The sequence below is a fragment of the Scyliorhinus torazame genome, chromosome 9 (genome assembly GCF_047496885.1).
Source record: "Scyliorhinus torazame isolate Kashiwa2021f chromosome 9, sScyTor2.1, whole genome shotgun sequence".
Taxonomy (NCBI): domain Eukaryota; kingdom Metazoa; phylum Chordata; class Chondrichthyes; order Carcharhiniformes; family Scyliorhinidae; genus Scyliorhinus; species Scyliorhinus torazame.
Window position 1 is genome coordinate 59,574,856 of NC_092715.1, and position 136,942 is coordinate 59,711,797.

At 47.0% G+C, this 136,942-nt stretch overlaps 1 protein-coding gene across 2 annotated transcripts; it reads left to right on the top strand.

The window, feature by feature from the left end:
- Nucleotides 1–3,192: 3,192 nt before the first annotated feature.
- Nucleotides 3,193–62,435, top strand: mtx3 (metaxin 3). Of its 2 annotated transcripts, XM_072515984.1 has the most exons (9): nucleotides 3,193–3,396; nucleotides 6,624–6,693; nucleotides 9,748–9,824; nucleotides 17,834–17,926; nucleotides 19,879–20,061; nucleotides 21,527–21,603; nucleotides 40,429–40,586; nucleotides 52,229–52,299; nucleotides 53,954–62,435. In XM_072515984.1, the coding sequence occupies exons 1-9, from the start codon at nucleotides 3,316–3,318 to the stop codon at nucleotides 54,053–54,055; spliced, it is 912 nt and encodes a 303-aa protein (XP_072372085.1). In that variant the 5' UTR covers nucleotides 3,193–3,315; the 3' UTR covers nucleotides 54,056–62,435. The 2 variants fall into 2 exon arrangements, with proteins under 2 accessions (XP_072372085.1, XP_072372086.1); XM_072515985.1 differs by lacking the exon at nucleotides 52,229–52,299 and having other exon boundaries at nucleotides 3,196–3,396.
- The last annotated feature ends 74,507 nt before the right edge of the window (nucleotides 62,436–136,942 follow it).

A 136,942-nucleotide genomic window follows, 5' to 3' on the forward strand; every position in this document is an offset into this window, starting at 1 on the left:
CCTCATAAAAGTCCCTGAAGACCCCATTGATGCCAACCCCTCTCCGCACCACACTCCCCCCCCCCCCGCCCCGCCATCCTTAACTCCCCCAATCTCCCTAGCTGCGTCCCGCTTCCGAAGCTGATGCGCCAGCATCCGACTTGCCTTTTCCCCATATTCATAAATCACCCCCTGGACCTTCCTCCACTGCGCCTCTGCCTTCCTGGTGGTCAACAGGTCGAATTCGGCCTGGAGGCTACGCCTCTCCCTCAACAGTCCCTCCTCCGGCACCTTTGCATACCCCCTGTCTACCCTCACCATCTCCCCCACCAGCCTCTCCCTCTCCCTCTGCTCTCTCCTCTCCTTCTGGGCCCTAATGGAGATCACCTCTCCCCTAACAACCACCTTCAGCGCCTCCCAGACCATCCCCACTCGGACCTCCCCCTTATCGTTGGCCTCCAGGTATCTCTCTATGCTTCTTCGGACCCGCTCGCTCACCTCCTCATCCGCTAACAGCTCCACCTCCAAGCGCCACAACGGGCGCTAGTCCCTCTCCTCCCCCAGCTCTAGGTCTATCCAATGCAGGGCGTGATCCAAAATGGCTATCGCCGAGTACTCGGTATCCTCTACTCTCGCAATCAGCGCCCTGCTCATAACAAAAAAGTCGATCCGGGAATAAGCCTTATGAACGTGCGAGAAGAATGAAAATTCCCTACCCCCCGGCCTTGCAAATCTCCAAGGGTCCACCCCTCCCATCTGGTCCATAAACCCCCTCAGCATTTTAGCCGCCGCTGGCCTCCTACCCATGAGAGACATGGAGCGATCCAGTGCCGGATCCAACACCGTGTTAAAGTCCCCCCCGTATTATCAGGCCCCCCACTTCCAAGTCCGGGATCCGACCCAACATGCGCCGCATAAAACCCGCATCATCCCAGTTCGGGGCGTACACGTTGACCAGCACCACCCTTTCCCCTTGCAGCTTACAACTTATCATTACGTACCTGCCGCCATTGTCTGTCACAATGCTCGACGCCTCGAACGACACCCTCTTTCCCACCAAGATCGCCACCCCCCGATTTTTGGCATCCAGCCCCGAATGAATCACCCACCCCTTCCTCAATCTTACCTGGTCTGCCACCTTCAGGTGTGTCTCCTGGAGCATAACCACATCCGCCTCCAGCCCCTTCAGGTGTGCGAACACCCGGGCCCGCTTAACCGGCCCGTTCAGCCCTCTTACGTTCCAGGTGATCAGCCGGGTCAGGGAGCTACCCGCCCCCCTCCCCCGCCTACTAGCCATAACCCCTCCACGGCCAGCCACGCGCCCGCGCCCCACACCCGGCCCGTTCCCCACGGCGGCAGACCCCCATCCCAACCCCCTCTACTCGCTCCAGCTCCCCCTTGACCATACCAGCAGCAACCCGGTTCCCCCCCCCCCCACCCCCCCAGCTAGGACCCCTCCTAGCTGCATTGCTCCCCCCATTGCACTCCCGCAAATCAGCTGACTCCTGCTGACCCCGGCCGCACCCGCCTCTACTTCGACTCCTCCCATTGTGGGACTACCCCTCCCCCTCCATTACCCACCAGCAGGCTCTCCGCCTCCCCTTCCATCCCAAGCGCGGGAAAAAACCCACGCTTCCCTGTCTCGGCCCCACCCCCTCCAGCGCGGGAAAAAGCCCGCGCTTTCCACCTGCCCGGCCCCGCCTCCTCTGTCGCAGCTCCTTTTACAGGCCCAGTCCCCTCACCCCTGACTTGGGCCTCCCCCGCGGGGCCCCATCCCCCCTACCGCCCATCCACCCCCTACTCCGTTTACTTGCCCCCCTCCAAGAGCCCACCCTACAAACCCAACCAAAACAGTGCCCAACCCACCCTAACCACCCACACCGAACCAAAACTAAACAAGAAGAACCCCGCCTCAAAATGTAACACAACAACAACAATCCCCAATCATCCCCACGTCCGACCCCCCATCCCGGCCTTCAGTTTGTGTCCAGCTTCTCGGCCTGAACAAAGGCCCACGCCTCCTCCGGGGACTCAAAATAATGGTGCCGGTCCTTGTAGGTGACCCACAGACGCGCCTGCTGCAGCATGCCAAACCTCACCCCCTTCCTGTGCAGCACTGCCTTCGCCCGGTTGTACCCAGCCCTCTTCTTCGCCACCTCCGCGCTCCAGTCCTGATATACCCAAACCTCCGCATTCTCCCACCTGCTGCTCCTCTCTTTCTTATCCCACCTGAGTACGCACTCCCGATCAGCGAACCGATGAAACCGCACAAGCACCGCCCGCAGCGGCTCGATAGCCTTGGGCCTCCTCGCCAGCTCCAGGGGCCCCTGGAAGGACCCCGCTCCCATCAGCGAGTTCAACATGGTGACCGCATAGGCCCCCACATCCGACCCCTCCAGCCCCTCCGGGAGACCCAGGATCCGCAGATTCTTCCGCCTCGACCGATTCTCCATCTCCTCGAACCGTTCCTGCCATTTCTTGTGGAGCGCCTCGTGAGCCTCCATCTTTACCGCTAGGCCCAAGATCTCGTCCTCGTTATCTGAGATCTTTTGCCAGACCTCGCAGATCGCCACCCCCTGGGCCAGCAGCTTATCAATCGTTTCATCGTTTCCAGCAGGTCCGCTTTGAGCTCCCTGAAGCAGCTCTGGATAACCTCCTGCTGCTCCTGCACCCACTGCATCCACGCTGCCTGGTCCCCGCCTGCCGCCATCTTGCTCCTCTTCCCTCGCACTTTCTTTGGCTTCACCACCACTTTTTTAGTCGCCCCACTCCTGGTCCAAGCCATACACTGTTGGGGGAATGTTGCAATCTTCTTCCCACACCGGGGAATGTCGAAAAAATGCCGTTGGGGGCCCTGAAAAGAGCCCAAAAGTCCGTTCCAAGCGGGAGCTGCCAAACGTGCAACTTAGCTCTGCATAGCCGCAACCGGAAGTCTGTGTACCACGATCTTGAAAGACGATTGCTCTTTTAAGGATGGACTTTTTGTTTTGAAACGAGACACTGAACACATAGTTGATTTAATAGAGTTGAATAACACCACCCTTGCAGTGTGTTAACTCTTTCAGATATATCTAAAGAAATATAGATCTAAAATATATACATTAACTCTTTTGGGGCAGACAACTACGAAACAGCGCTGAGTGTGAGAGTGCATGTGATTGATGAGGAAGAGGGGAGTTGGCAGGTCTGCATTGTGAAGGAGGGTGAGTGTGTCCTGGGCTGACACACGGTTAGCGCAGCGCTGGTGAACGCTGGCCTTGCTGCATTAGCGGCAGCGACTGCGCTGCAACTGTGCCAGACGGAGGCGACTGGTTCCGGCTCAACCACGGTGGGGACATGGCGTCGCCCATGGAGCTGATGTGCTGGGGAGGAGACTGGGGTTTGCCCTCCGTTCACACCGACTCGCTCATCGTATTGGTAAAAACAAAACACACACACACAGAATGTACGAGCGAGCGCTTGTGGAAGTCTCGGCTGTTGTTCTATTTATTAATAGTGGGGCGCGCAGGGGGTTTCTTTGGTTGGAGGCTGTAGCTAAACCTAAATTGTTTACTGCCGACGTTGATTGTGAACAAAAGAAAGACCGGATGCATAACCTTTCACAGAATGAGTAAATTAATAAAGCGTCGCCTTGATGAAGCTGCCGCGTATGTGTGTTTTCTGCAGGGCCGCGTAACCTGTCACTCAAGGTCAGCCTGCCTCTATCTCCTGTGACCCTGGGGGGGCTGGGCATTTGTACAATCTTTTGCATTCTGCAGTCACTGTAATGAAACCTAATCCGGATCTGGCGCATTAGTTAAAGTGGGGGACATTTTGGAGTTTGGGAAATGTAACTTGACTGTAAGTTGCAGTATCTCACTGTGGGGTAGAGCTGCTTGCGAGGCAAGCTTAAGTGAGGCGCTGAGGGAAGCAGTGGGAGTGACGATCTTCTACACTCCGGGAGAGTATGACCTCTTTCAAAGGTATAAGGATCGATTTGTGATTGTTAAATTACTGCAGGATATGTTGAATCCAAAATGAGTTGCAGCCACAGAGGAATAAACTCTGGACTGGTTGTTTTGTTTTATGGGGTTTTGGAGATTAAAGCAGGTTTGGAACTTTCTGGCATACAGAGTGAAGTATTACAGGGCAATCCTGTCATTTCTATCTTCAGGAAACTGAGGCCAGAACTCTTCTGTGCTGTCCCAACGCGCACGAGTCCTATTCGCCATTCACTGCTGTACTCACTGATATTTTGATTTGGAAAAACCCTATACAACATCATTTGAGTGGGTACTAATGTTCAAGTTGTCATGATATGCAGACATGCAGATAATGATATACAAACAGGCAGCTAATGAACACAGAGAACAGGACATGACCAATGAGCAGGCAGGACACTCAGGGGTGATATCTCACTATAAAAGGCACGAGGCACTCACACTCTGCCTCTTTCCACTGATGAACATCTACAGAGTGAGTCAGGGTGTATGTACAGTATCACACCTCCAGCATGTGGCTGAGTTAGTCTGGTCCAGTCAGACAAAGTAACCACACTTAGGTTAGCAGAGAGTCGAACTCATAGAGAACTGTGCTACTGGTTCAATAAATCAGATTGAACTAACTTCAAGGTCTGGAGTACCTTTTGGTTAAAGCTGCATCCAGTTGCAGCCTGTGTTATCCCGAGTACATAACACATCACTAGCTTCATACAGAGTACATAACACCTTCATCATTTGCCTGGTCCCAAAAATGAATTTTTGTAAATTAGCATATAGTTTATCCCAAACATTTTGCTGCATTTTACTGAAAATGACAAGAATCATTTTCTTTTCGTAGCCACGTAGAATGGCTTGTGTTACAAGATAGGGGTGGCACACTGGTTAGCACTGCTGCCTCAAAGCGGCAGGATCCAGGTTCAATTCTGGCCTTGGATGACTGTGTGGAGTTTGCACGTTCTCCCTGTGTCTGCGTGGGTTTCCTCCGGGTGCTCCGCTTTCCTTCCGCAGTCTAATGATGTGCAAGTTAGATGGATTGGCCATGCTAAATTGCCCTTAAGTGTCCAAAGGTTAGGAGGGGTTACAGGGATAGGACAGGGGAGTGGGCCTAGGTAGGGCGCACTATAGGAGGGTTGGTGCAGACCTGATGGGCCGAATGGCCTCCTGCACTGTCGAGATTCTATAGTCCGGTGACGAGGTTCAGGTATGTCAGCTGAAGTTTCACATTCCCCATTTACAATATTGTTTTAACATCAGAATGGGGTACTGCCCTAGAGTGCACTGCAGCTGATATTATTGTGTGTGAGAAGTAGAGATCCATCAGATGGTTTGATTCATTTTGTGGGGAAGGCATCTGTCATACATATGGGTAGTCTAGACACATGATTTGAACGGCGATCTTGTGCTGTTTGATTTGAAATGTAGGAATCCATTATTATTTAACTGCATGTTACACTTTGCTTCCTTTATCCTAACTTGCACAAGTCCTGCTGGCCCATTACCCCTGTGCTTGCTGACCTCTGTTGGTTCTGGCAATGTCTACATGACTTTGTCCCTTTCTATCACTGTAACTTCCTCCAGCTCTACAACCTACTGAGATCTCAGCATTCCCCCAGTTCTGGCCTCTTGCACATCCCCAGTATCCTTTGCTGCAGCAATGGCAGCCATCTCAGCGGAGGCCCTAAGTTCTGAAACTCCTTCCCTAAAGCTGTCTTCGTCTTTACCTGTTCTCTTCCTTAAAACTTCCCTCTGTGGTCAAGCTTTTGGTCACCTATTCTAATATCTCGACAGTGCAGGAGGCCATTCGGCCCATCAGGTCTGCACCAACCCTCCTATAGTACGCTCTACCTAGGCCCACTCCCCTGTCCTATCCCTGTAACCCCTCCTAACCTTTGGACACTTAAGGGCAATTTAGCATGGCCAATCCATCTAACTTGAACATCATTAGACTTTTGGTCACCTATTCTAATATCTCTCCATGCAGTTCAGTGTCAGATTGAATTTGTTTAAAGCCCCACCTTGGAATGTTTTGCTACCAAAGGTGATTTGTAAAAGCAAGTTGTTGTTTTAGTGTGTAATTCATACAGCCCTTCCCAATATGGAATCATAAAACAGTAACACACAAGAGCTTCATAACATTCACAGTGCAAAACTGCTGTAACCTGGCAGATTTATCTGACCTGAATAATGGTGCCTGGTAAGTAGCCCAGAAGAGATTACTATCTGAAGGTCATATTTGGGGCAGGGTTTATTTTTAGCATATTGTCACACACAGGCACACTGTTTTTCCCTTTGGGGAATAGTGGGGAAAGGATTCCCCAGCTGATTATCAGCCCATTGAACCGCTTTATGAACATTTGTTCCGTGGCCAACAGGTCCTGGTGTTGGACTCGAACCCATAGCTTCTGGTCCAGAGGTAGGGGAGCTACTACAATGCCACAAGACCCCCTTTGGGGAAGAGTAGAAACAGCTTTATTCTGTATCCAACGCCTTTCGAGTATCAAGTGGGTGCATGAAACCGGCAGTGGGTGCAAAGATTTAGACATAATGACGGTCTTCACTTGGCTGAGTGGAAAATTCAACTCTTGGACACTTTGAAAAAGAAAAATGAAAGTTGCATTTCCCCGCAAACAAGGTACACCTCTAACGTTTTCTTTTCCACTGCAGGCATATGCCAAATTTTCACGGGCTGCTCTGAAAGTGCACTTTATTAATAATCCATGGAAGACACCTACAGGTACCCTTTTAAAATATGTTTAAATTGCGAGAGCTTTTAGTATTAAATTGAGTACCAGTATTGTCATTAGGATCCCAGTAATGTATATTGGTAGCCCTGAGAATTTTTAAATATTATGCCCTGTCCGTTTGAATTTTACACATCGTCTGCAGTATATATTTATTCCGTACACGCTTAGATTGCAAGATGATTTTGAGTTCTATCATACTAAGGTGAAGTAATCATGGGAATAAAGTGAGGTGATTAATTTAGAATATCATACGCAAGACATGAATGCACTTTTCTCCATAGTTTTATGATAGAAATGTGCTAAAGATGCATAATGACAATAGAATACAGAAAGTCCTTTCAATTATGCACTTTTTTCATTCACAGTTGAGAAAAGTATTTCCTATAATTTTATAAAAATGCTACAGAAGAAAATTTAAAAATGCAGGATTTTATTATATATTCCGGAAGTCAAATATATCAAAGCAAACAAGAAAACAAAAATTTGCATGTAGTTTTTAATATTGCATTTAATAGGTATTTTGAATGATCTTTTGGGATTTTTGGTTGAACATATGGTGATTGTGGTTAAAAATGAGCAGGATCCTTTGTAGGTTTGTATATCTACATTGTATATCTACACCAGAGCCCAGGTTCTCTGATTGCTATTGTTTTAACACAGGTGGCCCTCTATTGCAAACAGTGAATAACACTGACCTTAAAAATGTAGATCGTGAGGTGGAGGTGGGGGGGGGGACATAAATTGGCCACTGCTTTATAATTTTTCGTTTAAAAAGAGGATCTTCATTTGGGCCAACCCGGTTATTTTTACTTCAATCAAGTCAGCGGTGAAACTGTAGATTAAATCTGATACCAAGCTGCGATTGTATGTCCCTCCCCTTGACTGAGATTGTAAATTAGCTAGAGAAGAAGCTGAAAATCCCTGAATAAGCAAATAAAAGATACAATTCATAACCAGTAATGTATTCCTCACACTTCTGTCTTAAAATTCTCCCAGATTTTCCTTCACTTTGATTATAGCAAGCGACCAAGAGCACCGTGAATGTAATTATTTATGTGATTGGGGATGGCATTGCTCCTTGATGTATGAAGTGATTTATTAGGGTATAATTGTTCATGGGTGACGAAACCTTGGATCGTCCCAATGTAGATTATAAAGTTTTTAGTTGTTCGTCTAGTCCATAAGGATTTTTAAAATGTGGAACAGGCCATTGAGGTCCAACAAGCCTTTCAATTTGTAGTTTAATTAATTATTTCCTACTGATTCCAAAACTGTTCCAATTAACTTGTGAATCCATTCAAATAATTTTGTCAGTGACCTTCCATGGTCATTTATTTAATGGGTCTCTTGTTCCTTGCATGAATAAAGTCCACCTGGCTTCCTTTCTTACTTTTGATTTCTAACTTTCAACCTGTGGTTGAACCCCACAACAACATTTTGCCTGGAATAACATCAACATAATTTCCCTTCAAAAGATGTACCGGGTTTTTCATATGGCGAGGTTTCCGATCCTGCCTCTTGAAGACTCTGTGGCAACAAATCCTCACTGATAAAGACTGCCCCACAGCCATCATAATGTTTCATGGTGATTTCATTGGCTGGAGTTGGGACTTTCACCCCTCACTCAGGAGGAAATCCCACCTCCGAGATCTAATAAGCCAGAAGCTCTCTCGCCTGAGCAGCGCCAGAAGCTCCAGTGGACAGGACTGGTACGACAACCGGATCCTGGCATTCAGGACCAGTTCAGTGTGAGGGTCTCGGTGGGTGGGGAGAGGAAGTGAGACTTGGCAGGGTTGCGGGGGAGGGGGCATGGCCGTTGTAGTGGGGGTGTTGGTGGGGAGGGAAGACCCACCTTGTAGGGCGGTTCCCAATGTTGAAAGGCCAATGATGGACACCTGTTCCCGCTCAAGGCCTGATCAGGGTCACTTTCCAGGCCTCCCCGTGCTGCCGAACTGCTGCCAGTCTGAATATTGAGGCCGGGTGGCAAATGGCCCTTAAGTGGTCATTAATTGTCCACTTACGGGCATTTTAAAATTCATTCATGGGAAGTTAGGCATCACTGCTAAGGCATCCATCCATAATCACCCTTGAGGGCATTGAAAAGTCAACCACAAAGCTGTGGATCTCGAGTTACATCTAGGCCAGACCAGGTAAATATGGCAGATTTCCTTCTCTAATTAAGCAGATTTATTTTTATGGCAATCGCTGATAGTTTCATGACACCATTACTGAGGCTAGTTTTCAATTAATTCACTTAATTTAAATTCTACCAGCTGCCTGGTGGGATTTGAACCCGTGTCCCCAGAGCATTTGCCTGGAGGTCTGGATTTCTAGCCCAGCGACATTGCCACAACGCCACTGTCTCAGCCTATTGAGGCAAGGGCAGGGCAGGTGATGGTAGGGCTCGCCTAGGTGTAAAATTGTGGAGAGACTGAGACAGATGGGAGGGCAGTAGGAAGGTCATATGAAGAATTTGACGGCCTCACCCCTCCCCAATCCACTGGTGGGCAAGGTAAAATTCTACCCGTCGAAAATTAGTTAAACCAGTTAGTGCCACAGCTTAGGGAAATATCAGGTTTTATCCCTAATCTGTACTAAATGAGTTAATATCAGCCAGAGCTGATCAAACAATTCAATTGGTCTTAATGCCTCTAAATTACGGAGGGGAATTACATTGGCCAAGTTCCCAGTCCTGGTTGCTGACCACTGTAGCTGTGAGCATGACTTGACTTTAGTCTAACAGTCTTCCTACACTCACCATATAGATACACAAAAAATATCCACTCTGATGAGGTACCAGTGGGCAACCTGTGTCCGCAGAGAGAAGCAGCAGCTTCAAGAGAGGAAAAATTTCAAAGGAAGATAATTTGCTGAATTTTAACCCCCCCCCCCTCCCCCGCCCCCTCAACTACAGAGCTCTGCATTACATCTTCCTTTGAGAGTCTGCAGGGATTTTGCTGATACTGCAGGACGCTGTATGCCACACACATGGTAACGTCCTACTTGTGAAAATCGGTTTTTAATGTGATTTTCTCTCCTTACAGGAGACATTCCAGTACTAACTTCAGATAATACAAATGTTGTGCAACCTAAAAATATTCTGAATTTCCTGAGGAAACAGGTATGTTTGTTGCGTCATACTAATGAAATGAAAGTCAATACTTGCAGAATATTTGCAAAGGTGCATGTTGGATTTTGCTCTTGTGAGGCATGCGTAAGGCATTTTGTAAGACACCTCAGGATGTCCCAATGTACTTTCAGCTATGAGCTACTTGTAGAGTGTGTTCTCCATTATAAAGTAGGAACAGTGACTGTAAGATTTCCCCAAACAGCAAGTGATCATAACTAGATAGTTATTGTTTGTAATAATGACCGTGCTCTAGCAGCCCTGTTAGCCACAATTGCTTCACAGCTCCAGGGTCCCAGGTTCGATTCCCGCTTGGGTCACTGTCTGTGCGGAGTCTGCACGTTCTCCCCGTGTGTGCGTGGGTTTCCTCCGGGTCCTCCGGTTTTATCCCACAGTCCAAAGATGTGCAGGTTAGGTAAATTGCCCTTAGTGTCTAAAATTGCCCTTAGTGTTGGGTGGGGTTACTGGGTTATGGGGATAGGGCGGAGGTGTGGGCTTGGGTAGGGTGCTCTTTCAAAGAGCCGGTGCAGACCCGATGGGCCAAATGGCCTCCTTCTGCACTGTAAATTCTATGATGATGATTCTCTCATGACCTCAGGATGTCCCAATGTACTTTCAGCTATGAGCTACTTGTAGAGTATGTTCTCCATTATAAAGTAGGAACAGTGACTGTAAGATTCCCCAAACAGCAAGTGATCATAACTAGATAGTTATTGTTTGTAATAATGACCGTGCCCTGGCAGCCCTGTTAGCCACCGCCGCTAATCCCGTAACGGCTGGTAAATCTCGGGAACTGACAAAATCAGGTCATGCGCTGGTGAGATCTCAATTGGAGATCTTACCCACCCTCCACACCATAACATTCGCCCACAACGTATCTCCCCCCCCCCCCCCCCCCCCCCCCCCCACACACACACACACACACACACACACCTGCCTGCCCGCCCCAGTAGTGTGACATTGTGCTGGTGAGAATCACTACCGATTTTCAAAAACAAAAATTAGTCATGATAACCACACTGGGGCACACAGAGAGTTATGGCCCCCATATGGTGCAGGAAATGTGCAGACAGTGCCGACCTGGCAGTGGCAGTGCCAAGGGCTGTCCCTCTGGGGAGTCCCATTGGAAGGGTTGTGCCTGCATTGGCGTGGGGGGCAGCGCTTGTTAGGGGGGTTGTGATTGCATTGGGGTGGGGGGTGCGAGGCTTGTTAGGGTGGGCTTGTGATTGCATTGGGGTTGGAGAGACCAGTGCATGTGAAGAGGGGTGGGGGTTGCCAGCTGGAATGCCGGTGAGGGGGTGGGTGTTGGGGGGCAGTGGCGATACCTTTGAAGTGGGGGGAGTGCCCTGATGCCGGTTTGGGGGTGAGGGGGGGTAGGCAGGAAATGGTGCATAGTGCCCCAATGCTAGGGTGGGGGGGAGGTGCGGTTGGGTGACCCTGATGCTTGCGTGGTGGGGTGAGGATGGTTGCGTTGTGGGGGGTTGCCTAGATTGGGGTGGTTCCCCTTCTGCATGTGGGGTTTGCAGTTGTTCCTCGTGTCTGCCGATGGGGGGGGGGGGGGGGGGGGGGCAGCAAAATCAGAATCCCGGCTTTGCCAACATTTGTAGACCCCTCCCCTCCACCTGGCTGTGTAATCCTCGCCAGCTCTCTGAAATTGGGAAAATTGCACTCACTGTTGGTTAAGTACTGTGTTTTGGCAAGGACACCAGGGAGAAAGCCTTCTTTGTTTTATAACGTGCCTGTATAATGCATAATGCCTTGGAATATTTCATTATGTTAAAGGCGCTAAATAAATATAAGTTGTCATTGTTGAAATAGCACTGTGGAATTTTTACACCCAACTGGGAGGGCAAATAGGGCCTCAGTTCATGATAACATCTGAAATGTAACACCTCTGACCCGCATGGAAATGCCAGACTAAATTGTGTGCTCCAGTCCCTGGAGCGAGACTTGAATTTATAACCTTCTGACTCAAAGGGAAAATGCTACCACTAAGATGCTACCACTAAGCCATTCTTGTGTGAGGCAAAGGTTATCTACAGTCACTAATCCTAATTGATATATTTAATGATGTCATGGACTAACCTGTATAGTCTGGTTTTTGAACTTTCTGTTCGAGGTATTTTCACATGATACTATAATTGGCAGAATCACCTTGGCACCTGTTGTGTTGTACCCACATCTTTGCCATCTTAATCTGTGGGCCTATCAGGGCATATAATTAAACAAGTCGCTGGAGGAGGAGGCTCCACAAATCCCCCATCCTCAATGATGGAGGAGTCCAGCACATGTATGCAAAAGGCAAGGCTGAGGCATTTGCAACAGAACTGCCGAGTGGATGATCCATCTCTGTCTCCTCCGGAGGTCCTCAGCACCACAGATGTCAGTCTTCAGCCAATCCGATTTACTCCACGTGATATCAAGAAATGGCTTAAGGCATTGGATATTGCAACGGCTATGGGCCCTGACAATATCCCGGCAATAGTACTGAAGACGTATGCTCCAGAACTTGCTGCACCCCTACGCCAAGCTGTTCCAGTAGAGCTATAACAATGGCATCTACCCAACAATGTGGAAAATTGCCCAGGTGTGGCCTGGACACAAGAAACATGACAAATTCAACCCAGCTAATTACCGCCCTATCAGTCTACCCTCCATCATTAGCAAAGTGATGGAAGGAGTCATCAACAGTGCTATCATAGAATCCCTACACTGCAGAAGGAGGTCATTTGGCACCTCGAGTCTGCACTGACCCTCCGAAAGAGCACCCCACCCAGGCTCACTTCTCCCACCCTATCCCATTAAATTCCACCTAACCTTTTAGACACTAAGGGGCAATTTAGCATGGCCATTTCACCTAACCTGCACATCTTTGGACTGTGGGAGGAAACCAGAACACCCGGAGGAAACCAACAGCTGTGGTTACTCTTTATCTTTTTTAATTTACGCCCTCCTGATCCCCTACATGGATTAACTGTGCCCACCTCCCCTGATGGGGCTGCGGGCTGTCCACAGCTTTGGGTCCTCTGGGCCTCCCAGCACAGGAACCACCTGCTGTCCTATAGTGAACGGCGAGTGCAGAGGCGGCCAGGTACCATAAAATCACAATGCTGCTGAAACCATCAGATGTGGATCCCGTTTTTTGGTCCTGATAGCAGAATAAATTCGGAGGTGGTGAGATCCTTTTTTAAAAAAAACATTTTATTGAAGGCATTTTCAATATATACATAACCAAGAAGAACAAAAGCCAACCGTGACAACAGGAAACAAACCCCTCTCTCCCTGCACTCCCCCCAACAAATATTCCCACACACCCCGCTGCCACCCTGGTACCTGCCCCCCTTTTCTAATTTTTCACCCCCCGAACAAAAAGTAAAACAAAACCACCACCCCCCCCCCCGCTGATAACTCAATACTCCTTAAAGAAGTCGATGAACAGCCGAACAGCTTTCACCTCAAGGTGAACCCCTCCTCCGAACCTCAAATGCGATCTTGATCAAATGCAGGAACTCTGCCAAATCGCTCACCCATATCCCTGCCTTCAGCGGCTCTGAGTCCCACCAGCACAACAAAATCCGTCTCCAGGCTATCAGGGAGGCAAAGGCCAACACATCGGCCTCTCTCTCCATCTGCACTCCCGGATCCTCCAACACTCCAAACATTGCCACCTCCGGACTCTGGGCTATCTCTATCTTTGACAATATGACAACCCTTTCCAAAACCCCCTCAACCTAGGACACGACCAGAAAATGCACATGATTCACTGGTCCCCCTGCACACTGCCCGCACCTATTCTCCCTGGAAAGAACCAACTCATCTTGGACAATGTCATGTGGACTCTGTGCACCACCTTAAATTGGATAAGGCCTAGCCTTGAACATGATGAGGACGTAATCATCCTCCCCAGAGCTTCACTCCACACTCAAGCCCCCAACACCCCATCCAACTCCTCCTCCCACTTACGCCTAACCTTCTCCACAAGAGCACTCACCCTCTTCATCAATTCCCCATACATGTGTGCAACCCTGCGCTTCCGACTTTCATCCTCGGCCAGAAGCTTATCCTGCAACACCAGGGGGGTGGGGGGCAGCATCAGAAACGGCGGCACGTCCTTCCTCATAAAGTCCCTAACCTGCAGGTACCTAAACCCATTCCCGTTCGGTAACTAGTATGTCACCACCAGCTCCTCTAGGCCTGCAACCTTCTCCCCAACAAACAAACCCCTAAAATATTCTAACTGCACCTGCCGCCACCCTCGGAACCTAGCATCCAACTCTGCAGGGGCAAACCTATGATTATCACAAATCAACACCCACAGAGATATGCCTTTCAATACAAAATGCTGCTGACACTGGTTCCAAACCCTCTGCGTTGATACCACCGTTGGACTTGGGGCGTACCTGAGCTGCGAGAATGGTGGCAACAACAGCGCCCTCGGGTTGGTCCCCTTACATGAGGCCGCCTCCATCAGCCCCCAAACCAACTGCTTCTCCCCCGCCCATTTCCAAACCATTGCAATATTCACTGCCCAGTAGTAATTCAACAAGATCAGCAACGCTATCCCCCTCGAATCCTCTCCAGAACACCCTCCTAACCCGCAGAGCCTTCCCTGCCCAAACAAACCTCAAGATCATCCCATTAAACTTCCTAAAAAAGGACCTGGGCTCAAAAATCGGGAGGTTTTGAAACACAACCAGAACCTTCGTCAACACCGTCATTTTTACCACCTGGACCTGACCCTCCAACGACAATGGCAACACATCCCACTTCTTATAGTCCCCCCTTAACCGACTGAACCACACCAACTCCACCCACATCAGCATCCCCCTCTCCCTTCCTCCCCCCCATGAACAAAGAAAAAGACCTTACCCCCCCCCCCCCCCCCCTCCTCCATTCCCTCCACAGATTGACCCCCCACTTCACTCCCGTTAACTAGCCAACCAATTAGCATGCTGGCCCCCACTCGACCGCCACCTATCCCCCAGCCGCCCTTGTCCCTCAGTTCCCCCAAAACAGTAAAACACACTTACTCACTCTGCACCCAGACACATTAAGCCACCCGGCACCCAGACCAAAATTCCCCACATTAACATCTACCCAAGTTTTTTTTTAAATTTAGTGTACCCAATTAATTTTTTTCCAATTAAGGGGCAATTTAGCGTGGCCAATGCACCGAGCCTGCGCATCTTTGGGTTGTGGGGGCGAAACCCACGCAAACACTGGGAGAATGTGCAAACTCCACACGGACAGTGACCCAGAGCTGGGATCGAATCTGGGACCTCGGCGCCGTGAGGCTGCAGTGCTAACCCACTGCGCCACCGTGCTGCCCTACATCTCCCAAGTTGAATGTCCTCACACACATCCCAGTCCGTGGTCTCTCATAAATTGATTCGCCTCCTCCGGCTTGTCAAAATAAAGCTCTTAATTCTGGTGTGTGAAACAGACAAGCAGAATGCAAACACCAAACGTCACTGCTTTCTTGTAGAGGGCCTTGATCTGATTGAAGCCGGTCTGCCACTTGACCAACTTCGCACTCAAGTCCTGGTAGATCCTCAGTACGTTTTGTTCCCGGTGCACTTTCTCGTTTCCCTCGCCCAGCTAATTATCTTCTCCTTGTCGAGAAAACGATGCAGCCACACTACCACCACCCTTGGTGGCTCCCCCACCCTGTGCGCCTCGGGGGGACGGTCAAAGACCTCCTCTCCCACCAACTTCTCGAACATGTTCGCTACATACTCTGTGGCCTGCGTTCCCTCAATCCCTTCAGTTAGCCCCACGATCCAGAGATTCTGTCTCCTGGAACGATTCTCCACCTTCTCCCGCCACCTCCTCTGGCTCTCTGCCGCGAGCACCATCTCTGCCTCCAATGAGCTAGCCGGTCCTCATGCTCTCCCACTGCCTCCTCTACCTTCTGGTGTGTCGGACCCTGCACTTCCAGCCTCTACTCCACTCTCTCAACAGTTGCCCTAAGCGGCTCCACCACCTTCACCAGGTCCTCTGGAACTTTGCATTCAAAAAGTCCACCATAAGACCATAAGATATAGGAGTGGAAGTAAGGCCATTCGGCCCATCGAGTCCACTCCACCATTCAATCATGGCTGATTTCAACTCCATTTACCCGCTCTCTCTCCATAGCCCTTAATTCCTTGAGAAATCAAGAATTTATCAACTTCTGTCTTAAAGACACTCAACGTCCCGGCCTCCACCGCCCTCTGTGGCAATGAATTCCACAGACCCACCACTCTCTGGCTGAAGAAATTTCTCCTCATCTCTGTTCTAAAGTGACTCCCTTTTATTCTAAGGCTGTGCCCCCGGGTCCTAGTCTCCCCGGCTAATGGAAACAACTTCCCTACATCCACCCTATCTAAGCCATTCATTATCTTGTAAGTTTCTATTAGATCTCCCCTCAACCTCCTAAACTCCAATGAATATAATCCCAGGATCCTCAGACGTTCATCGTATGTTAGGCCTACCATTCCTGGGATCATCCGTGTGAATCTCCGCTGGACCCGCTCCAGTGCCAGTATGTCCTTCCTGAGGTGTGGGGCCCAAAAACAGTATTCTAAATGGGGCCTAACTAATGCTTTATAAAGCTTCAGAAGTACATCACTGCTTTTATATTCCAAGCCTCTTGAGATGAATGACAACATTGCATTTGCTTTCTTAATTACGGACTCAACCTGCAAGTTTACCTTTAGAGAATCCTGGACTAGGACTCCCAAGTCCCTTTGCACTTCAGCATTATGAATTTTGTCACCGTTTAGAAAATAGTCCACGCCTCTATTCTTTTTTCCAAAGTGCAAGACCTCGCACTTGCCCACGTTGAATTTCATCAGCCATTTCTTGGACCACTCTCCTAAACTGTCTAAATCTTTCTGCAGCACCGGCTGCTAAGTCGACCATTGGGCTGGCAACGACACCGTAGAACCGTCCGCCATTTTTTCCTCTGTTGCATCTCAAATAATCTTTCTGCCAAGTTGCTGCCTCTTACTCGTTACACTCCTCATCTGGTAAGCCATAAAGTGTCCCCACCGATTGAGCATGACTATTTCTCAGTACTCACGCACCTCACACCAGCAAAACCCAATTAAATCGCGTGAAAAGGACCAAACAATTCCAACTCGAGCGGGAGCCATCAAATGTGCGACCATTCACTCCATGACCGCCACCGGACGTCCCCGGAGGTGGTGAGAATCTGCCCAATATTTCAGTGGGGGGGTGATGATCGGAGAAGAACTACATACTACAGAAAGAATGTCGAAGCACAAGAGGAGGTGCAGAGAAGATTTACAAGAATCCCAAGAATGGAAAGCATCACTATCCGGAAAAATTGACCAGCCTACCGCTTTTTCTTTCTGAACACGATACCTGTTGGAGGTCTTTAAAACGATGAAGGAATTTTGATATGGTGGATGTGGGCAAACCGTTTCCACCTATAAAATAAGATCAAATAAAGAATTTAGGTGCAGTTCCTTTACACGGAAGGTGGATATAGGGAGCTCATTATCACGTGGAATGGTTGAAACAGATTCTGGCACTTCTTATAAGGGGAGATTTGATGCATGTGTGAGGGAGAAGGGAATTAAGGAATATTGGAGTATGGTCAAAGGAGGCCTGTGTGGAGCATAAACGTACAGAGCAATGTTGTCGACACTATGCAATTATTTCTAATGGAACAAAACCTACGAACAAAATGTTATTTCTCATTTTGTTCTTGTAAGCATGTAACCTAGATACTGGGCAATTGAGAAGTACATGGAGTCATAATCGTGCTAGGTGTAAAGCGTAAATGAGAGTACTGCTGGTGCTGGATGTTAGGAAGGCATGCGACTATCTGTAAAATATATTGACCAGAAGGGTAATGGATAGGAGGGCCCAGAGCAGTGTGGTTATTGAGTACAAACAGCATTATATATGGCACATAGTAGGTTCCAAAATGCCTGAATTAAAACCCCAAGTTATTCGTTCAACAATTAATTTACTTAATTTGCTTAATTTGACAGAAGTACAATGCAGACTATGAATTATCAGCTAAAGAAGGAGCTGACACTCTGGCATTTATTGCACTGATGGAAGAGAAGCTGCGACCTGCATTGGTAAATAATCCAGCCAGTATATTCTCTACTGGCATTCTTCAATTTGTCGTTCTGTAAAGTTATGATTCTTTATTTTGAGCCCTGTTAAATTTTCATCTATTATTTCCCCCATCTGGTGCCCCCCCCCCCAAATAAACCTGCATCTTCAGCTGGAAATCCGTGTGTCAAACCTTTAATAATAATAATAATAATTAATCCTTATTGTCACAAGTAAGCTTGCATTGCAATGAAGTTACTGTGAAAATCCCCTAGTCGCCACATTCCGGCGCCTGTTCGGGTACACTGAGGGGAGAATTCAGAATTTCCAAATTACCTAACAGCATGTCTTTCGGGAATAGTGGGAGGAAAACGGAGCACCTAGAGGAAACCCACGCAGACACAGGGAGAACGTGCAGACTCCGCACAGACAGTGACCCAGCCAGGAATCGAACCTGGGACCCTGGAGCTGTGAAGCCACAGTGTTAACCACCGTGTTACTGTGCTGCCTTGTGATGCACCTACCATTTAATCTTTTCTTTCAGCCCCTTTTTTTTTTCTCAAGATGGATTTGGGGAAAAAAAGATTTTAGTGCTGGATATATAAAATGCATATGTATTCACAAATTTATTTTTATAAAATGTACCAGATAAAGGATAATTAAAGTGCTGAAGAAAAGTTGTTTCACCGGGGATTAACATTGTCCATTGGCTTGTCCCAAGTTATCAAGAAAACCCCTCTCATTCGTTTGTGTTGGAAAACCATTTGATCTCTGGTGAAATGGGAGGAAGAAGAGAAACAGATACCTAATTTAAAAAAAAAGCATTTTTGCTTTTGCAGCACAAAAGCTGTTGAAGCAGGAAGGACGTAGAAGAAATGGGAATACAGAGGAGATAGTCAGTCTAAATTTAACGTGATGACTTGCTGAAGTTAGGCAGTATAGCGCATTGAGTATTATAACATGGCTAAGATTGAATGAGTGAACATAAACAATATTACCGCGCTGTATAAAATTGCTGCACCGGATCAAAGCAGCTTAAAGATTTGAATCAAACCTATCCTCGTCCACTTTCACACCTTGGTCACCCACCAGGATAATTAAAGAAATACAGAGACCCAGATATCCAGCTCAAGTCAAATTCTGGGGGGGTTTGTTGGGGGGTGGCTGATGATGACCTATTCTTTTGCCTCAGATTAATATATTGTACATGCAAACACAGGGCATGGAGATATTAGGAATCAACATCCCTAAACTCCTTTAGACTGTGGGAGGAAACCCATGCAGACACTGGGAGAAGGTGCAAACACCACACAGACAGTCACCCAAGGCCGGAATCGAACCCGGGTCCCTGGAACTGTGAGGCAATGGTGCTAACCACTGTGCCACCCACAAATCAGATGCACTTCAATAAAAATGACATTTACATTTTTTTTCTGACTTCTCCACTAATTAATTGCTGCTAGTATTTTTAAATGGTCATTGATTTTTTAAAATGAAGTGCTTTCTTTTTAAAAAAAAATTTAGAGTACCCAATTATTTTTTTCCAATTAAGGGGCAATTTACCTTGGCCAATCCACCTATCCTGCACATCTTTGGGTTGTGGGGGTAAGACCCACGTAGACACGGGGAGAATGTGCAAACTCCACATGGACAGTGACCCAGGGCCAGGATTGAACCCGGATCCTCGGCGCTATGAGGCAGCAGTGCTAACCACTGGGCTGCCGTGCCGCCCCTGAAGTGCTTTCTCCATGTACTATGAATAGGACAAGATTAAGTAGGTCAATAGTTATATGAGTACTTCAACCTGATCAAATTCTGGGATAACTTGATTTATGGTTGAAGATATTTTGTGGAGGATTGGTTCACTGTGCAACCCATGGTTATCATGGTGGTGCCAGTTTATCGTGCAAGTTTGACTTTAGTGTTTTGTACATCAAATTGCAGATAAATAGTGTTTTATGACCTTTCTGTACAGCTGCACACTTTCTGGGTTGATATTGAGAATTACTGCAATCTGACCCGACCATGGTTTGCTTCAAGAATCCCCTTCCCACTGAACTTCTACTTACCAGGGCAGATGTCAAGATCGGCAATGAATCAGATTGTTCTGACCAAAGGAGAACCACCTTTCTACAACCTTAAGGACGTAGAAGCACAGGTAAGGGAGCTTTTTAAAAGGGAAGAAGATATAAAACAATTTTAAAAAGTTAATACAAGTTAAAGTTGAAATGCCTATCCATTTAAATTTGATTTCTTATCGGAAGGCATTTATTTTATGTCTTCCCTTCCCAAGATTTTATTACTGAAATCTGAAATATGATACACTGTTGACAATAGGGATGCTCAGTGAACATGTGCATCTACTTCATTATTAAATATGAATTTCAGCTGTCTGTAAACCAATATAATTTAATCAATTTAAACAGTCCGAAGTATATAAAGCCAATTAAAGAGCCAACAACAGCCAAGAGACCCTTGTTCTTTCAAAGTGAGCTGTGGAATGGGTCCATCCTAATTAAAATACGGTGTTGCGAATATCTGATTTTGTGGGCTGGATTTTACCGGGGTGAGGCGGGTTGCTCTCTCCACCCTGGAAGGCAATTCGGCTGATCCAGCCGAGAGGAACTTGCCTCACCCATAACAAATTGATTGGTTGACAGCTCTAGCTGCCCCAGCAGTGCCAGAGCTCAGTAATAGACACTGCTGAGGCTTCAGGCAGGACCAGGAAGAAGAGAAGAGGAATGCCAGAGCTTGGTAAGTCCAGTGTTTTTGGGCAGCTAAGGAAAGGTGATGGGGCCTGGTTTTAGAGGCAATGCATGATTGAATGAATGTGGTGGATTTGGGGGGGTAGGGGTGTAAAACCTTAGGGGGAAGGGTTGCCCCAATGCAGACGAGGCACTCCCAAAAGGATGTACCTCCCTTCCTTTCCGAATTTCATCATTTTTCAGATGAGAACTGCATACAATAACAATATCTGTTATAATTTATATGAAAAATAGTTCAGAGGCCACATGGCTAAGGAATGTATCTTGAAAGGAAAAGATCCCTCTATGCTGAATAAATTCTTGGTAAGGATAAAGTAGCTGTAATCACAGATGACCATAGGCTCCTTTGAGGGGGACCCAGTTGACTGGTGGTGGTATAACCTGAAGGTTACCGCATCTTGGGCAAGGTCGAGAAGGCGAGGCCTTTATGAATAACCTTAACTAGTACGGGAGTTGAACGCACGCTGTTGGCCTTGCTCTGCATCATGAACCAGCTGTCCAGCCAACTGAGCTAAACCGGCCCCCTACAATTGGCATCAGTGTCTGTGATAGGGAGGGGAGGATACATTGGCTCAATTATTCATGATAACTATCCATTGACCACTGTGGGTACAGTGTACTTATGGGGAGAGGATTGGTTTGATCATAATCCCTTTGCATGAGAATATTCTGTCAATTCCTCCTATCTGCAGTTGAACATAAACATACAGCAACATGCAACTTATTTCAGGCATCAAGACACTGCTCTGTGAAGTACCTCACTACTATCCTGTACCATTCTGATTTTCAGTTGACCTATGTTTCAGAATTAACTGTGTAACTGGCTTAATTATGATTTCTGTGGCACGTTTCGAACAGATTTACAGAGATGCCAAGGAGTGTCTGAACCTCCTATCCTACAGATTGGGAGAATCAAATTTCTTCTTTGGGAAAATGTGAGTATTGATGGAGAAGATATAATGACATATTGAATCCACCTAATTGGTGCCTAACTTTGGTGAGGCCACAGCTGGAGTACTGTGTGCAATACTGCCCGCAACACTACAGGAAGGATGTGATTGCACTAGAGGGGGTGCAGAGGAGATTCACCAAGATGCTGCCTGGGATGGAACGTTGAAGTTATGAAGAGAGGTTGTATAGGCTTGGTTTGTTTTCTCTGGAGCAGAGAAGACTGAGGGGCAATGTGATTGAGGTGTACAAGAATATGAGGGGCATGGACAGGGTAGATCGCGAGCAGGAGTTGGTATCCCCGTTGAACCCGGACGTGATCATGAAATGCAGCGGGGTAAGGCTCCGGGTTCAGATGGATTCCCTATTGAATTCTGTAAGAAGTTTGCAGGTCAGCTGATTCCATTATGGTTAGATATGTTTAACGATTCCATGTCTTGGGAGGGTATTGCCGGGCACACTGGCGTTGGCATCGATCTCCTTGATTTTGAAGAAGAATAAGGATCCAACAGAGTGTGGGCCATACCGTCCCATCTCGTTATTGAACGCAGACGCTAAGCTGTTGGTGAGAAGTTCTGGCAATGCGTTTGGAGCCCTGTCTCCCAGGGGTGATATCGGGGGAACAGACCAGTTTTATTAAGCTATTGGCCAACATACGGCGATTGTTTAATATTATTTTGACCCCCTCTCAAGACCATGAGCCAGAGTTGATTATATCAGTGGACGATTAAAAAGAGTTTGATAGGGTGGAATGGGGGTGTCTGTTCGAGATTATTGGAAGGTTCGGTTTTGGGCCTAAATTTATATCTTGGTCCGTCTTTATACAGAGCCCTCAACACGAGTGCTCATATGAATGCCCTGAGCTTGGAATATTTCCAATTGAATAGAGGTACGAGGCAGAGTTGTCCATTGTGTCCTCCCCCATTGTTTGCCTTGGCAATTGAGCCTCTGGCCATAGCATTGAGGTCATCTACAGGTGGAGGGGACTAGAGGGGGGAAGGAGGGAGCATATGGTGTCCTTGTCTGCAGATGATCTGCTGTTATATATAATGGATCCTCTCTCCAATATAGAGGAGATAAATAAGCTGCTTAGGGCTTTTGGTTCCTTCTCCGGGTATAAGTTGAATCTGGACAAAAGCAAATACTTTTTGGTGAACTCCCCCAGTAGGGGAGCCGATATGGAGACATTGCCATTTCTTTTATTTTAATAAGTTTAGAGTACCCAATTATTTTTTTCCAATTAAGGGGCAATTTAGTGTGGCCAATCCACCTAACCAGCACATCTTTGCGTTGTGGGGATGAAACCCACACAAACACGGGGAGAATGTGCAAACTCCACACGGACAGTGACCCGGGGCCGGGATTCGAACGCTGGTCCTCAGCGCCGCAGTCCCAGTGCTAACCACTGCGCCACCGTGCTGCCTGAGACATTGCCTTTTCACTAGGCGAGGTCTGGCTTTCGTTATCTGGGAATCTGGTGGCCCATGACTGGGCCTCGCTGCATAGACTCAACTTTACTGTCCTTGTGAATGGGGTTAGGTCTGACTTGAAGAAGTGGGACAGCCTCCCTTTGTCCTTGGCAGGCAGGGTCCAGTCTGTAAAAATGAATGTCCTTCCGAGGTTTTTAGTTTTGTTTTATTGCCTCCCGTTTTCCTTCCAAAATCTTTCTTTGTGAAGGTTAATAAAATGATATATTCCTTTATTTGGGTGGGTAAGAACCCATGGATCCATAGGACCTTTCTGCAGAGGGAGAGGCAGTCGGAGGCATAGCGCTGCCTATTCTGTTATTTTTTTTCTTGGGCTGTGAACATTGAAAAAGTGTGGGGGGGTTAAGGATCCAGATTCCGTGTGGGGACGAATGGAAGCGAGCGCTTGTAGAGAGGGCTGTGGTTACGGCTCCGCTTCTGTTTCCCCCCCCCCCCCCCCCCCAAATGTACTTCAAGCCTGCTGATGGTGGCCATTCTGAGGATTTGGAGGGAATTCAGGCAACATTTTAAGCTGGGCTCTGTGTCAACATTTGCTCCAATCTGCAGAAATCATCTCTTTGTACCAGCAGTTTTGGATTCGTCGCCTGGGTCATGGAGGAAGGAGGGGTTGGAGCGGTTTGGGAACATGTTTATAGAGGGGAAGTTTGCCAGGGGAAGGATGCTCTCTCCTTCGCCTCATTGATAGCCCGGAGGTGATTTCTCCTTGGGTGGAGGACTCCGGTTCCGCCCAGTGAGTGACCTTATAGAGCTGTTGTAGTTGGAGAATAGACTTGTTGTAGTTGGAGAAGGTCAAGAACATCACGAGGGGGTCAGCAGAAAAGTTCCACTTGAGATGGCAGCCATCCATTTCCTATTTCAGGGAGCTCGTCATTGTCACATGTTAAGGGGGGATTTTGGTTACTGTTATGGGCCAGGGTTTAGAGAACCCCAAAGTGTATCATGGAGTTCACCTGACCCACAACTTTTAATAGATTGTGTTATGGGGAGCACACGACCCACTCTACAGGTGTGGTACAGCAGAAATGGAAAAGTATTTTTTAAAGCAAAACAATGTTTATTCTATGAATTCAAGTTAACCTTTTTAAAACATACAGTGAACATCTTAGCAACCATTGATTCAAATACATCCCCAAAGAATACAACACTAAGTAATCCTTAAGTTGTCCTTTTAACATCCATAAGACTTTTAAAAAAACTTTTAACAGAAGCACATCAGGTTAAAGTCACTACTAAGAGCAGTTATTAGTTTTAAATCACCAAAGGATCGATTTACATTCTTTAGATTACAGAGAGAGACTCTAATACACCTTCTGGCTGTGACTGCAGCTATCCAGCTCTGAAAACGAAACTAAAACACACCCTGCAGCAAATAGCCTAAAACGAAAGTAAAAAGCTGACAGACAGCCCAGCTCCACCCACTCTCTGACATCACTGTCGTAATAAACACCCATTTCTTAAAGGTACTCTCACTACAGATACTTATATACACACCCATTTAAAAAAAACCATTTCTTAAAGGTACTCACATGACACCTCCCCTCAAGAAAAATAAATAAACCATCAACTTCAAGATGGTTTCATTTTTCACCTTTTCACCATCCTTTAAGAAATACACAGTAAATATTCTTTATCGTTTTAAAAAAAGACACACGCAAACACGTATAATAATATAGTCCATTTTTTTTTGTTCTTCCTCCAGCTGAAATCCTTCTGAATTGACAGTCTCTTTGAACAAGAAGGTCCTTGCACGATCCGTCCATTTCTCTACGCCTCGGCATTTCTCTTTAAAGTCAGATACTTTAGTTCAATCTAATCATAGAGTCCCTTGTAATTCTCCAACACAGGAGCATTGGTTATCACAGCTTTCAGGCCGTCAAATACCTGTTGAAATTCTGCTGTCCACTGGAATTTGTTACGTTTCCTGATCACGTCCGTCAGTGGAGCAATCACGCTACAAAACCTTTTCACAAATGTTCGATCAAATCCACTCGTGCCAAGAAATGGCATTATTTCCCTTCGTCTTGAGGGTATTGAAAACTCCTCAATAACTGTTGGTTTCACATCCCGTGTGACCATTCGACCCTGTCCGATTGTATGGCCAAGGAAAGTGACTTGGGCTTTTCCAAATTCACTTTTGGCTAGGTTTAACACCTAACTCGCCTCCTGAAGTCGATCGAATAACTCCATCAGATGTTTTAAATGTTCTTTCCATGTCTAGCTGAAAATGAGCAGTTTATCGATGTCTCCCACACAATTGGGTAATCCTGAAACAACTTTGTTAGTTAACCGTTGAAATTTTCCCAGGGTGTTTTTCATGCCAAATGGCATAACTTTGAATTGGTATATACCATCTGGAGTCACAAAAGCTGAAATCTCCTTCGCCCTTTCGGATAAAGGTACCTGCTAGTAACCTTTAAGTAAATTCAGTTTGGAAATAAAAGCTGATTGTCCCACTTTCTCAATGCAATCCTGCAAACGTGGGTTAGGATAAGAGTCTGTTCTTGTAACTGCATTAACCTTTCTATAGTCCACACACAACCGTTGGGTACCGTCTGGTTTTGGTACCATCACTATGGGTGAGCTCCATTGGCTGCAAACCACTTCAATTATGCCATTTTTATGCATACTCTCAATCTCCTTGTTAACCTGTGCCAATTTTAAAGGGTCACGTCTATATGGATGTTGTTTGATTGGAACAACATTTCCCACATCTACATCATGTATAGCCATTTTAGTACTTCCCAATTTATCCCTACAATCTTGCCCACGTGATATCAGTAACTCTTTCAGGTCAGTCCATTTTTCCTCTGGAAGGAAACTCAACAATTTATCCCAATTTTTAAGAACATCCTCGTTTTCCAATTTAATTTGAAGTATGTCAAATTCACAGTCATCTGGATTTGGTTCGTCACTTTGAGTTAGAATCATTAAAACCTCCTTTTTCTCTCCTTCCCTTTCAAAGTACCTTTTAAGCATATTCACATGACACACGCGGTGAGTTTTCCTCCTCTACGGCGTTTTTACCACATAATTCACCTCACTTAATTTCCTTTCAATCTGATAAGGTCCACAAAACCTTGCTTTTAAAGGTTCACCTACCACTGGTAACAACACTAAAACTTTATCTCCATTTGCAAAACCACGAACTTTGGATTTCTTGTCAGCTACACGTTTCATCACATTTTGTGCAACTTTTAAATGTTGTCTAGCCAATTCACCTGCTCTATTAAATCGTTCCCTAAAATTTGACACGTAATCCAATAATGTAATTTCCGATTTCTCACTCACCAATTTTTCCTTAAGCAATTTAAGTGGTCCTCTTACCTCATGACCAAAAATTAGTTCAAAGGACTAAATTTGGTTGACTCATTAGGTGCATCCCTAATTGCAAACAGTACGAATGGAATTCCTTTATCCCAATCCACTGGATAATCTTGACAATAAGCCCTCAACATTGTCTTTAATGTCTGATGCCACCTTTCTAACGCTCCCTGCGATTCTGGATGGTATGCAGTTGATTTAAATTGTTTTATTCCTAAGCTATCCATAACTTCTTTGAATAACCTGGAGGTAAAATTTGATCCTTGATCCGATTGTATTTCTGTGGGTAGTCCATATTTAGTAAAGAATTGAAGTTGGGTTGTCCATTTTGGAAGGACAAATATGAATGCGGAATACAGGGTTAACGGTAGAGTTCTTGGCAATGTGGAGGAGCAGAGAGATCTTGGGGTCTATGTTCATACATCTTTGAAAGTTGCCACTCAAGTGGATAGAGTTGTGAAAAAGGCCTATGGTGTGCTCGCATTCATTAACAGAGGGATTGAATTTAAGAGCCGTGAGGTGATGATGCAGCTGTACAAAACTTTGGTAAGGCCACATTTGGAGTACTGTGTACAGTTCTGGTCGCCTCATTTTAGGAAGGATGTGGAAGCTTTGGAAAAGGTGCAAAGAAGATTTACCAGCATGTTGCCTGGAATGGAGAGTAGGTCTTACGAGGAAAGGTTGAGGGTGCTAGGCCTTTTCTCATTAGAACGGAGAAGGATGAGGGTCGACTTGATAGAGGTTTATAAGATGATCAGGGGAATAGATAGAGTAGACAGTCAGAGACTTTTTCCCTGGGTGGAACAAACCATTACAAGGGGACATAAATTTACGGTGAAAGGTGGAAGATATAGGAGGGATATCAGAGGTAGGTTCTTTACCCAGAGAGTAGTGGGGGCATGGAATGCACTGCCTGTGGAAGTAGTTGAGTCGGAAACATTAGGGACCTTCAAGCAGCTATTGGATAGGTACATGGATTACGGTAAAATGATATCGTGTAGATTTATTTGTTCTTAAGGGCAGCACGGTAGCATTGTGGATAGCACAATTGCTTCACAGCTCCAGGGTCCCAGGTTCGATTCTGGCTTGGGTCACTGTCTGTGCGGAGTCTGCACGTCCTCCCCGTGTCTGCGTGGGTTTCCTCCGGGTGCTCCGGTTTCCTCCCACAGTCCAAAGATGTGCGGGTTAGGTGAATTGGCCAATGATAAATTGCCCTTAATGTCCAAATTGCCCTTGATGTTGGGTGGAGGTGTTGAGTTTGGGTAGGGTGCTCTCTCCAAGAGCCGGTGCAGACTCAAAGGGCCGAATGGCCTCCTTCTGCACTGTAAATTCAATGATAATCTATGATTAATCTAGGACAAAGGTTCGGCACAACATCGTGGGCCGAAGGGCCTGTTCTGTGCTGTATTTTCTATGTTCTAACCCCTCTATAATCTTTTTAGCTGTAATATTACGTACTGGAATGGCCTCTGGAAACCTAGTAGACACATCCATTATAGTCAAAAGATATTGATTCACACTTTTCATTTTAGGAAGCGGTCCTACGCAATCAATTAGGACCCTTGTAAACTGTTCCTCAAATGCTGGAATGGGTATTAAGGGTGCTGGTTTTATCACTGCTTGAGGTTTCCCTATCACTTGACGTGTGATATGATTGATAAAATTTAACTACATCATTATGTAGTCCAGGCCAATAAAAATGTTTTTGGATTTTAGCTTGAGTTTTCCTTATTCCCAAATGACATCCCACTGGTACCTCATGTGCAACTCGCAACACCTCCTTTCTAGACCCGACCGGCAATACTACTTGATGAACTTCTGCCTACTTTCATCCACCTGCATATGTAAAGGTCTTCATTTTCTCATCAAGACATCACTTTTATGGTAATAACACCCTGGTATACACTCAGATTCCTCTTCCGTATATGCTTTCTGATACATCCGTTTTATTTCTGTATCTTTTTGTTGTAACTCCACCAATTTTCCTGAACTAAAAATGTCCACCTCATCCTGCACCTGTTCTTGTTCTTTTTCAACCATCTGATCAAAAATCGTTTCTGATAATTGCACTTCAACTTCATCTTCACTCTTTGATTTATCCTCTTGTCTTAACCTGAGACTCTGCGACCTCGTTACTACACAATCCGGAAAAATCCTAGGATATTCGTCCTTCAACACTTCAGTTGTCTGATTTTCCACTGGCTTATCAACCACAGTGGGTATCACTCCCACCTGCGATCCAGCTATACTATTACCCAAGATAAACTGTAATCCTGGACAAGATAGTTCCTCTAATACTCCTACCACCACTTCACCACTCTTCACTGGACTTTCCAACCTTCCCTTATACAATGGAACACTACTCCTCTCACCCTGAATTCCACATATTATCACCTTTTCTGGTAATATTCTTCCCAGACTACATAATTCCTCATCTCTTACCATTAAAGATTGACTAGTTCCCGTATCTCTTAAAATTGTGACTTCTTTACCTACTCCTCCTGATACACATGAGGAAACTTTACCCACACAAGTAAATTCTTTAAAGAGATCTGGCACCTTCTTATCAATCACCGCTTGATCAGGCTGTACAATCTTTTGCACCTCCTTCGCTTCACTTAGGGCTTTCCTTTACCTCTTTAAAAAAAACCACTGTCTTATCCTGTTTTACCACATCAGCCTTCCCAGTGCTTTTCTTCAACCACCAACACTGTGACTTTACATGGCCTAGTTTATTACAGTGAAAACATTTGAAATTTTTCATTTCTTTTCCACCCCCCTGTATTTCTTTTTTAATTTGAGGTACACTCTCATTATCTCCCATCAGATCACCTTTACCTTTCCCACTTGAGTATTTCTCATATCCCCAGTTTCTATCCCTCACAGGCTGAAACTGATGTCGGAAACCAAGCTTTGATTTATGAACTAATTCATAATCATCTGCCATGTCTGCTGCTAATCTCGCAGTTTTAACCCTCTGTTCTTCCACATGAGTTCTCACTACATCAGGAATTGAGCTTTTAAACTCCTCCAAAAGTATAATTTCTCTGAGAGCTTCATATGTTTGGTCTATTTTCAAAACCCTTATCCACCTATCAAAATTACTCTTTTTGATCCTTTCAAACTCCATGTATGTTTGACCAAATTCTTTCCTTAAATTTCTAAACCGTTGCCTGTAAGCTTCAGGCATTAGTTCATATGCACCTAAGATGGATTTTTTCACTTCCTCATACGTCTCAGATACCTCCTCCGGTAGTGATGCAAACACTTCACTAGCCCTACCTACCAGCTTTGTTTGAATCAGTAATACCCACATGTCCTGTGGTCATTTCATTTGTTTAGCCACCTTCTCAAATGAAATGAAAACGCTTCCAGCTCCTTCTCGTCAAACCTTGGCAATGCTTGGACATATTTAAATAAATCTCCACCAAGCCTTCAACTATGACTGTCTTTCTCACTATCCTCATGACTATCATCCAACTGTACGTTTCCCTTTATGTCTGCCAAGTTTAACTGACTGTCATGTTTCATGGCCATTTTCTGAAGTTCAAACTCTCTCTCTTTATCTTTGACCCTGATCTGTATCTCCCTTTCTCTTTCTTTTTGTTCTGCTAGGACTATTCTTTCTGTTTTTCTTCCTTCTCTCTCTTTTTCCTCTCTCTCTCTCTTTCGTATTCAAGCTGCTTTAATTTTTTCTCATGTTCCATTTGTTTAATTTGTAACTGAATTTTTTGCCATTTCCAATGAGTCAAACTGTATCTCAGGCAACTTTAATGCTTAGCCACCGCCATAATGACCTCATCTTTTCGCATTTTGTCAGGTAATGTTAACTGCAATGTTTTTGCCAAATCTAACAGTCTGCTTTTAGTCTCTGTCCGTAAGGTACTGCGTGTGACCATCTCCACCCCCAAAAACTTCAGAGCCTCTGAAAGAGCCATTGTCCACAACACACTCCCAACTTAAACTAAAATACCACACCTGAAAAACAACCACAATATGCTCACCCCTCACTGTCTTTAAGTTCACTAAGCCAATCCAAAAGATAGACTTTTATCCCCCTCGAGCCCCTAATTTGTTATGGGCCAGGGTTTAGAGAACCCCAAAGTGTATCATGGAGTTCACCTGACCCACAACTTTTACTAGATTGTGCTATGGGGAGCACACGGCCCACTCTACAGGTGTGGTACAGCAGAAATGGAAAAGTATTTTTTAAAGCAAAACCATGTTTATTCTATGAACTAAAACACACCCTGCAGCAAACAGCCTAAAATGAAAGTAAAAAGCCGACAGGCAGCCCAGCTCCACCCACTCTCTGACATCACTGCAGTAATAAACAACCATTTCTTAAAGGTACTCTCACATGACATACGTTTTGCTTTTCCGGTTGGGAAGGAGGGTAAGTTTGGTATCATATTTGTCCTGTACTGTGGTTTTTACTATGTTATAATGGAACATTTTCCAAAGACAAGTCTATAAAACAATTGGTTATATCCACTGTTCAAGGATTTGTTAAATTACATTTGTGTATGCTTTTGTGTGGTGCAAAAACTAAAATAAACAGAAAATGCCAGAAATTCTCAGCTGTGCAGACACTATCTACTGAGGGTGAATCTGAATTGGGTAAATGATCTTTCAAACAAAGATTATTTTTGTCAGTATTTTAGGTATGTAAAAAGAAAATTGGGACACTCGAATGACAAAACTGTTTGACTTCTGTATTTTGTTTCATGAGCCAGCTAAAGTTGGCATGAAGGGTATCTTTCCCTGCACAATTTCCAAAGGTAGGTTTGAAAATGAATCTGTGTCTGGATGTTTTATCCGGATGCTGATTAAACTGTATGTAACCGAGCCATGAACAGATCTTCCGAATGAAGTCACGTGTAAGCACCCATACTCGGCCTTCTTCTGTAAATCAGTACACAGCATTGTGTCTTTAATCACAGATAGACATGAAAGACATAGAATTTACAGTGCAGGAGGAGGTCATTCGGTCCATCGAGTCTGCAGCACACTTCAGTCCACACCTCTGTCCCATACCCGTAACACAGCAACCTCACCCAACCTCTTTGGACACTAAGGGCAATTTAGTATGGCCAATCCTCCTAACCAGCACGTCTTTGGATGATTACTTTGATGATTTCATTGATTTGACTTCAGATGCCTTTGGACAGTTTAAGTACTGGGAAATTTTCATTGGTTCTGGAAAATGATCTGGGTGGAAAAATGACCAAGCGTCATTTTGGGGGCGAAAGCAGGTGCGATTCCTGCCGGCTCAGCAGTTGCAAAACTGGCTGTGATCCTTTCACAGATAGTGCAATAAATGAACCCACACATGAAACCTGCTGGACTGGAGTCCCAGGCGTCTCATTTGCCCGACTTTGGGGTCAGCTGGGCTCTGCTAACAAGGGGGAGCTGCATTTAATTATTCCCTCTGCACTCGCTCCCAGTCAAGTCAGGCGGATGCCAGCACGGAGACCTGCCTCTCGCTCCCTGGAGGGAAATGTGAACAGGCGTCTAGGTGCTGTGGAGGAGAGGCTGGACACCCTGTACCCTCGTGTGGGTAGGACACCCCAAAGTAAAGTGACTAACCCCGCCTGGGATGTGGTGGCAGCTGCAGTCAGTTCCAGCAGCCTTACCAGGAGGACCGGCATCCAACACGGAAAGAAAATGAATGAACGCCAATGAGCTGGGAGGTAACCACACCCAAGGTACAGGACAAGAATAGCTGGGTTACAGTCAGGGGAAAAAAACAAACAGGCAGACAGTGCAGGGATCCCTCGTGGCCGTTCCCCTTCAAAACAAGTATACCGTTTTGGATGCTGTTGGGGGGGGATGACCTACCGGGGGAAGGCCCTAGCGGCCAGGTCTCTGGCACTGAATCTGGCTCTGGGGCTCAGAAGGGAAGGGGGGAGAATAGAAAAGCAATAGTTGTAGGAGATTCAATGGTTAGGGGAATAGATCGGAGATTCTGTGGTCGCGAGCGAGACTCCCGGAAGGTATGTTGCCTCCCGGGTGCCAGGGTCAGGGATGTCTCGGATCGTGTCTTCAGGATCCTTAAGGGGGAGGGTGAGCAGCCAGAAGTCGTGGTGCACATTAGTACCAACGACATAGGTAGGAAAAGGGGTGTGGAGGTAATAAACAAGTTTAGGGAGTTAGGCTGGAAGTTAAAAGCCAGGACAGACAGAGTTGTCATCTCTGGTTTGTTGCCGGTGCCACGTGATAGCGAGGCTAGGAATAGGGAGAGAGTGCAGTTGAACACGTGGCTGCAGGAATGGTGTAGGAGGGAGGGCTTCAGATATTTGGATAATTGGAGCGCATTCTGGGGAAGATGGGACCTGTACAAGCAGGACGGGTTGCATCTGAACCAGAGGGGCACCAATATCCTGGGAGGGAGGTTTGCTAGTACTCTTCGGGAGGGTTTAAACTAATTTGGCAGGGGAATGGGAACCGGATTTGTAGTCCAGCAACTAAGGTAGCCGATATTCAGGACGCCAAAGCATGTAATGAGGCAGTGGGGAAGGGAACACTGACAAAGGAGAGTACTTGCAGGCACGGAGATGGGTTGAAGTGTGTATACTTCAACGCAAGAAGCATCAGGAATAAGGTGGGTGAACTTAAGGCATGGATCGGTACTTGGGACTACGATGTGGTGGCCATCACGGAAACTTGGATAGAAGAGGGGCAGAAATGGTTGTTGGAGGTCCCTGGTTATAGATGTTTCAATAAGATTAGGGAGGGTGGTAAAAGAGGTGGGGGGTGGATTGTTAATTAGAGATAGTTTTACAGCTGCAGAAAGGCAGTTCGAGGAGTATCACCCTAATGAGGTAGTATGGGTTGAAGTCAGAAATAGGAAAGGAACAGTCACCTTGTTAGGAGTTTTCTGTAGGCCTCCCAATAGTAGCAGAGATGTGGAGGAACAGATTGGGAAACAGATTTTGGAAAGGTGCAGAAGTCACAGGGTAGTAGTCATGGGTGACTTTAACTTCCCAAATATTGAGTGGAAACTCTTTAAATCAAATAGTTTGGATGGGGTGGTGTTTGTGCAGTGTGTCCAGGAAGCTTTTCTAACACAGTATGTAGATTGTCCGACCAGAGGAGGGGCAATATTGGATTTAGTACTTGGTAATGAACCAGGGCAAGTGATAGATTTGTTAGTGGGGGAGCATTTTGGAGATAGTGACCACAATTCTGTGACTTTCACTTTAGTAATGGAGAGGGATAGGTGCGTGCAACAGGGCAAGGTTTACAATTGGGGGAAGGGTAAATACGATGTTGTCAGACAAGAATTGAAGTGCATAAGTTGGGAACATAGGCTGTCAGGGAAGGACACAAGTGAAATGTGGAACTTGTTCAAGGAACAGGTACTACGTGTCCTTGATATGTATGTCCCTGTCAGGCAGGGAAGAGATGGTCGAGTGAGGGAACCATGGTTGACAAGAGGGGTTGAATGTCTTGTTAAGAGGAAAAAGGAGACTTATGTAAGGCTGAGGAAACAAGGTTCAGACAGGGCATTGGAGGGATACAAGATAGCCAGGAGGGAACTGAAGAAAGGGATTAGGAGAGCTAAGAGAGGGCATGAACAATCTTTGGCGGGTAGGATCAAGGAAAACCCCAAGGCCTTTTACACATATGTGAGAAATATGAGAATGACTAGAGCGAGGGTAGGTCCGATCAAGGACAGTAGGTCCGATCAAGCGGGAGATTGTGTATTGAGTCTGAAGAGATAGACGAGGTCTTGAACGAGTACTTTTCTTCTGTATTTACAAATGAGAGGGGCGATATTGTTGGAGAGGACAGTGTGAAACAGACTGGTAAGCTTGAGGAAATACTTGTTAGGAAGGAAGATGTGTTGGGCATTTTGAAAAACTTGAGAATAGACAAGTCCCCCGGGCCTGACGGGATATATCCAAGGATTCTATGGGAAGCAAGAGATGAAATTGCAGAGCCGTTGGCAATGATCTTTTCGTCCTCACTGTCAACAGGAGTGGTACCAGGGGATTGGAGAGTGGCGAATGTTGTGCCCCTGTTCAAAAAAGGGACTAGGGATAACCCTGGGAATTACAGGCCAGTTAGTCTTACTTCGGTGGTAGGCAAAGTAATGGAAAGGGTATTGAAGGATAGGATTTCTGAGCATCTGGAAAGACACTGCTTGATTAGGGATAGTCAGCATGGATTTGTGAGGGGTAGATCTTGCCTTACAAATCTTATTGAATTCTTTGAGGAGGTGACCAAGCATGTGGATGAAGGTAAAGCAGTGGATGTAGTGTACATGGATTTTAGTAAGGCATTTGATAAGGTTCCCCATGGTAGGCTTCTGCAGAAAGTAAGGAGGCATGGGATAGTGGGAAATTTGGCCAGTTGGATAACGAACTGGCTAACCGATAGAAGTCAGAGAGTGGTGGTGGATGGCAAATATTCAGCCTGTATCCCAGTTACCAGTGGCGTACCGCAGGGATCAGTTCTGGGTCCTCTGCTGTTTGTGATTTTCATTAATGACTTGGATGAGGGAGTTGAAGGGTGGGTCAGTAAATTTGCAGACGATACGAAGATTGGTGGAGTTGTGGATAGTAAGGAGGGCTGTTGGCGGCTGCAAAGAGACATAGATAGGATGCAGAGCTGGGCTGAGAAGTGGCAGATGGAGTTTAACCCTGAAAAGTGTGAGGTTGTCCATTTTGGAAGGACAAATATGAATGCGGAATACAGGGTTAACGGTAGAGTTCTTGGCAATGTGGAGGAGCAGAGAGATCTTGGGGTCTATGTTCATACATCTTTGAAAGTTGCCACTCAAGTGGATAGAGCTGTGAAGAAGGCCTATGGTGTGCTCGCGTTCATTAATAGAGGGATTGAATTTAAGAGCCGTGAGGTGATGATACAGCTGTACAAAACTTTGGTAAGGCCACATTTGGAGTACTGTGTACAGTTCTGGTCACCTCATTTTAGGAAGGATGTGGAAGCTTTGGAAAAGGTGCAAAGAAAATTTACCAGGATGTTACCTGGAATGGAGAGTAGGTCTTACGAGGAAAGGTTGAGGGTGCTAGGCCTTTTCTCATTAGAACGGAGAAGGATGAGGGGTGACTTGATAGAGGTTTATAAGGTGATCAGGGGAATAGATAGAGTAGACAGTCAGAGACTTTTTCCCCGGGTGGAACAAACCATTACAAGGGGACATAAATTTAAGGTGAAAGGTGGAAGATATAGGAGGGATATCAGAGGTAGGTTCTTTACCCAGAGAGTAGTGGGGGCATGGAATGCACTGCCTGTGGAAGTAGTTGAGTCGGAAACATTAGGGACCTTCAAGCAACTATTGGATAGGTACATGGATTACGGTAAAATGATATAGTGTAGATTTATTTGTTCTTAAGGGCAGCACGGTAGCATTGTGGATAGCACAATTGCTTCACAGCTCCAGGGTCCCAGGTTCGATTCCGGCTTGGGTCACTGTCTGTGCGGAGTCTGCATGTCCTCCCCGTGTCTGCGTGGGTTTCCTCCGGGTGCTCCGGTTTCCTCCCACAGTCCAAAGATGTGCAGGGTAGGTGGATTGGCCATGATAAATTGCCCTTAGTGTCCAAAATTGCCCTTGGTGTTGGGTGGAGGTGTTGAGTTTGGGTAAGGTGCTCTTTCCAAGAGCCGGTACAGACTCAGGGGGCCGAATGGCCTCCTTCTGCACTGTAAATTCAATGATAATCTATGATTAATCTAGGACAAAGGTTCGGCACAACATCGTGGGCCGAAGGGCCTGTTCTGTGCTGTATTTTCTATGTTCTATGTTCTATGAGCTGCAAGGGTGAGTTCCCACCTGTCTCCTCCTGGCATCAGTCCTGTCTGTCACCCCTGGAATGTCGCCATTATTCCACTCGCTGCCACCTCGCACCCTCCCAGCACCCAACCTTCCCGCATCTTCCTCTGAACCCCACCAAACTCCTCATCACAACCCCTTCTTATCTAGGCACGGTGCCCACACATGTCACTTGCTGTAGACCCCTGACCTGCCAGGCGCCTGGCTCACAGTGACTTCTTTTTGTCCTCGCAGGAGAAGATAGCCAAGAGTAAAAGGGAGAGGGAGAAGATGGGTGGTGGAATGCCTGAGTTATGACTCCTGACCCCTATGAGCAAAGGACAATGGAGATCACAAGGAAGGGCCTGGAGCAAGCCATGCCTGACTGAGCTTGGCCAATGCCAGACCTGTCTCAAGTGAGTTGTCAGTTGTCCAGATTCTCGACCTCCCCATTTACAGAACCCGTGCCCCTTGTATTGCGGGATCTCTATCTGATGAGGCCTGGTCAGCACCCCACTCAGCAGCACCTCTCACAATCCACCACTGCAGAGACACACACCTCTGTGGGCGATCTTAAACGATAGGCTTCAGGGTCACTATCTGGTGAACACCACATAGCTGCTGATGCACATCTGGTGGAGGCAGGAACGCCCCAGGGATCAGGCAGTTGGAGATCAACTGGATCCCAGGATGCAGCTAGCCCCCAACCGGATGCCGAGCCCCTGGAAAAGGCAGAGTCGGGATATCCAGGAGGGGTTGTCAGTGACACTCTTTCAACTGCAAGGCTGATTGGAGGGGTCCCAAAGCCTTCAGCCACAGGTCATGTTGTCTGCATTGTGTGGCACCCAGGCCAACACTAGAAGGATGGCAGCCGCAGTGGAAGGATATCCAAGCTATGAGAGGGATACGGATCCCGGAAGTGCGGAAGATTTTAGTTTAGACGGGCAGCATGGTCGGCACAGGCTTGGAGGGCCGAAGGGCCTGTTCCTGTGCTGTACTTTTCTTTGTTCTTTGACACGGCTACACCGGTGATCCCAGGAAGTCGGCTGGGTCCCTCCAGAAGACCCCCGCCAAGGACATCCCAAGCTACAGGGCGTGGAAGGCAGCAGGCTGCCGCCATTTCTGATGCGCATCCTGGGGTACCACGTAGGTGTAGCGGTAAGCCTCGTAAGATTATGAAATTTTAGGATCATGGATTGGGCACAGGTGAAGTCAGACACCGTTAGTAAGGGAGTAGTAATGTAGCTTAAAGAATTTCACACCTCAAAGGCACAATGCGTCTGTCTTTGACCCCTATCCCGCAGAGAGGGGGAAGCTCCCCAAGTGGTCATCCTGCAGACCACCTGAGCAACCCCGACAGTTAGACCCCATGAGATCCACAGTAACAGACACCCTGGAATCACTGCTTCTTCACTCACTGAATCCTTGGACTTGCCCCTTTCCCCCCTTGGATCAGTGAGACAAAGGAATGTACCTCCGACCCTCAGACATGATCCCGGGAGTCTGTGTGCATTCAGTAGACAGACAGGAGTCAGACGTAAGCTGAATCTGACAGCTTACCTCACAGTGAGTTGTCATCACCCTCTGGCCTTGACAAGCGGTCACCCACACTGCCCATCCAGGCCCATCACCCTGGTGTGATGTCAAATGAGACCTTTGTTTGGGGGGTCCTTCCTGGTCCTCTTGGCCTGTCACACACTGGCTGCCGCAGGTCCTCCATATTCCGGGTCCTCCTTGGGCTCGTCCTCCACTCACTCCTGGTCCTCGTCTACGTCAGAAGAAGCGCTATGTTCCTCCTCCAGAATGTTGCCCTGCTGCTGCACCAGGTTATGGAGGGCACAGCTGACCATGACAGTGCGGTAGGCCCATTGGGGGCTGAAGAGCACCGCCAGAGCAGTCCAGGCAGCAGAATTGCAACTTCAGCAGCCCTATTGCTCGATTACTGACCAGGTGGCACTGTGAGCCTCATTATAACAGGACCGCACCTCGGTCTCCGGCCTCCGCACTGCCGCCATCAGCCATGACCATAATGGGTAGCCCTTGTCCCCCATGGGCCATCCCGGCAGCCTGCAGTGGTCCTCAAAGATCCCGGGGATCTGCGATTGCCCTGCACAATAGTATGTAGCTATTGTGCAGGCTTCCTGGGTATCGTGCGCACATGTACATGATTTTGAGGCGGTTGTCGCACACAAGTTGGACATTGAGGGAGTGGAACCTCTTTTGGTTGATGAAAGGCACTCCCTGATGTCATAGAGCTCTTAAGATGATGTGTGCCGTCAATGGCCCCCTGCAGCCCGGGCATCTTGGTGGGCCTGGTCCATGTTGAAGTGGATGTACTCAGAGGCCCGGACATATAGAGCATCTGTCACCTCTCGGATGCACTTGTGGGCTGAAGATTGAGAAATGCCACACACGTCCCCGCTCAAACTCTGAAATGACCCAGTAATTATAATGTTCAGGGGCGCCATGAGTTTCACGGTCACTGAGAGCAGTGTCCTTCTCCTCCACGAGGTGCCAGGTCCGCAAGGGTCTGGCAAATTTTCGGCATTGTTTGGTCAACCGATGTCTTTGTCGGCACATGGTGTCCGACAGCTCGTTGAAGGACATTGGGGCCCTGTACACACAGGGTCTCCTTCTCCACTGTCTTCTATCCCGTCTCCTCAGCCTGATGGGCAGCCAGGACCTGAGCCTGACTGGCGAACAGCCTCTGTTGTTCTGCCGCAGGTTCCAGCCTGGGTTGACCTTGTTTGAGTCAGCGATGTCTGTCCGCCTCCTGGGGCATTAATCAGGAATTTAGCCAGCTCCACTGGGTCCATCTCGGTACAATTCAATACTCTGGGAGGAATGGGTGAAGGAGAGACCGAGACGGTCACTTTGATCATCCATCCTGTGGCCCTCAATCCCTCCCAAGAAGAACAAAAGGTTACATGTTGGCGGTTACTTAAATAACGGAAGAAAATGACGCACAAACTTCACGAGTCGGCAGGTGAACATGAAAAGTAAATGGAATGCATTCTTCTTGCCTTAAAAAAGTGATCCAAAGAGCAGCACGGTGGCGCAGTGGGTTAGCCCTGCAGCCTCACGGCGCCGAGGTCCCAGGTTCGATCCCGGCTCTGGGTCACTGTCCGCGTGTAGTGTGCACATTCTCCCCGTGTTTGCGTGGGTTTCACCCCCACAAACCAAAAATGTGCATGCTAGGTGGATTGGCCACGCTAAATTGCCCCTTAATTGGAAAAAATGAATTGGATACTCTAAATTTAAAAAAAAAAGTTATCCAAAAACCACAAATACGGTGAACAGAAACAAAAACTGAATGGGTCCCCAAAGTAAGCTCACAATTGATCCAATATACAGTTTATAAAATATAATTTTCAGACAACCACTTAATGCAGAACACAAGGTAAATAGGTGAGGTAAAGATCCTTTACTTAACACAGGTCTCAGATTATGGGAGACACTGTCTACTTTTGATAATTACCTGTCTACCTTTTGCAATTAACATTAAAAACAATTATCGGGAAATAGTGTACAACAGTTGGCAGCTACATAAGTAACACTGAACGAACAGACTGTTTAAAGTTTAAATGAAAGTAATAGGGAGCACCTACTATAAACGCACGGCCCTGGAAAATGGGGGACAGAGATTTAGAAGTAGCTTTGCCTGATAGTAGAGGAAAGCCAGCAGTTATTGTTGGAAAAGGACATGGAGTGGGTAGGCAGAAGCCTTATGAAAAGGAGCATCACTATAAGGTTGAGGATGATGAAAAGAAATATAATTGCAAGGCAGGGGAATAAGAAAAGGCACCTCTGGAGTGCACACAAATTGGTAGTGAGCAGACTGGTAACTGCTACAAAATAATCACGACATTTAGCACGCTTACAAATTTTTAGGAAGGGAATGATATAGATTAAGGATGTTTGTATTGTGTGGGCAGTGAAGTACAGCTGAAAGAGTGGTGTTTATCTTAATAGTAAATGCTTACTACATTTTAAGTAATAAGTTCATGAATTATAATTAAAACACCATGATTCTTGCTGTTTTAAAAATAAATAAATAAATAATTTTTATTGTCTCTTTTAACCTCTCAACAGCAGTCTATAGGCTTAAATTCAAAGTGCCCCCACCTTTTGTTAATCAATAACACAGGACTGTGGAAAAAGCCTGAGCAATAACAACTTTAATAAGAATTGGTGTTGTCCTGTAACTTGTGCCTTTGCTTTATATTTAGACCAACCAGTTTTGATGCCTTTGCATTTGGATTTCTTGCTCCTCTGTGTAAAGCAGAGCTGCCTAATGCCCACCTCCAGAAGCACTTACATCAGCTTCATAATCTGTGCCAATTCTGCGAAAACATCCTGACTCAGTACTTCATACAAAACTCCACAGGTGAGTCATTGGATATAGTGGGTGGAATTTAGTAACACCAACCAATTCAAGATCCACGCAGCATTTCAGTAAAGGTACAGTGGCTTCCTATTACGTACGATATGCAAAGTAATCCAGAAATAACATTGTACCAGGAAAGGATGTAATAAAAATTTGTTAGGTGGACATAGGGGATTTGGTAACTAGCTTGCTTTTGCCAAACATACATTTGTATTAAAGTGACGTGTCTGTGGATTGCAGTGGAAATTGTTACGTAAGCCAGTTTTAATAGCATCATTTTTGACTTTGAATAAAGCATCAGTCATGGCAAAACTGTGACAGGTGGAGTTCAGTATAGGAAAATGTGAGGTCATTTGCTTTAGACCTAAGACACCATAAATTAGAGAATTTTCTTAATGGGGATAAGCTGGGCAGTGTGAATGAGCAGAGAGAGCTTTAGAGTCCTGAAAACAGAATCCCTAAAAACTAGTGGGCAGGCACAAAAAAGAATGAAAACAGCCAATGGAATAATGTCCTCTCAAGACGCTGGAATACAAAAGGATGACTATGTTGCAGCTGCACAGAGCTCTGGTTAGACCATATTTGGAGTACTGCATTCACCTCTGGCTGTTTCACCTTAGGAAGGGTATATTGGTCCTAGAGGGCGCGGATTAACCAAAATGATACCTGGACTGAAAGAATTAAATTATTGATAACAGATATCATAGATTAGACTTCTATTTCCTTTGATAATGAAGTTTAAGTGGTATCTTAGTTGGAATTAGTTGGAATTACAATGATTAAAGGCTTTGATAAGGTAGATAGAGAGAATTCATTTCCTACAGTGGAAGTCCATTACCTTAAAATTGGGCCATTTCAGGTGAGGTCAGAAATTACTTCTTCACACACAAAGTAATAGAAATCGCCCTTTCCTCCAAAAAGCGATGAAGCTGCGTCCATTAAAAATACCAAGACTGAGATTGATAGATTTTTGTTTGACTTTTATTAGACAAGACTGTTCAAGGTTACGGAACCAAAGTGGGTAGCTTGGTGTTGAGATACTGATTAACAATGATATAATTAACTGACAGTAGAGATTCAAGGTGCTGATTTCTGTTCCAATTAAGGTATGTTTTGTTAAAAGTTTAAAGTCCTTACCCCACTAATCGGAAACCCAAGTTTCCTGTATGTTTGTTGGATGAAAAAGGAACGTTGAATTTCTTATGAGGTCCAAGGGGTGAGAAGATATAAAAATATTATCTATCCACGTATGAGATATTATCTCTAATGAAGAAAGAATGTTTATGGTTCTTTTTGGACAATGGCTAGCTACTTATTTCTGCTTACAACTGAATGAATCTAATTCTGAGTTTCCCTACGTCAGCCCAGTTCAAAACATACTGCACCAAGGAAATGGATATGTATCTTTTCACCTGTCACCCTACATCTGTATCAGTTCCCTTCAGTTGGTGTTACTATTCCCTTCACACCTCAAAGCAGATGGTTTTACAGAGCAGAATTAGGGAAGATTCTGCCATCTCCTGTTTGGAGGACTGAAGTGTTCTGAATGGCCAAGGCGGTCTAAGAACTGGAAAAAGAGGGGAAATTCTTCAGTACAAACTAATCAGCAAGAAAAGAGCTGTAGGCAAAGGGGGTTCCACAGTGCAGAGCGCTGAATCCGAATTTGTGGGAGAGTGTAGACTGATAGTAGGAACGTAAAAGGGAAAGCCATCTGTCAAGAATTTGCATTATTTTTGTTGCCCGTGATTCAATCGCTGGTCCATATCAGTGCATTCATGGTAAGAAAGGAACCCATACTTGAGTTGCTCCATTGAATGTAAAACAATGTGTAGCCTTCATTTCACTGGGGTAAGAATAGATATGCCTAACCATAGCTCATTAACATTCTCCCTCAACATTTATTTAACTAATGTGAGTACAATACCATTGTGTATAAACAAGGTTCAGATAAGTGTACAGGTGCAGTTTGGGGGGAACACGGTGGCCGAGTGCAAATGTCAGTGGACTCGCAATCCAAAGGCCAGGCCAATACCTTGGAGACAGGATTCAAATCCCACCATGGTAATTGGTGGAATTTTAATTCCGTTAATAAATCTGGAATATAATGCTAGTCTCAGTGATGGTGATGATGAAACTGTCATCGATTATTGTAAAAAGCCATCACTTCTGCCCTCCTTACCTGGCCTACCTGCGACTCCAGACACGCAATTTAATTGCCCCCTGAAATGGCCGAGCAAACCACCCAGATGGAGGACAATTAGAGAAGGACTGGGTTTCCCAGTGGCACCCACATCCCGTGACAGACGAGAGAGGTTTGGATGAGTTAGTTTGACAGTTCATTTCAGTTCTCCCCCCACTGCCCCTGTCCTTGTTCCTCGCCTCACTGTCAGATTACCTCCCAGCAGCTATATTCAGAGCAATGTTAACAAAGCTTTACCTATCCTCTTGTCTAGCAAACCTGAAAATCCTCCTGTTTATTCTCTGCCCTTTGGATTTGGAATACTTCTACTTCTTTATTTCTGTGCTTTCCTCCACATGGCTCTATGCAATGCATTTTTCATGGTGAAGCTGTGAGATTGCTTCCAGTGAGGCAGCTTCAGAAGTTAAACCACTCAATAATCCAATCTCGGGAGCTTTCAATTGGAAGCTGTTATCTCTTTTTAACCCATGCGGCCATAGCCAATGTCATTCCCAAGCCAGCTACAGCTGCTCATGTTGTCCTCTTGGGCACTGTACTCCTTTACCTTTGTTCATGCACATTTGTACTGTACACAGACTCGTACCGTCAATCCATCCTGTTGCAAGATGTGCACAGACTCTATATAAAAGAAAATCGTGGAATGATGAAACGCAGAAGGGGACATTCAGCCCATCGTGTAAGGGCTATCCCATCAGTTCCCTTCCACTTTTTCTCCCTGCAGCCTACTCACTTTTCCCCTTTATGCATGTATTTATTCAATTCCATTTTGAAATATATTATCGAATCACTCACACCACCATTGCAGAACGCTGCATATCCTTGTTTTTCTCCTCATGTTGTCTCTGGTTCTTTTGAGAATTACCTACCTAAATCCGTGTCCTCCAGTGGAAATAGTTTCTCTTTATTTACTCTATAAATGACACTTGATAATTTTTAATACCTATCAAATCTCCCCCGTTTCTCTGTTCGCCATGTAACTGAAATCATTCAGCCCTGAGGCCATTCTAGTAAATGCCTTCTTCAACTTCTCCGAAGCTTTGACAACCTTCCTAAAGTTTGGGGCTCAGAATTGGCTTTGAATTCGCCAGCTTGACCTAACCCATTGATTCATAATTGGTTCCTTGCATTTCATAGAATTTACAGTGCAGAAGGAGGCCATTCGGCCCATCGAGTCTGCACCGGCTCTTGGAAAGAGCACCCTACCCAAGCCCAAACCTCTACCCTATCCCCATAAACCAGTAACCCCACCTAACCCAAGGGCAATTTAGCATGGCCAATCCACCTAACCCTGCACATCTTTGGACTGTGGGAGGAAACCGGAGCACCCGGAGGAAACCCACGTACACACGGGGAGAACATACAGACTCCGCACAGACAGTGACCCAAGCCAGGAATCGAACCTGGGACCCTGGAGCTGTGAAGCAACTGTGCTAACCACTATGCTAACGTGCTGCCCCTCAATTGAGAGTTTCTACTCACGATCTCTCTTTCTAATACCAAGAATCTCTTATTTCAATGTGTCCTACTACCTTCAAAGACACAAATACATACACCGCAGGCCTCCTTGTTTCTGCGCCCCCTTTTAAGATGATCATTTAGATTACATTGTCGCTCGTTGTACTTCCTCAAAAATTTAATTACTTCACACTTTTCTGTGCTAAGTTCCATTTGCCATTGTCTGTTCATTTCACCAATCTATGTTCCTTTAAAATCTGTTATAATCTTCCTCACTGTTAACTATATTTGTGTTTTGTGTCACCTGGAGACATTGAAATTTTGCCATGTATATCCAAATCAATAATATGTTATCAAAACACCACAGTATGTTCTATTCCAGTGAGAAAAACAACAGTTCATAACCACTTCTTCCTGTCCCTTGGCTAATTTTGTATGATGTCAGCTATGTCCCTTTAATCCTACAGGTTTCACTTTTGATGATGAGTCTATAATAGACTTTATGAAACATCTATTGAAATAATACTAGAATACAAGATCAGGGATGTACTTCTGAGGCTGTATAAGGCTCTGGTCAGACCTCATTTAAAGTATTCTGAGCAGTTTTGGGCCCGGTATCGAAGGAAGGATGTCTTGGAAAGGGTCCAGAGGAGATTCACAAGAATCATCCCTGAAATGAAGAGCTTATCGTATGAGGAACGGTTGAGGACTCTGGGTCTGTACTCGTTGGAGTTTAGAAGGATGAGGGGGGATCTTATTGAAACTTACAGGATACTGTGAGGCCTGGATAGAGTGGACGTGGAGACGATATTTCCACTTGTAGAAAAAACTAGAACCAGAGGACACCATCTCAGACTAAAGGGACAATCCTTTAAAACAGAGATGAGGAGGAATTTCTTGAGCCAGAGGGTGGTGAATCTGTGGAACTCTTTGCTGCAGAAGGCTGTGGAGGCCAAATCACTGAGTGTCTTTTTTAAAAAATATATATTTTTATTAAAGTTTTCAAACACAATTTTTCCCTCTTACAAATCAACAAAAATGGTAACATGATAACTGATAGATAACATTGTTAAAATAAAATAGTGAACTAACAAAATAACACAAAATAGTGCTCCCCCTCACCCCATCTAGAACACAAACAATTTACCCCCCCCCCCCCCTGGGCTGCTGCTGCTGGCTATCTATTTTCCCCCTAACGTTCCGCTAGATAGTCGAGGGACGGTTGCCACCGCCTGGCGAACCCTTGAGCCGATCCTCTCAGCGCAAACTTCATCCACTCCAGTTCTATGAACCCTGCCATATCGTTTATCCAGGCCTCCACGCCGGGGGGTTTCGCTTCCTTCCACATGAGTAAAATCCTACGCCGGGCTACTAGGGACGCAAAGGCCACAATATCGGCCTCTTTTGCCTCCTGCGCTCCTGGCTCATCCGCTACCCCAAATATAGCTAACCCCCAGCCTGGCTTGACCCGGACCGTCACCACCTTCGAGATCACTCCCGCCACTCCCCTCCAATACCCCTCCAGTGCCGGACACGACCAAAACATATGTGTGTGGTTCGCCGGGCTTCCCCCGCACCTCCCGCATTTGTCCTCCACTCCGAAGAACCTGCTCAACCTCGCTCCCGTTATGTGTGCTCTATGTAGCACCTTAAATTGGACCAGGCTAAGCCTGGCACACGAGGAAGAGGAATTTACCTTACTTAGGGCATCAGCCCACAAACCCTCCTCAATCTCCTCCCCGAGCTCTTCTTCCCATTTTTCTTTCAGTTCTTTTACCAGCTCCTCCCCCTCTTCTCTCATCTCCCAGTATATTTCGGACACTTTGCCCTCCCCGACCCACACCCCCGAAAGCACCCTGTCCTGGATCCCTTGTGTCGGGAGCAGCGGAAATTCCCACACCTGTTGTCTCGTGAACGCTCTCACCTGCATATACCTAAAGATATTCCCCGGGGGCAGCTCATACTTTTCCTCTAGCGCTCCCAAGCTCGCAAACGTCCCATCCATAAATAAGTCTCCCACTCTCCTAATTCCTGCCCGGTGCCAGCTCTGGAACCCTCCGTCCAGCCTCCCTGGGGCAAACCTATGGTTGTTCCTGATCGGGGACCACACCGAGGCTCCCAACACACCCCTCTGTCGCCTCCATTGCCCCCAGATACTTGATGTTGCCGCCACCACTGGGTTCGTGGTAAACTTTTTCGGGGAGAGCGGTAGTGGCGCCGTCACCAGCGCTTTTAAGCTCGTTCCTTTGCAGGACGCCATCTCCAGCCTTTTCCACGCCGCCCCCTCTCCCTCTATCACCCACTTACAGATCATCGCCACGTTGGCGGCCCAGTAGTAGTCGCCCAAATTCGGCAACGCCAGTCCCCCTCTGTCTCTGCTACGTTGCAGGAACCCCCTCCTTACCCTCGGGGCCTTCCCTGCCCACACGAAGCTCATGATGCTCCTATCTATTTTTTTGAAAAAGGCCTTAGTGATCAATATAGGGAGACATTGGAACACAAATAGGAACCTCGGGAGGACCATCATCTTAATCGCCTGCACTCTGCCCGCCAGTGACAGCGGCTACATATCGCACCTTTTGAAATACTCTTCCATTTGTTCCACCAGCCGAGTCAGATTGAGTCTGTGTAAGGTTCCCCAGCTCCTGGCTATCTGAATCCCCAGGTATCGGAAGTTTCTTTCCACTCTCCTTAGCGACAGGCCATCTATCCCTCTACTCTGGTTCCCAGGGTGTATCACAAAAAGCTCACTCTTTCCCATGTTAAGCCTATATCCCGAGAAATCTCCAAACTCCCTCAATATCTTCATGACCTGTCATCCCCCCCACTGGATCCGCCACATACAGCAGTAGGTCATCCGCGTAGAGTGACATTCGGTGTTCCTCTCCCCCTCTAACCACCCCACTCCATTTCCTGGAGTCTCTCAGCGCTATGGCCAGTGGTTCAATTGCCAGTGCGAACAGTAATGGGGACAGCGGGCATCCCTGTCTTGTTCCCCTATGTAGTTGAAAATACTCCGACCTTTGCCGATTTGTGACTACACTTGCCATTGGGGCCCCATAGAGGAGTTTAACCCAGCTGACAAACCCCTCCCCGAACCTCCTCAGCACCTCCCATAGATACTCCCACTCTACCCTATCAAATGCCTTCTCTGCATCCATTGCCGCCACTATCTCTGCCTCCCCCTCTGCTGGGGGCATCATTATCACCCCCAATAGCTGTCGCACGTTGATATTCAATTGTCTCCCCTTTACGAACCCTGTCTGATCTTCGTGCACCACCCCCGGGACACAATCCTCTATCCTCATTGTCAGCACTTTTGCCAGAAACTTGGCGTCCACATTTAGGAGTGAGATAGGCCTATAAGACCCGCATTGCAGCGGGTCTTTATCTCGCTTCAGGATTAGTGATATCGTCGCCTCCGCCATTGTCGGGGGTAGGGTGCCCCCTTCTCTGGCCTCGTTAAAGGTTCTTACCAGCAGTGGGGCCAACAAGTCCACATATTTCCTATAAAATTCCACCGGGAACCCATCAGGTCCCGGGGCCTTCCCTGCCTGCATGTTCCCCAGCCCTTTGGTCACCTCGTCCACCCCAATTGGCGCCCCCAGGCCTGCCACCTCCTGCTCCGCCACCCTCGAGAACCTTAGTTGGTCCAGAAACTGCTGCATCCCCTCTTTTCCCTCCGGGGGTTGGGACCTATATAACCTCTCGTAAAAGGTCTTGAACACCTCATTTACCTTCCCTGCTCTCCGCACCGTGGTTCCCGTTTCATCCCTAACTTGCCCTATTTCCCTCGCCGCTGTCCTCTTTCGAAGCTGGTGGGCCAACAGGCGACTCGCCTTTTCCCCATATTCATATCTCATCCCCTGTGCCTTCCTCCACTGTGCCTCTGCCCTCCCTGTGGTCAGCAGGTCGAACTCCGTCTGGAGTCGTCGCCTCTCCCTGTATAGTCCTTCGTCCGGGGCCTCCGCATATTTTTTATCCACACTCAAAATCTCCCCCAGTAATCTTTCCCTTTCTTTGGCCTCTGTTTTCCCCTTGTGACCCCTGATGGAGATCAACTCCCCCCTGACCACCACCTTCAGCGCTTCCCATACTCGGACCTCCCCATCATCGTTGGCCTCCAGGTATCTTTCGATACATCCCCGCACTCTTCCGCAGACTCCCTCATCTGCCAATAATCCCACATCCAGTCGCCAGAGTGGACGCTGCTCCCTCTCCTCTCCTTGTTCCAGATCCACCCAATGTGGGGCATGGTCTGAAACAGCTATGGCCAAGTACTCCGTTCCTTCCACCCTCGAAATCAGTGACCTTCCCAAAACAAAGAAATCTATCCGGGAGTATACCTTATGGACGTGGGAGAAAAAGGAGAACTCTTTGGCCAGCGGCCTAGCAAATCTCCACGGATCTACTCCCCCCATTTGGTCCATAAACCCCCTAAGCACTTTGGCCGCTGCCGGCCTTCTTCCGGTCCTGGATCTAGATCTATCTAACCCTGGGTCTAGCACGGTGTTGAAGTCCCCGCCCCCCATTACCAGGTTTCCTACCTCCAGGTCTGGGATGCGTCCCAGCATCCGCTTCATAAATCCCGCATCATCCCAGTTCGGGGCCTATACGTTGACCAGTACGACCTCCATTCCCTGCAGTCTGCCACTCACCATCACATATCTGCCCCCGCTGTCCGCTACAAAGTTCCTAGCCTCGAACGACACCCGTTTCCCCACCAATATGGCCACCCCGCTATTCTTTGCGTCCAGCCCAGGGTGGAATACCTGTTCCACCCATCCTTTCCTTAACCTAACGCCACCTTCAGATGCGTCTCTTGAAGCATGGACACATCTGCCTTCAGCCCCTTTAAGTGCGCGAACACTCGGGCCCTCTTAATCGGCCCATTTAGGCCTCTCACGTTCCACGTGATCAGCCGGACTGGGGGGCTGCCCACCCCCCTCCCCTGTCGACTAGCCATCACCCTCTCTTGGCCAGTCCCGCGTCCCAGTTCCGCGCACCCACCCGTCCCTCAGGCGGCGCATTCCCGCCTCGACCACCTTTTCTCTTACCAGCTCCCCTTCGATCGCCGCAGCAGCAACCCAGTTCTGCCCCCCCCCCCCCCCCCGCTAGATCCCCATCTAGCATGGTTACTCCCCCCATATTGCTTCCGAAAGTCAACTGACCCCGGCTTCTCCCGCTCTCTCCTTGACCCCCCCGTGTGAGGAACCCCCATCCTCCTTGCGCCTATCTTCCCGCCATCATGTCTCTGGCGCGGGAAAAGAAAAAGAAACCCCGCGCTTTCTAGTGCCATCCCACCCCCCATGGCGCAGCTCCCCCTACCGCCCCGCTCCCATTCCCCGTCCCCCGCCTGTGTCTCTTCTTCCCCCCCACCGGCGCCCACATTTCTCAGTGTCCCCCCCTCCCCAATTTACACCTCTATACATCAGCATTGTCGTTTCCCCTCCAACTTCAGTCCCTCAGTTCTGGTCCAGTTTCTCTTTTTGAATGAAGGTCCATGCTTCTTCCGACGTTTCAAAATAGTAATGTCTGTCCTGGTGCGTGACCCATAATCGCGCCGGCTGCAACATCCCGAACTTCACTTTCTTCTTATGCAGCACCTCCTTGGCTCGATTGAAACTCGCCCTCCTTCACGCCACCTCTGCACTCCAATCCTGATACACTCGTATCACCGCATTCTCCCATCTGCTACTTCATACCTTCTTGGCCCATCTCAGAACCACCTCTCTATCATTGAAGCGGTGAAATCGCACGATCATAGCCCTAGGTGGTTCTCCAGCCTTTGGTCTCCTCGCAGGGATCCGGTGGGCCCCTTCCACTTCCAAGGGGCCCGAGGGGGCCTCAGCTCCCATTAACGAACGTAGCATCGTGCTCGCGGAAGCCCCGCCGTCAGCTCCTTCCACTCCCTCGGGGAGACCCAGGATCCGGAGGTTCCTTCTCCTTGATCTATTTTCCAGGACTTCAATTCTTTCGATGCACTTCTTATGAAGCGCCTTGTGCGTCTGCATTTTGACAGCTAGGCCCAGGATCTCGTCCTCGTTGTCCGTTACCATCTGCTCCACCACACGGAGCTCTATCTCCTGGGCCTTTTGTGTCTCTTTAAGCCCCTCGATTGCCTGTAGCATCGGGGCCAGCACCTCCTTCTTAAGCAGCTCCACACACCGTCTTAAAAATTTGTCCTGGTCCGGTCCCCATGTCGCCTGGGCTCCCTCCGACACCATCTTGTTCCTTTCTTTCTTCTGCCGCTGCCCTCGAGGATCCTCCGTGATCTGGCCGCCGCCGCCGATCTTTTTCTTTACTGCTGGGGGGGGGGGGGGGGGGGGGGGGGGAAGACTCCCTGTTGCCTCACCCCACACCAGGTTTCGTCACAAAAGAATTTCCCGTTGGGGCTCTTAAAAGAGCCCGAAGGTCCGTTTGAACTGGAGCCGCCGAAACGTGCGGCTTAGTTGGTCATCGCCGCAACCGGAAGTCCTCATCACTGAGTGTCTTTAAGATGTGATAGATAGGTTCTTGATTAATAAGGGGATCAGTGGTTAGGGGGAGAAGGCAGGAGAATGGGGATGAGAAAAATATCAGCCATGATTGAATGGCGGAGCGGACTCGATGGGCCGAGTGGTCTAATTCTGCTCCTATGTCTTATGGAAAGCTGACCTACACAACATCGACTGCACTACACTCATGAACTCTCTCCGTCTCTTCAATCAAGTTCATTAAAGACTTTTACCGTCAGCTTGTTAGGTTTTATTTTTCCCATGTTCAGGCTGATATTTCCCCAAGTTCTTGTGTATCAATGTTTTCCCAACTCCGATGTTTAAGCTGACTGACCTGTAGTTTACCCCTTGTCCCCTTTGTTTTAACAGAACTGTAACCTTTGCAATCTTCAAGCCCTCTGGCACCACTCCCATCTCCAAGGAGGATTGAAATATTGTGGCCTGAGCCTCCACAATTTCCACCCTCGCTTCTCTCAGCAGTTTTGTTTTATTCAAAATGTTAAGACCTCTTTTTATTTAATTCCACAATCCCTTTCAAGGCAAGGCTTTTCACAGAGCAGTGTAAGTTTGAAATGAAAGGAAAATTCTAACACAGTGTTAATGCAATGACTTACTGAAGAAGGACTCCACGACTCTAAAATCCTGTCTTCTCACTCCTTTCCCCATAGAGAGTGTATTTGTACAGGGGCAGAAATCAGATCATGGACTTCATATCTATGTTTAATCTTGTCCCTGTGGATTCTTACTGTTGACTTCCATGGTACATTGACGGTATTGCAAAATCTGAAGTGCATAGAAAGATCTTTTGAGATGGATCAGCCATTTATGTACATTGTTTGCTTTTCAATGCACTGCTTCATTTATCATTCACAAGGGAGTTCAGTTATGTGGTTAGATTGGAGAAGCTTGGGCTGCTCTCCATAGAGAGGAGAGGATTGAGAGGAGATTAGATAGAGGTGTTCAGGATCATGAGTGAGAAACTGTTCCCAATGGCAGAAGCATTGTGCACCAGAAGATAGCAACTTCAGGTGAATAGGATACGAACCAATGGTGACCTGAGGAAAAAATTGTTTCTGTGCAGCTAGTGGTTAAGGTCTGGAATGTACGGCCTGAGAGTGCAGTGGAGGCAGATTCAACCGTTGCTTTCAAAAGGGAATTGGATAAGAACCTGAAGAAAGAGAATTTGCAGGGCTCCAGTGAAAAGGATCAGCAGTGGGACGAGCAAAGTTAGGTTGTTCTTGCAGAGGGCTGTCATGGACATGACGGGCCGAATAGCCTCCTTCTGTGCTTTAAATATTCTATCATTCTATCAAAAATGTAGCTTGCACCCTACTGTTACGTTGGACTTTGCAAGCACTGTTGCTTTCTAAGTGCCCCAATATCTGGGGTTGTAACAGTTAATTGCATGCGTACTTCTTTGTCTCACTGTCACTGTAATACTCTTCTTCCTGCTATTTTGTTCTGTGTTTTTTCTCCTGCTGGCCTCTTAGATGATATTGTGGATGCAAAACTACAGAAGTTGACGCAGCTTGTAAACAAGGAATCCAACCTGATTGAGAAGGTTGATTCTTTTAATTGCTTTTTCTATTGAACCTGTCTGTTCTATAAAGTGCTGTTAAATAGTGATTCATCCTAGTCTAGTTAGCATGTTTAGCAGCATATGTTATATTACAATTTTCCTGCGTGTCTATTGCATAATGCACTACAATTGAATTATAATGCACTGCCTAGTGGAATGCTGAGTCATACAGACAAAGGAGGCTCCAGATTAAGGGCCTTGTTTGTGCTGAATTGGAAGTACGTACACCGCAATTGTCCTGTGCTCCTGTCCTAAAGAAGGGAACATTCACCCAAGATTCCAGTTTCCGATGACTATCCAGTAACTGGGTAAAAGGGGAGGTGGTATTGTCACTGGGCTAGTAATCCAGAGTTCTGAGGGCCACTTACCTGGATGGCTGATTTGTGATGTGGAGCGACGCCAACAGCGCGGGTTCAATTCTCATACCGGCTGAGGTTATCCATGAAGGCCCCGCCTTCTCAACCTTGCCCCTCGCCTTAGGTGTGGTGGCCCTCAGGATAAATCACCACCAGTCAACTCTCTCTCAAGAAAAAGTGGAGAGCAGCCTATGGTCCTCTGGGACTGTGGCGAGTTTCAATCCAGTGACCCAGGATACTGATCTGGGTACCCGGGTACGAATCCGACCATGGCAGATGGTGAGATTTGAATTCAGTCGAAATCTGGAAATAAAAATCTAATGATGACCATGAAACAAACCATTGTCGCAAAAACCCATCTGGTTCACTGATGTCCTTTAGGGAAGGAAATCTGTCACCCTTACCTAGTCTGGCCTACATGTGACTCCAGATCCACAGCAATGTGGTTGACTCTTAACAACCCTCAGCATTAGCCAGCGATGGCGTCCACATCCCATGACCAAATTTTTAAAAAAATCTTTCCTGAAAGTGTGTGGATGCCTGGTGATGGCAGAACCCAACCTGGTGGTGATTCCCCAGCAGTCGAATATCCTGCTAATATTCACTGTGTAAATTCTCACACGGTGCTGGGTTAGAAAGCTGATGACGCCTGCAAAACTGCCAGCAGGCATTACCATGTTCATGGGAAGAGGGAAGAAAAATGGAAAAGGAAATTCCAACACGTATCTCAATTATGTGCAAAGCTGATCTTTTCTCACGCTCTGCCTCTCGTTGCGGAGAGTCGCTAATTCTGCTGATTATAGTAACTCGCCATGTTCATTCTGGATCAGGAGTTGAGGATAGTGAGAGAAAATTGGTGTATTTCTAAACAGTATAATTTCTGATCCTAGCTTTCAATTATGGCAGTGTTGAATTTATATATTTAAAATTATTGTCAAATAACCTTGAAGTAAATGTACTGTTATCACAGTATTATACAATATATTTTAATTCTTACAAATAAGCACCATTGAAATCTAATTGGCATTCTAACAATATAATGGTTGTATTGATCTGCAGCAGTACATGGTAGAGTCCCCTATTTCTATCTTCCTATCGTCTGGTATGACCTATTAAAGCATTGACACATATTGTGAAAGAACAGTGTTTAGGAGCAATGTATTTTGAAGCAGATAAAAGCAATGATGTCAACTTAAGAAATGTAAATTTTCTAAAATTACTTTTATTAAATAGGCATGAAAACACATCTATCAAACCTTTTATTTTTTCACCCCCTGTAGATGGACGGCAATCTTCGCAACAGCCCCCAACATAAACCGCAAGGTGCGACCCCTTCAAAACCGACCCCCACGAGCAATGAAACCTGCTCGTCACAACATTGATTGTCTTGGCTGCTTTTATTGCCGATATATCTGTAGCAGGTCTTTGAGTTAATAGAACTTTTAATGTGATCATGGGTCTAAGAGTAGGGAAATGAGAGATAAAAAACAAGTGCCATTTTGAGGTGAAGTATCTGAACATCTATCCAAGATGGAGGTCGGGAAGCCTCCATGTTAAACAGCGGGACTCACCAGCTATTGTTTCCAATTCAGCAACTGGAGCTCGGCAAACCGTGTACCCTTTCAGGCATAACATTTCAGACACACATCTTTTTGAATCTTCTGAACGAGCATTCAAGAGTTTAAAATGTTTCAAACTCCAATAGATAACCAACTGCTGTTGGGGGTTCTAGCTTCACTTATTATAGATGGATATAAAATGTGCCAGTTTCTGAAGGGTTGAGCAGGTGGCTACCAATTCTGGAGGCAAACATCATCTGGAAACAGCAGTATTTCCTAGAATACTGTACTGTTTAAGCCCTGCTGTCTACACTATACAGATACAGTCCAACTCTGGTCTGTCTTGCAACGAGTGACCAATCACTCCTTAATAGCTCTCATTAGTAGTTTGTTTGAACTGAAAAAGTTGTACCTCAAGTAATGTTTCTAAAGGGCTGCAGTTACTTGGCATCAATCAATGCATCGTTGACTCCATAGTTTTAGTGGAGACACCTTTAGTACAGAATGCTTCAAGTATTGTAAATAATGTTAGGATATTATTTTCGTAAAATTCCATAGATCAAGTAATAAAATAAGGGCAATATCAGATTGCATTTAAAACATTTTTGACTTGAGAAGTAGCAAATGCTTTTGAAGAAACGTGTGCTTTTGAACTTTGTTCTGTTACATGAATGTATGTAATGGTTACTAACTAGCTGAAGTGCATGAGAAAACAATCAATTAGAATCGGTTTAGATTCATACCATATCAAATTTAGATCAGATGCTGCAGTGATTTGAAGTCATAAAACTTAGTGCAGTTAAAACTGAACCAGTTAACTTGGGTTACTGTGTCGAATTTAATCTCAATTTGTGCGATGGGAAGTATCTCCAGGAGGGAACATGAACAAGTATTTTTAATGGACCGTTTATACCAAATTTCTTGGACCCCAATTATTCAAGAAAGGTTATAACTCGGTTTAAACTGTAAATTGGAACATGAAAATGTCAATCTGAATGACGTGCTTTAATTGCAGTTCTCGTGTGATAATATTTTCGAAAAAGGACATTATTGTTTGTGCCTTTAATTATGTTTTTGTTTAACTCAGATTCTGCCTTGATAAAATATCGATAGCTCTCCTTATTTAAAAATAATTGATTATCATGCTGAGAGAAAGCACTCAAATCATTGCATTAGCAAGGTTTTTGTGTACATTAATGTGCTTTGAATGTTTAGTACATTTTGAGTTTTATATTGTCCTATGCTAAACATTCTCCACAAGAATACTTCATTTGTAAAATCAAAATCTGAAGTGTGGACATCCTCGCACCAAGTGTACGGTGAAATGCAGTTTAAATGCAAGAACAATGGTTTTTCAGTAGGCATCCATATCCTTGAGAAATCCAGTTTTTAAGGCTTTTTTGAGGATTGAGAATATTTGCACGAGGATATAGGTATGAATTTGAGTTATATCTGACACCAAACCAGTTTCTATTAATTATCTATCTGTGTTTAAAACAGAAGGTGCTGGAAATGCTCAGCAGGCCTGGCAGCATCTGTGGAGAGAGAAAGAGTTTAAAGTTTTGTGTGCGATATGACTTCTTCAGAACAGAAGGAAGATAGGAATGTGATGGGTTTTTTAATGCTGTTGAAAGGGTGGAGCGGGGAGGAAGAACAAAAGTGTGAGCGGCAGAATAATGAACAACTCTGACCGAAAGCATGAAACCATGGAAAATGAGATCCAGACTGGCACATGGCAACAAAGCAGAATCAAGATGGGGGGGTCAGAGTTGATAGTCTGAAATCATTGAACTCTATATTGAGTACAGAAGGCTGTAAAGTGCCTAATCAGATGAGTTGCTGTTCCTCGAGCTTGCGTTGAGCTTCGAGGGAACTCCGCAGCAGGCCAAGGACAGATATATGAGCATCTACAGCAAGGTGGTGAATTTAAATGGCTACCAACTGGAGGTTCTTGGGTTATGCTCGCAATCTGAGGAGAGGCTTGCTCATATTTCTGCCCTCGGCCCTTTGCGGTGTTCCAACTCTGGACAAATGCTTTGTTTCTTCACTAAAACTGTCACCACTCCCTCTAGTTCCATGGCATCTTTATCATTTCATCTCTCCAATTCACTACCCCGCATCTTCACTTTGGTTCCTCCCCCCCCTTGTCCCCTTCCCACTTGCAACGACAAAACCCATCAAATTTCTATCATGTTTCAATTCTGAAGAAGGGTCGTATTTGACTAGAAAAGTTAATTCTTTCTCACTCCACAGATGCTGCCATCTCGATGTATATTTCCAACACTTGCTGTGTTTATATCAGGTTTCCGCATTATCTTGATTTTATCTTTCTCTAGTATTCACTTTAGATCTGAGTAACTGAATGTTACACTTTCAATTATTTAGTGCCTCTCAAATCCTTTAATGACTTGTATGTTTGCTTTGTGTGTGCTTGGTATAACTTGAGCAGGTGGGAACACAAGTTTGTTTGTCCGGTGTTGCAGAGCCAGGGGATTTGTCTTTTGTTTCTTGTGTAACAGCTAATGCAGCTGATATTTATGATGCTGCTTTAACGTTTAGGTACCTATATTTCTTATATAGTCAGGATATTATTGCTCCGTACCTGAACTGGTCAGGATATTACTGCTGCATTCAGCACTTTATCGTTTAGCTAAAGCATTTTTTTAGGGTGCTTGAACTTGAGACTGACCATCTCTAAATGTTTGTGTACATTTTCTTGTAGGAGTTTTCCTCAGTCATTTAAAAGTTTCTGATCAAGTACAATGCAATTACTGTTTTTTTTTAAACTTGAAAACCTAAAGTAGTCGTAAATGTGGGAATTACTTGCCAGAGTCTGAATTGATGTTTGTTTCCTTGGTCTGATCAGATTTGGTGGGGTTTTGTAAGTTACAAAATGTTCACTTCCAAACGCTCCTCTTAATTACCATTGTGGTAAATATAGATCTGCGCATTGGCATAGAAAGAGCATTCGACCCAAAAAGGCAGGTAAAAGCTGCCCTGAGCAATATGTGTGCATACTTGGGCAGAGAAGAGCAGCCCATAGGGGTAGTTTATACATATGAAGGCATACAAGTAACTCCGAGAGAACAGGTGTGCCTCCGTAGCTGGGTAAGTGTTGCTCTGAGACGCATAGATGCTTATGTACAGTGGTCCAAGATGCAAGAGATAGGTAATAAATGCTGCCCTTGCCAGCAACGGTTAATCCTAAGAATTAATTTTAAAAACTTACAAAGCAGCTTGAAGAAGCAGATGTTGCATGGTGTTTGTAACATAAGCACAATTTTCTAAGTTTTGTGGTTTAATATTAATTTGGTTTAATATACAAACTAGGGATCCTGTTTATAGCTTTAATGCGGTTTTTGATGTTTGATGCCATAAGTAAGCTTGTTTTCCATTCACGATGAGGAAATTATATTTGATTCCAAGTTTGTGCTTCAAGGAACTAAATTTGGCACTGGTGTTGGCAGTAGCATTTCTAAAACAAGGTAACCTCTGCTGCTTTTTTAAAACTTCATTCTTACTGCAGAATAAGTATTTATTTTGGCATAATCTCTGCACCTTTCTCCAGTCTTTCGTTGAGATTTTTATCTCTTAAGATCTATTGTTAACAGCATGGGACGATTTAAAATTTTCTTGCGCCTCAAAAGATCAGTTTTGGAAGAGATGGCATACCTTGGACTGTCCACATGTTGTAACATGGTTGAAGCAATGGATCAACCATTGGTGACAAAGCTAGAAAGGCACACCTGTTGTGCAGAGTGACTTGTCTGTCTTTGTGTGCACACATGACTCCTAACATCATGAGAAAAGGGAGCAGGACTAGGGCATTTTTTATCTATTTAAGCTGCTCTACCATTCAATAAGATCCATGGCTGATCCCATTGTGACCCAGACTCCGCTGTCTTGCCCGTCCACCAAAATCTTTGACCTCCACCTCAGTCAAAAAAATCTGACTACCTTGGTCCTGAATATATTCAATGACCCAGCCTTCACTGCTCTCTGGGATAGAGAATTTTATAGGCTAACGACCCTCTGAGGTAAAAATTTCCTCTTCATCCCTGTCTCAAATGGGATATCTCTTATTTTCAAACGGTGCCCCCAGTTCTACATCTCACCATGACAGGGATCATCCTCTCGGTATCTGTGTAAAGCTCCCTCAGTACCTTACATGATTCATTAACTTCTCATTCTTCTAAACTCTCATGAATATAGGCTCAATCTGCTCAACGTTTCCTCATAAGACAAACCCCATTCACTCCAGGAATCAGCCAAGTGAACCTTCTCTGAACTCCGTCCAATGCGAGTATATCCTTCCTTAATCAAGGAGACTAAAACCGTACACCGTACTCTCGGTGTGGCCTCATCAATGCTCTGTATAGTTGTAGCAAGACTCCCCTACTATTATACATCATCACGCTTTCCAAAAAGGCTGATGATCCATTTGCCTTCCTATTACTTGCTGTACCTGCATGCTAACCTTTTGTGATTCATGTACAAGGACATCTGGATTCCTCTACTGGAGCACTCTGTAGTCTCTCACCATTTAAATAATATTCTGCTTTTCTATCCTACCAAAGCAGACAACCTCACATTTTCCTACATTACATACACCGTATGGCGACTTTTTGCCCACTCACTTAGTCCATCAAGCCCTGTGAAGAATCTTTGTATCCTCCTCACAGCTTGCTTTCCTATATTTGTACCAACAGCAAAATTGGCTACAATGCAATCCATCCCTTCAACCATGTTGATATAGCTCGCAGATAATCGAGGCCTCGGCACTCTTTAGAGCTGCTCTTGTCAGCCAGGTATGCACAAATATTCAGCTTTAATTGACGTCTCCAGTGTATATTGCCCATCCCTAGTTGCCCGAGGGACTGGTAGTGGGTCACCACCTAAAACCACTGTTGTACATGTGTGATTCTTTTTTTTGGTGGTAATTTGGTGCAACTGAATGGCTTGTTTTTTTAAACTGAATTCATTTTCTCAAACTGACATATTGAGATTTGTTTTTTGTTTAATTAGTCCAGGTCTCTGGACTGTCAATCCAGCAACAACCACTCCTTTTATGCCCACGTATTCTCTCCAACAATGATGTAACCTCAAACAGGGTACTATGACAGGCAGTGGGTTGTTACCTCAAATTAAGTTCAATTGTGCTACAGGCCTTAGTTGTCCTTTTTGAAAAAGTGTTACGTTGTAAATTTCATAAAGAGATCTTGTATGAAAGATCCAGATAGCCAAAGTAGACTCAGCCCTTCAGACTGAGAGATGTCAGTGCTGCCCTCATGAAAAAATGAAATTGCAAAAGGATTATCTTTTTGAAAAATGCCATTGTGATGGAGGGCAGATGGTAAAATATTCAAAATATTAGCTTTAATGCAACAATGACAAAAATTTAGACTATCACGGTCTTCTAGCTGAGATTTGTTCTGAACTCTTGAGCAATATGTAGATCATAGATCATAGAATTTACAGTGCAGAAGGAGGCCATTCGGCCCATCGAGTCTGCCCCGGCTCTTGGAGAGAGCATCCTACCCAAGGTCAACACCTCAACCCTACCCCCATAACCCAGTAACCCCACCCAACACTAAGGGCAATTTTGGACACTAAGGGGAATTTATCACGGCCAATCCACCTAACGTGCACATCTTTGGACTGTGGGAGGAAACCGGAGCACCCGGAGGAAACCCACGCACACACGGGGAGGATGTGCAGACTCCGCACAGACAGTGACCCAAGCCGGAATCGAACCTGGGACCCTGGAGCTGTGAAGCAATTGTGCGATCCACAATGCTACCGTGCTGCCCATAATTGTCTTGGATTTTAGGCGCTGTGCGTTCATTAACATTCCGAAAGAACCAGTTTGAATGCAGAGCAGGTTAGACTTGTTTCTCTGTTTGTTATTGTGGATTATCAACAAAACAATAGTTTGCAGACAACTGCAACTGATCATACCAGGGTAGTGATACAGGGGACATGAGAGCCCTCCATCTGAATTAAGAGCCTTGTGGGGGAAAAAAGTATTGAAAGAGAAATGTTACATCATAAAGTGATGCAGCCCCTTGAAACGAGCTTTCCAATTAGCCCCATTCCCCTGCCCCTTCCCTACAAATTAATGGGTGATATTTGTCATTGCCGAGGGCAAGCTGAAAGATGTGCTGCTGTTGTCTGTTATGCAGTACTGCTGAAGTGAATTTGTACCTTTTCAAGGTTAATGGTGAGTTCCATTTGAGTTTAATTTCCCTTGGGTTTGCAAAAGCTGCGAAGTCAGAGCCCCAAATGAGATGCCTGGGCTTTGACTTTTTACAGTGACTGCAATTTCCAGGTCAGTAAAGTATTTTCCCCCTCACTTTCTCTGATTGTATTGCAAGTACACACTAATCCTGGTTTAAGTCAGAACATGTGGTACCCTATAAGAATGACAACATTATACCATGTCAGGAAGGGGGCCAGAAATGCCTGGAGAGCCAGTGCACTAGTGGAAGGGTGGGAATCTGATTGCGTCACAATCCTGTTGTACTTGCGGATGGGATGAGGTGCCTGTGCCATTTATCGGACTTGCGGAGTATCTGTCCTGCTGGGAGCCAGGAATTTTAGAGCAGAATTTAGAGCTTTAGCTTTTAGACCTCTTTTTAAAAAAAAACGTTGAATTTTTTTTTTAACAAAACAACATTGAAATTTTAGAATGGCTATTGGGAGATCAAGATGGTGGCTCTCACTTCTGTCAGCATGTTAACCTGGAACACAAGTCTGTGTGGGATTCTTGGTAGTGACATCCTACCATTGGTCCTACCTCAAAAGAGGTTGATAATGGTAGGGGTTCAGAGAGGCCTGTACCCACCTTCTGTCAGAACTTTTTATTTTAACGACTGTAAAAGAGTGTGGAGCCGGGCCCTGCCTCAAGTCCTGTTCCACCCCTCTCCAAACTTGCATCCTTTGCACTCTGTCTAGTGCAGCAATTTTGGGTTCATTAATATATTATTTTGCGGGAAACGTGTCAGTAATTACACATTTTTAACAATTATTTGGTGTAATTAAACTGCATTCTTGAAATCAAAGCTTGGCTTTCTAATGTTTTTCTTCATGTTATTGGTAAGGTCAGTTAGGAGTTTGATATTTTGACCCCTGCAATATTTTCTGTGCCAAGGGAATAAATATCCCTTTACAGTCACAGAAAATAAGTTCACATCTAGACGGGCATGATTTTAAAAAAAAACACACACTAGACATACTTAAGACATGTGAAGGCCAGACCAGGTAAAGACAGCTGATGTTTTTCCCAAAGGGACATTAGTAAACCAAATGGATTTTTACAGCTACTCAATGATAGTTTCTTGTTACTGCGACTAGTTTTAAAAAAAATCATGAAACATATTTTATTAATTCCACCAGAATTGCCGTGCCATTTTTAAAGGTTGCCACGGTACACAAAACTTTGACCAGGACTCCCCCACACCCACCCAATGCAACATGCCCCCAGGCACTGCCCGGGCATGACCCCCCCCCCAACTCTCTTGAGCGAAACACTTACCTGCTCTCCTCTGGCAGATCTAGGAGGCCTGATAATGAAATTCTGATTCATTATAATGGTGTTCCGATGTTGAACATTGGGATTCCCATTGCGTCACTGGCGGGGACAACTGCGGCGAAACATCACACCAAGCCCGCCCAAACAGAACGGGAGCAAAAAATCCCACCCGTCGACTAATCGTTTGTATTTTTGCAAATCCATGGGCAGGGAGGGTCGCTACCCGAAGGACACATTGAAAGTACTTGACAAGGGCCAGTGGAGAGATGAGAGTTTTTTAATAATGCAGCGAGATGCTTTGATCTGGAATGCACTATTTGAAAGGGTGGCAGGAGTAGATTCATTGGTAACTTTCGAAAGGGATAGGATGGATACTTTTAAATGAAAATATTGTAGAGCTAGAGGAAAGAACAGGAGTGTAGGGACTAATTGGGTAGTTCTTTCAAGAGCTAGCACAGAGATTGGGCTGAGTGTCCTCTTTCTGTGCTGTATCATTTTGTATTGTGTTAATGACATGGGCTGATTTAGGAACATTTATTTTGTTTGCAACTTTGGAATGTAAACTGGTTTTGAAGGTTGCACATCTTGTATTGTATTTTTCTAAGCCTCTGCAGCTATTGCAATATTGAATGTACAAAAAAAGTCACAACCAAATAAAGATTCTTAAAAGTCTTTTTTGTGTAATATATCACAGAATATGCTTATTTTTGTTGCTACACATCTGCCATTTATTTGGTGATTCAGGCCTTAAACCCCCCACACAGAAGTCCATAGGACAGTGGCCAGAATGAGCAGGTTCTTTAAGGGGGTGGAGGATAGGTGTGGGCGGTGCACGGGGTGGGGCCCGCGAACAATGTCCACATGTTCTGGGCTTGTCCGATACTGGAGGGATTCTGGCAGGACTTCGCTGATGTCTGAGATACTGAAGGTGAAGTTTGTCCCGAGTCCAGAAGTGGCGATTTTCGGAGTGTCGGAAGACCCGGGAGTCCAGGGGGTAAGAGGGGGAGGTAGGGTGGAGGAAGGGGAATGGCAGGATGGGTGTGTTATTTATCGGTTATGTGACTTCCTGGTTGTGGTCTTTTTCTTGGTTTTGGATTGTGTTTTTTTAAAATTTAGAGTACCCAATAATTTTTTTCCAATTAAGGGGCAATTTAGCATGACCAATCCACCTACCCTGCACATCTTTGGATTGTGGGGGTGAAACTCACGCAGACACAGGGAGAATGTGCAAACTTTACACAAACAGTGACCCAGAGCCGTGATCGAACCCAGGTCCTCAGCACCATAGGCAGCAGTGCTAACCATTGCGCCGCCGTGCTGCCCTGGAATGTGTTTATGTATATTTATAAATACCTTAATAAAAATACATATTTGTAAAAGCCCCACAGAGCACCCAGGGTGAGCCCAGTAAAAACCAGCATGAGACAACCATTCCAAGAATGTAAACCTGTGCTTGAGTGTTAAAACAAACCTCCATCCATTACCCTCACCTAGAGTTGGGGTGAGTGGAGATGGACCAGGCAAGAAGGGTCGTAGCAGGGTTTCTGCCAGCAAGATGGGAGCTTACTGCTGTGAGGATCAAAGGTTGATACATTGCAGCAGGAACGCCTGTCAAACTAATGAGAGAGGAGGAGACATTTTAAAAGAGGAAGGCAAAGTTTGTACCAGCTTATTCTGAACTGAGGAGATGCTAACAGGCAATATGAGGGCCTTAACAAGGGGGCAGTCATTCTCCACTGTGGAATTTCCAACTCCCTCATCTGATGGGCGGGTGGTAATTGCAGTCTGAGGGAGGAATGTTGGCTGGGTCTGGTGAATGGGCTGCAAAATCTATCGCCATGCTGGTGGGCTTCAGATGTAGCGTAGGCCGGTCATTTTCAAAGTCAGGGTCGCGACCCGCGGGCAGGTGTCGGAAGAGTCGCAGGGCCATGCGTCGAGGCAATCCCGATTGTGGGAAGTAGTGCCCAATGACCGGGACCAGCTTTTAAAAATGCCGGCTGCGACGTGCTTTTAGAACGTCAGCCGGCCGACGCATGCATATCCCCTCAGCAGTGCACAGGTCATGATCCCAGCAGGACACATCATCTCCTCTTGACGCCAGCGCGCTGACCCAGGAGAAGTTTTTTTTAACACAAATTTTTTTTTAAATCGATGGAGTCTTCCAGTCTGCAGCGGCGGCAGAGAGCAGGTAACGCGCCCCATACACTGACATCACGTGCTCTGGGTGCAAGAGAGATTCCTCCATTCCTCCATTTTGCAGCTGTCAGCAGTGCTGGTGTGAACTCCAGGGCCTCTGGTAAACAACCCATGAAGTCAAAGCTGAAAACAAGAACAAAGCAGTATAAAGATGATTACTTGAGGTTTGGGTTTATTAATTGTGCCAATGCCAATCAGGGTGCAAAGTTCATGTGTGTGATATGCAGGAAAGTACTGGCAAATGAAAGTTTAAAACCCTCAAAACTTCAAAGGCATTTGAATATTTAAGTATGGTGAGTTCGAGGATAAAACCTCTTGATATTTTTCAACGGATGTAGTGAGATCTTAAATCATCAGCTGAAGTCCTTAGCAGAAATGCAACATTTAATAACAAAGCAAGTGAGATCGTGAGGATCAAGCAGGCTCACCTGTTACATTAAAGGTAAGTGAAATTGGTGGGTCGTGAAGTTCAGGAGAAAAATCCAGATAAGGACATTTACTACAATTCATTTCATATGAGCAGAACTACAGGGGGAAATGAATAATACATGTACAAAATACAGATGGCCTGAATGAAAATCTAGAAATGTCTTTTTTTACATAATCCCACAAAAATAAATAGGTATAGATGCACACATGATGCAAAGTTGTTCTGAAAGTGGATTGGCTGTTAAATATATTTCTGCATGGGCTTCCATTTTGAATGGTTAAATATGCTCGCCCTGGTCAACATTTATCCATCAACTAGAATCACTTTCACAAAAAGCAGATTAATTAGTCATTTGCATCATTTCTGCGTGTGGAGTCTTTCTGTGCACAATTTGGCAGGCTGCATTTGTCTAGAAAATAATGACAGCACTTCAGAAGAGTTTCATTACCGCCAATAGCATTTTGAGACACACCTGAGGATATGAAAAGTGCTGACAGATAAAAGACAAGGGGCGGGATTCTCCGGTCACCGATGCCAAAATCGCGTTCGCCGGCCAGAGAATCAACGTTGGCGCCATAATCGGGGGCGATATCGCTTTTGCGATGCTCCACCCCCTCCAAAACGGCGTACACTAGGAGTACGCTGTATGCCATATCAACGGCCTCAGGAGGTTACCTGAGACCCATCCCCCGATGCTCCGCCCCCGACCGGCCGTGTTCCCGACAGCGTCGGTCGCATGTGCTATTTTTTGTCGGGATCTCGGCATGGCAGCTGCGGACTCAGTCAGGGGAGAGCCTATCCGCGGGCAGGGGGGATGTTTGCAGGGGCTGGGGGCTCTGATGGGGGATGGTCCGGGCGTCGCAAGCCTGGCCGAAGGAGGGGCACTATTTGGCAGGCCAGGTCGGCGCACGGCTGGTGCCATGTTGCATTGCGAGGCCGCCGCAGGCCGCCACCGTCCGCATGCGCGGCCACGGACCCGGCAATTCTCCGGCCGGATCGGCAGCTAGAGCTGGGTGCTGTACGCTGCCTCTCTGCTAGCCCCCCACCAATCGGAGGATCGGTGGCCGTTTTGCATGATTTCTCGGTCATAAAACGCCACCGTTCCCACGCCGTCGTCAGGGCATAGCCTGAAAAATCGGAGAATCCAGCCCGAGTTCTTTCTAACCACGATTGGCGTGCAGTTATTGTTCACCGCTCTCCCTTTTTAAAAAACACGAAATCCAGCGGGCCAGAGGTAGCTCAGAGATGTTTCATGTCGAAAATGCCCTTCAACAAACAGGGCAATTAATTGTTCAGGCACTCTCAATCTAGCCATGCGTGTGAAACATAATGATTTTCATGCGGGGCATGTTTCTGTTTCCCACACCACAGTTGATCAGCAGCTGTGGAGTCTACAATATAGGACAACGGTAGTGAACAGATATTTAATTTTGCCAATCTGATCAACTCTGTTCATTTTTGAATGGCTAATTATGGCACGACAGTAGCAAGGTTGTAACAAGATTGTCTCATCCCCAGAAGCCTACGACAAATTAGACCCAATTCAATTAAAATAAGGCTATCTAATTTACTGATTCTTACATGGCTGTTGGAATGATTTGGCAGGAAAATTTGCCCTTGCTATTGATTCTTTGGTAATGGTTAGGAGCGTGGCTAATTGCAGAGTGAAGAAACCTTTTGGCTGTTAAAATGCCTGACACCTGATCTTGTGTTTCACATCTCAGTGCAGGGTGTTTGGGACGGAAGGTCAACAAGAGGCATCTGTCAGACGGCGCTGTTTAATATTCAGCCCTTTGGCTGTCGTCCAAAACAAGAGTGTTTTAATATGCATGCAGCATAGTCAGAAACAGTTTATTTGACCATATGGAGGGTGTGCTGAAGAAAAGACTAATTATCCAGGCCACCCTTTCAAATCTTTCACTTGAAAATGGATAGAATAAATGGAATCCAAACCTCACAATGCTAGCATTGACCTATTGCGTCACCTTTTGCCAGTAGCCCTGCCGGGTAAAGCAGTATCGAAGCAATGGAAGACAATTGGCATGTTTTTTTAAAAGGGAAAAGGTGGAACGTGCAAAGCCAAAAAGCCCCGGATGACACAGGAAATAAAAACCTCTTTTTTTTCCTTCTGTTTTATTTCATCCTGTGACAAATATCAGGAGCGAGAGTCAGTCCATAACCAGGGGGAATTCTGGAAAGTACATGAGGAAACTGGCAGAGGTAATAATAATAATCTTTATTAATGTCACAAGTAGGCTGACATTAACACTGCAATTAAATTACTGTGAAAAGCCCCTAGTTGCTACATTCCGGCGCCTGTTCGGGTACACGGAGTGAGAATTCAGAATGTCCAATTCACCTGACAAGCACGACTTTCGGGAATTGTGGGGGGAAACCGGAGCACCCGGAGGAAACCCACGCAGACACGGGGAGAACGTGCAGACTCCGCACAGATAGTGACCCAAGCAGGAATCTAACCTGGGACCCTGGCGCTGTGAAGCAACAGTGCTAACCACAGCTACGTGCCGCCCAGTAGAGGTGACAAAGAGAGGTTATGACAAAGGATTAACAGACAACAGGTTAAATTTAATGAACCAATGGGCCTGGATTTCCGTCTGCGTGCCAGGTGCGCAGAGACGGGGGAATCCCCGGATCCATGGACCCGACTTTTAGAAATGACCGCCCGGGTGCCAGATATTCGCTCTGGGAATGGGGTTGTATGAGAAGTCGGGCAGGCGGCCCTGGAAGTCGTGAGAAGGCTGCCAGTTACAGAGGTGGATGGGTGGAAGGCCTGCCTCAGGACTCCGGAGCTGTGTCCAAAAATTTAAAAGAATAACGCATTAATCATCCATCCAGCCCACCCCCATGATCCCTCATACCCTCCATACTAACCTATGCCCCCATACCCACTTCATAGCCCAATATACCAACTTAGTCCCCCAATCAATTTTGTGTCAACTCATGAATCCTCACCCACCACCCTTTGCCCTTACACCCGCTGAGCCAATTCACCCAGTATCTACCATGGACAGACCTCAAGGACTCACCCATGCAGAGATGAGATAAAATAAAATTCTAAATATCTATTGTAGACTTCACTATATTGAAAAAAACACTCAATCACTACATTTATATTATTTGAACCACAGAAAGCTTTATAACAACAAACATTTCATTCAGGTGCACCAATCCTTATAACAACAAGCATTGGAATTTGTAATCCCACTTCCAGGATTCTATAAAGACTTTTAGCTGTTGGGGCAGCACGGTGGCGCGGTGGTTAGCACTGCTGTCTCACAGCGTCAAGGTCCCAGGTTTGTCACTGTCCATGTGGAGTTTGCACATTCTCCCCGTGTCTGTATGGGTTTCACCCCCACAACCCAAAGATGTGCAGGGTAGGTGGATTGGCCACGCTAAATTGTCCCTTAATTGGAAAAAATGAATTGGGTACTAAAAGTGTTTTTAAAAAGAAAAAAAAGGGCTTGTAGCTGTCAACCAAACTGTGAAATGATAGGCACTGTACTGTGATACTGGATGATTGTGAAATTAGTCATGCAGCAGTAATCCAGTAAAGCAAGTTCTCAGGTTATGTCGACAAAGTTAAATTACAAGCAATGGGCGCAATTCAACGACCACGTTGTGCCCGGTGCGGATCTGAGCGTGCAGGGTGAATAGCGGGAGATTTGCACGGGTTAAACCATTTTATAATTCACCCAACCTGCTCTCGATGGCGAGCTCTGGATACTGCTTAAAAATGGCGAAAATATCATTAACGCTCATTTGCATTCATTTCAATTCCATTAACGAGGTTGATGTCGAATGCAATGGCAACCCAGGAATTACCCCACACCCCGGCAAAAATGAGATCCGCCGTTGTCGTCTTGCGCTCACCTCCGCTTCAGCCGTTCCTCCCGTCCAATCAATAACTGAAATCCCTGGTGACATCCTGGAATATCCTATACTCTTTCCAAAGTGTGGTGCCCAGAGTTGATAGAATTTAGAATTTATAGACTTTACAGTGCAGAAGGAGGCCATTCGGTCCATTGGGATTCTCCTTTACACATTTTCTCCAAAATTTACACCCACCAACAATAAACAATAATCAGTAACAAATATGTCAATCCCCATATCAATAACAATGATCCCATCCTCCCACAAAACCCCAAACATTAGCCCGCATGTTCACATAAACAAATGACAAAACGGAATCAGGAATCACCCATAGTCACCATTCACACACCTCCCCCCCCCCCCCCCGCAACTAATGTTCGATGTTATCCAGTTCCTGAAAGTGCATAATGAATAATGCCCATGAATTGTAGGACCCCTCTATCCTTCCCCTCAGTTCAAACGTAACCTTCTCAAGAGTCAAGAATTCCAACAGATCCCCCCGCCAGGCCAGGGCACAGGGTGGAGAGGCTGCTCTCCAACCCATCAGGATCCACCTTTGGGCGATCAACGAGACGAAGGCTACAACATCTGCCTCCGCACCTGTTTCCAACCCTGGCCGGTCCGACACCCCGAATATGGCCTCCCGGGGGCCCGTGTCCAGTTTCGCGTACACCACTTTAGAAATTACCTTAAGAACCTCCTTCCAGTAATCCTCCAGCTTTGGACAGGACCAAAACATATGAACGTGATTAGCGCCAGCCACACCCCCCCCCCCCCCCGCAATGTTCACACACATCTTCCACTCCCTCAAAGAATCGGCTCATCCTCGCCCTCGTGAGGTGTGCTCTGTATACCACCTTCAGCTGTATCAGCCCCAACCTTGCGCACGAGGTGGAGGCGTTCACTCTCCAGAACACCTCACACCACATCTCCTCCTCCATATCCTCTCCCAACTCTTCCTCCCACTTTGCTTTGATCCCTTCCAATGCTGCCTTCTCCTCTTCCAAAATAGCTCCGTAAACCACTGACACTGCCCCCTTCTCCAGTCCCCCTGTCATCAGCACCTCCTCCAGCAATGTGGAGGCCGGCTCCACTGGGAAGCTCTGTATCTCCTTTCTGGCAAAATCTCTAACCTGCATGTATCTAAACATTTCCCCCTGCTCCAGCACATACTTCACTTTTAGCTCCTTCAGTCCTGCAAATTGACCCCGAAGAAATAAATCTTTTAGTGTCTTAATTCCCTTCTCCTCCCATTTCCGAAAATGTCCATCCCACCTCCCTGGCTCAAATCTGTGGTTATGCGAAAAGAAGTTTAATGTGTTGTACAAACTCCACTTCCGATGGTGGCCCCCCACCAGTCCCCCCTACCCCAGTGCCAAGAGTGATCCTCAAGGTGCCTGGCCCTCTTAGCTCTACCACTACGTCATGGTGTTTCCCCAGGATGCACATCTTGAGGTGGAGGCAGCCAGCTGCTTACCACGTCCCGTGGTCTTTGATGCTCCTTCGGCCATCCTCTGGGGTCTCTGGGGCCGAAGGGCCCCGGCCCACTTGTCGGCAACACATGCACAGCGGTGCTGCCTTGTCCCGTGTGCTGACTTTAAGAGGTGGCTTCATCAGAGGGGTGGAACCTGAGGGAGTTGGTGGCCACCGTCGTCACTCCATGGGACAGGTCCCACATGGCATCCAGCGCCCCTCCTCCCGACCGGTGCCCTTAGGACCCTGGGGTTCACTTTAGGACGGAGGGGCAGCTGGTTCGAGCTACTGCTGTCCCTACATCATCTGGCGCTGCCAGCCCTGGTAGTCACACGATCGTGTTGACATCCTCGGTGATGCTCCTCAGTGATTGGGCCATGCTCTGTAGTACCTCAGCCATGCCCACCTGCGACTGAGTCAAGCTCACAGCGCCCCCGCCATTCCCATCTGACAGCGGGACATGTCCCGCAGAATCTCATCAAGGTCGCACTGGTACTGGGTCACATTCCCAGCACGTCACACATTCTGTTGAGACCCTGGGCCATGGCCGTCACCGACTGTGCACTTCACTAATGGTGCCGATGTCGTGCACCAGGCTCTCCACTGTGGTCCCCACCCCAGCAGTGCTGGCCTCGGTGTCACTCATTGCCAGCGCCATCTCCTGTGCCTGTCGCCTCTGGGGCTCATCCAAACGGCTATGTATCTGAGAGGCTAAGTATCTGCTGGAGTGACACTGACATCTCCCTCTAAACGTTCAGGTTGGTTCCTATCATCTCCATCAGCTCCGGATAACTTTGTCCCACAGGCTCAGCATCAGACTGGGACCCAGCTGGGTCCTGGGATCCAGCAGCCTTCCGACTGCTGTCTCGCCTGGGGGTTCCTGCCTCCACGTGATGTGCATCATCAGCAGTGTGGTGCTCACCAGATTGTGCCCCAGAAGCCTGACCACTAACATGTCCAACCGAGGTGTGTGTATCTGTTCTGGTGGGGGTGGGGGTGACAGCTGTGCCGTGATTAGGGTGGCATTCTCGGAGCTCTCCTCCGAGGTGGTCTCTTTGGAGTCAGGAGAGGGTACTGCCTGGGATAGGTCGGTGCCATCAGCTAGAGGACCTGTGGGAGAATGGACATGTGGTCAGTGCGAGGGTTGGGTCAGTCAGTAAGGCAATCACTACTCACGTTTGGAGCCTGGTGGTCCCTCGCCTCTACAGTGTCCACCAACCCCTCGCTTGGCTGACTGATCTGTCAAAGAACAAAGAACAAAGAAAAGTACAGCACAGGAACAGGCCCTTCGGCCCTCCAAGCCCGTGCCGACCATGCTGCCCGTCTTAACTAAAATCTTCTCCACTTTCTGGGTCCGTATCCCTCTATTCCCATCCTATTCATGTATTTGTCGAGATGCCACTTAAATGTCCTCGGCCACACTGCTCACCTCCAGGGCACGCTCCTCGAAGGAGGTGAGGATTCCTATGTCCGGCACCCTTCCGCCAGTCTGGACCCTCTCCCGACGGTAATGAGAGGGATTTTGCTGAGGAGATGCAGAGAGGACATCATTAACCTTATGCGTGGTTCACAATGGTGGGAGAGGAGGTTGAGGGGAGTGGGAGATGGAGGAAGAACTGGAGGTCGCGTGCGGAGTTGTGGGGTGGATGCTCCCTTGGGCGGAGGGGGGTGGCATTGGTGTCTACTCACCCGTGCTGCCCAGTGTAGGTCGTTGACCTCCTTCCTGCACTGGAGACCAGTCTTCCTGGTCACACTCTCCGAGCTGACAGCTGGCGCCACCTCATCCCAGGCAGCACTGCTGCCCTATGGCTGACCCTCCGGGAACCTCGGGGGAACAATACATCCCTCCTGGTCTCCATCGCATCTAGCAGAATGGAAGGTTACCAACGTTATACAATACCATCATTCATGAAAGGGAGAAAGTTAGGGCAGGAAACTACAGGCCAGTCAGCCTAACTTAGTCGGTAGGCAAAATATTGGAAACCGTTATCAGGATAAATTAACCTTCCATTTGGAAAGGCTTGGGTTAATCATGGTGGACCAATCTGGATTTGCAAATCATGTTTAATGTATGTGGTTGAATTCTTTGACTAGGGATTTTGTCATTTGAGGGTGCTTTTAAAAAATGGATGTTTAAGCAATGTACCTTTAAGAAATGCAGTGATGTCAGAGTGTGGGTGGAGCTGGGTTTTAGCTCAGCCATTTTGCAGTTTTTAGTTTCAGTTTTGAGGACAAGAGCTTGGGTGTGTCTGTGTTTGCAGTGAGCTGGATCTGCTGTGATCTCTGCCATGAAAGACTATCTCTGGATCAGTTGGGTGATTTAAACTAATAGTAATGCCTTTAACCTGATGTGTTTCTGTTTAAAGGTGTTAGGTCTCTTGGGTGTTGAAAGGAATAACTGAAGGATTATTTAGTGTTGTAATATTTTCAGGGTTATCTTTGAAGTAAGGGGTGTTAAGAACAAAGAAAATTACAGCACAGGAACAGGCCCTTCGGCCCTCCCAACCTGCGCCGATCCAGATCCTTTATCTAAACCTGTCTTCTATTTTCCAAGGATCTACTTCCCTCTGTTCCCCGCCCGTTCATATATCTGCCTAGATGCATCTTAAATGATGCTATCGTGCCCGCCTCTACCACCTCCGCTGGCAAAGCGTTCCAGGCACCCACCACCCTCTGCGTAAAAATCTTTCCACACACATCTCCCTTAAACGTTCCCCCTCTCACCTTGAAATCGTGACCCCTTGTAATTGACTCTGGGAAACAGCTTGCTGCCATCCACCCTGTCCATACCTCGCATAATTTTGTAGACCTCAATCAGGTCCCCCCTCAACCTCTGTCTTTCCAATGAAAACAATCCTAATCTACTCAACCTTTCTTCATAGCTAGCACCCTCCATACCAGGCAATATCCTGGTGAACCTCCTCTGCACCCTCTCTCAAGCATCCACATCCTTCTGGTAATGTGGCGACCAGAATTGCACGCAGTATTCCAAATGTGGCCTAACCAAAGTCCTATACAACTGTAACTTGACCTGCCGACTCTTGTACTCAATAGCCCGTCCAATGAAGGCAAGCATGCTGTATGCCTTCTTGACCACTCTATCGACCTGCGTTGTCACCTTCAGGGTACAATGGACCTGAACTCCCAGATCTCTCTGTACATCAATTTTCCCCAGGACTCATCCATTGACCGTATAGTCCGCTCTTGAATTAGATCTTCCAAAATGCATCACCTCGCATTTGCCTGGATTGAACTCCATCTGCCATTTCTCTGCCCAACTCTCCAATCTATCTATATTTTGCTGTATTCTCTGACAGTCCTCCTCTCTATCTGCAACTCCACCAATCTTAGTATCATCTGCAAATTTGCTAATCAGACCACCTATACCTTCGTCCAGATCATTTATGTATATCACAAACAACAGTGGTCCGAGCACGGATCCCTGTGGAACACCATTAGTCATTTTTCTCCATTTTGAGACACTCCCTTCCACCACTACTCTTTGTCTCCTGTTGCCCAGCCAGTTCTTTATCCATCTAGCTAGTACACCCTGAACCCCATACGACTTCACTTTCTCCATCAACCTGCCATGGGAAACTTTATCAAACGCCTCACTGAAGTCCTTGTATATGACATCTACAGCCCTTCCCTCATCAATTAACTTTGTCACTTCCTCAAAGAATTCTATTAGGTTTCTAAGACATGACCATCCCTGCACAAAACCATGCTGCCTATCACTGATAAGTCTATTTTCTTCCAAATGTGAATAGATCCTATCCCTCAGTATCTTCTCCAACAGTTTGCCTACCACTGACGTCACAGGTCTATAATTCCCTGGATTATCCCTGCGATCCTTCTTAAACAAAGGGACAAGATTAGCAATTCTCCAGTCCTCCGGGACCCGTGCTCAAGGATGCTGCAAAGATATCTGTTAAGGCCCCAGCTATTTCGTCCCTCGCTTCCCTCAGTAACCTGGGATAGATCCCATCCGGACCTGGGGACTTGTCCACCTGAATGTCTTTTAGAATACCCAAAACTTCCCCCTTCCTTATGCCGACTTGACCCAGAGTATTTAAACATCCATCCCTAGCCTCAACATCCATCATGTCCCTCTCCTTGGTGAATACCTATGCAAAGTACTCATTAAGAATCTCACCCATTTCCTCTGACTCCATGCACAAATTCCCTCTTTTGTCTTTGAGTGGGCCAATCCTTTCTCTAGTTACCCTCTTGCTCCTTATATCCGAATAAAAGGCTTTGAGATTTTCCTTAACCCTGTTAGCCAAAGATATTTTCATGACCCCTTTTAGCCCTCTTTATTGCGTGTTTGAGATTTGTCCTACTTTCCCGATATTCCTCCAAAGCTTCATCAGTTTTAAGTCGCCTAGATCTTATGTATGATTCCTTTTTCATCTTCGCTAGTCTCACAATTCCACCCGTCATCCATGGTTCCCTAATCTTGCCATTTCTATCCCTCATTTTCACAGGGACATGTCTGTCCTGCACTCTAATCAACCTTTCCTTAAAAGACTCCCACATTTCAAATGTGGATTTACCCTTAAACAGCTGCTCCCAATCCACATTCCCTAGCTCCTGCTGAATTTTGTTATACTTGGCCTTTCCCCAATTTAGCACTCTTCCTTTAGGACCACTCTCGTCTTTGTCCATGAGTATTCAAAAACTTACGGAATTGTGATTGCTATTCCCAAAGTAATCACCGACTGAAACTTCAACCACCTGGCCGGGATCATTTCCCAATACCAGGTCCAGTATGGCCCCTTCCCGAGTTGGACTATTTACATACTGCTCTAAAAAACTCTTCTGGATGCTCCTTAGAAATTCTGCTCCATCTACGCCTCCAACACTACGTGAGTCCCAATCAATGTTGGGGAAGTTAAATTCTCCTATCACGACCACCCTATTGCTCCTACATTTTTCTATAATCTGTCTACATATTTGTACCTCTATTTCGCGCTCGCTTTTGGGAGGCCTGTAGTAAAGTCCCAACAATGTTACTGCACCCTTCCTGTTTCTTAGCTCTACCCATATTGCCTCAGTGCTCGAATCCTCCATCGTGCCCTCCTTAATCACAGCTGTGATATCTCTGACCAGTAATGCAACTCCTCCACCCCTTTTACCTCCCTCTCTAGCCCTCCTGAAGCATTTATACCCTGGGATATTTAGTTGCCAGTCTTGCCCTTCCCTCAACCAAGTCTCAGTAATACCAATAACAGCATATTCCCAGGTACTAATCCAAGCCCTAAGTTCATATGCCTTACCTGCTACACTTCTCGCATTAAAACAAATGCACCTCAGACCACCTGTCCCTTTGCGTTCACCACCTCTTCCCTGTCTACTCATCCCCTTAGTCACATTGAGTTTATTATCTAGTACCTTACTGGCTTTAGTTGCTGCCTCTTTACTGACCTCTAACTTCCTAATCTGGTTCCCATCCCCCTGCCACATTAGTTTAAAACCTCCCCAACAGTGTTAGCAAAAGCACCCCCAAGGACATTGGTTCCAGTCCTACCCAGGTGTAGACCATCCGATTTGTAATGGTCCCACTGCCCCCAGAACCGGTTCCAATGTCCCAAAAATCTGAACCCCTCCCTCCTGCACCATCTCTCAAGCAACGTATTCATTCTGACTATTCTTGAATTTCTACTCTGACTGTCTCGTGGCACTGGTAGCAATCCTGAGATTACTACCTTTGAGGTCCTACATTTTAACTTATCTCCTAACTCCATAAATTCTGATTGTAGGACCTCATCCCATTTTTTACCTATATCGTTGGTGCCTATGTGCACCACGACAACTGGCTGTTCACCCTCCCCCTTCAGTATGTCCTGCAGCCGATCTGAGACATCCCTGACCCGTGCACCCGGGAGGCAACATACCATTCGGAAGTCTTGTTTTCGACCACAGAAACGCCTGTCTACTCCCCTTACGATTGAATCCCCTATGACTATAGCCCTGCCAGTCTTTTTCCCACCCTTCTGTGCAGCAGAGCCAGCCACAGTGCCATGAGCCTGGCTACTACTGCCTTCCCCTGGTGAGTCATCTCCCCCAACAGTATCCAAAATGGTATACCTGTTTTGGAGGGAGATGACCGCAGGGGACACCTGCACTGCCTTCCTGCTCTTTCTCTGCCTTTTGGTCACCCATTCCCTGTCTCCCTCACCAATCCTCATCTGTGGTGTGACCAACTCACTGAACATGCTATCCACGACCTCCTCAGCATCGTGGATGCTCCAATGTGAGTCCATCCGCAGCTCCAGCGCCATCATGCGGTCTAACAAGAGCTGCAGCTGGACACAAGTCCCGCACATGAAGGAGTCAGGGGCATCGGCCGCGTCCCTGAACTCCCACATTGAGCACGAGGAGCATAACACGGGTCTGGGATCTCCTGCCATTTTTACACTTTACCTTAACTGATTACAAATATAATATCAAATAATGAATAAGTGAAAGGAAAACAGATTTTACTTACCAATCACAATACTTACCAACACACGAAGAGTTAAATTTCTCCCAGCTACTGCTAATTGGAGCACTTTCCTTACCAGCCAATCAGGTCACTGCTTTGCTGTGATGTCACTCTTCAAGGTACGTTTTTAAAGAGGAAAACTTACCTTCCCGACAGACTCCTGGCCATTGCTCCTGCCGAAAATCTGAAGGCCGCTTCTCCGGCACTGTGTCCCCACCACTCTCCTCGCTCTCTTTTATCCTGTGACCCCGCCACTCTACTTGCACTCTTTTATCCTGTGTCCCCGCCGCTTTCCTCACGCTCTTTTATCCTGTGTCCCCGCCGCTCTCCTCACGCTCTTTCACTGTGTCCCCACCGCTCTTCTCGCGCTGTTTTATCTTGTGTCCCCGCCGCTCTCCTCGTGCTCTTTTACTGAGTCTCTGCTGCTCGCCTCAAACTCTTTCACCGAGTCTCCATCGCTCTCCTCGCGCTCTTTCACTGCAGGCTGTGATGTCACGGTTCAACTTCTTTCTACTTCTACCGGCCCTCGAGTCTCCCTCTTGACCTTTACTCGGCTGGGATCCTCACAGTGACTGTCTTTTTTTGGGGGTTAGAGGAGGAGGTAGGGAGGGCAACACTGAATAAATGTTTTGGGTTTAATTGTCACTTGACAACAGCTCCTCCACAAACCACCTTCAAGATACGGTGACCGCAATGCACTGATGCAAATTTTCCCCACAACAGCCAATCAGCAGCTCCTCTCTACTGCCCTCTGCTGGATTAAGTGATCCAATGTTTATTTAAAAGACTAAGTTGAGTTCATGGAATAAACATTGTTTTGTGTTTAAAAACCCATGTGTCCATAATTGTAATACCGCACCTGGAGAACAAGCTGTGTGTTTCAAAAGCAACAATACATTAAAGGGGGAGGTTGGTTGAACTCCATGATACATTTTGGGGTTCTGAAAACGCCTCTCCCATAACAATTTAAAGTGATTGATAGAAGGATTAGAGGATGAGGAAATATTTTTTCAACCAAAGGGTAGTAGTGGTCTGGAACTCACTGACTTAAAGGTTGGTAGAGGGAGAAAACCTCAGCTCATTTAGAAGGTGTGTGCACTGAAGTGTTGTATCCCTGCGGGATCAAATGCTGGGAAGTGGGGTTCGGCTGGGTGGCTCATTTTTTTTTACAGCTGGCACAGATGCGATGGGCCAAGTGACCTCTTTCTGTGTCGTCAGCATGCCTTCGATTCCTGTTTTCAGAGTAGGAGGTGGCTTGCAGTGGCAATTCCTAAGGGGTAATTTTAAGTCTGTTACTTTTCAATTTTTATTAACGATCTGCACTCGGAGGGATGGAGAAGCATCTATTAAGTGTGAAGATGATACAGATGAAATTTGGCGACATAATAATGAGTGATGAAGTTGGTTGTAGACTTCAGGATGAAATAAGACAGGATAGTAAAATGGGCAGAAGCAAAACAGACAGTGTTCTATACACAGGAGTATGATGTGATGCACTTTGGAAGGACAAATGTGGAAAGGCAATGTACTATTTTTTTTGAAAAATTTAGATGCACTGATAGATCTTTGTGTCCATTTATACAAATCCTAAAAGCCAGTAGCCGCAAGTTGGTACGGTGATTAAAAATTGCTTACTTGGGCTTATGAAAGGTAGTGCAGAATATAAAAGTGAAGAGATCGAGATGGAACTTTATAAATCGTTGGGTAGGCCTCAGCTGGTGTAATGGGGACAACTGGAGTAAGTAGGCAGCACAGTAGCACAGTGGTTAGCACAGTTGCTTCACAGCTCCAGGATCCCAGGTTCGATTCCTGGCTTGGGCCACTGTCTGTGCGGAGTCTGCATGTTCTCCCCGTGTGTGCGTGGGTTTCGTCCGGGTGCTCCGGTTTCCTCCCACAGTCCAAAGACGTGCAGGTTAGGTGGATTGGCCATGCTAAATTGCCCTAAGTGTCCAACGGTTAGGTGGGGTTACTGGGTTACAGGAATAGGGTGGAGGTGTGGGCTTAAGTGGGCTACTCTTTCCAAGGGCCGGTGCAGACTCGATGGGCCGAATGGCCTCCTTCTGCACTGTAAAGTCTATAAATTCTAAATTCTATCAACTCTGGGCACCACACTTTGGAAAGAGTATAGAGGTGATATTCCAGGATGTCACCAGGGATTTCTGTTATTGATTGGGCGGGAGAAACAGCTGAAGCGGAGGTGAGCGCGAGACGACAACGGCAGCGAGATCAAAGAGACACAGCCTGAGTGAGTGAGACACAGACAGAGTGAGAATTTGAAACTTGGTAATTTGGTGCAGTGAGGTATCCAGGAAAGGTAAGTGATAAATCTAATTCTGTTGTTTTTCAGTTAAAAGTGCAGTGTAGATTAGTGGCTGATTGGCTGACGCTGCCCCCACCCTAATTGCTGCGAGGCAGTTATCTGGCAGTCACCTGAGGCCTGTTTAGGGGCACAAAGGTACACATTGTATTCTTCTCTTTGAAGTTTTAGTGTAAGTCATCCTAAAGTCGGTATAAAAGACAGACAGAAAGCGCACTTAGTAAGCGTTGCGCAGTTCAAGGAGACACAGCCTAAGTGAGTGAGACACAGACAGAGTGAGAATTTGAAACTTGGTAATTTGGTGCAGTGAGGTAATTCGGTGAAGAGTGGGAGAAGGTGCTTTTTCCCTACTGTTTTGTTCTCTCTCTTTCTTCTGGCCTGTAACTTTTAATCATCAGGGAGAGAACCTGAGAACATCTGAGACCCTCAGAAGGTAAGTAAGTGATTTTTACTCATTTTTACTTTTATCACCTTTTCAAATTGTGTGTGTGGGGGGGAAACTGAAGTGACATCACAGAAAAGCTGTGACCTGAGTGGCTGGTTGGGAATCTACACTAAATTAAAAAAATTAAGCATTGGTAACTAATTAAACATAATTACTTAATGATAATTTAGAGGGGTATCTAAGCCAGAGATCGGAGAGTACTATATTTAGCTTTCACAGTTATAGTAGAAATCTAGTGCCAGGAAAAAGATAGTTAACAGTAACTTTTTTATTTTTATTTTAACTTTTAACTTTGATTTACTAATTAATTGATGCAATGTCAGTTAGAGGGGTGCAGTGCTCTGACTGTGAGATGTGGCAGGTCTGGGAGGCTTCATCTGCAGAACGTGCACCCAACTGAATCTCCTTACAGACCGCATGGTTCGGTTGGAGCAGCAATTGGATGCACTTAGGAGCATGCAGGTGGCGGAAAGCATCATAGATGGCAGTTATATAAATGTGGTCACACCCAAGGTGCAGGCAGAGAAATGGGTGACCACCAGAAAGGGCAGGCAGTCAGTGCAGGAATCCCCTGTGGTTGTCCCCCTCTCGAACAGGTATACCCCTTTGGATACTGTCAGGGGGGCTAGCCTATCAGGGGAAAACAGCAGCAGCCAGAGCAGTGGCACCACGGCTGGCTCTGATGTTCAGAAGGGAGGGTCAAAGCGCAGAAGAGCAATAGTAATAGGGGACTCTATAGTCAGGGGCACAGATAGGTGCTTCTGTGGATGTGAAAGAGACTCCAGGATGGTATGTTGCCTCCCTGGTGCCAGGGTCCAGGATGTCTCCGAACGGGTAGAGGGCTTCCTGAAGGGGGAGGGCAAACAGGCAGAGGTCGTTGTACATATTGGTACTAATGACATAGGCAGGAAGGGGCATGAGGTCCTGCAGCAGGAGTTCAGGGAGCTAGGCAGAAAGTTAAAAGACAGGACCTCTAGGGTTGTAATCTCGGGATTACTCCCTCTGCCACGTGCCAGTGAGGCTAGAAATAGGAAGATAGAGCAGCTAAACACGTGGCTAAACAGCTGGTGTAGGAGGGAGGGTTTCCGTTATCTGGACCACTAGGAGCTCTTCCGGGGCAGGTGTGACCTATATAAGAAGGACGGGTTGCATCTAAACTGGAGAGGCATAAATATCCTGGCCACGAGGTTTGCTAGTGTCACACGGGAGTGTTTAAACTAGTATGGCAGGGGGGTCGGCACGGGAGCAATAGGTCAGAAGGTGAGAGCATTGAGGGAGAACTAGGGAATAGGGACAGTGTGGCTCTGAGGCAGAGCAGACAGGGAGAAGTTGCTGAACACAGCGGGTCTGGTGGCCTGAAGTGCATATGTTTTAATGCAATAAGTATTACGGGTAAGGCAGATGAACTTTGAGCTTGGATTAGTACTTGGAACTATGATGTTGTTGCCATTACAGAGACCTGGTTGAGGGAAGGGCAGGATTGGCAGCTAAACGTTCCAGGATTTAGATGTTTCAGGTGGGATAGAGGGGGATGTAAAAGGGGTGGCAGAGTTGCGTTTCTGGATAGGGAGGATATCACAGCTGTACTACGGGAGGACACCTCAGAGGGCAGTGAGGCTATATGGGTAGAGATCAGGAATAAGAAGGGTGCAGTCACAATGTTGGGGGTTTACTACATGCCTCCCAACAGCTAGTGGGAGATAGAGGAGCAGATAGGTAGACAGATTTTGGAAAAGAGTAAAAACAACAGGGTTGTGGTGATGGGAGACTTCAACTTCCCCAATATTGACTGGGACTCACTTAGTGCCAGGGGCTTAGACGGGGCAGAGTTTGTAAGGAGCATCCAGGAGGGCTTCTTAAAACAATATGTAGACAGTCCAACTAGGGAAGGGGGGGTACTGGACCTGGTATTGGGGAATGAGCCCGGCCAGGTGGTAGAAGTTTCAGTAGGGGAGCATTTCGGTAACAGTGACCACAATTCAGTAAGTTTTAAAGTGCTGGTGGACAAGGATAAGAGTGGTCCTAGGATGAATGTGCTAAATTGGGGGAAGGCTAATTATAACAATATTAGGCGGGAACTGAAGAACCTAGATTGGGGGCGGATGTTTGAGGGCAAATCAACATCTGCCATGTGGGAGGCTTTCAAGTGTCAGTTGAAAGGAATTCAGGACCGGCATGTTCCTGTGAGGAAGAAGGATAAATAAGGCAATTTTCGGGAACCTTGGATAACGAGAGATATTGTAGGCCTCGTCAAAAAGAAAAAGGAGGCATTTGTCAGGGCTAAAAGGCTGGGAACAGACGAAGCCTGTATGGAATATAAGGAAAGTAGGAAGGAACTTAAGCAAGGAGTCAGGAGGGCTAGAAGGGGTCATGAAAAGTCATTGGCAAATAGGGTTAAGGAAAATCCCAAGGCTTTTTACACGGCAAGGGAATCTATGTGTGGGCTAGAGGAAATGGCCGAGGTACTAAATGAATACTTTGCATTAGTATTCACCAAAGAGAAGGAATTGGTAGATGTTGAGTCTGGAGAAGGGTGTGTAATAGCCTGGGTCACATTGAGATCCAAAAAGACGAGGTGTTGGGCGTCTTAAAAAATATTACGGTAGATAAGTCCCCAGGGCCTGATGGGATCTACCCCAGAATACTAAAGGAGGCTGGAGAGGAAATTGCTGAGGCCTTGACAGAAATCTTTGGATCCTCACTGTCTTCAGGTGATGTCCCGGAGGACTGGAGAATAGCCAATGTTGTTCCTCTGTTTAAGAAGAGTAGCAAGGGACTTCCGGTTGCGGCGATGACCAGCTAAGCCGCACATTTCGGCACCTCCCGTTTCAACGGACGTTTGGGCTCTTATCGGGAGCCCCAACGGAAATTTTTTACGGCCAAACCCAGTGTGAGGTGACAAAGGAAGAAGTCCCCCCGGGTGTGGATGGAAAGGAGCGACAGCAGTGTCCAGATTGCGGAGGATCCTCTGGAGCAGCGGCAGGGAAGAGAAGGGAGAAGCAAGATGGCGGCCGAGGGAGCCCAGATGGTATGGGGCCCGGAACAGCAGGAGTTCCTCCGACGATGTGTGGAGGAGCTCAAGAAAGAGGTGCTGGCGCCGATGTTACTGGCAATCGAGGGATTGAAGGAAACACAGAACGTCCAGGCGATAGAACGCCGTGGAGTGAAGGCAAAGGCAGCCGATAACGAAGACGAGATACAGGGCCTGGTGGTAAAAACGGAGACGCACGAGGCACTACATAAGAGGTGCATAGAAAGGCTGGAAGTCCTGGAGAACAGCTCGAGGAGGAAGAATCTAAGGATTTTGGTCTCCCCGAAGGGACAGAGGGAGCTGATGCTGGGGCGTATGTGAGTACGATGCTCCATACTCTAATGGGGGCTGAGGCCCCAACGGGCCCCCTGGAAGTGGAGGGAGCGTACCGGGTCCTCGTGAGAAGACCAAAGGCAGGGGAAACACCACGAGCAATAGTGGTGAGGTTCCATCGCGACAGGGACAGGGAGATAGTCCTGAGTTGGGCTAAGAGGACACGGAGCAGCTAGTGGGAGAACGCAGTGATACGCGTATATCAAGATTGGAGTGCGGAGGTGGCGAGAAGGAGGGCGAGCTTCAATCGGGCCAAGGCGGTGCTACATAGGAAGAAAGTCAAATTTGGGATGCTGCAGCTGGCAAGATTGTGGGGTCACACACCAAGGCAAACACCACTACTTCGAGACGGCGGAAGAGGCATGGACATTCATTCAGGAAGAGAAATTGGACTAGACTTGAGAAATTGATGTCTGGAGAGAGGTAGCGAGGAGGTGGCACAGAAATGTAAAGTGGGGAGAGGGAGTGCTAATATGTAATAATGTTGGACGGGGAATTTTTTCTCCCCACCCCCTGAGGGGGGGGGGGGGGACACAAAGAAATGTGGGCGCCGGTGGAAAAGGGGACAGGGAAGGGGAATGAGGGAACTGCGGTATTAGGGGCGGGGCCGAGAGGGAAGCGCGGGTTTTTTCCCACGCTATGGAAATTGAGGCGGGAAAAAAGGGCGCAGGAAGGAAGGGGGCCTCACACGCAGGGAGGTCAAAGGATAAACGGGGGAAGCCGAGGTCAGCCAGAGTTAGCTGACCCCCGGAAGCAATATGGGGGGAGCAATCAAGCTAGAGGGGAATCTAGCATGGGGGGGAGGGGGAGGGGGGGGGGGGGGGATTAACTGGGTTGCCGCTGCTGAGGGTAAGGGGGAGCTGATACGAGACGAGGTGGTCGGGACGGGAGGGTGCCGTCTGGGGGACAGACGGGTGCGTGGGACCTGGGTGGGGAGCTGGCTTAAAAAAGGGGATGGCTAGTCGACGAGGGGGGGGGGTAAACGGCCCCCCAACCCGGCTGATCACGCGGAATGTGAGAGGTTTAAATGGGCCGATTAAGAGGGCAAGGGTGTTTGCGCACTTAAAGAGACTGAAGGCGGACGTGGTTATGCTCCAGGAGACGCACCTGAAATTGGCGGATCAGGTTAGACTAAGGAAAGGATGGGTGGGACAGGTATTCCACTCAGGGCTAGATGCAAAAAACAGAGGGGTGGCAATACTGGTGGGGAAACGGGTATCGTTCGAGGCTAAGACCATAGTGGTGGATATCCGTGGAGATTTGCCAGACCAATGGGGAAAGAGTTTTCCTTCTTCTCCCACGTCCATAAAGTATACTCCCGGATAGACTTTTTTGTCTTGGGAAGGGCGCTGTTCCCGAAAGTGGCAGGAACGGAGTGCTCGGCTATAGCCGTTTCAGATCACGCCCCACATTGGGTGGATCTGGATCTAGGAGAGGAAAAGGAACAGCGCCCACTTTGGAGATTAGACATGGGACTACTGGCGGACAAGGGGGTATGCGGAAGGGTGAGGGGATGCATCGAAAGATACCTGGAGGTCAATGACGGTGTGGCGGTCCAGGTGGGGGTAGTATGGGAAGCGTTGAAGGCGGTGGTTAGAGGAGAGCTGATTTCCATTAGAGCCCACAGGGGGAAACAAGAGGGTAAAGAAAGAGAGAGATTGGTTGGGGAAATTCTGAGGGTGGATAGGCAGTATGCGGAGGCCCCGGAGGAAGGGCTATACAGGGAAAGACGAAGACTACAGACGGAGTTTGACCTGCTGACCACGGGAAAGGCGGAGACGCAGTGGAGGAAGGCACAGGGAATACAATATGAATATGGGGAAAAGGCGAGCCGGCTGCTGGCCCAACAACTTCGAAAGAGGGGGGCGGCGAGAAAGATCGGAGGAGTTAGGGACGAAACGGGAAAGATGGAGCAGAGAGCAGGAAAAGTGAACGAGGTGTTCAAGACATTTTATGAGAGGCTGTAAAAGTCCCAACCCCCGGAGGGGAAAGAGGGAATGATACACTTTTTGGACCAGCTGGAGTTCCCGAGGGTGGAGGAGCAGGAGGTGGCAGGTCTTGGGGCACAGATTGAGGTGGAGGAGGTGATCAAAGGAATTGGGAATATGCAAGCAGGGAAGGCCCCGGGTCCAGATGGGTTCCCGGTGGAATTTTATAGGAAGGATATGGACCTGCTGGCCCCGCTTCTGGTGAGAACCTTCAATGAAGCTAAGGAAAGGGGGACACTACCCCCGACAATGTCGGAGGCGACGATATCGTTAATTCTGAAACGAGACAAAGACCCGCTGCAGTGCGGGTCATACAGGCCCATCTCCCTCCTAAACGTAGACGCCAAGCTGCTGGCCAAAGTGATGGCGACAAGGATAGAGGAGTGTGTCCCAGGGGTGGTACATGACGACCAGACAGGGTTTGTTAAAGGGACACAATTGAACGCCAATATACGAACGTTGCTGGGGGTGATGATGATGCCCCCACCGGAGGGGGAGGCAGAGATAGTGGTGGCGATGGATGCAGAGAAGGCATTCGATAGAGTGGAGTGGGACTATTTGTGGGAGGTGCTGAAGAGATTTGGGTTCGTGGATGGGTTCATTAGATGGGTTAGACTCCTGTACGGGGCCCCGGTGGCAAGCGTTGTTACAAATAGGCAAAGATCGGGTTACTTCCGATTACATAGGGGTACAAGACAGGGGTGCCCCCTGTCCCCGTTACTGTTCGCGTTGGCAATTGAGCCATTGGCCATAGCGCTGAGGGACTCTAAGAAGTGGAGGGGGGTGCTTAGAGGGGGGGAGGAACATCGAGTGTCACTATATGCAGACGATTTACTGCTATATGTGGCGGACCCAGTAGAGGGGTGCCAGAGGTAATGCAGATACTCAGGGAGTTTGGAGAGTTCTCGGGATATAAATTAAATATGGGAAAGAGCGAACTTTTTGTGATGCGCCCCGGGGAACAGGGCAGGGGGATAGATGCTCTGCCGCTGAGGAGAGTGACAGGGAATTTTCGATACCTGGGGATTCAGGTGGCCAGGAACTGGGGAACCCTACACAAACTTAACCTGACGCGACTGGTAGAGCAGATGGAGGAGGACTTTAAAAGGTGGGATATGGTGCCCCTGTCATTGGCGGGCAGAGTACAGGCGGTCAAGATGGTGGTCCTCCCGAGGTTTATTTTCGTGTTTCAGTGCCTCCCCATCCTGATTACTAAGGCCTTTTTTAAAAAAACTGGATGGGAGCATTACGAGCTTTGTATGGGCGGGAAAGACCCCGAGGGTAAAGAAGGGATTCCTGCAGCGCAGTAGGGACAGAGGGGGATTGGCACTGCCGAGTCTGAGTGACTACTATTGGGCCGCCAATGTGTCGATGGTCCGTAAGTGGATGAGGGAAGAGGAAAAGGCTGGAGCTGACGTCCTGTAAGGGAACAAGCCTGAAAGCGCTGGCGACGGCGACGCTACCGTTCTCCCCGAAAAGGTACACCACAAACCCAGTGGTGGTGGCGACCTTGAAGATCTGGGGGCAGTGGAGACAACACAGGGGAGTGATGGGTGCCTCGGTGTGGTCCCCGATAAGGAATAACCACAGGTTCGTCCCGGGGAGGATTGATGGGTGATTTCAATGTTGGCAGCGAGCAGGAATTAGGAAGCTGAAGGACCTGTTTGTGGACGGGACGTTTGCGAGTTTGGGAGCACTGGAAGAAAAATATAAGTTGCCACCAGGGAATGCTTTCCGATACATGCAAGTGAGGGCATTTACGAGGCAACAGGTGAGGGAATTTCCGCAGCTCCCGACGCAAGGGATCCAGGATAGAGTGATTTCGGGGGCATGGGTTGGAGAAGGTAAAGTGTCGGAAATATACAGAGAGATGAGAGACGAGGGGGAGACGATGGTAGAGGAGCTGAAGGGAAAATGGGAAGAGGAGCTGGGGGAAGAGATTGAGGAGGGGCTGTGGGCAGATGCCCTAAGCAGGGTAAATTCCTCGTCCTCATGTGCCAGGCTTAGCCTGATTCAATTTAAGGTTCTACACAGGGTGCATATGATGGGAGCAAGACTGAGCAGGTTTTTTGGGGTGGAGGATAGGTGTGGGAGGTGCTCGGGAAGCTCGGCGAACCACACCCACATGTTCTGGTCGTGTCCGGCACTACATGAGTTCTGGGAGGGTGTGGCAAGAGTGGTCTCAAAGGTGGTGGGGGTCCGGGTCAAACCAAGCTGGGGGTTAGCTATATTTGGAGTTGCAGAAGAACCAGGAGTGCAGGAGGCGAAAGAGGCCGACGTTTTGGCCTTTGCGTCCCTAGTAGCCCAGCGAAGGATTCTACTTATGTGGAAAGAAGCGAAGCCCCCGGGCGTGGAGGCCTGGATAAACGACATGGCAGGGTTCATAAGACTGGAGCGAATTAAATATGCGTTAAGAGGATCGGCTCAGGGGTTCACCAGGCGGTGGAAACCGTTTCTTGACTATCTCGCGGAACGATAATGGAAAAACAGAACAGACAGCAGCAGCAACCCAGGGGGGAGGGGGGAGGGGGGGGGGAGGGTTATTTTGTGTTTTGTTTTTTGTTTTTCTTGCTCTCTTTAGGCTAGTTGTGGATAATTCTTCTTGTGTAATACTTTTTTCTCATTTGTTGTTAGTTTAATATATTATTTAAATAACGGTTAATGTACATTTTATTATTATTAAGTTGTAAAAATAGGAAATTTTTGTTTGAAAAACTTCAATAAAATATATTTTTTTTAAAAAAAGAAGGGTAGCAAGGATAATCCAGGGAACTACACGCCGGTGAGCCTTACTTCAGTGGTAGGGAAATTACTGGAGAGAATTCTTCTACACAGGATCTACTCCCATTTGGAAGCAAATGGACGTATTAGTGAGAGGCAGCATGGTTTTCTGAAGGGGAGGTCGTGTCTCACTAACTTGATAGAGTTTTCCTGAGGAGGTCACTAAGATGATTGATGCAGGTAGGGCAGTGGATGTTGTCTATATGGACTTCAGTAAGGCCTTTGACAAGGTCCCTCATGGTAGACTAGTACAAAAGGTGAAGTCACACGGGATCAGGGGTGAGCTGGCAAGGTGGATACAGAACTGGCTAGGTCATAGAAGGCAGAGAGTAGCAATGGAAGGATGCTTTTCTAATTGGAGGGCTGTGACCAGTGGTGTTCCACAGGGATCAGTGCTGGGACCTTTGCTGTTTGTAGTATATATAAATGATTTGGAGGAAAATGTAACTGGTCTGATTGGTAAGTTTGCAGACGACACAAAGGTTAGTGGAATTGCGGATAGCGATGAGGACTGTCAGAGGATACAGCAGGATTTAGATTGTTTGGAGACTTGGGCGGAGAGATGGCAGATGGAGTTTAATCCGGACAAATGTGAGGTAATGCATTTTGGAAGGTCTATTGCAGGTAGGGAATATACAGTGAATGGAAGAACCCTCAAGAGTATTGAAAGTCAGAGAGATCTAGGCGTACAGGTCCACAGGTCACTGAAAGGGGCAACACAGGTGGAGAAAGTAGTCAAGAAGGCATACGGCATGCTTGCCTTCATTGGCCGGGGCATTGAGTATAAGAATTGGCAAGTCATGTTGCAGCTGTATAGAACCTTAGTTAGGCCACACTTGGAGTATAGTGTTCAATTCTGGTCGCCACACTACCAGAAGGATGTGGAGGCTTTAGATAGGGTGCAGAAGAGATTGACCAGAATGTTGCCTGGTATGGAGGGCATTAGCTATGAGGAGTGGTTGAATAAACTCGGTTTGTTCTCACTGGAACGACGGAGGTTGAGGGGCGACCTGATAGAGGTCTACAAAATTATGAGGGGCATAGACAGAGTGGATCGTCAGAGGCTTTTCCCCAGGGTAGAGGGGTCAATTACTAGGGGGCATAGGTTTAAGGTGAGAGGGGCAAGGTTTAGAGTAGATGTACGAGGCAAGTTTTTTACACAGAGTGTAGTGGGTGCCTGGAACTCGCTGCTGGAGGAGGTGGTGGAAGCAGGGACGATAGTGACATTTAAGGTTCATCTTGACAAATACATGAATAGGATGGGAATAGAGGGATACGGACCCAGGAAGTGTAGAAGATTGTAGTTTAGTCGGGCAGCGTGGTCGGCTCAGGCTTGGAGGGCCGAAGGGCCTGTTCCTGTGCTGTACATTTCTTTGTTCTTTGTTTTTTTGAGGTCCGTCCGGGAGAAGCAAGTGACAACACCAACACCAGACCCATTCGAGTATTGCCCACTGTAATTGTTTCTCCGGCACCCAAATGTATATTTACCTCCCCAGTCTCCCCCCCCCACCCCACAAACAGTTGGCTACTTATGTGTTATAAATAATTTTGCCAGGTGTACAGAGTTGCTGCTGTTGAGCTGGTGCATAATACCCTACCAGTTTCATAGAATTTACAGTGTAGAAGGAGGCCATTCGGCCCATCGAGTCTGCACCAGCTCTTGGAAAGAGCACCCTACCCAAGGTCAACACCTCCACCCTATCCACATAACACTGTAACCCCACCCAACACTAAGGGCAATTTTGGACACTAAGGGCAATTTATCATGGCCAATCCACCTAACCTGCACATCTTTGGACTGTGGGTGGAAACCGGATTACCCGGAGGAAACCCACGCACACACGGGGAGGATGTGCAGACTCCACACAGACAGTGACCAAAGCCGGAATCGAACCTGGGACCCTGGAGCTGTGAAGCAATTGTGCGATCCACAATGCTACCGTGCTGCCCTATTTTATTATTTTATTTTATTTTATTTTCTAGTTTATTTTTTATTATTACTTTTTTTTGGTATGTTTGTGTGTGCCATTCTCTTCTATATATATATATATATCTTATTCTGTGTACACAACGGTAAATATACTTTGTTCAAAAATCCAATAAAAATAACATTTATTAAAAAAAGTTATTGATTTGGAAAGTTGTGAATGTTCTCCTTGGAACATAGAGGGTTAAGAATGACTTCAAAAAGGTTTTCAAGATGAAGAGAGGTCTTGATAGAGTAGACAGAGAAAGGCAAGTGAGTCAATAAGAAGAGGTCGTAGATTTAAAATATTTGGCAAAAGTTCTAAATATAAAATGAGAATAAAATGTTTTCACTCGGTGTGGCTGGGATCTGGCATGCTCTGCCTGTAAAGATGGTAAGAAACTGATTCCGCAGAGACTTTTAAAATGGAGTTGGAAAGATGTTCGAGGGGCACACAAGAGTTACAGACAAAAAGCAGGGATGTAGGAGTAAACACACTGCTTCTTCAAAGAGACCAATTTTAATCGGTGTGTTGAATATTGCTTTGCATATAGAAGGTGTGTTTTTAATTATTTAAAAATTTTAAAATTTATTTCTAACAATGCTTTGCAGTTAACTGTCAAAACAAAGACAAAGAACAAAGAAATGTACAGCACAGGAACAGGCCCTTCGGCCCTCCAAGCCCGTGCCGACCATACTGCCCGACTAAACTACAATCTTCTACACTTCCTGGGTCCGTATCCTTCTATTCCCATCCTATTCATATATTTGTCAAGATGCCCCTTAAATGTCCCTATCGTCCCTGCCTCCACTACCTCCTCCGGTAGTGAGTTCCAGGCACCCACTACCCTCTGCGTAAAAAACTTGCCTCGTACATCTACTCTAAACTTTGCCCCTCTCACCTTAAACCTATGCCCCCTAGTAATTGACCCCTCTACCCTGGGGAAAAGCCTCTGACTATCCACTCTGTCTATGCCCCTCATAATTTTGTATACCTCTATCAGGTCTCCCCTCAACCTCCTTCGTTCCAGTGAGAACAAACCGAGTTTATTCAATCGCTCCTCATAGCTTATGCCCTCCATACCAGGCAACATTCTGGTAAATCTCTTCTGCACCCTCTCTAAAGCCTCCACATCCTTCTGGTAGTGTGGCGACCAGAATTGAACACTATACTCCAAGTGTGGCCTAACTAAGGTTCTATACAGCTGCAACATGACTTGCCAATTCTTATACTCAATGCCCCGGCCAATGAAGGCAAGCATGCCGTATGCCTTCTTGACTACCTTCTCCACCTGTGTAGCCCCTTTCAGTGATCTGTGGACCTGTACTCCTAGATCTCTTTGACTTTCAATACTCTTGAGGGTTCTTCCATTCACTGTATATTCCCTACCTGCATTAGCCCTTCCAAAATGCATTACCTCACATTTGTCCAGGTTAAACTCCATCTGCCATCTCTCCGCCCAAGTCTCCAGACAATCTAAATCCTGCTGTATCCTCAGACAGTCCTCATCGCTATCCGCAATTCCACCAACCTTTGTGTCGTCTGCAAACTTACTAATCAGACCAGTTACATTTTCCTCCAAATCATTTATATATACTACAAAGAGCAAAGGTCCCAGCACTGATCCCTGTGGAACACCACTGGTCACAGCCCTCCAATTAGAAAAGCATCCCTCCATTGCTACCCTCTGCCTTCTATGGCCTAGCCAGTTCTGTATCCACCTTGCCAGTTCACCCCTGATCCCGTGTGACTTCACCTTTTGTACTAGTCTACCATGAGGGACCTTGTCAAAGGCCTTACTGAAGTCCATATAGACAACATCTACTGCCCTACCTACATCAATCATCTTAGTGACCTCCTCGAAAAACTCTATCAAGTTAGTGAGACACGACCTCCCCTTCACAAAACCGTGCTGCCTCTCACTAATACGTCCATTTGCTTCCAAATGGGAGTAGATCCTGTCTCGAAGAATTCTCTCCAGTAATTTCCCTACCACTGAAGTAAGGCTCACCGGCCTGTAGTTCCCGGGATTATCCCTGCCACCCTTCTTAAACAGAGGAACAACATTGGCTATTCTCCAGTCCTCCGGGACATCCCCTGAAGACAGCGAGGATCCAAAGATTTCTGTCAAGGCCTCAGCAATTTCCTCTCCAGCCTCCTTCAGTATTCTGGGGTAGATCCCATCCGGCCCTGGGGACTTATCTACCTTAATATTTTTTAAGACACCCAACACCTCGTCTTTTTGGATCACAATGTGACCCAGGCTATCTACACCCCCTTCTCCAGACTCAACATCTACCAATTCCTTCTCTTTGGTGAATACTGATGCAAAGTATTCATTTAGTACCTCGCCCATTTCCTCTGGCTCCACACATAGATTCCCTTGCCTATCCTTCAGTGGGCCAACCCTTTCCCTGGCTACCCTCTTGCTTTTTATGTAAGTGTAAAAAGCCAATTATCATCAACTGGTGCATTGTCCATGTCAACACCTTTACCAATCAGTGTCTACCTGCCAACCAATCAGCACTCACTCTCTTCTTGTACTGCGTAACTGTGTTGGTTTACTTGACATTGGTGTACTTGCGAATTGTCCTGATGGGTGCAAGATGAAAAGCTTCAACAAAAATTGTCTCTTTCTTCAGCAATTATTTTTGTTGTCCTTATGAATGACTGGCTTGAACAACAAAAGCATAATATCACATTATGATACAGCTTGTTCAAAATAAAATAAAATTCTCCATTTAGCAAAACCTTTGGGAACGGTTCAACTCCTGTCTCAAAGACTTTCCCGAACATTGCTGTGGGTATACATACACCACAAAGCTACTCATCCATCACCGTCTCCAGGGCAATTGGGGATGACAATAAATGTGGGTTTGCCAGTGATGCACACATCCCATGAACAAATACTGAAAAAGTTCCCAGAATGAGGAGCCCCTTCAAAATGTTCTAGCCTGTTTCATTGGCCAGGTCAAAGGCAAAGCTTTTGGAACTACACACTTGTTAAATGTCTTTTGTCAGCTTTGGAAATGATGACCAATCAGCTAACACAGCAAGTCAATGAAGTTTATTGTTTCAAACGTAAAATACCATGGATGCTGGGGATCTGAAATAAAAATCCAACAGGCCAGGCAGCATCTGAAGAGAAAAACAAAGTTAACGGGGGCGATTCTCCAAAATGGAGACTAAGTGTTCGCGCCGTCGTGAACACCGCCGCGTTTCACGGCGGCGCAAAACGGGCACAGGAATGACCGATTCTGTCCCCCACAGGGGGCCAGCATGGTGCTGGAGTGGTACACGCCGCTCCAGCCTCCCTTCCTGGTGCCAAATGGGCGCCGCGCCAACCCACACATGCGCGCCGTCCCCGACGCAACATGGCGTGGCGGTTCAGGTGCCGGCCGCGCAACAAAGTAGGCCCGGGTGGGGAGAGGCCGGCCCGCCAATCGATGGGCCCCGATCGCGGGCCAGACCCCATCGGAGCCCCCCCCCCCCGGGTGAAGGAGCGCTTTTCCCCGCCCCCCCCCGGCCATTCACGCAGAGTTCCCGCCAGCAGCGACCAGGGGTGAACGGCGCCGGCGGAACTCTGCTTTGTCCGCGCGGCCGCGCGGCCCATCCAGGCCGGAGAGTCGGTGGCCCCGCCAATTCCAGCGGCCCGCGGCTGGCGCCGTGTCAAGTGCGCCGGCGCAAATGGCGGCGATTCTCCGCACCTCGGAGAATCACGCGCCTGCGTCGGAGCGTGGTTGCGGCAATTCTCCGGCCCGGCGTGGGGCTCGGAGAATCGCGCCCAACGTTTCAGATCAAAATTATCACTACTTTTGTGATTGCAACAGTTAGTGCACTTCAGCCCCACTGAGCCATACTTTATTATCCTTGTTGTCACTAACCCACACTGGTTTCCAACAAATCAAACTGAAAATCTTCATCCTGCTCTACGCATCCTTCCATGTCTTTACCCAACCCTAACTTGGCAAAATCTTACAGTCATATGGTCCCCTCCTGTACTGTCTGGCCTTGCCTCCGATACATTCCTAATTCCTCTGCTGCACCACACCTGCTGGCAAGTACAACGGCCATTTCACCCCTACTTTCTGGAACCCTTAACCCCCTAAACAATCCCCATCACCTCTACCTCTGCCAAGTGAAGCAGTAAATATGGAGAAGGGTGTCTTGAAATAAAGCAAAGGAAAGAAATCCAGCTGGGAATGCTGGATATGTGCAATAAAAGAAAGCATTCGCTCATTACGTCATTTACATCACTTGGCTGACTCGATTCCTTGTGCTTTAACGAGGCCAGCCAGTGGCTCCAAATTATACACAGGAAAAATGAGTATGTGACAAAACAATGTAACAGTCCCATTTTCTGTGAAGCTCTTAAGATTTATTTGATGAATATTATGTAATGGGTTGAAAAATCCATTAAAAAAAACACATGTCGACTAACCTTGATTTGTAAGATTATAAAAGCCAACATTGGTTAAAGAGCAATCAGGCTCCTCGGCAGGACTGGTATAAAATTCTAACCTTGTCCGCATTGTGAGGAAGGTTTCCATCGTTTTGTCTCTGGTTGACATTGTGTCAGTGGCATTTTATGAGAAACGGGTTAGTTAAAAATGTCTATTGTTTGTCTGGGTTCTGACTCATTGAGGATTGTTGGAGTGGGCAGAGGTTGTACCTCTGGAAGTTAGGAGCACAGGCCAGGACCCAGCAAATCTGGATTCCAGTGTATTTCTTGAGCTTTCCACTGCCCTCATGCCCAATTTCTGGAAAAACTTTACCACCACAGACACTAGTTTACAAGATGGTTTCAGAGAATGGTCTTCTAAACATCAATTGTGAAAAACATGATCAACAGAAGCCCCAGAATAGACACCCCAACCCACCATTGCCGAAGTTTGATAGTCTCCCTCTACCTAGCTTCTTACACAGAAACAAAGAAAGTAGAAGCAGGAGGAGGCTATTCGGCCCTTCTAGCCTGCTCCGCCATTCATTATGATCATGGCTGATCATCAAGTTCAATACCCTTGATCCCTTTAGCCCCAAGAGCTATATCTAGTTCCTTCTTGAAATTACATAACATTTTGGCCTCAACTACTTTCTGTGGTAGTGAATTCCACAGATTCCCCACTCTCTGGGTGAAGACATTTCTCCTCACCTCAGACCCTTATCTTCAAGCTATGACCCCTAGTTCTGGGCTCCCCAACATCGGAAACATTCTTTCTGACTACCCTGCCTAATCCTGTTAGAATTTTGTGTGTTTCTATGAGATCCCCTCTCATTCTTCTAAACGCCAATAAATAACCTTCGCTGCACTCTTTCCATAGCAAGAACATCCTTCCTCAGATAAGGACACAAAAACTCTGCACAATACTCCAAGTGTGGCCTCACCAATGCCCTATACAATTGCAGTAAAACAACTCTATTCCTATATTCAAATCCTCTCGTTATGAAGGCCAACATACCATTTGCCTTCTTTACTGCCTCCTGTATCGGCACGCTTACTTTCAGCGACTGATGCACATGGACACCAAGGTCTCGCTGAATATTCACCTCTCTCAATTTACACCCATTTAAATAATAATCTGCCTTCCTATTTTTACTACCGAAGCGGATAATCTCACATTTATCCACATGCTACTGCATCTGCCACGCATATGCCCACTCACTCAGCCTGTTCAAATCCTGCTGAAGCATCTCCACATCCTCCTCACAACTGACCCTCCCACCCAACTATGTATCATCTGCAAATGTGGAGATAATATATTTAGTTCCCTCGTCCAAGTCATGAATATATAATGTGAGGAAGGGCAGCACAGTGACACAATTGTTAGCACTGTTGCCTCATGGCGGCGAGGACCCAGGTTCGATCCTGGCCCCAGGTCACTGCCCGTGTGGAGTTTGCACATTCTCCCCATGTCTGCGTGTGTTTCACCCCCACAACCCAAAGATGTGCAGGTTAGATTGATTGACCACACTAAATTGCCCCTTAATTGGGGAAAAAAATTATTGGGTACTCTAAATTTTAAATAAGATAAAGGAATAGTGCTGACACTGCAGCTTTGATTTCTGTCTTGGCTGAGGGAGATTTGGGAATAGTGCTGACACTGCAGCTTTGATTTCTGTCTTGGCTGAGGTAGATTTGGCTCTTGAGAACAGAAGGCAAACCACATGTAACTAAAACTGCCAAGAGAAACAGCTCAGGATGAATCATCATCAGACAATAATTAAGGGCCTTCCTCTGAGCAGAACACATATCATAGCTTCCTCAGCATATAATGGTTGCAGTAATACTGGGACTGCCCCAACTGTTGCCAGAGTTTGGGGGTCAGTGGAAAGGTGGGGGTGTGGTGCAGGTGAACAGCCCTATATGGCTGGAAACTCTTCCCCATTCCCGATCTGACCTTGTCCTCACTAGCCAGCTTACAAAATGATGTGATTTCTTTAGGAGCCTGGGGTGCCTCCTTGAACTGGGCTCCATTGGAAATACAATGGGCCTCCATTCAAAATGGAACAGGAAATCCTGGCAAACTCTAAATAACTGTTCATTAAAGGTCAGCCAGTGAGGCATCAACCAGAGCGACACCCAATAGAATCTAACGGGTAATGTACATATCGTTACTGTAAATAAATCTAAGTCCTTTATTTTACTGGGTGTGGACTCCATATTAAAGAAAGTTTTTTAAAAATCTAACTTAATCCTAGAAATTTCCGGAAAAGACAGGAGACAGAACCTGAAGAACTCATTGAAACTTACAACATTCTTACAGGTTGTGGCAGGGTAGGTAGGATGACTCTTGAACCTAGAACCAGGGGACACAGTCTCACGATAAGGGGAAGGCCATTTCAGACTGAGATGAGAAGGAATTTCTTCACTCAGAGAGGGTGATGAATCATTGGAATTCGCTACCCCTCAATCATTGAGCATGTTCAAGACAGAAAATGATAGATTTCTAGATACAAATAACATCCAAGGATATGGATATACCGTGATCAGCCATGATCTGTTTGAGTGGAGGAGCAGGCTTGACAAGCCAAATGGCCTCCTCTTACTCATATGTTCCTATGTTCCCAACTTTGTCTGTTATCACTTGTGAACCAAAAGCACATTGCAAAGTCAGGACCAAAATGACACATACTGAAAAGTTGTTTTTTTGCAGATTATTTAATAATTTGCATTTGATCTGCAATTTATGAGGTGAACTAACCCAACATTAAAAACAGTCACGTGGCTTTTTATCTGTACTGTCTCTAAGCGCTTGAGTTCTTTCTTTGTTCCCTAGCAACTGGAACTGGGCACAGTTTTCAAAGTATTGTCAAACCAAGATTACGTATGGTCAATCACTTCCTCTGTTTTGGCTTTGAACCTAAGATTTCTATAGGCTTTGTTGTGCATTGATTGGTCATGTTGCCTGGATGAGTGCAACTCCAATAACACGTAACAAGCCTGACAACAGACAAAGCAGTCTGCTTGATTGGCACCCCATATACCACTTTCAACATCCATTTCCATCACCACAGACACACAGTGGCATCTACAAGATGCATTGCAGCAACGTAACACCTTCCAAACCCATGACTTCTACCACTTAGAAGGACAAGGGCAGCAAATACATGGAATACCACCACTTGTGAGTACCTTACAAGCTATTCGCTGTCCTGTCTTGGATCTATATTGCCATTCCTTCACTGCTGCTGGGGCGAAATCCAGGCAATCCCTTGGTAACAGCTCCGTGGGTGTATCTACACCACATGGACTACAGCAGTACGAGAAGGCGGCTCACCACCACCTTCTCAAGGGCAATTATGGATGGGCAACAAATGCTGGCCACGTTCTGTGTAAGAATAAAAATAAATATTGTGCATTCGGTCTACTAAGAGTCCTCGGACTCTTTCAATTTAATCTTTTCTTGTTTCAACAAAATCAGAGAATATAGGTATTTCTAGATAAAATAAGACAATGGACACTTCAGGCCACCTTCTATCATCCTGGTAGCTGTATGATATGACAATAAGTTGTTGATTAACCAAGGCAATCAACTCTTTATCAGTTAGTCTACAGCAGACCCAGACAAGATGCAAAAAAAATCTCTGTGGGCACCATAGGTTCAGAGTCACCTGCTCCTCCCAAGCACACTACACTGTCATGTCTCAAATTATTCTTACACTGCATATAAAATGTAGGTGACTTCTTCCATCACCTCCCTAGGGGCCTGAGTTTTCCATAGATTGACCATTCATTTACTGAAATGTAGGGCAGAATTTAATGTCCTCCTCAATAGCATGTTTGGCGCTGAAGTGGCAGAGTGGCATGTCTGGATCCTGGCACTTTCTAACCTCCATCCCAGATAATTTCATGGCTGGAAGACTAATGGAGACTTTCTTGCTGCCACAGCAACTGATATTAATGCAGCAGCAGGCACAAAGGGGGCTTGCAACATTTGAAGCACGACTACGGTTCAGCACAAACCGTAATCTAGTTGTGAGAGAACCCTTGGGGATGAGTTACCATAATATGATGGAGTTTTTTATCCAGGGCGATAGTGAGGTAGGTGATTCTGAGACCAGGGTCCTGAACCTTAATCAAGAATATCTATGATGGTATGAAGCATGAGTTTGCTATGATGGACTGGGAAATATTACTGAAAGGAAGGACAGTGGACAGGCATTGGCAGGCATTCAAGGAAGAAATGGGCGAATGCCAAAAGCTGTTTATTCCTATTTGGCGCTAGAGTAGAAAGGGAACTATGGCCAAACCATGGCTTACAAGGGAAATTAGAGATAATATTAGATTCAAAGAAGAGGCATACAAACTAGCAAGGAAAAGCATTAGACCTGAGGATTTGGAACATTTAAAATTCATCAAAGACAGACCAAGGAATTGATTAAGAAGGGGAAAGTACAATATTAAAATAAACAAGCGGGGAACATAAAAACTGATTGTAAAAGTTCCTATAGGTATGTAAAGAGAAAAAGATTGGCAAAAACGAATGTAGGCCCCTTGTAGTCAGAAATGGGGAATTCATAATGGGGACCAAAATAATGGTCGAGGAACTAAATTTGTAATAATGTACCGGAAGTTCTGAGAAACGTAAGTTTCAGTGAGGAGCTAAAGGGAATTAATATTAGTAAATAATTGGTTTGGGGAAATTAATGGGATTGAATTGGACAAATCTCCAGGGCCTGGTAATCTTCACTTAATATTAAAAGAAGTGGCTCTAAAATTAGTAGATCCATTGGTGGTTATTTTCCAAAATCCTTTGGACTCGGGAATGGTTCCTACAGGTTGGAGCTAATCCCACTATTCAAAAAGGGAGGTAGAGAGAAATCAGGGATCTATGGACCAGTGAGCCTAACTTCAGTAGTAGGGAATTTGCTAGAGTCTATTAACAAGGATTTCATAGCACAGCATTTGAGGAGGAGCGATCTGACAAAGTCAGCATGGATTTACGAAGGCTTGTCAGCATGGATTTACGAATGCTTGACAAATCTAGTAGAATTCTTTGAAGATGTAACCAGTAGAGTTGACCAGGAGAACTGGTGGATGTGGTTAATTGAGACTTTCAGAAGGCTTTCGACAAGATCTTACATAGCAGATTACTATGTAAAGTTAAAGCGCATTGGATTGCGGGTAGTGCCTTGAGGTGAATAGAAAGCTGGTTAGCAGACAGGAAGCAAAAAGTTGGACTAAGTGGGTCTTTTTCCGATTGGCAGGCAGTGACTAGTGGGGTACCGCAGGGCTCTGTGCTAGGACCCCAACTGTTCACTTTATAGATTAATGATTTGGAGGAGGGAATTAAAAGTATTGGGCTGGATTTGGGCATTCTGAATTCTCCCTCTGTATACCCGAACAGGCGCCGGAATGTAGCAACTGGGGTATTATCACAGTTACTTTATAGCAATGTAAGCCTACTTGTGACAGTAAAAACTATGTGCTGACGCCGGCATGGGAACAGTGGCGCTTTACACCCGTGAAAACTGCGTGAAAGCTGTACTGATCCTCCGTCTGATGGGGGGCTAACAGGCATGCAGCGTAGAGCCCCTGGCTCCAGCTGCGGAAACGGGCTTGGAATTGCCGGGTTCGTGGCTGCGCATGCGCACAGCGGTGACCTGCGGCGACCGCGCTGTGCAACATGGCGTCGGCTGCGCACGACCCGGCCTGCCAAAATCTGCCCCTTTGGCCACCCTAGGACCACACCCCACCAGTGCCCCCAACCCACACCAAAGCCTCCACTGCCCGCGGATTGGCTCCCCAGGCCGCTGGACTCAGTCCGCAACCACCACGCCGGGTCACGAAAAGAAATAGCACACACATCCCATGCCGCTGGGAACTTGGCCCATCAGAGGCGGAACATCAGGGGAGGGCCTCAGGTGAGGTCCTGAGGCTGTCCCGACTGCGTGCGGTGTACGAGTACACCACTTTGGAGGGGGTGGAGCATCACAAAAGCAGCGCTGGCCCCGATTTCGGCGACAACGGGGATTCTCCGGCCAATCGCCGAAAGCAATTTCAGCGTCGGAGACCGGAGAATCCCGCCCATTATCTCCAAACATGCAAATGATACAAAGTTGGATGGGAGGGTGAGCTGTGAGGAGGATGCAGAGAGGCTTCAGTGGGATTTGGACAGGCTGATTGAATGGGCATATACGTATCATGTGGATAAATGTGAGGGCAGCATGGTGGCACAGTGGTTAGCATTGCTGCCTACGGCGCTGAGGACCCGGGTTCGAATCCCGGCCCTGGGTCACTGTCCGTGTGGAGTTTGCATATTCTCCCCGTGTCTGCGTGGGTTTCACCCCCACAACCCAAAGATGTGCAGGATAGGTGGATTGGCCACGCCAAATTGCCCCTTAATTGGAAAAAATAATTGGGTACTCTAAATTTAAAAATGTTTTTTAAAAATGTGAGATTATCCATTTTGATAGCAAAAATAAGAAGGCAGATTATTATTTGAATGGGTGTAAATTGCGAGACCTTGGTATCCTTGTGCATCAGTCATTGAAAGTAAGCACGCAGGTACCATCAGGCAGTAAAGAAGGCAGTAAAGAACAGCTTTCAGAGGGCAGCACGGTGGCGCAGTGGGTCAGTCCTGCAGCCTCACGGCGCCGAGGTCCAGGTTCGATACCAGCTCTGGGTCACTGTCCGTGTGGAGTTTACACATTCTCCCCGTGTTTGCCTCTACAACCCAAAGATGTGCAGGCTAGGTGGATTGGCCATGCTAAATTGCCCCTTAATTGGAAAAAATGAATTGGGTACTCTAAATTTAATAAAAAAAGAATAGCCTTCAAAGTGAAAGCAACAGAGTTTAGGAATAGGAATATTTTACTGCAATTCTATAGGGCATTGATGAGGCCACATCTGGAGTGCTGTGCGCAGTTTTGGTGTCCTGATCTGAGGAAGGATGTTCTTGCTATGGAGGGAGTGCAGCAAATGTTTACCAGGCTGATTCCTGGGATGGCAGGATTGTCATATGAGGAGAGACTAAGTCGGTTAAGATTATATTCATTGGAGTTTAGAAGAGTGAAAGGGGATCTCATAGAAACTTACAAAATTCCAACAGGATTAGACAGGGTAGATTCAGAAAAAGTGTTCCCGATGGTGCGGGAGTCAGAACTACGGGTCATAGTTTGCGGATAAGGGGTGAACCTTTTAGGACTGGTCAGGAGAAATTCCTTCACTTAGAGAGTAGGGGATCTGTGGAATTCACTACCACAGAAAGTAGTTGAGGCCATAACATTGTACAATTTGAAGAAGGAATTAGATATAGCTCTTGGGCTAAAGCGATCAAGGGATATGGGGGGAAGGTGGGATCAGGGTATTGAATTTGATGATCAGCCATGATCATAATGAATGGTGAAGCAGGTTTGAAGGGCCAAATGGCCTCCTCCTGCATCAATTTTCTATGTATGTTTCTGTGTACCTTGTCATGGTCCACTTTATCTATTTTCTTTAGAATCTTTGGGCAGCACGGTAGCATTGTGGATAGCACAATTGCTTCACAGCTCCAGGGTCCCAGGTTCGATTCCCGGCTTGGGTCACTGTCTGTGCGGAGTCTGCTCATCCTCCCCGTGTCTGCGTGGGTTTCCTCCGGATGCTCCGGTTTCCTCCCACAGCCCAAAGAGGTGCGGGTTAGGCGGATTGGCCATGATAAATTGCCCTTAGTGTCTAAAATTGCCCTTAGTGTTGGGTGGGGTTACTGGGTTATGGGGATAGAACAAAGAACAAAGAAATGTACAGCACAGGAACAGGCCCTTCGGCCCTCCAAACCCGTGCCGACCATGCTGCCCGACTAAACTACAATCTTCTACAATTCCTGGGTCCGTATCCCTCTATTCCCATCCTATTCATGTATTTGTCAAGATGCCCCTTAAATGTCACTATCGTCCCTGCTTCCACCACCTCCTGTGGCAGCGAGTTCCAGGCACCCACTACCCTCTGTGTAAAAAACTTGCCTCGTACATCTACTCTAAACCTTGCCCCTCTCACCTTAAACCTATGCCCCCTAGTAATTGACCCCTCTACCCTGGGGAATAGCCTCTGACTATCCACTCTGTCTATGCTCCTCATAATTTTGTAGACCTCTATCAGGTCGCCCCTCAACCTCTGTCGTTCCAGTGAGAACAAACCGAGTTTATTCAACCGCTCCTCATAGCTAATGCCCTCCATACCAGGCAGCATTCTGGTCAATCTCTTCTGCACCCTATCTAAAGCCTCCACATCCTTCTGGTAGTGTGGCGACCAGAATTGAACACTATACTCCAAGTGTGGCCTAACTAAGGTTCTATACAGCTGCAACATGACTTGCCAATTCTTATACTCAATGCCCCGGCCAATGAAGGCAAGCATGCCGTATGCCTTCTTGACTACCTTCACCACCTGTGTCGCCCCTTTCAGTGACCTGTGGACCAGTACACCTAGATCTCTCTGACTTTCAATACTCTTGAGGGTTCTTCCATTCACTGTATATTCCCTACCTGCATTAGACCTTCCAAAATGCATTACCTCACATTTGTCCGGATTAAACTCCATCTGCCATCTCTCCGCCCAAGTCTCCAAACAATCTAAATCCTGCTGTATCCTCTGACAGTCCTCATCGCTATCCGCAATTCCACTAACCTTTGTGTCGTCTACAAACTTACTAATCAGACCAGTTACATTTTCCTCCAAATCATTTATTTTTACTACAAACAGCAACGGTTCCAGCACAGATTCCTGCGGAACACCATTGGTCACAGCCCTCCAATTAGAAAAGCATCCTTCCATTGCTACTCTCTGCCTTCTATGACCTAGCCAGTTCTGTATCCACCTTGCCAGCTCACCCCTGATCCCGTGTGACTTCACCTTTTGTACTAGTCTACCATGAGGGACCTTGTCAAAGGCCTTACTGAACATAAGAACATAAGAACATAAGAACTAGGAGCAGGAGTAGGCCATCTGGCCCCTCGAGCCTGCTCCACCATTCAATGAGATCATGGCTGAGCTTTTGTGGACTCAGCTCCACTTTCCGGCCCGAACACCATAACCCTTAATCCCTTTATTCTTCAAAAAACTATCTATCTTTATCTTAAAAACATTTAATGAAGGAGCCTCGACTGCTTCACTGGGCAAGGAATTCCATAGATTCACAACCCTTTGGGTGAAGAAGTTTCTCCTAAACTCAGTCCTAAATCTACTTCCCCTTATTTTGAGGCTATGCCCCCTAGTTCTGCTTTCACCTGCCAGTGGAAACAACCTGCCTGCATCTATCCTATCTATTCCCTTCATAATCTTATATGTTTCTATAAGATCCCCCCTCATCCTTCTAAATTCCAACGAGTACAGTCCCAGTCTACTCAACCTCTCCTCGTAATCCAACCCCTTCAGCTCTGGGATTAACCTAGTGAATCTCCTCTGCACACCTTCCAGTGCCAGTACATCCTTTCTCAAGTAAGGAGACCAAAACTGAACACAATACTCCAGGTGTGGCCTCACTAACACCTTATACAATTGCAGCATAACCTCCCTAGTCTTAAACTCCATCCCTCTAGCAATGAAGGACAAAATGCCATTTGCCTTCTTAATCACCTGTTGCACCTGAAAACCAACTTTTTGCGACTCATGCACTAGCACATCCAGGTCTCTCTGCACAGCAGCATGTTTTAATATTTTATCATTTAAATAATAATCCCTTTTGCTGTTATTCCTACCAAAATGGATAACCTCACATTTGTCAACAATGTATTCCATCTGCCAGACCCTAGCCCATTCACTTAGCCTATCCAAATCCCTCTGCAGACTTCCAGTATCCTCTGCACTTTTTGCTTTACCACTTATCTTAGTGTCGTCTGCAAACTTGGACACATTGCCCTTGATCCCCAACTCCAAATCATCTATGTAAATTGTGAACAATTGTGGGCCCAACACTGATCCCTGAGGGACACCAGCTACTGATTGCCAACCAGAGAAACACCCATTTATCCCCACTCTTTGCTTTCTATTAATTAACCAATCCTCTATCCATGCTACTACTTTTCCCTTAATGCCATACATCTTTATCTTATGCAACAACCTTTTGTGTGGCACCTTGTCAAAGGCTTTCTGGAAATCCAGATATACCACATCCGTTGGCTCCCCGTTATCTACCGCACTGTTAATGTCCTCAAAAAATTCCACTAAATTAGTTAGGCACGACCTGCCCTTTATGAACCCATGCTGCATCTGTCCAATGGGACAATTTCCATCCAGATGCCTCGCTATTTCTTCCTTGATGATAGATTCCAGCATCTTCCCTACTACCGAAGTTAAGCTCACTGGCCTATAATTACCCGCTTTCTGCCTACCTCCTTTTTTAAACAGTGGTGTCACGTTTGCTAATTTCCAATACGCCGGGACCACCCCAGAGTCTAGTGAATTTTGGTAAATTATCACTAGTGCATTTGCAATTTCCCTAGCCATCTCTTTTAGCACTCTGGGATGCATTCCATCAGGTCCAGGAGACTTGTCTACCTTTAGCCCCATTAGCTTGCCCAACACTACCTCCTTGGTGATAACAATCCTCTCAAGGTCCTCACCTGTCATAGCCTCATTTCCATCAGTCACTGGCATGTTATTTGTGTCTTCCACTGTGAAGACCGACCCAAAAAACCTGTTCAGTTCCTCAGCCATTTCCTCATCTCCCATTATTAAATCTCCCTTCTCATCCTCTAAAGGACCAATATTTACCTTAGCCACTCTTTTTTGTTTAATGTATTTGTAGAAACTTTTACTATCTGTTTTTATATTCTGAGCAAGTTTACTCTCATAATCTATCTTACTCTTCTTTATAGCTTTTTTAGTAGCTTTCTGTTGCCCCCTATAGATTTCCCAGTCCTCTAGCCTCCCACTAATCTTTGCTACTTTGTATGTTTTTTCCTTCAATTTGATACTCTCCCTTATTTCCTTAGATATCCACGGTCGATTTTCCCTCTTTTTACCGTCCTTCCTTTTTGTTGGTATAAACCTTTGCTGAGCACTGTGAAAAATCACTTGGAAGTTTCTCCACTGTTCCTCAACTGTTTCACTATAAAGTCTTTGCTCCCAGTCTACCTTAGCTAGTTCTTCTCTCACCCCATTGTAATCTCCTTTGTTTAAGCACAAAACACTAGTGCTTGATTTTACCTTCTCACTCTCCATCTGTATTTTAAATTCCACCATATTGTGATCGCTCCTTCCGAGAGGATCCCTAACTACGAGATTCTGAATCAATCCTGTCTCATTACACAGGACCAGATCTAGGACCGCTTGTTCCCTCGTAGGTGCCATTACATGCTGTTCTAGGAAACTATCGCGGATACATTCTATAAACTCCTCCTCAAGGCTGCCTTGACCGACCTGGTTAAACCAATCAACATGTAGATTAAAATCCCCCATGATAACTGCTGTACCATTTCTACATGCATTTGTTATTTCTTTGTTTATTGCCTGCCCCACCATAATGTTACTATTTGGTGGCCTATAGATTTCTCCCATCAGTGACTTTTTCGCCTTACTATTCCTGATTTCCACCCAAATGGATTCAACCTTATCCTCCATAGCACCGATGTCATCCCTTACTGTTGCCCAGATGTCATCCTTAAATAACAGAGCTACACCACCTCCCTTACCATCCACTCTGTCCTTCCAAATAGTTTGATACCCTCGGATATTTAACTCCCAGTCGTGACCATCCTTTAACCATGTTTCAGTAATGGCCACTAAATCATAGTCATTCACGATGATTTGCGCCATCAACTCATTTACCTTATTCCGAATACTACGAGCATTCAGGTAAAGTACACTTATGTTGGCTTTTTTACCTCTGTTCTGAATCTTAACACCTCAATCAGTAACCTCTCCTAAGTTATATTTCCTCTTTACCTTTCTCCTAATTTTCCTTGTCGTCGAACCCATATCTTCCTGTAACAACCTGCCGCGTCGCTTACCATTAATGTTTTCACTTCCCGTTTTATTACTTTTAGTATTCCTGGTCCTATTCACTGAGCTCCCCTCAGTCACTGTACCTTGTACTGTCGCCCTTTTTGATTTTTGACTATGGCTTCTCTGCCTTACACTTTCTCCCTTACTGCCTTTTATTTCTGTCCCTGTTTTACTACCTTCCAACTTCCTGCATCGGTTCCCATCCCCCTGCCACATTAGTTTAAACTCTCCCCAACAGCTCTAGCAAACACCCCCCCTAGGACATCGGTTCCAGTCCTGCCCAGGTGCAGACCGTCCGGTTTGTACTCATCCCACCTCCCCCAGAATCGGTTCCAATGTCCCAGGAATCTGAATCTGGTCTTTTTGGGTCTCAATGTGACCCAGGCCAACTACACACCCTTCTCCAGACTCAACATCTACCAATTCCTTCTCTTTGGTGAATACTGATGCAAAGTATTAATTTAGTACATCATCCATTTCCTCTAGCTCCACACATAGATTCCCTTGCCTATCCTTCAGTGGGCCAACCCTTTCCCTGGCTACCCTCTTGCTTTTTATGTACGTGTAAAAAGCCTTGGGATTTTCCTTAACCCTATTTGCCAATTACTTTTCGTGACCCCTTCTAGCCCTCCTGACTCCTTGCTTAAGTTCCTTCCTACTTTCCTTATATTCCACGCAGGCTTCGTCTGTTCCCAGCCTTTTAGCCCTGACAAATGCCTCCTTTTTCTTTTTGACGAGGCCTACAATATCTCTTGTTATCCAAGGTTCCTGAAAATTGCTGTATTTATCCTTCTTCCTCACACGAACATGCCGGTCCTGAATTCCTTTCAACTGACACTTGAAAGCCTCCCACATGTCAGATGTTGATTTGCCCTAAAACATCCGCCCCCAATCTAGGTTCTTCAGTTCCCGCCTAATATTGTTATAGTTAGCCTTCCCCCAATTTAGCACATTCACCCTAGGACCACTCTTATCCTTGTCCACCAGCACTTTAAAACTTACTGAATTGTGGTCACTGTTCCCGAAATGCTCCCCTACTGAAACTTCTACCACCTGGCCGGGCTCATTCCCCAATACCAGGTCCAGTACCGCCCCTTCCCTAGTTGGACTGTCTACATATTGTTTTAAGAAGCCCTCCTGGATGCTCCTTACAAACCCTGCCCCGTCTAAGCCCCTGGCACTAAGTGAGTCCCTGTCAATATTGGGGAAGTTGAAGTCTCCCATCACCACAACTCTGTTGTTTTTACTCTTTTCTAAAATCTGTCTACCTATCTGCTCCTCTATCTCCCGCTGGCTGTTGGGAGGCCTGTAGTAAACCCCCAACATTGTGATTGCACCCTTCTTATTCCTGATCTCTACCCATATCGCCCCACTGCCCTCTGAGGTGTCCTCCCGTAGTGCAGCTGTGATATCCTCCCTAACCAGTAGGGTGGAGGTGTGGGCCTTGGTAGGGTGTTCTTTCCAAGAGCCGGTGTAGACTCGATGGGCCGAATGGCCTCCTTCTGCACTGTAAATTCTATGATTCTAAAAGCAGCAATTATATCACCTCTCAACTTCTTTTTCAATGAGGGACATACCTATTTTTCCTTCCCCTGTGCACAGAGGAATCTTCTGGTTCATTAATGTCCTGTAAGGAAGGAAATCTGCCACCCTTACCTGGTCTGGTCTACATGTGACTCCAGACCCACAACAATGTGGTTGACTCTGAAATGGGCTAGCAAGCCGCTTAGTTGTATTCAAATGCAACAAAAACACAAAATAGGAAAGAAACTGGATGGACCATCCGGTATCGACCCAGGCTCTGTAAACGACAACAGCAAACCCAGCCCTGTCAACCCTGCAAACTCTTCCTTACTAACATCTGGGGGCTTGTGTCAAAGTTGGGAGAACTGTCTCACAGACTAGTTAAGCAACAGCCTGACATAGTCATACTCACAGAATCATACCTTACAGCCAATGGCCCAGACACCATTATCAATATTCCTGGGTATGTCCTGTCTCACCGGGTGGCGGGCGGCACAGTGGTAAACAGTCGGGAGGGAGTTGCCCTGGGAGTCCTCAACTTCGACTCTGGATCCCATGAAGTCTCATGGCTTCAGGTAAAACATGGGCAAGGAAACCCCCTGCTGATTACCACGAACCGGCCACCATCAGCTGATAAATCAGTATTCCTCCATGTTGAACACCACTTGAAAGAAGCACTGAGGGTGGCAAGGACACAAAATATGCTGTGGGTGGGGGACATCAATGTCCATCACCAAGAGAGGCTCGGTAGTACCACCACAGACTGAGCTAGCCAGATCCTAAAGGACATAGCTGCTGGACTGGAACTGCAGCAGGTGGTCAGGGAACCAACAAGAGGGAAAAATATACTTGACCATCCTCACCAATCTGCCTGCTGCAGATGAATCTGTCCATGACAGTATCGGTAGAAGTGACCACTTGTCAGTTGTCCAGACAAAGTCCCGTGTTGTGTGGGACTATGCTAAACGGGATAGACCTAAATTAATTTTTTTAAAGTTTTATGCTTGCAAATAAAGGATGCAAAATACTTTGCAGCTAGAGATGTGCAGACAGTGTACAGTCTACCATGCTTCCTGGTTTTACAATAGGTAACCCATTAATACACAGAATGCCGTGCTGGTTGACATTTAAAATTAGCAGATGAAGCTGTTGCTCTGACAACAGTAGCGGCTGAGACCTGAGACTGAAGATCAGGTTGGGGAATGTTATTGAGCCAGAGCCATATCCATTCACACAAGGATTTAGTACAATGGGACGTCTCAGACAAGAGAATTTCCCAGAAAAAAAAAGGCATGAAATTATGAGAATGTCAGTGAGTGTTACAAATTGGTTAAAGATCATTTAAAGATCATCTTTAAGATTCTTACAGTGAATGCTTTTCATATGAACTAATAGAGCCCATAGGATGATACAATCTGGTACTCATTCGTCATGGTATAACTAAAGCTTCCAGAATTTCAGACATTCAATCCTTCTGATTCAGAGCTTCCAAACACATGGCAAAAATATTGAGATGGCCCTGGAGGTTAGTTCATGGTAGGACACCATAGGAGTTTGGGGGGGGGGGGGGGGGGTCTACCTTCCACTTCCTATATTTGTTGCAAATAAATTGCCAATTAGTCACAATTTGCAAGAACTGCAAAATCACAGGACAATCTTAAAAGTTTGTCAAAGTCGAAAGTAAAAAAGGACCTGCAAAGGTGGGGCACACTCCCACTCTCACTGGCGGGGAGAGTGCAGACGATCAAAATGAACATACTGCTGAGGTTCCTCTCCCTGTTTAGATCCATACCGATCTTCATCCCCAAGGCCTTCTTCCAAAACGTAGACAGTTTAATTTTGGCGTTTGTGTGTGTGTGTGCTGGGGGTGGGGGGGGGTTAAAGAATCCAAGAGTCCCCAAATCAACACTGCAAAGGAGGAAAATTAAGGGAGGCCTGGCACTACCAAATCTGCAATACTACACTGGGCGGCAATAACGGAAAGAGTGAGGGGTGGGTTCACAAACCCGACTCGGATTGGGTGCGGATGGAGGAGACCTTCTGCAAGGGGACGACCCTCTGTGCCCTAGCCACAGCAGCACTCCTATCCCCATCGGCAAAATACACATCCAGCCCAGTAGTAACGGCCACACTGTAAATGTGGAACCAATTCAGACAACGCTTCATGCTGACCAAGATGTCCCCCATCTGCGGAAACCACAGGCCATGCTAGACACAACCTTGAAAAAATGGAGACAGAATGGGGGATGGCTGACATTTAGGGACTTCCATACAGGAAGCAGACTAGTGACGCTGAATGAACTGACGGAGAACTTGGAACTACCGACGGGACAAGAAATGAGGCACCTACAAATAAAACACTTCCTCCGCAAAGGGACAATAGGATATCCCAGGGATCCCGAGACCATGCTATTAGAGGACCTGATCAATATGGACAGTAAGGAAGGGTGACTCTGTGGGAAGATATATGGACAGCTACTGGAATGAGACCAAATACCACTAGACGAGACCAGACGGAATTGGGCGGACGAACCCTGGACAGGGGTGGGTTGGGGACTCTGCAGCGAAGCACTGAGCAGGGCCAACAACTCCACCTCCTCCTGCGCAAGGCTCAGCCTCATGCAGTTCAAAGTGGCGCACAGAGCACACCTGACCAGAACCCGAGTGAACGGTACCAGAGAGGCCTGGCCAATCACACCCACATGTTTTGGACCTGCTCCAAACTTGTTTGGTTCTGGACAGCCTTTTGCGAAGCAATGTAAAAGGTTGTGGGAGTGAAGCCATGCCCAAATGTGGCAATCTTCGGGGTATCAGAGCAGCCAGAGCTACGCATAGGGAAGAGGGCTGATGCCCTAGCTTTCGCTTCCCTAATCACACGCTGGAGAAACCTGCTCGGCTGACGATCAGCAACACCTCCCACAGCTGCAGACTTGCTGGCAGACCTATCGGAATTTCTCCACCTGGAGAAGATCAAATATACCATCCGAGGGTCGGAGGAACGCTTCCTTACTGCATGGGGGCAATATGTCGGCCTGTTCCAAAACCTGTTCAAGGCCAGCAATAGCCAGTAGAGAGGGAAACTGGAAAGTAAAAAAAAACACAAGGAGGAACGTCAGGATGCACAACCCAGAGGGAGGAGGGGGAGGATAAGAAGAGAGAGCCTGAAAGGGACAGAAGAAACAACGCGGGAGGGAGGGGGCAAACCCCCCCCAACCACAAAATGAGCACGGCCGAAATTGAATGGAGGTGAAAAGAAAGGGGGGATAAATGAGGGAAATGAGGAGGAGGGAGAACACCCCCCCAGAACAAGCAGGGAGGGCATCGGGGAGGGAGATGAGGGAGGAGGGGGTTAGGAAGAGGGGGGCTGGGGGGGTGAGGTAAGGAGGATTGTATGCCGAGCCACACGGTGACAATCTTAAGGTGTTGAGTCAGGCTTCTTAATGGTTGAAGGCACATTTTTTTTGTCAATGTTTCCCTGTCCGCCTTGCTCTATACAATTGTTGGTTTTGCTGGGTAATTTTACAATTGTGTGGTTTTTATTCCCACCAATATATTACTTGAAATAAAAACAGAAAGTGCAAGATAAACTCAGCATGTCTAGCAGTGTCTGTGGAGAGAGGAAAAACAGAGTTTGCGTTTCAAATCCGCGTGAAGAAGAATCATATTGGACTGGAAACGCTAACTCTGTTTCTCTCTCACAGACGCTGCCAGACCTGCTGAATTCATCCAGCATTTTCTGTTTCAATTTTAGATTTCCAGGGTCCTCTGGAATTTGCTAATATTTTACTTGACACCTTTTGGTTTTTGATGCTTTTTAAAAAATATATATTTATTAAAGTTTTCTAACACAACTTTTCACCCTTACAAACAATAACCCTCCCCCTCGTAACAAAATAACAAGAAATCGCACAGAGCAAGATATATACATGGTAAAATGATATGTTACATAGCTTTGTACACTGGCTCTTTCCCGCACGTGCCAGTTTCCCCAATCCTTCATGTTATCTCTTGCTCCTCCCCCTCCCAGGCCAGCCCCCATTCCCCCCCCCCTTAGGTTGCTGCTGCTGCTGACCGACCTTCCTCTACCGCTCCGCGAGATAGTCTAGGAACGGTTGCCACCGCCTGTAGAACCCCTGCGCAGACCCTCTCAAGGCAAACTTAATCCTCTCCAGCTTTATGAACCCAGCCATGTCGTTTATCCAGGACCCCATGCTGGGGGGCTTCGCCTCCTTCCACATTAGCAAGATCCTTCGCCGGGCTACTAGGGACGCAAAGGCCAGAATGCCTGCCTCTTTCGCCTCCTGCACTCCCGGCTCGTCCACTACTCCAAATATTGCTAGCCCCCAGCTTGGCTTGACCCGGACTTTCACCACCTGAGATATTGCTCCCGCCACTCCTCTCCAGAACCCCTCCAGTGCCGGGCATGACCAAAACATATGGACATGGTTCGCCGGGCTCCCTGAGCACCTTCCACACCTGTCCTCTACCCCAAAGAACCTACTCAACCTCGCCCCCGTCAAGTGCGCTCTGTGAACCACCTTAAATTGTATCAGGCTGAGTCTGGCACACGAGGAGGAGGAATTAACCCTCCCTAGGGCATCAGCCCACAGACCTTCCTCAATCTCCTCCCCCAGCTCCTCCTCCCATTTTCCCTTCAGCTCCTCTACCAGCGCTTCCCCTTCTTCTTTCATCTCCTGGTATATTGCCGACACCTTGCCCTCCCCGACCCATACACCCGAGATCACCCTGTCTTGAATTTCTTGTGCCGGGAGCAACAGGAATTCCCTCACCTGTCGCCTCACAAACGCCCTCATCTGCATATATCTAAAAGCATTTCCCGGGGTATCTCAAACTTCTCCTCCAGCGCCCCTAGTCTCGCAAACGTCCCGTCAATGAACAGATCCCCCATTCTTCTAATCCCCGCCCGATGCCAGCTCTGAAACCCCCCGTCCATCCTCCCCGGGACAAACCAGTGGTTACCCCTGATCGGGGACCACACCGAGGCTCCCATTGCACCCCTGTGCCGTCTCCACTGGCCCCAGATCCTTAGCGTTGCCACCACCACCGGACTCGTGGTGTACCTTGTCGGCGAGAGCGGCAGCGGTGCCGTCACCAACGCCCCCAGGCTCGTTCCTTTACAGGACGCCATCTCCATCCTCTTCCATGCCGCCCCCTCTCCCTCCATCACCCACTTGTGGGTCAACGCCACATTTGCTGCCCAGTAGTAGCTCCCTAGGTTTGGCAGCGCCAACCCTCCTCGGTCCCTACTGCGTTCCAGGAACCCTCTCCTTACCCTCGGGGTCCTATTCGCCCACACAAACCCCATAATACTCCTACCTATTCTCTTAAAAAAGGCCTTGGTGATCACGATGGGAAGGCACTGAAACACAAACAGAAACCTCGGAAGGACCACCATTTTGACCGACTGCACTCTACCCGCTAGCGAGAGCAGTAACATGTCCCATCTTTTGAAGTCCTCCTCCATTTGCTCCACCAACCTCGTCAGATTCAGTTTATGTAGGGCCCCCCAACTCCTGGCTATCTGGATCCCCAGGTACCGAAAGCTCCCCTCCGCCCTCCTCAGCGGTAGATCCCCTATCCCTCTTTCTTGGTCCCCTGCCTGTCGTACAAAGAGCTCACTCTTCCCTACATTGAGCTTATAGCCCGAAAACTCCCCAAACTCCCTTAGAGTCTGCATGACCTCCACCAACCCCTCTATTGGATCCGCCATGTACAGCAACAGGTCATCCGCATAAAGCGACACCCGATGCTCTTCTCCCCCTCGGACCACCCCCCTCCATTTCCTAGACTCCCTCAATGACATGGCCAAGGGTTTGATCGCCAATGCAAACAACAGGGGGGACAGGGGGCACCCCTGCCTCGTTCCTCGGTACAGCCAAAAGTACTCCGACCTCCGCTGGTTCGTCCCTACACTCGCCACCAGGGCTCTGTAAAGGAGCTTAACCCAACTGATAAACCCTCCCCCGAACCCAAACCTACGCAGCACCTCCCAGAGGTACTCCCACTCTACTCGGTCAAAGGCCTTCTCCGCGTCCATAGCTGCCACTATCTCCGCCTCTCCCTCCTCCGATGGCATCATTATCACGTTTAAGAGTCGCCGCACATTGGTGTTTAATTGCCTGCCCTTTACGAATCCCGACTGGTGCTAGTTGATCACCCCCGGGACACAGTCCTCGATCCTCGTGGCCAGCACATTTGCCAGCAACTTAGCATCCACATTGAGGAGCGAGATCGGCCTGTACGATCCACATTGCAGTGGGTCCTTGTCCCGCTTTAGGATCAAAGAATTTGTCGCTTCTGACATTGTCGGGGGCAGGGTCCCCTCCTCTCTTGCCTCATTAAAGGTCCTCACTAGTAGCGGGGCCAACAGGTCTACATACTTCCTGTAGAACTCCACAGGGAACCCGTCCGGTCCTGGGGCCTTCCCCGCCTGCATGCTCCCCAAACCCTTGCTCAGCTCCTCCAACCCAATTGGTGCCCCCAAACCAGCCACCTCTTGCTCCTCCACCCTCGGGAATCTCAGTTGGCCTAGGAATCGTCTCATCCCCTCTTCCCCTGCTGGGGGCTGGGATCTGTACAGCTCTTCATAGAAGGCCTTGAATAGCTCGTTTATTTTCGTCGCACTCCGCACCGTGGCTCCCCTTCCATCTTTGACTCCCCCTATTTCCCTCGCTGCCATCCTCTTATGGAGCTGGTGTGCCAGCAGCCGACTAGCCTTTTCCCCATACTCGTAGGTCGCCCCCTGCGCCTTCCTCCTGTGGTCAACAGGTCAAACTCCATCTGGAGCCGTCGTCTTTCCCCAAGTAATCGCTCCTCCGGGGCCTCTGCGTATCTCCTGTTCACTCTTAAAATCTCCCCCACTAACCTCTCCCTTTCCATGCCCTCTATCTTCTCCCTATGAGCCCTGATGGAGATTAGCTCTCCCCTGATCACTGCCTTGAACGCCTCCCATACCACCCCCACCCGCACCTCCCCGTTGTCGTTGGCCTCCAAGTACCTTTCGATGCACCCCCTCACCTTCCCACACACCACCTCATCTGCCAGCAGTCCCACATCCAGCCGCCACAGCGGGCGTTGGTCCCTCTCCTCTCCCAGCTCCAGTTCCACCCAGTGCGGGGCGTGATCCGAAACGGCTATGGCCGAATACTCCGTCCCCTCCACCCTTGGGATGAGTGCCCTGCCCAGAACAAAAAAATCTATCCGGGAGTAGGCTTTGTGCACGTGGGAGAAAAAAGAAAATTCCCTGGCCTGCGGCCTAGCAAACCTCCATGGGTCCACTCCCCCCATCTGATCCATAAACCCGCTAAGCACCTTGGCCGCCGCCGGCCTCTTTCCAGTCCTTGATCTGGAGCAGTCCAGTGCTGGGTCCAACACTGTATTGAAGTCCCCACCCATTATCAGGCCGCCTACCTCCAGGTCCGGAATGCGCCCCAACATGCGCTTCATGAATCCAGCATCATCCCAGTTCGGGGCGTATACATTTACCAATACCACCCACGTCCCCTGCAACCTACCGCTCACCATTACATATCGCCCTCCATTATCTACTACGATAGTCTTGGCCTCAAATGACACCCGCTTCCCCACCAATATTACCACCCCTCTATTCTTCGCGTCCAGTCCCGAATGGAATTCCTGTCCTACCCATCCCTTTCTTAACCTGACTTGGTCCTCTACCTTCAGGTGTGTCTCTTGGAGCATGACCACGTCTGCCTTCAGTCCCTTTAAGTGCGCGAACACTCGGGCCCTCTTCACGGGCCGTTCAGGCCCCTCACATTCCACGTTATCAGCCGGATTGGAGGCCCCCCTCTGTCCGTGAACCGGTGAAATCTCACCACTGTTGCCCTTGGCGGCTCATTTGCCTTGGGCCTCCTCACCAGCACCCGGTGTGCCCCATCCAGCTCCAGCGACCTCGAAGGGGCCTCCGCGCCCATCATCGCCTTGAGCATCGTGCCCGCGTATGCCCCGGCATCGGCCCCCCCCTACTCCTTCAGGGAGACCCAGGATCCGCAGGTTCTTTCTCCTCGACCTGTTCTCCAGGTCTTCGAGTCTTCCCGCCCACCTCTTGTGCAGCACCTCGTGCTGCTCCACTCTCACCGCCAGGCCCAAGATCTCGTCCTCATTCTCACTGACTCTTTTCTGTACCTCCTGGACCTTTACCTCGTGGGCCTTCTGGGTCATCCCTAGTCCTTCAATTGCCGACAACATAGGCGTCAGCATCTCCTTCCGCAGCTCCTCGAAGCAGCGCTTGATGAACTCCTGCAGCTCCGGACCGCACTTCGCTTTGTCCCTGGCCGCCGCCATTTTGTTTTTCTTCCCTCGCTTCTCCCGCTGCTCCAATGCCGCTTTTTTGGCCGTTTCACTTCTGGTCCGGTCCATAAAAGTTGAAGGGGGACCTCTCTCTTCCCTTCCCCACGGGTTGTCTTCGAAAAAAATTCCGTTGGGGCTGCTCTAACGAGCCCGAAAGTCCATGATAGCGGGAGCTGCCGAATCGTGCGGCTTAGCTCCGCATAGCCGCAACCGGAAGTCTTTTTGATGCTTTTTAAGGAAGAGGTGAGGCTGGACATACTTTTTTGCCAATTCCCAACATTCTGCATCACTGCTATGAAGAAGAGAAATCTATTTGGAGCCAGCAAATGCAGGCACAAAGACCCGTTAGGCATCTTGCCACATTGGTCCTCGAACCTGTGTCTGAGGAAAACTGCTCTTGCCATCCCAACTCTATAAAGTGAGTTGCAACAGAGATGGAACGTTAAATTGGGACGGATGTAAAACACCTGGCAGAATAGATTCCATCAGCTTCCTTCTGGTGGGATTAGTTTTAAATTATCCCTTGGTCACCATTTGAGGGATCGTTCTATATTACAGCACTAGACTACCATTTGACAGCTGATTAAAGTATAGCTCAGCGATGCAATCAAGCTGAACTTTCCTTTTCCAGCACAAAACAGACTGAACTATTTATTACAACCATAGCATGGGGAATCATGCTTTAATTTTCTTTTTGCAATAACATGTGCTCTTTCTTGGCCAAATGACTCAATTCACTGCATAAATGTATGTTATTGTAAGACTGAGATTAGGAGAGTTTTTCTCTCTCTCAGAAGGTGATTAGTATGTGGAATTCGCTTTCCCAAAAGGCAGCGGAGCTGGGTCATTGGATTTATTCAAAACAGAGTTAGACAGATTTTTAGACAAGGGAGCCAAAGGTTATGGGGGATCAGACAGCTAGGTGTAGTTGAGACCATAACTAGATTAGCCATCATCTTATGGAATGGTGGAATGGCTTGAAGGACTATAAGACCATAAGACCATAAGACATAGGAGCAGAATTAGGCCACTTGGCCCATCGAGTCTGCTCCGCCATTCAATCATGGCTGATATTTTCTCATCCCCATTCTCCTGCCTCCTCCCCATAACCCCTGATCCCCTTATTAATCAAGAACCTATCTATCTCTGTCATAAGACTAAATGGTCTACTCCTATTCCTACATTCCTATCTATGTAATATATACAAACATATGAATTAGGAATAGGCCACTCGGCCCTTCGAGCCTGTACTGCCATTCAATAAGATCATGGTTGATTTGATTTCAACCTCAACTCCACATTCCCGCCTCCCCCCAACAACCTTTATCCCTTTGCTTATCTTTAGATTTAGATTTATTGTCACGTGTACCGAGGTACAGTGAAAAGTATTGTTCGGTGTACAGTCCAGGCAGATCGTTCCATACATGAAAACATAGGACATATATGATAAATACACAATGTAAATACATAAACATAGACATCGGGTGAAGGATACGGAGTGTAGTGCTACTCAGTAGTGAAGATGCATAGAGAGATTAGTTCAGTCAATAAGCTTGGTATCAGCGGGGAAGAAGCTGTTTTTGAATCTATTAGACTTTTTTATCTTCTGCCCAATGGAAGAGGTTGGGAGAGCCAATAACCCGGGTGAGAGATCAAGAATCAATCTACCTCAGCCTTAAAAATATCCAAAGATTCTGCTTCCATTGCCTTTTGAGGAAGAGTGTTCCAAAGACTCCTAACCCTCTGAGAGAAAATATTTATCCTCACCTCTGTCCTAAATGGGTGAGCCCTGATTTTTAAACCGTGGCCCCTTGTCCTCAATTCTCCCACAGGACCGAACTGCGCATGCACGATGGCGCAACAAACGCCATGACGTCACGACGTGCGGCAACTGTGGATCCGCACATTTAAAGCGGCAATGTCCAGCAAAGAACCGACAATGCCTCCGCTGTGGCAAGATGGGCCACTAAGCTGCCTGCTGCCGAGCAGCTCAACCTGCCAACGCTCCCCAATTCCGACAGCCTCGCAGGGACGTGCGGACCATTCAGCCTCCATACTCCGAATCATACCCGGATGATATACAGACCGGTGATACAGACGACCGGGAAGCCTTCCGTGTAGTGGTCATCGACAGGAACCGGATGTCTCCAAGCAGGACCCACCAGCCGATGCCAGTGAACAGTGTCAATCCGGGTGATGAATGGTGTGCCACCCTAACGGTCAACCCAAATTCGTCGCCCACCTACTAGGCTTGACTTATGAGCATGTTTGAACATTGGACTCACTAAAAGTTTTATGCCACTATGTTAATAAGTTTCACTTTTGTCGTTACAGGAGTTCGTTTTGATGCCTGATGTTTACACATGTTTTGTTAATGGTACAACCTCGTGGCTATGTTGCACCTGACACATTCCTATGTATATAGTTTAGCCTCATGTACATGTTGTAGATATTGCACACACACACATTCAGCTGCACTCAGTACACATCTATATTTATTACCACATAGGCACATATTCTTGTAAAAAAGGAGGATGTCATGATATTTAGATAAACATCATGGTGCAAATACACATCACACTGATGGACAGATCAACGGACCAATCAATACACACGCAACATCACAGCCAATCACAAGCAAGAGCAGACACACTCTAAAATGGGGAACACGACACTTCCGATTCATTCCAGCAGGAGATAGCTCAGGGCACAGAGCTCACAGCAAGCCACTCAGACATTCACCATGTGCTGAGTGCTTCTCCAAGATAGTGTTAGGGCTGGGTCCACAGGTTAGAGGGTAATGAACGAACCACAGTAACCAGTTTGCAAATGTTAATACTGTTAGTAATAAAACTGAGTTGTACCTTCCGCAACCGTGTTGGTTCGTCTGTGTAGCAGAGCACCCAACACTACAGGCGTGAATCCCGCCCCTGCTGGCCGTCAAATTCTCCGGCACCGAAAATTCGGCGGGGGCAGGAAACGCGCCGCGCTGGTCGGCGGGCCACCCCCGGTGATTCTCCGGCCCGCGATGGACCGAAGTCCCGCTGCTGTCATGCCAGTCCCGCTGGCGTGAATCAAACCACCTACCTTACCAGCGGGACTGGCGGCGTGGGCGGGCTCCGGCGTCCTGGGGGGGGCGCGGGGCGATCTGGCCCTGGGGGGTGCCCCCACGGTGGCCTGGCCCGTGATCGGGGCCCACCGATCCGCGGGCGGGCCTGTGCCATGGGGGCACACTTTTCCTTCCGCCTCGGCCATAGCGTCCGCTGACGCTCCCGCACATGCGCGGCCTTCCGCGGATTCCCTTCGACCCCGGCTGGCGTGGCGCCAAAGGCCTTTCCTGCCGGCCGGCGGCGGCCAACCACTCCGGCGCGGGCCTAGCCCCTCAAGGTGAGGGCTTGGCCCCTAAAGGGGCAGACCGACGCCGGAGTGGTTCCTGCCACTCCATCCCGCTGGGACCCCCTGCCCCGCTGGGTAGGGGAGAATCCCGGCCCAGATGTGGACGGTGCCGGTGGGACTCTGCTTTTTCCACGCGCCCACTCGGCCCATCCAGGCCGGAGAATTGGCGGCCCAGCATCGTACAGCGACCAGTGCCGCGCCCAACGTGGCGGCGCAAATTGCGCGGATTCACCGCACCTCGAAGAATCGCACGCCAGCGTCGGGGTGGCATGGTGCGGTTGTGCCAATTCTCCGGCCCAGCGTGGGGCTGGGAGATTCACGCCCATAAAATCTGCTTTATTTCACCTCCTCCCCTAAACTGAATTATTGAATAATTCAGATATGATTTTGCAGCTTACTTTTACAATAACATTTTATTTACATTGATTACAATCCCACTCTCGAGCTTCAGTTCAGGTATTTCGCTGAAACATATTGGGCTGGATTCTCCGTTTCTGCGGCTAAGTGCCGGCTTGAACAAAGAATCTGCGGGAGGTTTACATGAAAAAAATCAGCGTGAACCCCTCACCAATTCTGGCACCGGTGAGGGGGTAGCCGACTGAAACCCCAGCCTCCCGCGCTGTAAACGGCCAGAGAATGGCCGGGACCCGGGCCATGCATGCGCACGGCTCACGAGCTGCAGCGGTTGTGCTGTACAACATGGGACCGACCAACCCACCATCCGCGACACCACAGCCCACCCCCAGGCCACCAATACCAGTCCCCCCAACCCTCACAGAAGCCAGCGGCACGGATCCCGGCTGAGTGTGGCGCCACTGGACACAGACATCGTGGTGGGCCGGCCGATGAGGCGCCAACGGCATTGTGACTGTGCATGGCGCGCATCACGATGATGCCATTTCAGAGGGGACGGACTATGGCTGACCGGCGTCAAACAGGCGCCGGCCCCGATTTCGGCGTCGGGGTTCTTTCTCCGCCCGATTCCGAACACAATTTCGGCGTTGGGCAAAGGAGAATCCCGACCATTATTGTTTTCGCCATGTATTGGGTATGGAATCATTGTTATTTTTACTCTGAAAGGAAACAAATTCTTCAAGTGTTCAAAATTATTTTCAGCACCATTACATTAAGTTCACTGAATACCTTACAAAGTTACTATTACACCACTGCTGGGACGCTTAAACCAATGCAGTCATTGATAAAGCACAAAGGCTCATTTCTGATCCTGAAGAAAACCATCCACAAAGATCTAGTGATCTGTGTGGATCTCCCTTATCCTAAAGTTAATTTTAATCTGGTGCCAAAAAAAGAAGATAGTCAGGCATCCAGTAAGAAGTGATGGCAGAGAAAATAGTCAATCACACTGGTGTATTCTCACAAGCAAAAAACCAGGAAGAAAAATGATCCCTCATTTTTTAATAAGTTTTCGAAAGAACAAAATTATTGAATGGGGCTTACATGTTAGCAGCTGAAATAGCATAAATATACTTGCCAATAAATTCTGTGATTCTTTATCAGAATGGAAAAGTTTAATATTATGCAAAGATAAAATTAGTTTTTCAGAACCAGCGATTTCTTTCAGCAATAATTATGACCTGGTGTACCATGAATGTCAAAGGGAGATAGTCTCTCTCGTTGTAGATTGTCATTGCCTGAAACATGTGTATTGCAGATGTTACTTGCTTCTAACCAGCCCAAACCTGAGGGAATATCAATGAAATTGTGCATGGAACGGAACATTGTGCAATCATCAGTGAACCTCTCTAGTTCCAGCCATGAAGGAAAGTTGTCAAATTAGTGATTGAAGCAAAGATTGTCATGGAGTTATGGAAACTCTGGAGTTTCCAAAAGGGCAGGTAGGGACCGTGATGTGGAAGTCCCGTCCTTATTTCCAACAGATGCAATTTTCACTCATAGGGAAAAAGGCGGGAAGTATGATTCACACATGAGGGCCGGTTAAACTTAGTGCTGAGTTCAAACAGATTCCATTTTAGCTGCTGCATGGGATTTAACCCACAGCGTGGGAGTTATGGAATGGTTGGAAAGGCTTTTGAAGGGCAGCTAACGCCTGTGTACTGTCATGATGTGAAGTTATCCAAATCCCTAACCCTTTAAAGAATGAAAATTAAACAAACTGCAGGTGTCAGTGAGAGTTAAAAAGAACTCTGTTCTCGCATTCTGTTTGTTGACAATTCCTGACTTGAACTGCCCAACTTTGTGGCAAAAATCCAGGGCTATGCTAAAATGTACAAATAGATTAGGTAGTTGGAGGAAAAGGAAATAAGGGAACCTGAGGACCAGACTGGTGTATAAGATGAGGACTACTTCTTAAGGCTAAATGGTCTCTCTCTATGTTGCAACATCTATGTACTTCTGTGCAAAAGTTAGAAAACATCTCCAACCTTGAAGTGTGTTGAATGAGATGAAATATTTGAAAGGTACATAAATATACTAGATTGAATAATTTTGTAATTCTTTTGCTGTGAGTGTCATTAAAAAGGTCAGCATTTATTGCCCAATCCCGGTTACTTTTGAGAACTTGATGGTGGACTTCCCTGCCAACATCCTGGGGGTTACCAATGACCAGAAAATAAACTGCCACATAAATACTGCGGCTACAAGACAGGACAGAGGCTGGGAATTCTGTGGCAAGTAACTCTCCTACTGACTCCACAAAGCCCATCCACCATCTAAAAGGCACAAGTCAGGAGTGTGATGGAATACTCTCCACTTGCCTGGATGAGTGCAGCTCCAACAGCACTAAAAACGTTTAAAATCATCCAAGACAAAAGAGCCCACTTGATTGGCACCCCTTCAACAAACATTCAATCCCTCCATCACCATGCACAGTAGCAGCCGTGTGTACCATCTACAAGATGCACTGCAGGAACTCACCAAGGTTCCTTAGGCACCACCTTCCAAACTCATGAACACCACCATCTAGAAGGACAAGAGCAGCAGATACATGGGAATCCCACTACCTGGAGGTTCCCCTCCAAGTCACTCACCAGCCTGACTTGGAAATGTATCACTGTTACTTCACTGTCGCTGGGTCAAAATCCTGGAACTCTGCCTCCCCAACAGCACTGTGGATGTATCAACACCACATGGATAGCAGCAGATCAAGAAGGCAACTCACCACCACCTTCTCAAGGGCAATTAGGGATGGACAATAAATGCTGGCCTAGTCAGTAATGTCCACATCCAATAAATTAATTTTAAAAGCTTTCTTCTTGAACTATTGCATTTTCTGTGGTGAAAATACTTACACAGTGTTGTTAGATATGAGTTCCAGGTACTGACCCAGGGATATGAAGGAATGGCAAAATTTGTCTGAATCAGGATGGTATGTGAATTGGATGGAACCTTGCAGATGATGGAGTTCATATAATTCCACACCTCTTGTTAGATGTTATGGGTTTGGAAGGTGCTGCTGAAGTACCCCAGTGACTTGCTGTGGAGCATTATTTAGGTAATATCCATTGCAGCAACAGTACACTAATGGTGAATATTTAGAAGTAGAAAATAGTGCTACAAAACATCTTTTCTGGGAATAATTACACACAGGTAAAGGCAAGATCAAGACTGATGACAATAATACACATAAAGAGTGACTAGCACTTGGAATGATCAACTTCCTGGGGGTTACCATTGACTAAAACTGAACTGTAGCCATATAAACATTGTGGCTACAAGAGCAGTCAGATGCTGGGAATCCTGTGGCAAGTAACTCACCTCCTGACTTCCAAAGCCTGTCCACCATATGCAAGGCACAAGTCAGGAATGTGATGGAATACTCTCCAATGCTTGGATGAGTGCAGTTCCAACAACACTTAGAATCACCATCCAAAGAAACTCATTTGATTGGCACCCCATTCAAAAACATCCAGTCCCTCCACCACCAACCCACAGTGACAGCCGTGTGTACCATCTACAAGATGCACTGCAGGAACTCACCATGGCTCCTTTGACAGCACCTTCCAAACCCACAACCACTACCATCTAGAAGGACAAATGCTACAGGTACATGGGAACACCACCACCTTGAAGTTCCCCTCCAAGCCACTCACTTTCATTCTCATCTTTCATTCTCACTCCACAGTATAAATATCTCCCACTTTCTCTGTCTTTTAACTTTGACAAAGGGTCATCTGGACTCGAAACGCTAGTTCTTTTCTCTCCCTACAAATGCTGCCAGACCTGCTGAGATTTTCCAGCATTTTCTCTTTGGTTTCAGATTCCAGCATCTGCAGTAATTTGCTTTTATTCACTCACCATTCTGACTTGGAAATGTCATAATATACAGCAGTATATCATGGTGCGGACACACACAGTGATGGACACACAGCAAGACCAATCAACACACACAACACCGCAGCCAATCACCAGTTAGAGCACACTCATTATAAAGACAGGGGGCATCAGAGTTCCCGCTCATTCGGGATGCAGCCTCCTAGAAGGACAGAGCTTGCAACTTACAGCACAGATCTTCACCATGTGCTGAGTGCATAGACTGGTTAGGACAGGCATAGGTCTTTAGTTTAATCTAACATCGTGTTAACCCACAGTGAAAGTATGTTCAACAGTTTCTAACTTAATAAACTAGTGTTGTACTTCTTTAAATGTTGGTGCCCTGTATGTGTTCCACGGATCCAGAGCACCCAACACATCAGGAAATATATTAATGTTCTTTCCCTGGTGCTGGGTGTCCAGGACCAGTGTCCAGCGGCAGTGTGACTTACGTGCTGCATACTTGCCCTTGGCTATCCTTGTTCCCATTTTACCTGTGAAGTACTTTGGCTAGTTATTCCTGGGGGAAGTTATCCTAGTCTCTAACGGTATTTGAATGAAGCTCTTCAGATATGTGCGTGACATTGGAGAGGCACAGACCGGTTGGCGTTTTTCCCCTCTTGCAGTGATCTGCTTGATTGACATTTAGTGGAATATCAAAAGCAACTTCATGGTGAACTGCTTTGCAGGACTCTGTGAGTCCAGTCAACTCTCTTCACTGTTGTGGTGTGGGCCAGTCCGAGGAGTTGAACATAGTCCATGAAGTAATTTACCGAACCTTGCATACCTGCATCTAACTTGGCCCATTATCGCTTAACTTTTGAAGATCCCAAATATAACTCTGACTGTTGTTCAGTGATTTATCGCTCAATTGAGTTGATTTCGCTCACTCGTGTATCCGTCACTAATTCTTGTACTCGGAGAGCAGTTAATAGGGCTGCTAAATTTTTCATAGTTTCCAACCTCAACAGCACTCAGTTAAAGCAGCTGTCAGGAAGGAACCACATGAAGCATGGTACATAATGTCAGGATTGTTCAGTTTCTCCATGGTGGGTACTCTGTCGACAGACAGCTGAGCCTTAATAACAACCTGTTAAAGACACACAGCCAGTCCCGGGGGGGTGGGGGGGGGGAGAGAGAGATCCCCTTTTACATTCATGATTCCATTCAACGCTATCTAGCAATCAATGGCATTATTTTCTCAAAATAAACTTAATCTTACAAATGAATAGTTTATATATAGCCTTGCCAATTCCTTGAAGTGTCAGGAAAATCAAATAAGAAATTAAGTGCTTATCCAGTGAGCAAAACTCAGACATGGTCAGACATATAACAATGTTCCCACTATGTGTAATTCGTTTAGAACTTCTAATTGCTGCATTACATCAAAGAAAGGCAATTAGAGTTGAAAGCTTATGTAGCTGTGGCACGACCTCTCAAATCAGAAACATATGTAATATTAGTCATTTTATTAAAACCCCATCAGGTAAAACATGTGCTACTTGTATTACAGTTATCAGCACTGTAACAGCAGGATGATCTCTGATCAAAGGGGCTGCAGCTCATTAGCTTGATGGGGGGAAAACACAGAACAAAAGGAACAATTTTAACACTGATCATTAAAAGACTCCCAGTGTTTGATGTCAGATAGTGTCGACAGAGGGAATGTGCTATCATGTGGCAGAATCACCAGAACAAAATAGAACTGTAAAAACAATTACCTGACTTCCATTTTAGATCATCGGTTTCTGATATATTTGGAGGAAAATTTAACCAGTAGTTCTGAGCATAAGACCATAAGACCATAAGACATAGGAGCGGAAGGCCATTCGGCCCATCGAGTCCACTCCACCATTCAATCATGGCTGATTTCAACTCCATTTACCCGCTATCTCTCCATAGCCCTTAATTCCTCGAGAAATCAAGAATTGATCAACTTCTGTCTTAAAGACACTCAACGTCCCGGCCTCCACCGCCCTCTGTGGCAATGAATTCCACAGACCCACCACTCTCTGGCTGAAGAAAGTTCTCCTCATCTCTGTTCTAAAGTGACTCCCTTTTATTCTTAGGCTGTGCCCCCGGGTCCTAGTCTCCCCTGCTAATGGAAACAACTTCCCTACGTCCACCCTATCTAAGCCATTCATTATCTTGTAAGTTTCTATTAGATCTCCCCTCAACCTCCTAAACGCCAATGAATATAATCCCAGGATCCTCAGACGTTCATCGTATGTTAGGCCTACCATTCCTGGGATCATCCGTGTGAATCTCTGCTGGACCTGCTCCAGTGCCAGTATGTCCTTCCTGAGGTGTGGGGCCCAAAATTGCTCACAGTATTCTAAATGGGGCCTAAGTAATGCTTTATAAAGCTTCAGAAGTACATCCCTGCTTTTATATTCCAAGCATCTTGAGATGAATGACAACATTGCATTTGCTTTCTTAATTACGGACTCAACCTGCAAGTTTACCTTTAGAGAATCCTGGACTAGGACTCCCAAGTCCCTTTGCACTTCAGCCTTATGAATTTTGTCACCGTTTAGAAAATAGTCCATGCCTCTATTCTTTTTTCCAAAGTGCAAGACCTCGCACTTGCCCACGTTGAATTTCATCAGACATTTCTTGGACCACTCTCCTAAACTGTCTAAATTTTTCTGCAGCCTCCCCACCTCCTCCATACTACCTGCCCCTCCACCTATCTTTGTATCATCGGCAAACTTAGCCAGAATGCCCCCAGTCCCGTCATCTAGATCGTTAATATATAAAGAGAACAGCTGTGGCCCCAACACTGAACCCTGCGGGACACCACTCGTCACCGGTTGCCATTCCGAAAAAGAACCTTTTATCCTAACTCTCTGCCTTCTGCCTGACAGCCAATCGTCAATCCATGTTAGTACCATGCCTCGAATACCATGGGCCCTTATTTTACTCAGCAGTCTCCCGTGAGGCACCTTATCAAAGGCCTTTTGGAAGTCAAGATAGATAACATCCATTGGCTCTCCTTGGTCTAACCTATTTGTTATCTCTTCAAAGAACTCTAACAGGTTTGTCAGGCACTACCTCCCCTTACTAAATCTATGCTGACTTGTCCTAATCCGACCCTGCACTTCCAAGAATTTAGAAATCTCATCCTTAACAATGGATTCTAGAATCTTGCCAACAACCGAGGTTAGGCTAATTGGCCTATAATTTTCCATCTTTTTCCTTGTTCCCTTCTTGAACAGGAGGGTTACAACAGCGATTTTCCAATCCTCTGGGACTTTCCCTGACTCCAGTGACTTTTGAAAGATCATAACTAACGCCTCCACTATTTCTTCAGCTATCTCCTTTAGAATTCTAGGATGTAGCCCATCTGGGCTCGGAGATTTATCAATTTTTAGACCTCTTAGTTTCTCTAGCACTTTCTCCTTTGTGATGGCTACCATATTCAACTCTGCCCCCTGACTCTCCGGAATTGTTGGGATATTACTCATGTCTTCTACTGTGAAGACTGACGCAAAGTACTTATTTAGTTGCTCAGCTATTTCCTTGTCTCCCATCACAAAATTACCAGCGTCATTTTGGAGCGGCCCAATGTCAACCTTTGCCTCCCGTTTGTTTTTAATGTATTTAAAGAAACTTTTACTATCATTCCTAATGTTACTGGCTAGCCTACCTTCATATTTGATCCTCTCTTTCCTTATTTCTCTCTTTGTTATCCTCTGCTTGATTTTGTAGCCTTCCCAATCTTCTGACTTCCCACTACTCTTTGCCACATTATAGGCTTTCTCTTTTGCTTTGATGCATTCCCTAACTTCCTTTGTCAGCCATGGCTGCCTAATCCCCCCTCTGATAACCTTTCTTTTCTTTGGGATGAACCTCTGTACTGTGTGCTCAATTACTCCCAGAAACTCCTGCCATTGCTGTTCTACTGTCTTTCCCACTCGGCTCTGCTCCCAGTCAATTTTCGTCAGTTCCTCCCTCATGCCCCTGTAGTTACCTTTATTTAACTGTAACACCTTTACATCTGATTCTACCTTCTTTCTTTCAAATTGGAGATTGAATTCGACCATATTGTGATCACTGCCTCCTAAGTGCTCCCTTACTTTAAGATCTTTAATCAAGTCTGACACATTACATAACACTAAGTCCAGAATGGCCTGTTCCCTCGTCGGCTCCATCACAAGCTGTTCCAAAAAGCCCTCCTGTAAACATTCAATGAATTCCCTTTCCTTGGGTCCACTGGCAGCATTATTTACCCAGTCCACCTGCATATTGAAGTCCCCCATGATCACTGTGACCTTGCCTTTCTGACATGCACTTGCTATTTTGTGGTGCATTTTGTGCCCCCGGTCCTGACCACTGTTAGGAGGCCTGTACATAACTCCCATTATGGTTTTTTTGCCTTTGTGGTTCCTCAACTCTACCCACACAGACTCCACATCATCTGACCCTATGTCGTTTAGTGCTATTGATTTAATTTCATTCCTAATTAACAAGGCAATCCCGCCCCCTCTGCCCACCTCTCTGTCTTTTCGATAGTTGTGAATCCCTGGATGTTTAAATGCCAGTCCTGAACCCCCTGCAACCATGTCTCTGTGATGCCTACCACATCATACCTGCCAGTCACAATCTGGGCCACAAGCTCATCTACCTTATTCCGTACACTGCGCGCATTTAAATATAGCACCTTTAATTCTCTATTGACCATCCCTTTTTGTTTTCTTAGTGTGGTGGACCTTTGTTTACTGAGCCTTTCCATACACTGTGTCATATTTTGTGGGATGGGGACAATCATAACCACTCTTGAGTTTTGTCTGTTCGTGTTTTTTTGTATTCCTAAGCAGCTACGCGCCCCGCTGATTACTTCACTTCTTGGTTCCCTGACTTTCCCTTCCCCCACAATCTTTAGTTTAAAGTCCTATTGACCACCCTATTTACTCTTTTCGCCACAACATTGGTCCCAGCTCGGTTCAGGTGGAGACCATCCCAACGGTATAGGTCCCCCCTGTCCCAAAACTGATGCCAGTGTCCCATGAACAGGAACCCCTCATTCCCACACCACTCTTTCAGCCACGTGTTAACTTCCCTTATTCTTGCCTCCCTATGCCAATTTGCACGTGGCTCGGGCAGTAATCCGGAGATTATGACCCTTGAGGACCTGTTTTTTAATTTGAATCCTAGCTCTTTATAATCTCTAAACAGGTCCTCTTTCCTAGACTTGCCTATGTTGTTGGTACCGACATGGACCACAACAACTGGATCCTCCCCCTCCCTCTCCAGTCTCCTTTCAAGCCGGTCAGAGATGTCCCGCACCCTAGCACCGGGCAGGCAACATACCATGCGGGACTCTTTATCCTGCTCACAAAGGATACTATCTATCCCCCTGATAATAGAATCCCCTACAACTACAACTTGCCTATTTACTCCCTCCCTTTGAATGGCCTGCTGAACCATGGTGCCTTGGTCAGCTGACTCATCCTTCCTGCAACCCTGTTCGCCATCCACACAGGGAGCAAGTGCCTCATACCTGTTGGACAGAGTCAAGGGCTGAGGCTCCCGAGTTCCTGACTGCTGGTTCCCTTTACCTGCCTGACTTGCAGTCACACCCTGCTGTCCCTGGCCACTGGCAGGATTTAAACTACTTACTCTGACAGGTGTGACTGCCTCCTGAAACACAGTGTCCAGGTAAGTCTCCCCCTCCCGGATGTGCCTCAGTGTTTGAAGCTCAAACTCCAGCTCATCAACTCTGAGCCGGAGCTCTTCGAGCAGCCAACACTTACTGCAGATGTGGTCACTGCAGCTTGCAATGGGATCTGCCAGCTCCCACATCAAGCAGCTCAAGCACATCACCTGACCAGCCATCACTAATGAATTAATTAGTTTAATTTAAGTTTATGGTGGGGGCAGCTTCAGCCAATCAGACACTAATCTACACTAATCTACACTGCACTTTTAACTGAAAAACAGCACAATTAGATTAACCACTTACCTTTCCTGGTTACCTCACTGCACCAAACTACCAAATTCTCACTGTCTGTATCTGTCTCACTCAGGCTGTGTCTCCTTGACCTGCGCAATGCTAATAATATAATATAATAATGCTAATAATAATAATATAATATGGCACTTACCTCACACCAATGGATCTTATTATTAGGTTAGAGGAGGAGGGTGGGTGGGAGACACTACACGTATAGTGTCTCGGGTTTCCTCTCCACCAGAATTTATTGGTTGGGGGGGGGCCTTCCCAGAAGTCCGCGGGTCGAACTTCCGGTTCCCGCCTTATACTAAAAAAAAAGTAAAACAGAAAAGAAGAACAGAAACGGGACCAGGTAAGTGTTTTTAAAGTAAAAACTTACCTCCCAGAAAGCCCTTGCGCACCGCTCCCGCTGAAATCCAAAGGCCTGCTCCTGTAAAGGTAAGTGTTTTTAAAGTAAAAACTTACCTCCCAGAAATCACTTGCGCACCGCTCCCGCCGAAATCCAAAGGCCTGCTCCTGTAAAGGTAAGTGTTTTTAAAGTAAAAACTTACCTCCCAGAAAGCCCTTGCGCACCGCTCCCGCCGAAATCCAAAGCCATATATAAGTGTTTCTTGTGTATTCGATTGTGCAAATAACAGGAAATCCATTATAAATGTTTTGCATCTTCATCGAATTCAGAAATGCAAATTCCACCATTATATGGTAATGGATTACTCATTTCTGTGTGAATGTAGAAATGAGTGACTGGGCGCAATTACATATGTGCCAGAATTTTACACTGCTCTAGTTGGCACCCAGAACTGTGTGAATTTGTGCAAGAAGACTAGGGTAAGCTGGCAAAGGCTACTTCAGGGGTTGACGGTGGATAGGCAATGGCAGACATTTAAAGAACACATGGATGAACTTCAACAACTGTACATCCCTGTCTGGTGCAAGACTAAGACGGGGAGTGTGGCTCAACCAGGGCTAACAATGGAAATCAGGGATAGTGTTGAAGCCAAAGAGGAGGCATATAAATTCACCAGAAAAAGCAACAAGCCTGAGGATAGGGAGACATTAAAAATTCAGCAGAGGAGGACAAAGGGTTTAAGTCAGAAGGGTAAAATATAATACGAGAGTAAGCTTGCAGAAAACAAAAACTGACTGCAAAAGCTTCTACAGATATGTGAAAAAATAAAGACTGGCGAAGACAAATGTAGGTCCCTTACATTTAGAATCAGGTGAATTCATAATGAGTAACAAAGAGATGACAGGCCAGTTGAACAATCTGCCTTCACTAAGGAGGTCACATATAACCTTCCGGAAATAGTAGAGGACAGAGGGTCTAGAATGAAGGAGGAACTGAAGGAACTCCTTATTGGTCAGGAAATTGTATTGGGGAAATTGATGGGATTAAAACCCAATAGGTCCCCCAGGGCCTGAACCTCTGCATCCCAGAGCACTTAAGAAAATGGCCCTAGAAATAGTGGACGCATTAGTGATCATTTTCCAGCATTATATAGACTCTGGAAGAGTTCAATTGTATTGGAGGATAGCTAATGTAACCCAACTTTGTAAAAAAGGAGGGAGAGAGAAAATGGAGAATTATAGACCGGTTAGCCTGACATTGCTGGTGGGGAAAATGCTGGAGTCAATTATTAAGGATGAAATAACTGAGCTTTTGGAAAGTGGGGAGAAGATCGGTCCAAGTCAGCATGGATTTGCGTAAAAGAAATCATGCTTGACAAATCTTCTGGAACTTTTTGAGGATGTGACTAGTAGAGTGGACAAGTGTGAACCAGTGGATGTTGTGTATCCGGGCTTTCAAAAGTCTTTTGGCAAGGTCCCACTCCATAAGACCATAAGGCATAGGAGCAGAATTAGGCCACTCGGCCCATCAAGGATGCTCTGCCATTCAGTCATGGCTGATACTTTTCTCATCCCCCATTCTCCTGCCTTCTCTCCATAACCCCTGGTCCCCTTATTGATCAAAAACCTATCTATCTCAAGAGATTAGTGGGCAAAATTAAAGCTCATGCATTGGGGGGAATGTATTGACATGAATAGAGAACTGATTGGCAGACAGGAAGCAGAGAGTGGGAATAAACCGGTCCTGTTCAGAGTGATGTGGAGATGCCGGCGTTGGACTGGGGTGAGCGCAGTAAGAAGTTTTACAACACCAGGTTAAAGTCCAACAGGTTTGTTTCGATGACTAATGGGGTACCGCAGGGTTCAGGGCTGGGACGCCAGCTGTTCACAATATACATTAATGATTTGGATGAAGGAATTGCATGCAATATCCCCAAATTTGCAGATGACACCAAGCTAGGTCGCAGTGTGTGCTGTGAGGAAGATGCAAAGAGGCTGCAGGGTGACTTGGACAGACTGGCTGAGTGTAAAATGCAATATAATGTGGGTAAATGTGAGGTTATCCACTTTGGTGGCAAAAACAGGAAGGCAGATTATTATCTGAATGGTGGCAGTTTAGGAAAAGGGGAAGTGCGACGAGACCTGGGTGTCATGGTGGAACAGTCGCTGAAGGTTGGCATGCACAAACAGCAGGCGGTGAGTAAAGCTAAGGGCATACTGGCCTTCATAGTTTGAGGATTTGAGATCGGAGTAGGGATGTCTTGCTGCAGTTATACAGGCCTTGTGAGGCCTCACCTTGAGTATTGTGTGCGGTTTTGGTCTCCTAGTTTGAGGAAGGACATTCTTGCTATTGAAGGTGTCCAGCGAAGGTTCACCAGACTAATTCCTGGGATGGCAGGACTGACATATGAAGAAAGACTGGATCGACTGCGCTTGTACTCACTGGAGTTTAGAAGGATGAGAGGGGATCTCATAGAAACATATAAAATCCTGATGGGACTGGACAGGCTAGATGTGGGAAGAATGTTACCGATGTTGGGGACATCCAGAACTAGGGGTCACAGCCTAGGAATAAGGGATAAGCCATTCAGGACTGAGATGAGGAAGAACCTCTTCTCTCAGAAAGTTGTGAACTTGCAGAATTCTCCACCACAGAAAGCTGATGGGCCGGTTTGTTGAATATATTCAAGAGGGAGCTGGACATGGCCCTTGTGGCTAAAGGGATCAAGGGGTATGGAGAGAAAGTGGGAGTGGGATACTGAATTTGCATGATCAGCCATGACCATACTGGATGGTGGTGCAGGCTCGAAGGGCCGAATGGCCTGCTCCTGCACTTATTTTCTATGTTTCTACGACATCAGGCGCGCCTCCTGTCATCATCACGCACTCGCACTATTTTGGTCGGTGTAAACACACATCAGATGCAAGCCCGCCGACAATTAGGAAGCTAATCTAAAGGATTAAAACTCCAATTGACCTAGATTTTACATTGCCCGAGCAATTTTTAGGTCGGCACACTGGCAACACAGGCAGGCGGCCAAACCATTTTGTCATCCAAGAGTGGAATAAAAGGGGGCAGGAGCAAAGCCAGGCTGATTCGGAGCAGTTACTGAGAGTTTGGTGTGGGCTTCGACTCGAAATTGTAAACGTTTTTGCTGCTTTCTTTTGAGGTTTGTGCACCTTGATTGGAGTTTCCAGAACATTTCAGTCTTGTGACATCTCTCTGAGATTTCCAACCCTTTGACACTCTCCGAGCACGGGTCAGCTCCATTAGCAGTTTTACAGATGGACCTTGTCTACACAGCAGGGAGCACCTCCTGTGAGGAGGAAGAGTGGGACTAAAAAGAGAGGAGGGCAGGTGCTTACAGGCATCACCTCAGAGGAGAGGTGAAGGGACAAGGTGTTCAGGGCCAGCAGGGAGGGCAAGGAGGACACCCCCGCAGAAGATGCCATTATCCAGCTGCCAGGGTGTACAGAGAGCGATCCAATAACCTTGACATGATAAAGGTCCAGTGTCGCAGGTGGCTTTCGCTTTGAAGGGAAGCCGTCACATCCACTTGCTAGATGATTGGGTCGGAGATAGATTCCAAATATGTGGGTGGATACCCAATGCCCATGGCTCTCAGGGTTCATAGATCATAGAATCCCTACAGTGCAGAAGAAGGCCATTCGGCCCATCGCGTCTGCACCGACCCTCTGACAGAGCACTCCACCAGAGCGCACTTCCCTACCCAAACCCAATAACCCCTTAACCTAACCTGCACATCCCTGGCCACTAAGGGCAATTTACCATTGCCAATCCACCTAACCTGCGCATCGTTGGACTGTGGGAAGAAACCGGAGCACCCGGAGGAAGCCCACACACACACAGGTAGAACGTGCCAACTCCACACAGTTGCCCAAGGCTGGAATTGAACCCAGACCCTGCCATTGTGAGGCAGCAGTGCTAACCACTGTGCAACCATGCTGCCCCTACTGTTACTGTTGCCCTTAACCTTTATGCCTCCGGATCGTTCCATGAGTCTGCAGGAAATCTTTGTGGAGTTTCTCTGTCAGCTGCGCAGACCTATGTCAAGCTCGTGACTGATGCTCTCTTTAGGCAGATGAGAGCATTCATCTATTTCAGGATGGACCAAACCAATCAGGCTGAGCAGTCCAGATGCTTTGCAGCTATTGCACCCATGTGGCCACCAAGGCAGGGGTCAGCCATTTGAGCGCATTTATCAATAGGCAGGGGTTTCATTCCCCAAACATTCAGATAGTTTGTGACCACAGGATACAGATTCTACAGGCTTGTGGAGATACCCTGGCAGCACCCATGATGCCTACATACTGAGACATTCACAGGCGTCAAGGCTGTTCGCGGCTCCACCTCGGCCCATTGTTGAATGACTAGGGGTATATCTTTAAAAGGGGCTAATGATCTGGGACAATAGGTCTGCTAAAAATGGCTGGACTGCTCGCGGGTGCCCTGCAATACCCACCAGAGTGAGTGTCACTCATGATGTGTTGGGTATGCCGGGTCTGCGAGGACTGCGTTTACTGCAGCAGAGAGAGAGAAACAGGCTTCCAACACTTGAAGAAATGCATCTCGATTTTATTGAACTCTTAACTATCATTTAACTGTGGGTTGACACTATGCTGACTTAACTGGAGACCTGAGGCTAACCTGACCAGACTATCTTACTGCCACGTGGTATATGTTCTAGTTGCTGCTCATGGGCTCTGACTGTCTCAGAGGCTGGATCCCAAGAGAGCGGGAAAACTAGTGCCCTCTGGCTTTAAAGTGGTCGTGCCCTGTCTGGTGATTGGCTGCTGTGTTCTGTGTGTTCACTGGTCATCCTGTGTGTCAATCACTGCCTGTCTGTGCACCATCATATACCTGTGTGTATATTATGACATCTCCTCCCCTTATTTGTTTTTACTTATTAAAAAATGTGTGTAGATCAATAAATAGTGAGTGGTCTGTGTACAGGAGCCTGACTATATACAAAGTATGTTAACATATTCACATGGGAAGGTGTCTAGTGCAGATAGAAGGCAGATAACAAATTAGGAAGAAACAATATGTACAGATGTGTAAACGGATCACAAGTTAATGCAACATTCAGTCTATAAATTCAGTCTCTGTGGCGGGCGACGAGTTCTGGTTGACCGCCTAAAGGGTGGGTCAGGGGCCGCCTGCACTTGAACGGGCGGAACTGCCTCCAGTGTAGAGGTTGGTAAAACAACTGGCAGATTGGTGGCCTCGTGGAAAGGCGCGTCCTGAGGAACCAGCATGCGAGGCGGGACATCACGTTCAGGTGGCGGGCGTGGAAGTAGCCGCAGTGCCCACCTATTACGCCGAAGAAAGGAGCCATCATGCATGCGAACGAGGAACGATCTCGGGGCCACTTGCTTAACCACCACAGCCGTGGCAGACCAGCCACCGTCAGGTAGCTGAACACGGACTCTGTCAGCAGGAACCAGAGCAGGGAGATCTGTGGCGTGGGCGTCGTACGCCGACTTGCATTGATCCCGAGACTGTTGCATCCTTTGCAGGACCGGAAAATTGTCAAGGTCCGGGATGTGGATAGCCGGCACCGTCGTCCATAGTGTGCGGTTCATCAGCAGCTGTGCTGGGGACAGGCCAGCGGTCAAAGGAGTCGCCCGGTAGGCTATCACCGGCAAGTTAAAATCCGAACCCGAGTCAGCAGCTTTGCACAACAGTCTTTTAACAATGTGGTCCCCGTTTTCAACCTTCCCATTCGACTGGCGGTAGTGGGGGCTTGAAGTGACGTGCGTAAAATTGTACCGCCGGGCAAAATCCGTCCACTCCTGGCTGAAGAAACAGGGGCCATTATCAGTCATAGCTGTAAGTGGAATGCCATGACGGGCAAAAGTCTCTTTGCATGCCTTGATGACCATTGCTGATGTGAGGTCAGTCAGTCTGACCAACTCAGGGTAGTTGGAAAAGTAGTCCACGAGGAGGACATAGTCTCGGCCCTTTGCATGAAAAAGGTTAATACCAACTTTGGACTGTGGGGAGGACACCAGTTCATGTGGCTGTAGAGTCTCTTTGGACTGAGCCGGCTGGAACCTTTGACACGTTGGGCAATTGAGGACCGTGTTGGCGATATCCTGACTGATGCCTGGCCAATATACTGCCTCTCGGGCTCGACGGCGACACTTTTCGACCCCCAGGTGACCCTCGTGGATTTGGCCGAGGACCAGCTCTCGCATGCTCTGTGGGATTACTATCCTGTCCTGCTTCATTAATATGCCGTCCACTACCGCTAGATCGTCCTTTATATTATAAAACTGGGGACACTGCCACTTTTGCCAACCATCCGTGAGATGTCGCATTATCCGCTGGAGTAAAGGATCCCTGGCCGTTTCCTGATGAATTTGCACGACCCTTTCATCAGTGGCCTGAAAGTTGGATGCACAAAACTTCACCTGAGCGTCTATCTGACAGACAAAGTCCGACTGCCCACACGGCGTGGTGATGGATCTGGAGAGTATGTCGGTCACAATGAGCTCTTTGCCCGGGGTGTAGACCAGGTCGAAATCGTAGCGGCGGAGTTTGAGGAGGATACGTTGTAGCCATGGAGTCATATCATTGAGGTCTTTTTGGATGATGTGAACTGTGGTCTGTGTCGACCGTGAATTTGGGGAGTCCATACACGTAATCATGGAATTTGTCAATCCCTGTGAGGAGGCCCAGGCATTCTTTTTCAGTCTGAGCGTATCGTTGCTCAGTAGGTGTCATGGCTCTAGAGGCATATGCGACTGTGGCCCAGGAGGAGGATTCATCCCGCTGGAGGAGTACTGCCCCAATGCCAGCCTGGCTCACGTCGGTGGAGATCTTCGTCTCCTTGGCGGGGTCGAAACCGGGGCCTTGGTGAGTTTCGCCCTGAGCTCACACCACTCTTGCTCATGAGCAGGGAGCCACTGGAAGTCTGTAGTTTTTTTGACAAGATTACGGAGAGCCGTGGTGTGTGATGCAAGGTTGGGGATAAACTTCCCAAGGAAATTGACCATCCCTAGGAAGCGGAGGACCGCCTTCTTGTCCTCCGGGGTCTTCATGGCGCTGATCGCTGCCACCTTGTCTGCATCTGGCCGCACACCGAACTGCGAAATATGGTCGCCAAGGAACTTTATTTCTGCTTGACCGAACGAGCACTTGGCTCTATTGAGGCAGAGGCCATGTTCGCGGATCCTGTGGAACACCCACTTGAGGTGAGCGATGTGCTCCTGAGGAGTTGTGGACCAAATAATAATATCATCGACGTACACTCGCACCCCCTCGATGCCCTCCATTATTTGCTCCATTTTGCGGTGGAACACCTCCGAGGCAGAGATGATGCCAAAGGGCTTCCGGTTGTAACAGTAGCGACCGAACGGGGTGTTAAATGTCCACAACTTTCGATTGGACGTGTCCAGCTGTATTTGCCAAAACCCCTTGGAGGCGTCCAGCTTCGTGAAAAGCTTGGCGTGAGCCATTTCGCTGGTGAGCTCTTCTCGTTTAGGTATAGGGTAGTGTTCCCTCATGATGTTACTGTTCAAATCTTTGGGGTCGATGCAAAT

Bases quoted from the DNA above. Each gene is read 5' to 3' on its own strand.
- mtx3 (XM_072515984.1), top strand. From the start codon at position 3,316: ATGGCGTCGCCCATGGAGCTGATGTGCTGGGGAGGAGACTGGGGTTTG. The intron at 21,604-40,428 runs GTGAGTATTGAT...CTTTATATTTAG, and splicing joins AATTTCTTCTTTGGGAAAAT to ACCAACCAGTTTTGATGCCT. The intron at 52,300-53,953 runs GTTGATTCTTTT...CACCCCCTGTAG, and splicing joins AATCCAACCTGATTGAGAAG to ATGGACGGCAATCTTCGCAA.